The sequence below is a fragment of the Staurois parvus genome, unplaced genomic scaffold (assembly GCF_062004578.1).
Source record: "Staurois parvus isolate SC_StPar_1 unplaced genomic scaffold, SC_StPar_1.0 ptg002408l, whole genome shotgun sequence".
NCBI classification, from domain to species: domain Eukaryota; kingdom Metazoa; phylum Chordata; class Amphibia; order Anura; family Ranidae; genus Staurois; species Staurois parvus.
In genome coordinates this window covers 1-127,500 of record NW_028320204.1, presented here as the reverse complement: position 1 = coordinate 127,500, position 127,500 = coordinate 1, and the positions used below count along the sequence as shown (strand labels likewise).

At 47.2% G+C, this 127,500-nt stretch overlaps 2 protein-coding genes across 2 annotated transcripts; both read left to right on the top strand.

The window, feature by feature from the left end:
• Positions 1 to 24,259: 24,259 nt before the first annotated feature.
• Positions 24,260 to 94,705, top strand: LOC149430920 (uncharacterized). The gene is made up of 8 exons (XM_089665918.1): positions 24,260 to 24,581; positions 41,368 to 41,706; positions 64,339 to 64,638; positions 64,869 to 65,213; positions 73,865 to 74,158; positions 81,864 to 82,211; positions 82,371 to 82,655; positions 94,299 to 94,705. The coding sequence occupies exons 1-8, from the start codon at positions 24,260 to 24,262 to the stop codon at positions 94,703 to 94,705; spliced, it is 2,640 nt and encodes an 879-aa protein (XP_089522044.1).
• A 20,773-nt stretch (positions 94,706 to 115,478) lies between these two features.
• LOC149430919 (uncharacterized) lies at positions 115,479 to 126,986 on the top strand (the record flags this gene model as incomplete). The annotated part of the gene is made up of 3 exons (XM_089665919.1): positions 115,479 to 115,767; positions 118,245 to 118,589; positions 126,696 to 126,986. Coding segments are annotated over exons 1-3 (913 nt in total), but the record flags the coding sequence as incomplete, so codon positions are not given.
• Between the last annotated feature and the right edge of the window lie 514 nt (positions 126,987 to 127,500).

Below are 127,500 nucleotides of genomic sequence, written 5' to 3'. Positions count from 1 at the left end.
TTCCTGCCTACCGGACACTTCTACCCCCTTCCTGCCTACAGGGCACTTCTACCCCCTTCCTGCCTACCGGGCACTTCTACCCCCTTCCTGCCTACCGGGCACTTCTACCCCCTTCCTGCCTACCGGGCACTTCTACCCCCTTCCTGCCTACAGGGCACTTCTACCCCCTTCCTGCCTACAGGGCACTTCTACCCCCTTCCTGCCTACCGGGCACTTCTACCCCCTTCCTGCCTACAGGACACTTCTACCCCCTTCCTGCCTACAGGACACTTCTACCCCCTTCCTGCCTACAGGACACTTCTACCCCCTTCCTGCCTACAGGACACTTCTACCCCCTTCCTGCCTACAGGGCACTTCTACCCCCTTCCTGCCTACAGGGCACTTCTACCCCCTTCCCGCCTACCGGGCACTGCTACCCCCTTCCCGCCTACAGGACACTTCTACCCCCTTCCTGCCTACCGGGCACTGCTACCCCCTTCCTGCCTACCGGGCACTTCTACCCCCTTCCTGCCTACCGGGCACTTCTACCCCCTTCCTGCCTACCGGGCACTTCTACCCCCTTCCTGCCTACCGGGCACTTCTACCCCCTTCCTGCCTACCGGGCACTTCTACCCCCTTCCTGCCTACCGGGCACTTCTACCCCCTTCCTGCCTACCGGGCACTTCTACCCCCTTCCTGCCTACAGGACACTTCTACCCCCTTCCTGCCTACAGGACACTTCTACCCCTTCCTGCCTACAGGACACTTCTACCCCCTTCCTGCCTACAGGACACTTCTACCCCCTTCCTGCCTACAGGACACTTCTACCCCCTTCCTGCCTACAGGACACTTCTACCCCCTTCCCGCCTACAGGACACTTCTACCCCCTTCCCGCCTACCGGACACTTCTACCCCCTTCCCGCCTACCGGACACTTCTACCCCCTTCCCGCCTTACCGGGCACTTCTACCCCCTTCCCGCCTACCGGGCACTTCTACCCCCTTCCCGCCCACCGGGCACTTCTACCCCCTTCCCGCCCACAGGACACTTCTACCCCCTTCCCGCCCAGGCCAGTTTCAGCTTTCAGCTCTATCACACTTTGAATGACATTTGTGCGGTCATGCAACACTGTACCCATATGACATTTTTATTATTTTTTTAGAGAGATAGAGCTTTATTTTGGTGGTATTTAATCACCGCGGGGTTTTAATTTTTTGCTAAACAAAGCAAAAACAACTGAAAATTTTGAAAAAAAAGTATTTCTTAGTTTTTGTTATAAATCTTTGTAAATAAGTGATTTTTCTCCTTCACTGATGTGCGCTAATGAGGCTACACTGATGGGCACTGAAAGGCAGCACTCATATATGGCACTGATAGGTTGTACTAACTGGTACTGATATGTGGCACTGATTGGCAATACTGATAGGCAGCTCAGATGCACGCTGATATGTGGCACTGATGAGCACTAACAGCTGGCATTGATGAGCACTAACAGCTGGCATTGATGAGCACTGACAGGTGGACAGATTACCGGCTCTCCTCTCCTCTGTCAGCATGACGGCTCGTGAGGAAAGAAATGCCGATAACCGGCATTTCCTTAGTTACATGCAATCAGCTGTGATTGGACACAGCTGATCACATGACAGAGCCAACGTCCTCCTATCTTTCTGTTGATCGGTGATCCGCTGTGTCCCAGGGACCCACTACACCACCGATCACCGCACTGCACACCCCCGCGCAGTGGGAGGACGTCATGTGACGTCTTCCCAGAACGAGAGAACCGCCTTGCGCCCGTCATTTCCTTACATGGCGGGTGGGAGGCGGTTAATGCCCAACTCCAGGAAATAAAAATTCCTCCCATGTAGTGGGGCTGCACCTGCACTGCAAAGGTTAAATGCTAGATTAGCTAGTTTAGGGGATGGTAAAAGCAGTTTTACTTACCAGATCCTCCGCTCCCCTGCAAATGGCTCTCCTCTTTGTTCTAGGAGAGAACTCTTCCTTGGCAACCTTAAGTCAACTGCAAGGCTATGGTCTCTGCATCGGTCTTGATGATGTCGGAGCCAACCAACTGCTGAAGCATAGGGGTGAAAAGGATGTGGGGATAGCAGTCTAGCACCACAGAGGAGACTGCAAGAGCAGAGGATCAGGTACAACTGTCATACCCAATCCCGAGACATAAACAAGCAGTTAACTCTTGCAGAGCAATCACAGTCCCACTGCAAACGTTTAGTTTCAATCATTTTTATTGAAGGTTTTAAAGACATAACAGATTGATGTTATACGGTTCAAGAGAAGATGTCGTAATACAGTATAGACAAGAGGATTCTACCCCTCCGGATATTGGGGGGTGTTGTGGGGGTGTATAAGACAATATCATCAGAGGGATTCTGGGATTCTAGTCAGTGTGTGAGGTATTGGGGAAGTATTAACCTCCCTGGCGGTATTCCCGAGTGTAGCTCGGGGTAACATTTCAGTACCAAAAGCGGTAACCCCCCCCCCGAGCTACACTCGGGAATACCATGCGGCACTGCTCCGGCATGTGTTCTTCACTTACCTTACCCTGCGCTCCCACGATGTGTCCCCTGCAGCGTCCCCGGCCATCTCCTCCGGCCGATGCCGGCATCCAGCTTCTGTGTCCTGTCCCTGTGACGTCGGGACGTACGGGCGCGGCCGGCGGCGGGAAATTTAAAAATTTTAAAAAATGTCTTTTTTTTTTTTTTACATTTTACACAGTAAAACATTGCTGTTTCAACCTATTTCACATACATATTGTCCCGAGTGCTTTGTCCGGCGCCCTGCCTGCATTTTGTCTGTTCTTTCTGCCTGGAAACTGAGAAATGTCCATGGCGTCCAAAAAGTGTCCCTTTAGGTCAGACGCGGTTTTAGACCGGCTAGAGAACAGCGATAGTAAATCAGAACCACTTACAGAATTGAGTGATAATGATTGGTGGGGGAAATTCGTCATCAGACACTGGAAACGATTTTGCGACTGAGCTCAGCAATGTGCGAACTTGGCGCTCTATTTCACATTTCAGTGTTTTTGGTTTGATTATATTATTGAATTACATTTATTATTATTTTTATATTATTTTTATGATTATTTATTAAATTATAATTTATGATTTTGTGTTTCAAATTTTATCCTCCCCGGGATGTTTAATAGACTCTTGTTCGGACAGATTTCAGTGAGTTTTTCCTAAAAATTACAGCCTACAATAAAAAAAATACATATTTCCATTTCAAAAATACATATTTCAGCACCAAAAATCTGAAATAATCATACCGCCAGGGAGGTTAAACAGGAGAAGATAGGGGGGAAAGGAAGGGGGGGGGGGATGTAACTTGGTAGGGGAGGAAGTACCAGTCTAGGTTTGGTTATTGGTTTTAAAATTGCGATTTATTTATAGAAACAACTGAGTACTGATGTGATACTTTTTTTATTTGCACTAACATACAATTTTGAGGACAAGCTTTCGGGGGAAGGTCCCCTTCTTCAAGGTCCAGGCAGTACTATACAATGTTTTAGCAGAATGTCAAAAGTTGGAGATGAGAGAGAAAAAAAAAAGCAGAAAGAAACACAAGCCTAGAGTTAAACTAGACTGGGGGAGGGGGGGGGACAACACTCACAGAGGGGGTCATAAAACTGTTGGATAATGAGTGAGGAATCCCATGTCCAAGTTCAGGCCGTTATCTCTTGTGTCAGATACTGTCAGGAATGGATTCAGCACTGGTGGTGGGACTCTCCTGCCGTGTGGGCTGCAGTACCAGAGCTGACCAGCGGGTGCTCTCCGCACTGGTGGTGGGACTCTCCTGCCGTGTGGGCTGCAGTACCAGAGCTGACCAGCGGGTGCTCTCAGCACTGGTGGTGGGACTCTCCTGCCGTGTGGGCTGCAGTACCAGAGCTGACCAGCGGGTGCTCTTAGCAGCCAGAAGCTCACAATCAGCCAAACCTGGGGCTGATTACAGAAAGGTGTATATAAGGCATGACCAGGCCTGTGCTCTGCGCCTTGGTGTATGTCCCCCATGTGCCCCTGTATCCTGTTCCTAGTTCCTGTGAGAAGATACCTTGTTGCCGACCCTGTCTGATCCTGATTCCTGTTGACCGTCTCCTGTTCTGACTACTGGCTCATCCCTGACTATTCTTCTGCCTGATCCTCTGTACTGCGCTGTCCGTGAGTTACTGAACCCGGCTTGTGACCTTGACCATTCTCTGCCTGCTCCTTTGATACCTTGCTGCCCGCACGTTGCTGACTTGGCCCGTCTGACCACGCTAACTACTCTGCCATCCATCCATCCTGCACGGATCCAGCCGTACCTGCACATACCTCTGGCGGATCCCTCTATCACTAGCAGGTGTACTCAGGGGCCGCGACCTGGTTCCTGTCTGCTCCAAGTCCATCCCCACCATCAGGGGCCCTGGTGAATAGCAGACTGGGACTTAGACTCCGCGCCCTGGGGAATCCTGCCCTGAGGACCGCTAGAGGTACCACCAGGCAGTCGTTACAGAACCCTACGGCCGGCCTGACCATTCCACCTCTCCAGCCCTGACTACGCCTGTGTTCCTGCACCTACTAAGATTAGTGGAAGGTTGGTTTGTTCACTGTGCGTTTTATATATATATATATATATCTGGGTGGCTAATAACCTGTATTATATTATACCTGAGACCTGCGTTTCCCTGTGTCAGTCCGCACCTTTCTGGTCATTCCTTGATTCCTGACAGATACAATTATCATTCTTAGTTCAAAGGTTTTTCTTTCCTGAATGGATTTGAAATTTTGTTTCAGAACTAAAACATTGAGGTCTCCCATTGTGTGATCTAATTGGGTGAAATGGTGTCCTACAGGTGGAGGTCCTCTTCTTTCCAATGGAGGTCCTCTTCTTTATGTTCCTTGATGGTGTGTCTGTGCAGATTCATCCTTGTTTGCACCTTCTGTCCTGTTTCACCAACATAAGATCCTTTGCTGCATTTTCTGCACAGGATGAGGTACACAACATGACTGGAGGTGCAGCTGTATGATCCGGAGATATTGAAGATTTTGAGTGTCTGACACTTTTTGATGGATTGAAACTTCTAACATTCTGCTAAAACATTGTAATAGTACTGCCTGGACCTTGAAGAAGGGGACGTTCCCCGAAAGCTTGTCCTCAAAATTGTATGTTAATACAAATAAAAAAAGTATCACGGACAGGACTCCATTGTTTCTGACGCAAGTGCACTAATACGGCTACAATCACCTCAAGCGATTTATTTCTCAAAGTTGTATGGAGCATTTTGGGTTGTGTAACCATCGAGCCCATTGAGGAGTGAATTTATGTTGAGAGGAGTTATTTGATGCTGATCTCTTTTCCATGTCACATTGGAAATTGAGATCTTGGATCAGGGATGTGACAGAAGGAGCGTTGGGGGTGTTCCATAATCTAGTGATGTTAAGTTTGGCTGTGAAAAGTGTATGGGTAATCATGGTGCGGGAGTTAGGTGGAAATTTTTCGATTCCGATATTTAGGAGTGCTAAAGAAGGATTTTTGGGTGATCGGGGTTCCAGATATTTCAGAGATTAAATTGAAAACACTATTCCAGTAGGATCTAATTGTTTTGAAGGACCAGAGGATGTGTAGTGTTGAACCGATTTCACCACATTGCCTCCAGCAAGAAGAGGGGCGTTTTGGATAGTAGGTAGAGAGCTTAACAGGAGTTGGGTACCATTGGTGAAGGATTTTTAGGTACGACTCCCAATGGGAGGTACACCGGCTGGATTTATGGGTGATGCTGAACGCTTTTTCCCATGATTGGGTGGCACAGTGGCTTAGTGGTGGGTGGCACAGTGGCTTAGTGGTGGGTGGCACAGTGGCTTAGTAGTTAGCACGTCTGCCTTGCAGTAAATGGGTCATGGGTTCAATTCCCGACCATGGTGCCTCCTGCATGGAGTTTGCATGTTCTCCCTGTGCTTGCATGGGTTTCCTCCCACACTCTAAAGACATGCTGATAGGTTAATTGGATCCTGTCTAAATTGGCCCTAATATGTATGAATGTAAGTTAGGGCCCTTAGATTGTACGCCCCTTGAGGGTTAGGGACTGATGTGAATGTTCAATATATATATGTAAAGCGCTGCGTAAAATGATGGCGCTATATAAGTACCTGAAATAAATAAATAAATGATTGTGTTGTGATTTGTTCCGAAAGTGTTTTTCCCCAATTTGTTAGGGAGGTAGATTGTATGGCGAATTGCAGGTTAGTGAGGAACGTATAAAAGGTTGAAATGCCCTTACCGGGGTATCGTGTTTTGGTAAGGAAAGGGAAGGCGGTAATTGGGATCTTTATAGCGTAGGGTATTCTCGTTGTTTGTAAGCAATGTACGATTCTTAGGTAGGTAAAGTATTCAGTAGAAGGGAGATTGTATTTAATTCGAAGATTCTGGAACGAGTTTGGGATTTGGTCATTATAGAGGTCAGCAATGTGTAATATGACTTGTTTTGTCCATTGGGCTAAGTTTAAGGAGGGTGTAAGGACGTGGAGTAAATTAAGTGGAGTACGGATGGGTTTAATGTCAGTGAATTTGGTGGTAAGGAGATCTTGCCAAGCTTCTAGGGTGGCTTTGATGCAGGGGTGTTTCAACTGACATTCGAATTGGTCTGTATGCGGTGTTATGAGTAGGTTTTTGGGATCAAGAGGGTAAAATGGGAGAGTTTCCATTGTGGACCATATTTTTTCTTTCGAAGGGTTCCACCAAAAGTATATTTGGTCAAGTAGAGAGGCATTGTAGTAAGATCTCAGGTGGGGGAGGCCTGCTCCTCCTCTGGTTGCGGTGCGTATGAGAAGGTTAGTAGTGCATCTGGTTTTTTTGGAGTTCCATAGGAATTTTGTGAGGATTGTTTTCAGTCTGGAGAAGAAAGCATTAGGAACTGGTATTGGAAGCATGCGGAATATGTACAGGATTTTGGGTAGTATGTACATTTTCAGAGTCGCTACTCGACCTAGTTTGGAGTTCTGAAGTGCGGAGAGTAGAAATTTCATGGAGGATAGTTTCAAGGAGTTTCTTGTGATTTGCAAGGTATAGTTTGTCTGTTGTTGCTGTTAGTCTGATTCCTAGATATGGGATACTATGGGTTTCCCAGGAAAATGGAAATTGTGTAGTCAATAGTTTTTGGTCTTGGGGTGGTATATGTATATTTAATATTGAAGACTTGGGTTCATTGAGTTTATAGTAGGAGACTGTTGAGTAGGTATGGAGGTGGTTACAAATTGTTGTAAGGCATTTGTTGGGATTGGTCACCATCAAAATGATGTCATCTGCAAATTGACTGATTTTATGTTCTGTGTTGAGATGTTTGATGCCGGTAAATGACGGGTCATCTCTGAGTTTGGAAGCTAAGGATTCGATGAGGAGTGCGAATATTATCGGGGAGAGTGGGCAGCCTTGTCTACTGCCATTTGTAATGTCAAAAGGATTGGATAATGTTCCGTCTGTTAGTACTCTAGCCGAGGGATTTGAGTATAGGGATAGTATGGCTGTCAACATCCAACCTGTAAATCCAAATTTCTGGAGTGTGAGTTGCATAAATTTCCAGTGTATGCGGTCAAATGCTTTTTCTGCGTCTAAGGATAGTAATAAGGATGGGCACTTAGAAAGTTGTAGATTGTGGAGGAGTGATGTGATTCTTCTTGTAGCATCTGGTGCCTGGCGGCCTGGAATGAAACCTACTTGGTCTGGATGGATTAGGGTAGGAAGATAGGAGAGAAGTCTGCGTGAAATGATTGTTGCGTAGAGTTTTATATCAGTATTAAGTAACAATATCGGATATAATTTTGGACACGTTGTGGGTCTTTTCCAGGTTTTGGAATAGTTGTGATAATAGATTGTAGCATGTCTCTAGGGAATATGCCAGTTTTGGCTGCATTATTAAAAAGTCTGGCCAGGAATGGTGACAGTTCTAAGGCGAGTTGCTTGTAGTATTCGTTTGTGTATTCGTCATTTCCCGGAGATTTGGGTAGTGATAGCGTTTTAATAGTTGTTTCTATCTCTTTGGGGGAGATTGGGATAGAAATGTCAGCAAGTTGGGATGGCGAGAGTTGGGGGAGTTTTGTTGTGTGTAGGGATGTTTGTATGGATGTGAGTGTAGGTTGCGTGGTGTCGGGATCGTTTTTAAGGTTGTATACATTTTGATAATAATTTGCAAAAGCGTTCGCTATATCTTGTGGGTTGGTATATAGGCCCTGTTAAAAAAGTCCGGATGTGACGAAACGCGTCCGGGGCACGTGACGTAGTGACGCACTGACGTTTCCGGAGGTGCTTCAGCGGCCATTTTGGGTTCTGGTACACGCGGCTGTTCCTATCCCTAAGGACTTCCATTTACCACCATTGGAGGTGGCTCTGAGAGTCTCCTTTTCTATGTGGACGCCGACTGTATTGGAGAAACTGCCGATTGTGGACGCCGATTGTATTTCTCCCATTATGGATGCCGATTTCAGCCTTTTTATATGTTAGTTGATACAATAAAATTGTGTTTTACTTGATCATAATACTGACCCCTGGTCTGTCTGAGGTCTGTGGAAAGTATCCAGAGTGGCATATGCCATTTTGATGAAGCTCCATCCCACATATGGATTCAATGCTGGTTATATTTACCTTCGGGTAATTATGCATTTTTACCTTACCGTGTGCAGTGGGTTTTTTCTACTTTGTTCTATTTTCACGATTGCTGTGGCACTTGAGGTATTTTGTATGTAGCACGAGTGGCACATTTATGTCATCCTAAGATAATACACTATGTTTAGGTTTTGTTTTATTTGAGGTCTATGAGGAATATCTGGAATCCATCACCGACCCACTTCTGGAATCTAAGCTATCTGGATCTGCTCTGAGTATTTGGATGATTGTTTGGATTATTTTTGGACTTTAAGTTTATTATAATTTTATTTATTTATTCAAGTCTGCTATATTATTCAGTTGTTTCTATATAGGGTATGGGTGGTTGGGTGTTTAATTGATGCTATTTTAGATTTTAGATGTTTTTGTTTTGAGTTTAGATAGTACTGAATTAGCTTTGTTTCCTATTGAGTAATATTTTAGTTTCATCCTTTGGAGAGTAAAGTCATATTTCTATAATAAAAAGGGATTGTAGATTGTTTCTGTCTGTATTAAGAGGAAGAGATTAAGGCGTCTGGGGATTTTTTGTTGATTTCTTCTTTTGATTTGATGGAGGAGAGGAGTTTGTCTGTTTGTTGGTTTCTTTGTTTGGTGATGTGGGAATACCTCTCATGTATGCCTTGTATGTAGCCCATTGTGTGGAAATAGATATGTTAGTTGTATCATTGAGTTAAAAAAATGTGTGATGTTCATCCGATATGCGTTTCTTGAGGTCTGGATTTTTCAGTAGGGAAGAGTTCAGTCGCCATAGCCGAGGGATCTGTCAGTATTGATTGTGGTCGAGAGAGATGGTAATCAGGGAATGGTCTGACCACTGCAAACTTTTAAAAAACAGCCACTCACCTGTCCCTTGATCCAGTGATGTCCTCACTGCAGCCGGGCTCACCAGCTGTCCTGTGCCCCCGGCATCTTCAGCGTGGGCACCCAGCTTGTGGCTTCACATCTGGGTGCCCACTCTGTATGTGTGAGTAGGGCTGTGCTTTGTGGATGGTCCTGTAGTCTTCTGGGACCTGTCACATTTATTTATTTCTTTCAGGTACTTCTATAGTGCTGTCAATGTATGCAGTGCTTTACATACACATATTATACATTCACATCAGTCTCCGCCCCCGAGGAGCGTACAATCTAAGGTCCCTAACTCACATTCATACATATATTATACATTCACATCAGTCCCTGCCCTCAAGGGGCGTACAATCTAAGGTCCCTACCTCACATTCATACATACATATATTGTACATTCACATCAGTCCCTGACCCTCAAGGGGCGTACAATCTAAAGTCCCTAACTCACATTCATACATATATTATACATTCACATCAGTCCCCACCCCTCAAGGGGCGTACAATCTAAGGTCCCTAACTCACATTCATATATATATATATCGTACATTCACACCAGTCCCTGCCCTCAAGGGGTGTACAATCTAAGGTCCCTACCTCACATTCATACATATATATATTGTACATTCACATCAGTCCCCACCCCTCAAGGGGCGTACAATCTAAGGTCCCTACCTCACATTCATACATATATATATTGTACATTCACATCAGTCCCCACCCCTCAAGGGGCGTACAATCTAAGGTCCCTACCTCACATTCATACATATATATATTGTACATTCACATCAGTCCCCACCCCTCAAGGGGCGTACAATCTAAAGTCCCTAACTCGCGTTCATACATATATTATACATTCACATCAGTCCCCGCCCTCAAGGGGTGTACAATCTAAGGTCCCTAACTCACATTCATATATATATATATCGTACATTCACATCAGTCCCCGCCCTCAAGGGGCGTACAATCTAAGGTCCCTAACTCACATTCATATATATATATATTGTACATTCACATCAGTCCCCACCCCTCAAGGGGCGTACAATCTAAGGTCCCTAACTCACATTCATACATATATTGTACATTCACATCAGTCCCCGCCCTCAAGGGGCGTACAATCTAAGTGCCCTAACTCACATTCATACATATATATATTGTACATTCACATCAGTCCCCGCCCTCAAGGGGCGTACAATCTAAAGTCCCTACCTCACATTCATACATACACATACTAGGGCCAATTTAGACAGGAGCCAATTAACCTACCAGCATGTCTTTAAAGTGTGGGAGGAAACCGGAGGAAATCCACACAAGCACAGGGAGAACATACAAACTCCAGGCAGGTGGTGCCATGGTTGGGATTTGAACCAATGACCCTAGTAGTGCCAGGTGGAAGTGCTACCCATTTAGCTACTGTGCTGCCCCACATGTCCCAGAAGACTATGGGGAGGGAGAGGGGGGAGGACAACTTCCGCTTCCGATCGCTTAGGCAATTGCAGCGGAAGTGAGAGCGGGTACCTGTCAAAACATAACCAATAATGTGCATATTCCATAAAATCCAACTTATTTCCTCAAAATTAACACCATAAGTGAAAGACAACGAAAGTCCATCCAAGAATATCCGTGTATTTACCTGTGACCCTGAAAATACGGAAATCAGCCAATTCGATATTTCTACACCGATTATGAAAACACTGCCAGTAAAGTGACACTGAGCTCTGGTTTAATAGAGAAGTACGGGGTTTGTTTTCTTCCCAAAATGATACTTATCTAGGTGGATGGAGCATCTGCCGGCTGTAAGGGTGAGAAGTCAGCGATCACATGACTGCAGGGTCCTCACAGCCGCTCTGAGCAGAGAGCAGTGACTGTCACCTGTGGCCCCTAATCCACGCACACTGGAGCGCCGGGCTGTGGAGCAGGAAAGAGAGGCGGAGCCAGGTCCCAATCCAGACCATGGGGTGGATCCTGACTTTAACCACCTCCCGCCTGCCCGCCTGCCCTATAGTCCAATGACGGGTGCAAGGCGGTTCTCTCGTTCTGATAGGATGTCATATGACGTCCTCCCATTCTCACCGCGCATGCACGGCTCAGGGAGCGCACAGCGCGGCGATCGCCGGTGCGCTGTGTCCCTTGGACACAGCGGATCATGGAAAGAGCTGAAGATGTCGGCTCGGTCATGTGATCAGCTGTGTCCAATCACAGCTGATCACATGTAAACACGGAAATGCTGGTTATCGGCACTTCTCTCCTCTCGAGCTGTCACGCTGACAGAGGAGAGGAGAGGAGAGGAGAGCCGGTAATCGGCATTCCGGGGAGGGGACATGTACACTGATCAGTGTGGCCCCAGAAGTGCCACCTGTCAGTGTCCATCAGTGCCACATCAATGCCACATATCAGTGCCCATCTGAGCTGCCTTTCAATGTCACCCATCAGTGCCAGTCAGTGCCACCTATCAGTGCTGTCAGTCAGTGCCACCTATCAGTGCTGTCAGTCAGTGCCACCTATCAGTGCTGTCAGTCAGTGCCACCTATCAGTGCTGCCAGTCAGTGCCGCCTATCAGTGCCATATATCAGTGTTATGTATCAGTGCTGCCTTTCAGTGCCCATCAGTGATGCCTTGACAGGCATCACTGAGGGGCACTGAAAGGCAGCACTGATACATAGTACAACCTACCAGTGCCTCCTCATCAGTGCCACCTATCAGTGTCCATCAGTGCAGCCTCATTAGAGCATATCAGTGAAGGAGAAAAATCATTTATTTACAAAATTGTATAACAAAAACTAAGAACTTTTTTTTTTTTCAAAATTTTCAGTGGTTTTTGGTTTGTTTAAGAAAAAATAAAAACCCGAGGTGATTAAATACCACCAAAAGAAAGCTCTATCTGTCACCAAAAAAATGATAAAAATGTCATATGGGTACAGTGTTGCATGACCGCGCAATTGTCATTCAAAGTGCGACAGTGCTGAAAGCTGGAAATTGGCCTGGGAAGGAAAGGGGTAGAAGTGTCCTGTAGGCAGGAAGGGGGTAGAAGTGTCCTGTAGGCAGGAAGGGGGTAGAAGTGTCCTGTAGGCAGGAAGGGGGTAGAAGTGTCCTGTAGGCAGGAAGGGGGTAGAAGTGTCCTGTAGGCAGGAAGGGGGTAGAAGTGTCCTGTAGGCAGGAAGGGGGTAGAAGTGTCCTGTAGGCAGGAAGGGGGTAGAGGTGTCCGCTGGGCAGGAAGGGGGTAGAGGTGCCCGGTAGGCAGGAAGGGGGTAGAGGTGCCCGGTAGGCAGGAAGGGGGTAGAGGTGCCCTGTAGGCAGGAAGGGGGTAGAAGTGTCCTGTAGGCAGGAAGGGGGTAGAGGTGTCCTGTAGGCAGGAAGGGGGTAGAGGTGTCCTGTAGGCAGGAAGGGGGTAGAGGTGTCCTGTAGGCAGGAAGGGGGTAGAGGTGCCCTGTAGGCAGGAAGGGGGTAGAGGTGCCCTGTAGGCAGGAAGGGGGTAGAGGTGCCCTGTAGGCAGGAAGGGGGTAGAGGTGCCCGGTAGGCAGGAAGGGGGTAGAGGTGCCCGGTAGGCAGGAAGGGGGTAGAGGTGCCCGGTAGGCAGGAAGGGGGTAGAGGTGTCCTGTAGGCAGGAAGGGGGTAGAGGTGCCCGGTAGGCAGGAAGGGGGTAGAGGTGCCCGGTAGGCAGGAAGGGGGGAGAAGTGCCCTGTAGGCAGGAAGGGGGGAGAAGTGCCCGGTAGGCAAGGGGTTAAAGTCGGGATCTTTCCCCAGCCTGGACCGGCTGAGTGACACCAGCTAAAAACGACTCAGAGGAGTGCAGAACGGACTGCACTCCTGTGATCCACATGAGAAGTACAGCCAAACCAGCTTTGCCTGTACTTCTCCTTTAACTAGTTGCTGACCGCAGATGGCCGAATGACGGCTGCACTGCGGCCGGCCAGTTCTGAGTGGACGTCATATGACGTCCTCCCAGAACGCGCTCTCCTGCGCGCCCCAGGGGGCGCGCACCCAGCGATCACCCGGTGACCTACGGACACAGCTGATCACGTGATGTGGTAAAAGGCCAATCACAGCGGCCTTTTACCACGTGATCAGCGGTGTCCAATGACACGCTGATCAGAGGGAAATGCAAGTGCCGGTTCTCGGCTGCACTTTCCTCACGCTGTCAGATCGTGAGGAAAGTACTGCCGAGAACCGGCAGTTGTCAGAGCGATGATCGGTGCCCAGCAGTGCCACCCGCAAGTTCCGCCCACCTGTGCCCAGCAGTGCGCCCACTAGCTCCACCCACCTGTGCCCAGCAAATCACCCACCTGTGCCCAGCAGTGCACCCACCTGTGCCACTCTGCAGTGCCACCCACCTGTGCCCACCCACCAGTGCCACCCACCTGTGCCCACCCACCAGTGCTGCCCACCAGTGCCACCCACCAGTGCTGCCAGTCAGTGCCACCAGTGCTGCCAGTCAGTGCCACCAGTCAGTGCCCAGCAGTGATGCCAGTCAGTGCCCAGCAGTGATGCCAGTCAGTGCCGTCTATCAGTGCCGCCTATCAGTGCTGCATATTAGTGCCGCCTATCCGTGACACCTCATTAGTGCTGTCTATCAGTGCTGCCTATCCGTGCCACCTCATTAGTACTGCCTATCAGTGCCCTTTAGTGCCGCCTATCAGTGCCCATCAGTGCTGCCTCAACGCACATCAGTGAAGGAGAAAAAATACCTGTTTGAAAAATTTTATAATAGAAACAAAGAAACTTTTTTTTTTTTTCAAATTTTTTGCACTTTTTTTATTTATAGCGCAAAAAGTAAAGCGCCCAGTGGCGATTAAATACCACCAAAAGAAAGCTCTATTTGTGAGAAAAAAATGATCAAAATTTCATATGGGTACAATGTTGCATGACCGCGCAATTGTCAAAGTGCGGCAACGCTGAAAGCTGAAAATTGGCCTGGTAAGGAAGGGGGTAGAAGTGCCCGGGAGGCAAGTGGTTAAGGAAAAAATGTGATTCCAGTATGTGTTCTTTTTCTTTTGTACATTATAATTTTTATTAAAGTTTTCCATCAAAATTAACACAAACACAGTCCTTACTCAGAAAAGTCCCTTCTATTGCTCTTAGCCTCCTCCAAATTTCTTTGTTTTTCCTGCTGTGATCTGACTTCCTGTTAGAAGGTGACTACATTTGTCCTCCATGATCCCACTGTATGTAGGATTGTAGCCACCCTCTCTTGCTTGCTTCCATGATAGACTAGTGACTTCGGGATGTGAGGTGTACGTACACAATGGTTGTTACAAGGAGGCAGAAAAACACAGTAAGAAAACAAAATCAATAAAAATCGATGACGGGGCATTAAGTAGTGGATGTGAATGGATTATTTTTGAAGAATAAGAAGATCATTTAAGTCACTTTCAGCATTAAGGAATAGACTGCAGACTGTGTTAGATATGAACCGTTGTTTTTATGTTTTCTTCTACCTTTTAGATCTGAGGGCAAAATATAAAATCCTTGTTTTAATTGCCGCTGCGGTGCTGATCTCAATACTAGGAACTGCCATCTACTATGTGTTATACAGGAAGAAAAAGAAAAAGAGTAAGTGATTGGAAGCATTTTACTACTTTAACCCCTTCATGATGAAGGTAAAACAAATCCTAACGCCTGAACACAACGCTGCAACTTTGACGTGTTAGTAAAACTGTACGTATTGTCAGAACTACTTATGCAGGCCACACACGGCTCCAATTCTCAACAATTTTTTTTTTAGAAAGTCAGAAATTTCATGCATTTTGTAATCAGATGATGCCACTAATAATTTCAAAATCTGACCAACCAAGCCTTCAATTTCACCTCATGTTGCTACAGAAAAAAATGTTTGTGGTTGGGAATCTTCTTTTGTTTCCAGGTCACAGCTCATTTCTTTTTCAAATATATTTCTCTCCCAATTCTGCCATCATTGATTCGGAATTTGTTCGTTTTTTTCAAGAAATTTCCAACATGCCCAATCACTCGATGGCCGCTCGAAAATCGTCCGATGCTGATGAGTAATGCAGTGCGCTCTCAGCACAAACACCAGTACACCTACTGTCTATGAAATATGTGCCGCGCTCCACTCTTATCAATACACATAAAAAATCTAATCATTGAAAAATAATCTACGGCTCGTGTGTCCAAATACCCATCTGATAATAAAATAAATGTATCATTAATATCAAGTGAAAATTAATGAAAGTGACAAAATAATCAAAGAAATCATCAAAACAATAGTGGCTAACACAGCTTTTGGTCCTTAATTGGACTGATGAGATCTTTTCCAATGGAAGTTATCCTTCCAGGGTTTAATCAAGAGTAGGTTGTAATCATTCTAATATTCCGGGTATAGATTTGTATAGCGAGCGCTTACTGTAGTCAAAATAAAATACAAGCCGCTAGAACACGAAAAAAGGCAACTAACATAACCTTCCAAGACAACATATAGATATACACACATACACACACATATATATATATATATACAGTGGGGATCGAAAGTTTGGGCACCCCAGCTAAAAATGTGTATTAATGTGCATAAAGAAGCCAAGGAAAGATGGAAAAATCTCCAAAAGGCATCAAATTACAGATTCGACATTCTTATAATATGTCAACAAAAGTTAGATTTTATTTCCATCATTTACACTTTTAAAATAACAGAAAAAAAAATGGCGTCTGCAAAAGTTTGGGCCCCCTGCAGAGTTAATATCTTGTACTGCCCCCTTTGCCAAGCTGAGACCTGCCAGTGTCATGGATTGTTCTCAATCATCGTCTGGGAAGACCAGGTGATGTCAATCTCAAAGGTTTTAAATGCCCCGACTCATCTGACCTTGCCCCAACAATCAGCACCATGGGTTCTTCTAAGCAGTTGTCTAGAAAACTGAAACTGAAAATAGTTGACGCTCACAAAGCTGGAGAAGGCTATAAGAAGATAGCAAAGCGTTTTCAGATGTCAATATCCTCTGTTCGGAATGTAATTAAGAAATGGCAGTCATCAGGAACAGTGGAAGTTAAAGCAAGATCTGGAAGACCAAGAAAAATATCAGACAGAACAGCTCGCAGAATTGTGAGAAAAACAATTCAAAACCCATGTTTGACTGCACGATCCCTCCAGAAAGATCTGGCAGACACTGGAGTTGTGGTCACTATTCCACTATAAAGAGATACTTGTACAAATATGGTCTTCATGGAAGAGTCATCAGAAGAAAACCTCTTCTACGTCCTCACTAGAGATGAGCGAATTGAACCAGGCGAACCGGAATTCGATACGAATTTCAGGAAAAATTTGATTCGCGTCGAATCCGAATATTAGCCTACTTCGGGTGCGCGAATCGGATTTTTCCCGATCAGCCGGCAAAAGTGTCCCTGCAGAGAGCTCCGCTATTTCTGACAGTTCTCTGACAGTTCCTTCACATGTACAGCGGTTGAAACATTGTATCTATTAGTTTCCATTTAGGATACAGATGTTTCAACCGCTGTACATGTGAAAGTCAGAGAACTGTCAGAAATAGAGGAGCTCTGCAGATACACTTCTTGCCGGTTTGGAATTCTTCTTATTTTCATCCTACTTCTTCTTCTTCTTCATCCTCATCCTCAGAAGAAGAAGAAGAGGATGAAGAAGAAGAAGAAGTAGGATGAAAATAAGAAGAATTCCAAGCCGGCAAAAAGTGTATCTGCAGAGCTCCTCTAAGTGTATCTGCAGAATAGAGGAGCTCTGCAGATACACTTTTTGCCGGCTTGGAATTCTTCTTATTTTCATCCTACTTCTTCTTCTTCCTCTTCATCCTCATCCTCATCATCTTCTTCTTCTGAGGATGAGGATGAAGAAGAAGAAGAAGAAGTAGGATGAAAATAAGAAGAATTCCAAGCCGGCAAAAAGTGTATCTGCAGAGCTCCGCTAAGAAATAGCGGAGCTCTGCAGATACACTTTTTGCCGGCTTGGAATTCTCCTTCTTCTCATCCTTCTTCTTCTTCTCATCCTTCTTCTTCTTCTCATCCTTCTTCTTCTTCTCATCCTTCTTCTTCTTCTCATCCTTCTCCTTCTTCTCATCCTTCTCCTTCTTCTCATCCTTCTCCTTCTTCTCCTTCTTCTCATCCTTCTCCTTCTCCTTCTTCTCATCCTTCTTCTCATCCTTCTCCTTCTTCTCATCCTTCTCCTTCTCCTTCTTCTCATCCTTCTTCTTCTCCTTCTTCTCATCCTTCTCCTTCTTCTCATCCTTCTTCTCATCCTTCTTCTCATCCTTCTTCTCATCCTTCTTCTCATCCTTCTTCTCATCCTTCTCCTTCTCCTTCTTCTCATCCTTCTCCTTCTTCTCATCCTTCTTCTCATCCTTCTCCTCATCCTTCTTCTCATCCTTCTCCTTCTTCTCATCCTTCTTCTCATCCTTATCCTTCTCCTTCTTCTCATCCTTCTCCTTCTCCTTCTTCTCATCCTTCTCCTTCTCCTTCTTCTCATCCTTCTCCTTCTCCTTCTTCTCATCCTTCTCCTTCTTCTCATCCTTCTCCTTCTTCTCATCCTTCTCCTTCTTCTCATCCTTCTCCTTCTTCTCATCCTTCTCCTTCTTCTCATCCTTCTCCTTCTTCTCATCCTTCTCCTTCTTCTCATCCTTCTCCTTCTTCTCATCCTTCTCCTTCTTCTCATCCTTCTCCTTCTTCTCATCCTTCTCCTTCTTCTCATCCTTCTCCTTCTTCTCATCCTTCTCCTTCTTCTCATCCTTCTCCTTCTTCTCATCCTTCTCCTTCTTCTCATCCTTCTCCTTCTTCTCATCCTTCTCCTTCTTCTCATCCTTCTCCTTCTTCTCATCCTTCTCCTTCTTCTCATCCTTCTCCTTCTTCTCATCCTTCTCCTTCTTCTCATCCTTCTCCTTCTTCTCATCCTTCTCCTTCTTCTCATCCTTCTCCTTCTTCTCATCCTTCTCCTTCTTCTCATCCTTCTCCTTCTTCTCATCCTTCTCCTTCTTCTCATCCTTCTCCTTCTTCTCATCCTTCTCCTTCTCCTTCCTCATCTCCAAGAGCATTTAAATTAAAGGTACAGTGTTCTGCACTAATTTAAAGGCTCTCTGAAGCCTAGAAACCCTTTTTATAAGTTAACTTCGTAGGGAATAAATTCGCATCGAATCAAATTTCTTCCTGAAATTCGGCGAATCAGCCGAATCGAATTTTTGAATAATTCGCTCATCTCTAGTCCTCACCACAAAAATCATCGTTTGAACTTTGCAAATGAACATATAGACAAGCCTGATGCATTTTGGAAACAAGTTCTGTGGACCGATGAGGTTAAAATTGAACTTTTTGGCCGGAATGAGCAAAGGTACGTTTGGAGAAGGAGGGGCACAGAATTTAATGAAAAGAACCTCTGTCCAACTGTTAAGCATGGGGTTGGATCAATCATGATTTGGGGTTGTGTTGCAGCCAGTGGCACAGGGAACATCTCACGAGTAGAAGGAAAAATGGATTCAATAAAATTTCAGCAAATTTTGGATGGTAACTTGATGCCATCTGTGAAAAAGCCAAAGTTAAAGAGAGGATGGCTTCTACAAATGGATAATGATCCTAAACACACCTCGAAATTCACGGGGGATTACATCAAGAGGTGTAAACTGAAGGTTTTGCCATGGCCTTCACAATCTCCTGACCTCAACATCATTGAAAATCTATGGATAGACCTTAAAAGAGCCGTGCGTGACAGACAGCCCAGAAATCTCAAAGAACTGGAAGACTTTTGTAAGGAAGAATGGGCAAAGATACCTCAAACAAGAACTGAAAGACTCTTGGCTGGCTACAAAAAGCGTTTACAAGCTGTGATACTTGCCAAAGGGGGCAGTACAAGATATTAACTCTGCAGGGGGCCCAAACTTTTGCAGACGCCATTTTTTTGTTTTCTGTTATTTTGAAAGTATAAATGATGGAAATAAAATCTAACTTTTGTTGACATATTATAAGAATGTCTAATCTGTAATTTGATGCCTTTTGGAGATTTTTCCATCTTTCCTTGGCTTCTTTATGCACATTAATACAAATTTTTAGCTGGGGTGCCCAAACTTTTGATCCCCACTGCATATATATATATATATGTATGTGTGTGTGTGTGTGTGTGTGTGTGTATATAGATAGATAGATATAGAGATATACACATACATATATACAGTATATATACACATAGATATACAGTATAAACTAGTTGTGTCATGTGTGCGTATGTATGTATATGTATACACTTTCAAAACATAAAATACATTTGACCAAAACCCACATCTGACTGAATAGAAGGCAACTGAGTCAGTTGTGCAGTTAGTGGACATCATATTATCATTCCTTCCAAACATCCAAATGTGAGAGACTTTTGCTCTCCATACATGGGGTAATTTCCATCAAACTAGGTCTTCCAGATTGACCAATTACTGTCTTGTATATGGATATCTTAGTTTTAGTTTGTGTTACTGATTCTCTATTACTGAATTTGCTCTACTAAAAGTTTAGTTTCTTACAGAATTAATGGTTCAAATATCACGACTGTAACTGAACACTTTTTCTCTGTGTCTGTGAAATGCATTTAGAATGATCTGTTTTGTGTTACAGGCTTTCCAAAGGTGAGGGATATCACTCGTTCTCTGGGTGGTATTTTCAGCTTAGATGTGGATCATTTTTACCCAAAAGCTATTACAATATCTTGGGAAGTGATCCAGCCACCTTCAAGCACACATCCCCAGCCCATAGACTCTACTATTATGATGCATCAAAACCAAGATGGAACCTTCAATGCCACCAGCACTTGTGAAAGTCTCAGAGGGGAGATCATGGAGGATGAACCTTATATTGTACGAGCCGCGGTGAAACACAAAAAACTGAAACGCCTGTCACATAAAGAATGGAAAAGTGATGATAAAGATAACAAAGGTATTGTGGTAATAACAATATTCAATACAAGTCATGGAATTGTTAGTTTTTAAAGTTTAAAGAAAAAAATAACAGCTGCTATTTTCATAGGTTGTGTTCATGTGTGAAACAAGTTGTCTAGAATGCAAATAATCAGGATTTAGTTTTTTTTAAAGCAAAACCTCTGAGTGTCTGAGTGTGCTTTATGTGCAGCACTGGTAAGTTATGACAGCAGTTACTGATACTTGAACCTTGATCCAAATATTTGGAGGGAAACCAACAACTGCCAAACTTCAGATATCATTATACAGGATTCATATAGAGCAAACATGACTAGTGCACCCGAGATAGGTTAATCCAGACCCCACTACACCACCGTTACCCTTCCATACCATTCCCCTTTACTTACTATACTTACAGAAAACACAACACCAATTTTGGAGTAAATGGCCAGCACGGCCTTTTATTAACCAATCAAGTTTAAACACATCAACCATTCCTTATAACAGAAAACATAAAGAGTTGTCGTTGGTCTTTTGAAGGCACCACCAAAACGATCCGAAATGCACCTGCGGACAACCATATTCCACTAGGCCTCCAGCCGCAACCAACCAGCTCGGAGACAACCATACTGTCCGCAGTGCAGCACCACCACCTTCCAGTTAAACCTCGGTTAACTGGAATGTTCCCGGGCCCCCCATACCAACGATGGGTCCCACACCATTTTGTACCTCCAAGATAAGAACCGCCTCCAAAGACCAACCACCGCCACAGCACGCTGGGTGAGCCCTTACCCATGCGTGCCACACCACAACAAACCCCTCCGAACTCCAGCCCTTAGACCCAGAGACCATAAATCCGCTCCAACCGCATTCAGATGTACCCCAGCACTCCAAAGATACCTCCAAGTATCCACCTCCAGCTCCAGATGCCGGACCACCAGCCCCCCATTACGGATAAAGAAGCGCCCCACCTCCTTGTCGACCTTCAGATCGTTGCCACCCGCAGGAAGCACCAGGACATCCAGTGGGCCATCCCGTCGAGTCAAACGCTGCCCCTCCTGCAGCACACGACCCCACAACATACCCGGCACACCCATCCAGAAGCTTACTGCCTAGCCAACCCCAGCTGCCTACCAGTAGGCCTAACATCAGCCCACCGGGCCCCCCAAGAACACATAGGAGTGACCCAGGATCCACACCAGGCCACACCGCTCCCTCTGAAAGAAAAGGACAAGCAATACCCCCAGGACAATACATCACCCAGACAGGACAGGCACTCCCCCCAGGCCATGACAACAGAACACGAGACCCCACTAGACCCCCAACAGATGCGGACGAACGCACAGTCGAAATCTCCGTGAATCCCACCTACCAATACGTGCGACCCATATCCAACAAACCCCACCCGGCAGCTTCCGTAGTAGCCCCCATCCAAAGCGAATGCGAAGCACACAAGGACGCATCCAACCAGCCGCCGTGAAACACCGTCAGAAAACTGACACAAAGTGAATTAAGAGAACCCCTCAGCGTGCTGGAAAAAAAGGACCCCTGCCCCACCGGACGATGGGATAGAAAATCTGGCACCGCACCCACCGGGCACACATAAGATGCTGGAAGAGCAAAGAACTGCACCCATGCACCACGCCCCAACCGGTCCATCCTAGACCGATGGACGAGCACCTCCACCCCAGTAAACCCAGCACACGACCACATCCCCCAATAACCCCCCAATAACTGATGCAGACGGACTACCGAACTCACCAAAAACGCAATGCCCCAAAAAGGCCACCGCAAAGGCCGTACCGAAACAAACACCTCGAAGCCCGAAAGACACACAGACCGCAGGCGCACAAACCAAGACCCTAACAACTCAACGGACACCGGATGCCGTGAATCCCTTCAGCGATGAGCCCTACGGGAACCCCGAAGGGCCTGTCGAACCCAAAAAGGCTTTCGTGAAAACCCAGACACCCCAGCAACTTAAGAAGAAGGCCAAACCAGCCAACCGGCAATCAAACGCAGCAGCCGACACCCCCCGCTCTAATTTCCGTGCCAAAATTACAACACAGCGAACCCACCTCAGGCCCCCATGGATCAATATTGACCCGCTGCAGCAGGTCCACCACTCCCGCCAGTTAAAATGCACCTGCGGACAACCATATTCCACTAGGCCTCCCGACGCAACCAACCAGCTCGGAGACAACCATACCATCCGCAGTGCAGCACCACCACCTTCCAGTTAAACCTTGGTTAACTGGAAAGCACCCGGGCACACCATACCAACGATGGGTCCCACACCATTTAAGTCGAGTATGCAGACCATGTCGCCTCACTCCCCGACTACCGGATCCAGCCTGCAACGACCCCAAGGCAAAATCCCACAGCCAGTCGGGACAAGGAACCCCGCGGTGCTCCTCCCCCAGCACCAACCCTCGGAATGTGTCCCACTGAAAATGAGCCAAAGCGACAACCAGAGTGTGCTCAATCCCAGGGAGATGCACAGCATGAAGAAAAATGGTCAGCTGCAGGCAACTCAACACGAAATGGCGAAGCAAGCCAACCACCGGCCGCGAAGAAGCTGAGGCCCGATTGATGACCTGAACCACCCCCAAAATGTTACACCGAAAATGAACCCTTACTTCCGAAAATGCTCCCCCCACACTGCAACCATCAGCACCACCGGAAAAAATACCAACAGCATCAAGGTAGGAAGAAAAAACCCCCCGCCTCCCACCAGGAAGCAGGCCATGGAACCGCGCTCCACCGACTGCAGCAAAAGGCCCCATATCCCACGGAAGCCGCCGCATCCGGGAACAAATCCAGGTCAAAATAGCTCCCAGGGCCAGACATCCACAGAGCTCGCCTGTGGAAGGAAACCAAAAAGGGGAGCCAAATCTGCAATCGGCGGCAGAACACCCAACCCATCGGCAGTATACGGTAAGCGAAGGTAAGCTTTGCCCAACAACGACTGCCAGGCCCGCAGCCGAAACTTACACTTGCCCAGTAACCCACGAATCTCAACTTTGAAGGCCAACAGCTTGTCCTCAGGCAGCCGGCACTCCACAGCTCCGGAATCCAAACAATGCCCAGGAAAGTAATCACCGAAGCCAGGCCCTCCGTCTTGTCCAACGCCAGCGGAATAACGAAACGTTGTGCAATGTGTTGCAAAGTGGCCAGCAAAAACTGCACATACCCCGGAAGCTGACGGACCCACACAAAGAAAATCATCTAAATAACGGATGACCGCAGGCACCCCTGAGACATCCCGCACCACCCACTCCATGCATGAACTGAACTTCTCGAACAAAGCGTAGGATATAAAACACCCCATGAGAAGGCACTTCACAACATAAAACGAGCCCTCCCAACGACAACCCAAAAACACGAAGACCGTCCGGATGTACCCACAACAGCCGAAGCGCTGACTCAATATCCCAGTATGCCAGGAGCGCACCGCGCCCATACCGAAGAACCCAGAAAAACTGCCGCAGCGAACGACGTATAACACACCGCACCTGACTCTGTATCGATGGCGTCGGTCACCGACCCCACTGTCAGGAAGGACAGGTGAGGAATTAACCGAAACGCATGAGGCTCCTTATTGGGCACAACCCCCTAAGGGAGAAAAAGAAAAACGGGCCGCCCACGCGGACTAACCCCACTTCCTTACGCAACTTATCCGAAACCACCTCTGCATACTGCAAGGCCGACCGTGAGTTCCGCGCTAAGGGAGGAATCGAAGTCAAAGTGCACGGGAAGCGGAAACCCTCCGAACAAACCTGGAACCGCCAGCAGAACCCCTACGCTTTGAGGCTGATTGTCCCGGGGAGAACGAACCACCAGCCCACCCCGAAAACAGACCAGAGGGCCCCGCCGGAGTCATAAGCCGTATCCAAAGGCCACGGACCGTATTGTCCCAGCGCAATGATGGGTGAACCGCCCTACGCTGCCGAAACTGTTCATCGCACCGTAGCCCAGCGATCCCCCCTCAAACCCAGGAGCCTTGCTAATAGCGTCAAGGGAACAGAAAAGCGCCGAGCAATGCTCAGGGGCCGTTACCCCAATGACACTGGCCACAATCGCGAAAGCCTGCAACCAATTAGCAAAAGCACGCGGGATAAACGAAAAAGAACGCCACTTCTCCGCGTCCTCCCGCCTGCCCTCGTCAACCCTCGACCCATCGACAGGCAGCCGCTCAAGATCAAGAGCGTGAAGATCTCGACATACACACCTCACCCAATCTACTCCCGTACATCCGAATGTCAATGCACACCAACGGGCCCTCAAACCACAGGCACACTGCGAAGCCGCCCGGCCCTGGCACCCCCCGCACCCTCACCCAAAACCGTGGATGGGGCCGCCTAGCCCAGAGCACCGGACCCCGCCGTAACCACCCCTGACCCTAACCCGGAGGAGAAAACACCAGGCCCCGTGCGTCCCCATTATCCTGCCCTAGGCCCCCGCAAACATCCCCACCTGCAGGCGGGAATCACACAGAAGCAGGCCCAGCGCCCCCACTACCGCCCAGCGCAAAGCGCCGCAACAAGTCCCCAGCCGGACCGCAAATCGCAGACCCCCACACCAATACCCAACGAGATGACGCCGCCCCCCGACACCGCAGAAGCCCGCCCCCAACAGTTCCCGGAGAGCAGCTGAAAAGAAGAGAGCAGACCCCAAAAAAATGGTAACTCACCAGGCTGCCCAGGAGACGTCCCAGCAGCCGCGCGTCCAAAATCCACCGGCGCCAAGCGGCCAGCTGTCGCCCCCGGATCGGGTTCCGATAGCTCGCCCTCCGATCGGTCCTCCTCCTCTCGCTGACTGGATGGCCTCCCAGTCCCAGTAGCCACGGGTCCCGCAGGTCTGTGCCGCTCCTGCCACCCAGCACCAGCCACGCTCCCTGACGACCCTGGGCACTTGCCAGCCCTCCGCCTAGCGCTGCACCTGTGGAAAATTTTTTTTTTTTTTTATATGGAGCCGCTGCTCCATGCGGACAGGGGGCCCGCCGGCCGCAGCACCAGACAGCCCGGCAGCTGCAGCAGGACATCTCCCCCTGCCGGGCACCCTCCCTGACAGGTGCCTTGTCAGCGGAGGAGCCGCTGTCATCCCGTCCTCACTGCCGTGCGGGCGGGGCTTCGTCCACGAGTGACCCCGCCCCCCCGAACTCCGCCAAAGCCTAGAATTCCTCCCGGCCTCCCCGGGAGCAGAGGCAGGAGAGCGCCCTGCCAGCGGGGGCCGGAGGGTCCCGAGTGGGGCTCCCATCATGGAGCCGAGCCCTGGGCTAGTAGGGAGAACGGGGGAAAGCTCTCCGGAGGCGCAGACCGCCCAGCACCTGGGCGCTCCCGCCCAACTACCTCTGAGGAGCCCGGGCCCTGCAGAAAAGCAGAGACCCGGCTCCGCAGCCAGGCCCTCCCCTTGGAGGCCGCAGACTCACCCAGCCCGGCCCAACCGTCCTTCTCATCCCGGCCTCCCCACAGGCAGACGCAGGAGAGCGCCCTGCCAGCGGGGCCGGAGGGTCCCGAGTGGGGCTCCCGTTCTGGTCCTGAGCTCTCTGTGGGGCGGGCAAAAGTGCTCCGGAGGCCTAAGCACATGGGCGCTCCTGCCCCCCTGCCGCTGGTGACAAGCCCGGGCCCCGCAGGGAGGCAGAGACCCGGCTCCGCAGCCAGTACAGCCCCTGCAAGCCGCAGCTGGGCCAATTGTCCCTCCCTGGCAGCTGCCACTGTACCTAAACCTCAGGGAAGGACACCCTGGTGGAGGGCGAGAGGGAAGCTCTCTTTCCCACGTCCAGCTCCCAACTGACGCCCCTCCCCAGAACACCCCACCCTAAAGTGCAGGAGACCCCACCTACACTCTCCTCTACCAACCAGATCCCCCAGCTATCCTTTACCAACCCTAATACTAACATTAACCCTCACACATCTTCCTTCCCACTCTGGGCCTAGTCATGCCTGCCCTGCGCTAATTCTTTTCTTCTTTTATCGCTGCGGGCATTTCTGTCTGCACAGTGCTTTACAGAATGGAGGGACATGAACCATTTACAATTCAATAAAGGGGGATCAAGGGTCCCGCTTATAAGAGATTACTATCTAAAATATTACAAAAATTACTATTGTGACGGGAGAGACTTTTGGGGGTGGGGGGACCTCTGTATCATCTCCCCAAATCCTTATGTTTAATCCACCCTGTGCCTGTTTAAGGGTACAGGGTGTGAATGTCCCAGTATTGTGCATTTGTGTGTTTTCCTTTGTCTAGGCTACATGGCTGTCCATTGTCTGTTTGCCATGTGCTACCCCCCATTGTGCTGTGTCTTCCTGTCCAGCCAACTATTATGGGATGTACTAAAATATTAAAAGTATCTTGCGAGCCAGAAAGCAGAAAAAAACTCCTTATTATACACTTTGTAGTCGGATCGCAAACCTCTAGCACATAACTACCAATGTGAAAAAATGTGAATAAAGTCATATAGTGTTGCGCTCCCAAACCTCCAATTAATATATTTGAATCACTTAATCTCTGTCCTTAAAATCATATACAAAAAAATATATAAATAGTAGAAATATATAGAAAATGTCATCAAAAAATATTGAATTAAATTAATAAAAAACCTCAATAATTAATACTAAAAATGATATCTGTGATTGAACATAAATAATATACTTATATCAATTCATGTGAATAAATAAAAATAACAATGAAAAAAATGTCCCATATAATAAAAGTGACTTTGTGCTGAAAAATCAATCTTCAATCTGTGTTGCATATAAATCCGTGACTGATTGTGAATCAGTAATAAATTATTAATTTAATTCAATATTTTTTGATGACATTTTCTATATATTTCTACTATTTATATATTTTTTTGTATATGATTTTAAGGACAGAGATTAAGTGATTCAAATATATTAATTGGAGGTTTGGGAGCGCAACACTATATGACTTTATTCACATTATGGGATGTACTGTTTGTGTATTGGTGTGGGGGTTGGTCAATATCCTTTGCCATGTGTTTCATCCCATTGTTCTGTGTCTTGTGTTGGTTAAGGTGGTTCCCTGTAGCCCTTCCCACTGATAGGGTGGGCTGATGATGTATTTCCTGTTCCTGGTTGTGTTTCCCCGCCCTCTGTATATATCCTGTGTTTTGTGTTAAAATAAAGAGTTGGCTTCCTGTATTAAGCAGAGCTGGGTGCTGTCTTTTTCCTGAGGGATATCAAGGGCGTGGTCCGTGGATGGTGTTCGGACAGGGGAAGTTGTGCTATAACGGAAAAACTCAGTGCGGTCTGGGTTCCGGTTCCGTTACATTGGTGGCAAGCGGTGGGATTGTGCTTCCAACTGTAAACACATCCAAACCATCACTGGGATTCAAGAGCAGGAAAAGACGTCAGTCACCCCAGTGGAGATATGGACCTGGCATCAGAGTTCCCAGGGCTACTACAGACTGTTCTTGCAACATACCCCAGGTCTGTGTCTACGGATCAGTACCTGGAGCTCAGGCAGCGGATTTGGGAGGTGCTTTGGAGAGGAGCGGTCCAGGCTGCTGGTATGGACAAAGGCAAGTGCTACCCAACCCCAGGGGAACGGGCCAGAGACCATCGGAAGTCACGGATGCCATTCCTGGGAGAGCAACCCCAGGAGCAATGGGTGGCTGAGTTGGACAGGCTGGTCCAGCAGGAAATACAACTGGACAATAGATATCGGGCTCTGCGGTGGTACGCAGAGCAGGAGTATTTAGGGGAGGCAACAGAATGCTCTCCTGAGGGACATGACTTTGGTGGGCCTGGATTGCTGTGGGAGAGCCTTACAAATCTTTTTGTGTTTGGCGATAGAGGAGAACCTACTCTGGAGGAGTTGCGGGAAGGCAGAGAGGCTATGTTTGGTCTCACAGGGTTCTCAGAGCTTGAGCCAGATCTGCAATACCTGCTGATGAAAGAACTGCACCTGGAAAGGGCATACAGGCAGCTGCTAGGACATGTTCAGCAGCATGCCCAAGAGTCATCAGTGGAAATTCCAGAGACTGGGGATCTGATAGACCTCTCAGCTGAGGAGGAACCAGCAGTAGACCTGGCAACAGGGCCAAACAGTACTGAACTCTGCCCAGCACTGGTAATGTCTCCTGAGTTGCACGGACAGGAGATGGTGAGCCCCGATCCCCAAACCCCAGTTTCAGAGGCTGGGGATTTGATTGATTTTTTTTCTGAGGAGGAACCAGCCGGGGAGCCACCAGCTGAAGCGCTGACAACCGGACAGAGGGTCCAGGACCTCTGCCCCACACCTGTGGTAGTTTCAGAGGCCCAGGGTGAGAAGGGAGAGGAGGTTGTTGTCCTCTCTACCCCACAGTCAGCCAGAGTGGAGGAAACTGTTTTCCCTCCCAAGCCAGGATCTGTGCACCAGGGGGACAGTGACAGAGGAATGCCATCCCAGCAGCAGATCCACAGTCTCGGAGGGGAGCTAGCCAGCCTCCCTCCCCTATGGTTAGCCGGAGCAGATGTGGGGTCCTCAGCAGAAGTGCTGGCAACAGGGCAGAGGGCTGCTGGCCTCTGCCTAGCAATTACAGCCACCACCTGGATACCCCAGGGATGCTGGGCAGTCGGCCCAGATCCCCCACAGCATGATGGAGCCGGCCCAGCCACCCTGTCTTCTCCCCAGCGGCTGAGAGGACTTCAGGGAGAAGGACCAGTCCGTACTTCTCCCCAGCGGTGGGTATGTTCTACGGGAGAGGCAGAGGTTGGCTGGGTGAGTAATGCTTTGTGGGGGACAATTTGTTTGGGGTACTGTGTGGGTGCCGGCATTGAGGGACTGGAGGTACCGACTAACTTCAGAGTACATCCGTCTGGGATCTACTCCTGCGTTAGTCTCCTGCCGAAAGGGGAGATATGTGACGGGAGTGACTTTTGGGGGTGGGGGGACCTCTGTATCATCTCCCCAAATCCTTATGTTTAATCCACCCTGTGCCTGTTTAAGGGTACAGGGTGTGAATGTCCCAGTATTGTGCATTTGTGTGTTTTCCTTTGTCTAGGCTACATGACTGTCCATTGTCTGTTTGCCATGTGCTACCCCCCATTGTGCTGTGTCTTCCTGTCCAGCCAACTATTATGGGATGTACTGTTTGTGTATTGGTGTGGGGGTTGGTCAATATCCTTTGCCATGTGTTTCATCCCATTGTTCTGTGTCTTGTGTTGGTTGGGGTGGTTCCCTGTAGCCCTTCCCACTGATAGGGTGGGCTGATGATGTATTTCCTGTTCCTGGTTGTGTTTCCCCGCCCTCTGTATATATCCTGTGTTTTGTGTTAAAATAAAGAGTTGGCTTCCTGTATTAAGCAGAGCTGGGTGCTGTCTTTTTCCTGAGGGATATCAAGGGCGTGGTCCGTGGATGGTGTTCGGACAGGGGAAGTTGTGCTATAACGGAAAAACTCAGTGCGGTCTGGGTTCCGGTTCCGTTACAACTATAACTCTCAGTACTTCACTTCACTGAGGTTCTGGGTGAAGCTGATTGGACATAAAAACACAGAATGATGACATCCATCAAGTCTGCCCATTTGTTTTTGTTTGAGGCTTGACCTATCTCACCTGATTCTCACCTCTGCTTGAGTTCTGATCCAACGCTTTCCACTGCTCTTCCCGTACATTACACTTTCTGCAAAATAATACGTTATTATTATTATTATTATACAGTATTTAGCACCAAAAAGTTTGCTCAGCGCTGTACATTACAAAGGGGGACAGTACATGAGACAATACAGTAACACAACAATACACGAGGGGTTCGAGAGTCCTGCTCCTTGGAGCTTACAATCTAGGAGGGAGGGGATAGTGGTACAGGAGGAAGTGGCTGTGGGGGATGGAGTGGTAGGAAGAGTGGAGGAGATTGGCAGTTAGGTGAGGGTGTGGTAGGCTTCCCTGAAGAGATGGGTTTTCAGGGTGCGCCTAAAGGTGTGGAGGGTAGGTGACAGTCTGATGGATTGGGGTAGTAAATTCCAGAGGATGGGGGAAGCCCTGGAGAAGTCCTGGAGATGGGCATGGGAGGAGGAGACCAGGGAACTAGAGAGAAGGAGGTCTTGTAAGGAGCGGAGAGTATGTTTTGGGTGGTATTTGGGTATCAGGTCGGTGAGGTATTTTGGGGCAGCGTTATGAATGGCTTTGTAAGTCAGTGTTAGTAGTTTGAATTTTAAGCGTTGGGCAATCGGAAGCCAGTGGAGGGAATGACAGAGGGGGGTGGAAGCCAGTGGAGGGAATGACAGAGGGGGGTGGAGGACACTGAGTGGAGGTCAGTGGAGGGAATGACAGAGGGGGGTGGAGGACACTGAGTGGAGGCCAGTGGAGGGATTGGCAGAGAGGGGTGGTGGACACTGAGTGGAGGCCAGTGGATGGATTGGCAGAGGGGGGTGGAGAACACTGAGTGGAGGTCAGTGGAGGGATTGGCAGAGGGGGGTGGAGAACACTGAGTGGAGGCCAGTGGAGGGATTGGCAGAGGGGGGTGGAGGCCAGTGGAGGGATTGGCAGAGAGGGGTGGCGGATATGGAGCGGTTTTTGAGGTGGATGAGTCTAGTCGCTGAGTTCAGGATGGACTGAAGCGGGGATAGCCAGCGGTGAGGCAGGCCAGTGAGGAGGGAGTGGCAGTAGTCGAGTCGTGATATGATGAGGGAGTGGATGAGCTGTTTAGTGGTGTCTGGAGTTACTAACGGACGTATTTTGGAGATGTTGCGGAGGTGGAGTCTGCATGAGTTTGCCAGCGATTGGACATGGGGCTTGAAGGACAGATTTGAGTCTAGGATTACACCTAGAACATTGGCTTGCGGGGGGGAGACTGATGGTGGCGTTGTTGGTCATGATGGAGAGGTTAGGGGGGGGCGCGGGCTGGGGGGAAAACTTTACATACTGTTGAACTTTTCTCCTGCTATTCTGAGGCCATATCCCCATGTTCTTCAGCTCAGCTTACCGAAAATACTTCCCTGCTCAAACATGCTCACACCATTAGTGTATGGAAACAAAGAAGAGAAGAACCCAGGTACAGAAACCGCGTGCCCACTGTGAAAGCTGTGACATGGAAGGTATTGTGATAATAGGTAACATGCAGGAGAGCAGACAGAATCGGCCTGTTTTGTATATATCAGTAAAACCAGTATGTTAGTGTTGATTGTACGACATAAAGAAGAGTGTACAGAATGTCCTCCTATCCCTCTTGTATTGAACTGTATTGTTGCTGTATTGTCTCCGTTATATTGTACAGCGCTGAGCAAACTGTTGGTGCCATAAATCCTGTATAATAATAACGAGAAAGAAGAGAAATCCTCCTGCACTTAAAAGACCAGATCTGGCATATGTGGACAGGTCTTCAATCTTTTCATTCAATCCAGCCAGGCAATGCTGTGCAGACCCATAAGGGCTGGGGAGACCCAGAAAAGCACTACAAAATATGAAAAAGAAAGGGGCTGCAAGCCTTGCGCATTACCTCAGTGATAGTATTTGAATAGTAAAATGTAACAGATGCAGAGGCGGACTGACCATTCAGGCACTACTCGAGGACCCGGGGCCACGGGGGGGGGGGGGGCCCATCAGAGGCCCTGGAGAGGACAGGGTGGGATGGATGGAGTAAGCCAGCTGCAGTTCTGATCCTGAGAGGAGAGAGAGGCTGAGAGAGACCGGGAAGGAGGAGGACATTTCCCAAACCAGCGTGAGAACTCTGGGGTACAGCAATGGAACACATGTGGAGGGGGGTGCCTCCCAGCAGGATGTTTGGCTGATGATTCGCCTGAATGCAGTGGAAGCCGATTGGTCTGCTGCCCTGTCACTCAGTGCTGCACCTGTCTCCTCCCAAAGTCCAAGCTGTGTGGGAAGTACAATATGCCGCCTAGAGAATGAAACCTCTCCTGGAGGGGGGGGGGGTGAGAGAGAGGAGGGTGAGAGAGAGAGGAGGGTGAGAGAGAGAGGGGGGTGAGAGAGAGAAGGGGGAAGAGAGAGAGGGGGGGGAAGAGAGAGAGGGGGGGGTAAGAGAGAGAGGGGGGTGAGAGAGAGGGGGGTGAGAGAGGGGGGTGAGAGAGAGAGGGGGGTGAGAGAGAGAGGAGGGTGAGAGAGAGAGGAGGGTGAGAGAGAGAGGGGGATGAGAGAGAGGGGGGGTGAGAGAGGGAGGTGAGAGAGGGAGGAGGGTGAGAGAGGAGGGTGAGAGAGAGAGGGGGATGAGAGAGAGAGGGGGATGAGAGAGAGAAGGGGGAAGAGAGAGAAGGGGGAAGAGAGAGAGGGGAGTGAGAGAGAGGGGGGTGAGAGAGAGGGGGGGGGGTGAGAGAGAGAGGGGGGGGTGAGAGAGAGAGGGGGGTGAGAGAGAGAGGGGGGTGAGAGCCAGGAGCCCCTTCTTGTCATAGTTTACACTGAACCCTGTATACCATCCATGATGAACACGTGTGCAGAGGGGGGTACAGCAATGGAACACATGTGGAGGGGGGTACAGCGATGGAACACATGTGGAGGGAAGTACAGCGATGGAACACATGTGGAGGGAGGTACAGCGATGGAACACATGTGGAGGGAGGTACAGCGATGAAACACATGTGGAGGGGGGTACAGCGATGGAACACATGTGGAGGGAGGTACAGCGATGGAACACATGTGGAGGGGGGTACAGCGATGGAACACATGTGGAGGGGGGTACAGCGATGGAACACATGTGGAGGGAGGTACAGCAATGGAACACATGTGGAGGGGGGTACAGCAATGGAACACGTGTGCAGAGAAGATACGGTGGTAGAACACGTGTGTAGAGGGGGTGCAGTGATGGAACACGTGTGCAGAGGGGGTACATCGATGGAAATCGTGTGCATGGGGGGGTACAGCAATGGAACATATGTGGGGGGGGGGGTACAGCGATGGAACATGTGTAGGGGGAGTACAGCTATGGAACATGTGCAGGGGGGTACAGCAATGGAACATGTGTGCAGAGGGAGTACAGCAATGGAACATGTGCAGGGGGGGTACAGCAATGGAACATGTGTGCAGGGGGGGTACAGCAATGGAACATGTGCAGGGGGGTACAGCAATGGAACATGTGCAGGGGGGTACAGCAATGGAACATGTGCAGGGGGGTACAGCAATGGAACATGTGTGCAGGGGGGCGTACAGCGATGGAACATGTGTGCAGGGGGGCGTACAGCGATGGAACACGTGTGCAGGGGGGCGTACAGCGATGGAACACGTGTGCAGGGGGGCGTACAGCGATGGAACACGTGTGCAGAGGGGGTACAGCGATGGAACACGTGTGCAGGGGGGCGTACAGCGATGGAACACGTGTGCAGGGGGGTACAGCGATGGAACATGTGTGCAGGGGGGCGTACAGCGATGGAACATGTGTGCAGAGGGGGTACAGCGATTGAACATTTATTATTATTATTATACAGTATTTATAAAGCGCCAACAGTTCGCTCAGCTCTGTACATTACAATGGGGGACAGAACATGCAACAAACAGTACAGAAACAATACAATGCGATACACGAGGGGTTCGAGGACCCTGCTCTTTCCAGCTTACAGTCTAGGAGGGAGGGGATGGTGGCACAGGAGGAGATAGCTGTGGGGGATGGAGTGGTAGGAAGAGTGGAGGAGGTCGGCAGATTAGCAGGGGGTGGGGTAGGCTTCCCTGAAGAGGTGGGTGTCAGGAATGGATTCAGCACTGGTGGTGGGACTCTCCTGCCGTGTGGGCTGCAGTACCAGAGCTGACCAGCGGGTGCTCTCAGCACTGGTGGTGGGACTCTCCTGCCGTGTGGGCTGCAGTACCAGAGCTGACCAGCGGGTGCTCTCAGCACTGGTGGTGGGACTCTCCTGCCGTGTGGGCTGCAGTACCAGAGCTGACCAGCGGGTGCTCTCAGCACTGGTGGTGGGACTTTCCTGCCGTGTGGGCTGCAGTACCAGAGCTGACCAGCGGGTGCTCTTAGCAGCCAGAAGCTCACAATCAGCCAAACCTGGGGCTGATTACAGAAAGGTGTATATAAGCCATGACCAGGCCTGTGCTCTGGGCCTTGGTGTATGTTCCCCATGTGCCCCTGTATCCTGTTCCTAGTTCCTGTGAGAAGATACCGTGTTGCCGACCCTGCCTGATTCCTGTTGACCATCTCCTGTTCTGACTACTGGCTCATCCCTGACCATCCTTCTGCCTGATCCTCTGTACTGCGCTGTCCGTGAGTTACTGAACCCGGCTTGTGACCTTGACCATTCTCTGCCTGCTCCTTTGATACCTTGCTGCCCGCACGTTGCTGACTTGGCCCGTCTGACCACGCTAACTACTCTGCCATCCATCCATCCTGCACGGATCCAGCCGTACCTGCACATACCTCTGGCGGATCCCTCTATCACTAGCAGGTGTACTCAGGGGCCGCGACCTGGTTCCTGTCTGCTCCAAGTCCATCCCCACCATCAGGGGCCCTGGTGAATAGCAGACTGGGACTTAGACTCCGCGCCCTGGGGAATCCTGCCCTGAGGACCGCTAGAGGTACCACCAGGCAGTCGTTACAGAACCCTACGGCCGGCCTGACCATTCCACCTCTCCAGCCCTGACTACGCCTGTGTTCCTGCACCTCCTAAGATTAGTGGAAGGTTAGTTTGTTCACTGTGCGTTTATATATATATCTGGGTGGCTAATAACCTGTATTATACTATACCTGAAACCTGCGTTTCCCTGTGTCAGTCCGCACCTTTCTGGTCATTCCTTGATTCCTGACATCGGGTTTTCAGGACGCGCCTAAAGGACAGTAGGTGATAGTCTGATGGGTTGGGGCAGGGAGTTCCAGAGGATGGGTGATGCCCTGGAGAAGTCCTGGAGGCGGGCATGGGAGGAGGAGACCAGGGAACTAGAGAGAAGGAGGACTTGTGAGGAGCGGAGTGTGCGTGTTGGGCGGTACTTGGATATTAGGTCAGTGATGTAGTTCGGGGCAGTATGGTGGACGGCTTTGTACGTCAGCGTTAGGATTTTAAATTTGATCCGTTGTGCGATCGGGAGCCAGTGGAGGGATTGGCAGAGGGGGGTGGCAGAAATGGAGCGGTTGGTAAGGTGGATGAGTCTGGCTGCCGAATTCAGGATCGATTGAAGCGGGGATAGTCTGTGGCGAGGCAGGCCAGTGAGGAGGGAGTTGCAGTAGTCGAGTCGTGATATGATGAGGGAGTGGATGAGCTGTTTAGTGGTTTCTGGGGTTAGGAACGTGCAGATTTTGGCGATGTTGCGGAGGCGGAGTCTGCATGTTGCGGAGGTGGAGTCTGCATGAGTTTGTTAAAGATTGGACTTAAGGCAGGAAGGATAGGTTGGAGTCCAGAATGACACCAAGTACTCTGGCCTGCGGGGCGGGTTTGATGGCGGCGTTGTTGGATGTGATGGAGAAGTCAATGGGGGGTGGTGTCCGGGCTGGGGGGGAAGACAGGAAACTCGGTTTTGGAGAGGTTCTGTTTAAGGAAGTGGAATGACATCCAATCTGATATGTTGCTCAGTAGGTGGGTGATTCGGGTGGAGACTGAGGGGGTGAGGCGAGGGGTCGAGAGATAGATTTGCGTGTCGTCGGCATAGAGGTGGTAGTTGAAGTCGTGAGAGTGTATGAGTTGGCCCAGGGAGGAGGTGTAGATGGAGAAGAGAAGGGGCCCGAGGACGGAGCCTTGAGGGACCCCAACAGAGAGGGGGAGGTGGTAGCATTATAGGTAACACTGAAGGAGCATTGTGATAGGTAGGACGAGAGCCAGGAGAGACCGGAATCTCTGAGGCTGAAGGGGTGTAGTTTTTTGAGGAGGAGGGGGTGGTCAACTGTGTCGAAGACTGAGGAGAGGTCAAGGAGTAGGAGCACAGAATAGTGGCCATTGGCTTTGGCGGTTAGGAGGTCGTTGGAGAGTTTGAGTAAGGCAGTTTTGGTGGAGTGTAGGGGACGGAAGCCGGACTGTAGGGGATCAAGGAGGTTGTTGTCGTTGAGGTGAGATCTTAGGCGAGTGTAGACTAAGCGCTTGAGGAGTTTGGATGTGAGTGGGAGCAGGGAGATGGGTCTGAGGTTGTTCGGGTCGTTTGGATCCAGAGAGGGTTTTTTAAGTATGGGGGTGATGTGTGCGTGCTTCAGAGGGGAGGGGAATGTGCCGGAAGAGAGGGAGAGATTAAAGATGTGGGTGAGGGAGCATAGGATGGAGGGGGAGGGAGGTCATAGGAGTTGTGAGGGGACAGGGTCGAGGGGGCAGGTGGTGAGGTGGGCATCAGAGAAGACTTTGGAGACCTCCTCGATGGTAATAAGGTCAAAGGTGTGGAGTGTAGAGGGAGCTTCAGTATGGGGAATGTTGGGAGGGGTGGAGGTTAGATCAGTGAAGGGGCCATGGGAGAGGGGATGGGGTTGGAGGGGGTTTGAGCAGTGACAAAGTTTCTGCAGATTGTGTCGAGGGAGAGGGGTGATGAGGGGATAGTTGTGTGAGACGGGATGGGTTTGGAGGGAGTGTGAGTTGCGGCGATGTCCTTGCGAATTGTGTCAATTTTGTTCTTGAAGTGATTGGCAATCTCAAGGGCAGTGAGTGAGGTACTGGGTGGAGGTGGGGGTGGAGAGAGGTAAAGGTGGAGAAGAGTCGGCGAGGATTGGAGGAGAGGGTCTTCATGAGGGTCAGGAAGTAGGCTTGTTTGGCAGCGTGGAGGGAGGAGGTGTAGGTGTGGAAGGCAGATTTGTAGCGGGTGAAGGCTTGTTGGGATTTGGTTTTGCGCCATAGTCGCTCCAGGGCACGACTGTGTCGTTTGAGAGTTTTTCCCACCTCTTTCCACTTTCCCATCTCTCTCTCCCCCCCCCCCACATTCCTATCCCCCCTCCTCCCACTTCCTCACCCCCTCTTCCCTTCTTAGTTTCTGTCATATTTCAGATCCTCAGTAGGTGTTCTGTCAGTATATATTCCATGTTTCCTGACAGGAAGGAGCTGAGTTGGAGCTGAAGGCTTACACAGGGTAATTAACTCCTCAATCATGGGGAATGTATGTAACCAGCCTCCGAAAACCATACCCAATTCTTGCTGCAGTGTGCAGCACTTCTTTCTCTGTCATTACGGTCCAAATTATGATCTTTCATACGGGCCCACTTTTTCATAAGACACCCCTGGTTGTGTCATAAAGATGACTGCCATGTGGCTGCCATCTTTAAACCTAGAAGTACCCAGCAGCTTCTATAGAAAGAAGCCAAGAACGTCCAGACAGGCTATGCTGCGGTAGATATTCAAAGGTCCCCTCTACGCAGCTGAGCTCAAATATGTAGGTGGGGCTTGAGAGTAGGTGTGGCTTGAGTGTGGGCAGGGACACAGGGGGCTGCATTATCTCCTATTGCCCGGGGGCCGCATGAGTTGTCAGTCCGCCCCTGAACACATGTATACTCACAAGCACCAACGTTCACAAGCATGTCATAATCAACACTAGCCTATGGCTTGGAATAGTGTGCGAGTCCCACTTTCAGGAAGACACTCAAAGAATGGTTGACGCATTTCGAGGGGGGATCTCCTGTTCCTCAGAACAAAACTGATTTGGCTCTGAGGAAGAGGGGATCCCCCTTTGAAATGTGTCAGCCATTCTTTGAGTGTCTTCCTGAAAGTGGGACTCGCACACTATTCTAGGTCATGGTCCAGCGTTGGTTAGGACATGATTGTGAATTTTGTTGTTTGTGAGTATACATGTGTTACATTTACTAATAAAATACTATCTCTGAGGTAATGCGCAAGGCTTGTGCGCCCCGTTCTTTTTCAAATGTTGTAGTAATATTAATAACGTACAGCACAATGTAAGAAGTAGAACTGTGTAATTTATAGATCTTATAACCTTGAACAGTGTGGGGCGCTATAGAGTATAAATTATACAGAGCTGTGTGAAGAGCAGTGTGGTGTACCGCACAGAATATACTAAAAAAGGTGAAATGCTGCGGTGTATAGAAGATATACAATATACATTTTGTGAGTCAGTAAGCTTGGCCATGTCATTGGGGTAAATGATTGGACACCTACATATGGGGTTAGATCATGCTGTCATGGTCAGGCTTGGGGACCAGTAACTACAGCATTAGACAGTGTTTTAGTACCAGGTCACGATCCTCAGGATCACCCCACTATGAGGTGAGCAAGCTGGGCTCCAGTAGCAGATATAGCAGGAAAGGATCATGCAGAAGCATAGTCAGTAAGCAAGCCAAAGATCAGAAACAAGTGGATGCAGGTTGGGATCAAGCAGAAGCTAAGTTGAGGAACAAGCCAAAGGTCAGTGGTAGCAAACATTCAGATGGCAGCAGGAGAGAGCGAGATATTGGTTGGAAAGAGCGAGATAATCTGGCAAACAGGAAGGCATGGCTTTAATAGGAAGTTCATGGGAGGAGTAAAAGGGTTCAAGACAAACAAGGTTCAAGGCACGATCATTCAAGGAATTGTCCAAGGAGCTGTCCAGGTGGATCAGCAAGAAGAGAAATCAGCAGACACAGCAGAGGTTGCAGGCTCAGACCCAGGTCCTGACAAATGCCTTCTACCTAACAGCTATCACTACATCTACACCTCACAGAGATACAAACAACCGTGTTGGCTCTCAGGCAGCGTCCATCCACCAGTTTTCATCCATAGAGAAGGCCCAACACTCTGCTCTCTCAACTCCCTCCCAATCAATAAAACCACAGCTGACTTCTATCAATTCACAAACCTTTCCCAGCTCCCCCTCGTGATCTAACCAAAATCATACCTCCGCTTCCCACCTTTCTCCTGCTGATCTTGCATTATAATCATGACCTCTGCATATCTTCTCTTCATGTTCCTTTATCTAAGTGCAATGGTCCTACAGAGTCTTCACTCCCCGTTTCTGCTCTTTACAGTGCGGAGACTTGACATTACAGTATACTTTGTCATGTTTATCAAAGAGGGAAGAAAGCTGAAGCAAATTTGTGCTTACTACAAACATTGTATCAAGTGTAGCGGAATTAAATAAAACAGATCATCTTCACATTATATAGTATTTGAAATAACCGCACATGATTTTATATGAACAATGTAGTAAATGCTCCTTGGTACCACTTCAGGTCACCATCCTTCACCATACCTTCTGTGGTATGAAATTACACCCCGATTTACTAATGTGTTAAGTGAGGTAATCTGCAGTAACCGGTTTTCACCTAAACTTCCAATCATCCAGGAATATATACAGCCTATAGTATGTAAAAGTGTTTGTGTTACAATTATAAGGAGAACAGAGAAGGAACTAGAGAAATGCACCATAGATCAGAAGAGCGGATCTGAGAGACATGATCACATGACGGGTTACAATAACATTTCAAGTGTTTATCAATAGACAGATACTGCCTGTCTGAGAAGAGAAGGATTTCTGTTCACATCCCATCCAAAGGCTCACGGACAGAGACCAATGGGGAAGCAGTGTTAATTTTGTTGATACATTTTCGTCATCATTTTTGTCAGTCTGCATACTTTCAGTAATGAAAAGAAAATTTCCCAACATTTTCATCAATTGACAAAAACTAAGACGAAAACCAATTCCATTTCTGTCAATGAATGAAAACGCAATGAAAATGTAAGGGAGGGACATTCACCCACATGAACGTCAGGTGTCCTTGAAGCTCTGCCTGTAAAGCCTGTGAGTGTTTCCCCTCCCAGCAAGCTAGGCACTGACCACTGTCCAGAGCACTGTGCAGTGCAGGCCTCCTCAGACCAGGGTCCCGAGCACTGTGCAGTGCAGGCCGCCTCAGACCAGGGTCCCGAGCACTGTGCAGTGCAGGCCTCCTCAGACCAGGGTCCCGAGCACTGTGCAGTGCAGGCCGCCTCAGACCAGGGTCCCGAGCACTGTGCAGTGCAGGCCTCCTCAGACCAGGGTCCCGAGCACTGTGCAGTGCAGGCCTCCTCAGACCAGGGTCCCGAGCACTGTGCAGTGCAGGCCTCCTCAGACCAGGGTCCCGAGCACTGTGCAGTGCAGGCCTCCTCAGACCAGGGTCCCGAGCACTGTGCAGTGCAGGCCGCCTCAGACCAGGGTCCAGAGCACTGTGCCGTGCAGGCCTCCTCAGACCAGGGTCCCGAGCACTGTGCAGTGCAGGCCTCCTCAGACCAGGGTCCCGAGCACTGTGCAGTGCAGGCCTCCTCAGACCAGGGTCCCGAGCACTGTGCAGTGCAGGCCTCCTCAGACCAGGGTCCCGAGCACTGTGCAGTGCAGGCCTCCTCAGACCAGGGTCCAGAGCACTGTGCAGTACAGGCCTCCTCAGACCACCGTCCAGAGCACTGTGCAGTACAGGTCTCCTCAGACCACCGTCCAGAGCACTGTGCAGTACAGGCCTCCTCAGACCAGGGTCCAGAGCACTGTGCAGTATAGGCCTCCTCAGACCAGGGTCCAGAGCACTGTGCAGTACAGGCCTCCTCAGACCACCGTCCAGAGCACTGTGCAGTACAGGCCTCCTCAGACCAGGGTCCAGAGTGTCTGTGTAGATTGTTCAAACCTTAAAGAATAATTCTGGGCAAAAATGTTATTTTCCCATGCAGTGGGACTGTGCTCACACTGCATGGGTAATGCTTGTTTTTGTCTAGGGGTTCAGAAAGCAGAAATATACTTACCTAATTTGCTGATCCTCCAAGTGCAAGACCCCTTCCCCTTCCCACCTGCATCCTAGCGGTCTTGTGAATTGATTGTTCCTGACATTATCAGGCCCAATGACTGGCTCATGAACAGTCCACCAATGGACGTTGGGTTGGGGGGGCACGGTTTTCCAGAGGATCAGGCAGCAGCAAATACTTGTAGAACCTCTCTATGGTTTTCATTGTTGTCTGTCATGTCCTGGTAACACCATTTCCTCTTATTTCTTCGGGTTAAAAAGTGAGGACAGGGAACCGAATGGAGTCACAGACAGCAATAAAACCTGACAAAGTATCGATTTCCTAACATATTCAAAACAAAAAATACTTGTGCTAGAGTTGGGCTTTCAAAATGTCTTTGTTTTGTCATGAATAGAATATGTAAGCATTAAAGCCATATTTTTTAAAATTAGTTTTGACGTCACATACACTTTAACTGCACACAATAAATCTTTGTTATTATCTCTTCCAGATTTTGTATCACTGCCAGAAGTGGGCATAATAACAATACCAAAACTGTTTGTCGGCAAACAGTCACAAGTGCAATGCACAATCTCACACTTTTACCCCGATGAGCTGACTGTGAATTGGTTTAAGAAAGAAAATGAAGAACTTACTCATATAGTTAACAATGAGAAATACAAAATGACCAACAGCAAATCTCAGCAACCGGATAAAACATTCACATGTACAGAACTTCTAGAGGTCATTCCATCACCAGAGGATCAGGGGTCAGAGGTGATCTGCAGAGTGAGCCATCCCAGTCTGCATGAACCGATAGAGAGGACAACTGGACCCTTACAGGTGCTGGGTGAGTATACATATACCTTGCTCTCCTAAATGTACACTACCACATGCTACATAAACTACATACATTAAATTGGGGACAAACTGATGGTGAATATGAGATTGTGGTGTTATTGAAGATAAAAAGCTGGACAAATCAGAATGTTCTCCATTAACCACTTACGGAAGCTTTTACCCCCTTCATGACCAGGCCATTTTTGCTATTCAGCACTATGCTACTTTAACTGGCAATTACTGGGTCATGTTGTAACGTACCTGGTGGTGGAGCCTGATGTGGAGAGAGGGCGTCCTCTTACCACTCCCGTTCGGGACCCCTGATAGGGTAGACAGGAGGTAACGCGCTGGGAGGGGCATGAGTGCCTGATGGGTCTGCGGTGACACCTGGCAGGTGAAGACCCGGAAGAGCAGGATGCAGGTGAGCAGGTGCAGCAGCAGAGAGGTATAGCTGAGGTAGTCACAGGCAGGAGAGGTAGAATAGTCAGGCAGGCCGGGTCAGGATCAACCGGATGGATCAGGTACAGAGGGATAGGCAAGCGGATAGTCAAAGGGAGAGCTGGGTTGGTGCAGGCGGAGATCAGTCATAATCAGAGTCAAGCAGGTACATCACAGGAGTCACGATACAGATACAGGATGCAGTAGACCAGAAGGCACCGTTCTGTTTGCGGCAGAGGTTTAAATAGCCCACCTGTGCACGTGTGCGCACTCGGGTGCGAGCCTCCGTGTGAGCATGTGCACTGGCACAACCATCAGGAGCCCGTCGTTGGCGCACAGATGTGCGCAGATGAAAAGTTCTTCCCTGACAGTGCCCCCCTCTCAAGGGCAGCCTCCGGATGTCCAACTGGGGCATCTTCTCAGGGTACCTGCGTTTAAATGCCAAGATGAAATCTCTGGCGTGGACATTGGATGCTGGTTCCCAAGAATTATCTTCAGGTCCTCATCTCTTCCATTTAATCAGATATTGGAGCTGATTCCTTCTCTTCCTGCAATCAATGATTGTTTGCACCTCATATTCTCTTTCGCCATTGACGATTACAGGTTCAGGTGGTTTTGATTTCCGGTCTGGAAAAGGATTAGGTACTGAGGGTTTGAGTAATCATACATGAAATATCGGATGTATCTTTAGTGTTTCAGGCAAAGAGAGTTCGTATGATACATTATCGATCCTCTTCTTTACTGGGAAAGGTCCCAGGAATTTAGGACCAAGCTTCCTTGAGGGACAGGTCAATTTTAAATTTGTTGTAGATAGTCATACCTCTTCACCAGGCTCTAGGATCAGGTCCCTGTAACAGCGTATACCCAGAGATGGACGCGGTTCAACCATTTTGGTTTCAACCTCCATCTTGGCAAAGGGGTTAACTGTCCTGACAAATATATTTCTCTCTTATCCCCCCCCCCCTTTCCCCCTGTGAGAGGCACAGTGACATATGGCAGTATATGTGTGTGTTAGAAGTGTCACAGGCCAGATCCCAGCAGGGAGCTACAAGGTGCCTCACTGTCCCAAGAACCTGTGCCATTTCACACCTTGGAAGAGATAAGGCAAGCTTTCTCAGAGTTGAGAGAGATTCCAACCTAATAAAACCTAACTCGGCTTGGGTGACAGAATCAGATTGAATAACCTCTGTTAAAACCATTTTTCCCGTATGTCTCATATCTTGGAATATGAAAGACTTACATAATAACCGAGCACATCGCCAGATGGGCTAAGAGGAGCCGAACATTTTGGTGGGTCACTTGCCTTGTCTCGGACACACAGGAAAGCAGAAAAGTAGATCTCGCAAACCGTTCAGTATACACTTTCATAATTCATATCTAATCAATCCTCAGACTTGTCTGCATAATTATCAACCCGCGGGTGGCATGTCACTTGTGCATAGGAAAAGGTATGAGCCCAAATATGAACTACACAAGATTTTGGCTCTAGTTTAGGTCAGCACCCAGACCTCCACACCTACAAGGGGTATTGGCCCCTGGTTTTAGAGCCAACCCCTGCTGGGAACTACAAAACAGGCTGTCAGTCCTAAGATTAGTGAAGTTGAAGAATTCTCCCATTGACCATCCTAACATAGGGAGATCAAAGCACCCTTCTGCCCTGAAACTTGGATCTGCTGACCCAGGACTTTGGCAAGTACTTTAACCCTTTCACCTCCCTCTGATATCTCTTTGCTGTGCTATGGTTCTCTGTATATATGTGTATGTATATGTATATATATATATATATATATATATATATATATCTATCTTAGTTACATATTTTCTGTAAATATTTTTATTGCACCCGTTTGACCTTTTAGTAATAAATCTTTCTTTCTGAAAGTGTTGAACTGTTTCTATAACTCTGTATTGCAATTTAGGAATCCCTGCCTCTAAAGAGAATGCTACTGTGTTTGTTTAAACCTCTGTATAACCGGCCTGTGGATTATTTTATACAGACGATTATCTCAACCATCATAGTGTTATAGCTGATAACGCCGAGTTTCCTCTTTCTCTGTACAAAAAGGAGGTGATGGCAGTGGGAAGGGTTAATTGCGTAATTAACCTGACCCAGTAACAATCACCCAAGCTGCCGGTGCATCGATTGTGGTCCGTTAGCGGGAAAATCGTTGTGCAGGGTGCAGCTGGGTGTGGCATTGTTACGCACGTCACATCGCGGTTTTAGATCGGCTAGTCCTTCGGTCACGAGTTTGGGTGAGAAGGTCTGGGATCTGATGCTGCGATCGTGACAGTCCCGCTTTCTTTTCTTTATCAAAACATTTTTTTTTGTCTTGTTGGGCCTTCAGGATTGCCTCCTGTAGTAGTTTGTTGTTCTGTTGCAGGAACCCAAAGGTATTCTGTACTGCTGGGATCGATGATTCAGGCAATGTGTTGGATAAGAATGACGGATGGAATCCATAGTTTGAGAAGAATGGAGATTTCTTTGTAGCTGAGTGTTTAGAATTGTTATAGGCAAATTCGGCCAAGGGCAACAATGACACCCAGTCATCCTGTGAAAATGACGTAAAACAACGGATATATTGTTCCAGTGTCTGATTTGTTCTCTATGTTTGTCCATTAGTCTGGGGGTGATAAGCAGACGAAAATGAGAGTTCTATCCTTAATTTCTCGCAAAGTGCTCTCCAGAACTTGAGTTGAATTTTACTCCTCGATCAGAAACAATATTTCTCGGAACTCCATGAAGTCTTACTATTTCCTTAATGAAACTTTGGGCCTTCTTTGTTGCAGAGGATACTCCTTTCATAGGAATGAAGTGGGCCATCTTTAAGAATCGATCCACCACAACAAAGATGGCCGAACAACCTTCATATGGGGGTAAATCCACAATGAAATCCATGGAAATCATCTTCCAGGGTTGATTGGGGACTGGTAAGGGCCTCAGTAGTCCCCATGTTTTGCTCCTATTGCTCTTGTTTCATGTGCATATAGGACATGAGTTTACATACGCCTTACAGTCTTTCTCCCATTCAGGCCACCAGAAGTGGCGTTGTATCAGGTCTAGAGTTTTATAGACTCCAAAGTGTCCCGCCAGGGGATGATCCTGACATAGCCCTAAGATCTCCAGCTGTACACTTTCTGGTGTAAAAATCTTGTCTCCAGACCACAGTAAGCCTTCTCTAGCCAATAGGGTTACTCCTGGAGGTGAGGGAGCCCCCATTGATGCCTGCTGGACTTGTGACAATATTTCCGTTTGTAGGAGACAGAAGTTTCCTTCTGAAAGCACTGTGTCAGGAATAGGGCGATCCTTAGGGTCATCGAACATCCGGGAAGAGCATCAGGTTTAACATTCTTGGATCCTGGCCTATAGGTTATATGAAAAGTGAAATGTGAAAAGAAGAGTGCCCACCTTGCTTGCTGGATTTAAATGTTTAGCCATCTTCAGGTATTCCAGGTTCTTGTGGTCTGTATAGATTAGAATGGGGTGTGCTGCTCCTTCCAAGAGATACCTCCACTCCTCCAAAGCCGATTTGATTGCCAGCAGCTCCCTATCCCCCACATCATAATTCCTCTCTGGGGGAAACCGTTTGCGGGAAAGGAATGCTACCGGGTGTAACAGAAGTTTCAGGCCCTGCCGCTGTGATAGGACTGCTCCCACTGCGTTTTCTGATGCATCAACCTCCACCACAAAGGAGAGTGTAGGATCTGGATGACTCAGGATGGGTGCTGAGGTGAATAATTCCTTTAAGGGATCGAAGGCTGTCTGTGCTTCGGTTGTCCAATGGAATCGGATGCCCTGCTTGGTTAACTGGTTAATAGGAGCTATGATGGCTGAGAAGCCCATGATGAATCTCCTATAGAAATTTGTGAATCCAATGAAACATTGTATTCCTTTTTTGTCTGCTGGTGCAGGCCACTCCAAGATGGCAGAAACCTTCTGGGGGTCCATCCTGAACTCCTCCGTGGAAATGATTAATCCAAGGAATTGGATGCTTTGGAGTTCTAATTCACATCTATCGGGCTTGGCGTAAAGACCATGAAGTCTTACGTGGCTGAGGACTCTCTGTACATGGCCTCGGTGAAGTTCAAGAGAAGTGGAGAAAATTAAAATGTCATCAAGGTACACTATACCGAAGATGTCTAGGAAGTCTCTGAAAATATAATTTACAAATGCTGGAGTGTTGCATAGGCCAAAGGGCATTACTAGATATTCGAAATGCCCAAATCTGGTGCGAAAGGGAGTCTTCCATTCATCCCCCTCTCGGATACATACCAGGTTATAAGCTCCTCTTAGATCCAGCTTAGTAAACAGGGTTGCAGATCTCAGTCTTTGAAATAGTTCTGGAACCAATGGTAGGGGGTATCTGTTCTTGATGATGGTATTATTTAGCTCATGGCAGTCCACACAGGGACGAACAGAATGATCCTTATTTTCTACGAAGAAGATGCCAGCTCCCGCCATGGAGGTAGATAGGCGGATAAACCCCTTTCTCAGGCTGTCGTCGAGGTATTCCTTTAGTGGTTCTAATTCCTACTCTGACAAAGGGAAAATCCGACCAAAGGGAATTTCAGCCCCAGGCAGTAACTCGATTGGGCAGTCCTATGGTCTATGTGGTGGCAAGGAGTAGGCACCATGTTTACTAAAAACATCCAGGAAACTATGATAGACAGCTGGGACTATTTGGTGCACCTCAGATTCTGCATCAATACATAGGAGGGGTCTGGATGGGGCTCAGGGTTGGGGCAGGCAGTACTCATGAAAGTAGGTGGACTATGGGTGAACAAAACACATAATTACAAAGTAAATATGTGTGTGTGTGTGTATATATATATATATATATATATATACAGTCAGGTCCATAAATATTGGGAAATCGACACAATTCTAACATTTTTGGCTCTATACACCACCACAATGGATTTGAAATGAAACGAACAAGATGTGCTTTAACTGCAGACTCTCAGCTTTAATTTGAGGGTATTTACATCCAAATCAGGTGAACGGTGTAGGAATTACAACAGTTTGCATATGTGCCTCCCACTTGTTAAGGGACCAAAAGTAATGGGACAATTGGCTTCTCAGCTGTTCCATGGCCAGGTGTGTGTTATTCCCTCATTATCCCAATTACAATGAACAGATAAAAGGTTCAGAGTTCATTTCAAGTGTGCTATTTGCATTTGTAATCTGTTGCTGTCAATTCTCAAGATGAGATCCAAAGAGCTGTCACTATTAGTGAAGCCATCATTAGTGTCAGAGCCTGGGATCGAATCTGGTCCTTCTGCAGTGAGAGGCAATGTCTCTTCTCACTGAGCTATCTGGAATGCTGGACAGCTCCCTTGACAATTCTTGGATAATCCTGCCTTGTGCCTTGAAAACTCTTGAACCTTGAACTCCTTGCTCCTCCCATGAACTTCCTTATAAAAGCCATGTCCATGCACTTCCTCCTTGCCAGATTATTGTGCCTTTCCAGCCAATATCCTGCTACTGTTCCTGCTGCTGTCTACACCTCCGCTACTGACCTTTTGGCTTGTTCCTGACCACGATTTCGTCTCATCCTAACGTACTACGATTGATCTGCTACCATTGGTGACTGACCCTTGGCTTGTGACTGACTCTGCTTTCATCTGATCCCTAACCTGTTGATCCGCTATTGGTTCCCAGTCTGCTCATTCCCTGGTGGGGTGATCCTGAGATCTGCGACCTGGTATTAACACGCAGCCCAATCCATCTCCACCATTAGGAGCTCTGGTGAATACCGGTTAATACTTAGACCCCGCACCTCAGGTGAGCCTGCGTCATTCCCAGGGGGATCTGCTGGTGTACCTATCCTGCTGGTTTCAGGTAAGCCTTGCAACTGCTATAGCAACTGGTCTCTGAACCTGACCTTATATCGTGACAGAATAATCTGGCCCAACATGGAGGCCGCTATAGCAAGTGTTGTGAATCCTCTTAGGCAGCAGATTGCTGAGCTGCAGGAATTTGGGGTTACCCATCAGGAAAAAGTTGCCAAACTGGAAAGCATTGTGGATAGGCAACAGGGAGAGATTTAGGCTCTGCAGAGACAACTGCTGAACTGTGATGATCCTAGCTCACATATGCCCCAACCATCTAAGTTTAGTGGAGACTGCCGCCAATACAGGGGTTTCCTTAATCAATGTCACATATATTTTCAAATGTACCCTGCTGCGTTTCCTTCAGAGAAAAAGGTCATGTTTATTATTGGGCTTCTGACTGGGGAAGCTCTAGCTTGGGCCTCCCCTTATATAGAGCAGAACCATGGCATTATAAATAATTTTGATACCTTTTTGACCGCGATGAATCAGGTTTTTGATGATCCCAACCGTTGTGCTTCTGCCGAAGCAAAATTGCATAGTCTGCGGCAGGGTAGACGCTCGGTCACTGAATACACAGCCGAATTCAGAAGTTGGGTTGCAGATACCACCTGGAACCCTGCAGCACAAAAGAGCCAGTTCCGCCAAGGGCTTTCTGAACAGGTAAAGGATGAGCTCGCCAGAGGTGATACTCCTAATGATCTTGAGGAATTCATCCAATTGTGTATCCGAATCGATCAAAGACTTACAGAAAGGAGAAAGGAGAAGCTGGGAATACTTGGAAGTAATAGGGGCATGCATCTCTCTGCTAGTCCATTTGTTCAGCAGGATTCAAGAGTCTCTCTGGGTTCTAACACTCCTGAGCCTATGCAGGTTGATGCAATCAAGAGATCCATCTCCATTCAGGAGAAAGAGAGAAGACGTTCAGAGAACTTGTGTCTATATTGGGGGGATTCTGGTCATTATGCAATTAATTGTCCTAACAAGGTTAAAAGAACTATTGCTGTGACTGATGTGATTGGCCGGAACACATAAACTCCATAAGCCAGTCGATCTCCCCACTGATTTCTGAAGAGAATAAAGTGAACTCCCTACTTTCTCACTTTGTTATCCCCATTAAACTTGTATCTGAGAGCCGTGAAATCTCCTGCTCAGCTATGCTGGACTCCGGGGCTGGGGGGAACTTTATGGATATGGAGTTTGCCAACAGCAATAATATTGAAGCCAGAAACACATTTACCCCTATTGATATGGAGACAGTTGATGGGTCACCTTTATCTTCAGGACCTGTTACCCATAAAACAGTTCCCCTAGTACTGCTGTTTGAGGCTGACCATTGTGAGACCATCAGCTTTCAGCTGATTACGTCACCCAAGTTTCCCATCATCCTAGGCATTCCTTGGTTCTCCACTCACAATCCTTCCATTAAGTGGGGAGCTCGGACTATAGATTTTACGTCCTCCCACTGTGAAAAACATTGCAAAGAACCTTGCCTACCAAGTTCATCACCAACCAAGGAAGCGCAAGGTGACATAGTGGCTACCCAGTCATATGACAACTTGCCCACACATTACCATGAGTTCCGGGATGTCTGTGACAAGAAGAATGCAGATCAATTACCCCCTCATCGCCCATATGATTGCCCCATTGAGCTGCTCCCAGGGGCAGAAATACCTTTCGGTCGTCTTTTCAATCTGTCGGAACCCGAATTAAAAGTACTCAGGGTGTGGATCAATGAGAACTTGGAGAAGGGCTTTATTAGGCACTCAACTTCTCCTGCCGGGGCAGCCCTGTTCTTCGTTAAAAAGAAGGACTCCACCTTGCGTCCATGCATTGACTACAGAGACATGAATAATATCACTATTAAAAACCGCTATCCATTACCCTTGATCTCTGAAATGTTGGAAAGACTTCGTTCTGCCAAGATGTTTACCAAGCTTGACCTACGAGGGGCATATAACCTTGTCTGCATTCGTCAAGGAGATGAATGGAAGACTGCCTTCAGAACCAGGTATGGGCATTTTGAGTCCTTGGTGATGCCGTTTGGACTTTGCAACGTTTCAGCATTTTATCAACAATGTTTTTCGTGATCTGTTGGACCAATTTGTGATTGCCTATCTGGATGACATTCTTATTTTTTCTGATAATTGGGAGGAGCACCGCAAACATGTTTGCATGGTCTTTGAAAGATTAAGGCAAAATAGACTTTACATCAAATTGGAGAAATGTGAGTTTGAACAAATCCAGTTCTTAGGCTATATCATTTCTTCAGAAGGAGTGAGCATGGATCCCGAGAAAATCAAAGCAGTGGTAGATTGGTCAGCACCCGGAAATGTTAAGGAGATTCAACGTTTCGTCGGGTTTGCCAACTTCTACAGAAAATTCATAAGAAACTTTTCTAAAGTAATAGCTCCAATCACACAGCTGACAAAAAAAGGGGTACCCTTCGTATGGACTTCTGAGGCACAGGCTGCGTTTGAAAAGCTGAAGACTCTGTTCACTTCTGCACCAATTTTGGTACATCCCGACCCTGAACTACCCTTTATAGTGGAAGTGGATGCTTCCAATTCTGCCGGGGGAGCGATCCTGTCTCAGCGAAGTGGTGAAAAGATGCAGCTTCATCCTTGTGCCTACTTTTCCCGTTTGATGTCCTCAGCAGAAAGAAATTACAACATTGGGAATAAAGAGCTACTGGCAATTAAGGAAGCCTTTTCTGAATGGAGGCATCTGCTAGAAGGGGCCAATCATCCTGTAACTGTTCTCACTGACCATAAAAATCTGGAATTCATTCGCTCGGCCAAGAGATTGTCTTCCAGACAAGCACGCTGGTCTTTATTCTTCTCAAGATTCAATTTTGTTATATCATATCGACCTGGATCGAGGAATGGTAAGGCCGATGCCTTATCAAGGATGCTGTCTGAGCCTCCCCAGGAGGGCGATTCCGAATGTTCAATCCTAACGCAAAAGAACTTCCTGGGGGCCACAAGTGCAAAGACATTCTTGAGCCTCCTCAAAGAGGGGTATGAGAATGATCCACTTCTTAGGGATCCTCCTAGGGACATAAACCTTGAGTACAAGAACGGCTTTTGGACTCTAGCACATCGTCTCTATGTACCTGAGTCTGCTCGGGTGGAAGTCCTCAAATTAGTTCATGACTCCAAACTGTCAGGACACTTTGGGATTTCAAAGACTGATGACCTTCTGTCACGTTCCTTCTGGTGGCCCAGTTACAAGAAGGATATCAAACGCTACGTGGCCTCTTGTCTGACGTGCGCACGTCATAAGACACCCCGAGCTTCTCCTTTGGAGTTACTCCAGCCACTTCCTGTTCCATCGAGACCTTGGGGGTCAATTTCTATGGACTTTGTGGTCGAATTGCCTCCCTCAAAGGAAATGACTACTATCTTGGTAGTCGTCGACCGCCTTACCAAAATGGCTCATTTTATACCTGTTAAGGGGGTACCTTCTGCCGAACAAACTGCAGAGTTGATTATTCTAATTACATGGAATTCCTGATGATGTGGTATCTGATAGAGGTGTACAGTTTACATCAAAATTTTGGAAAAGCTTTTGTTCAGCTTTAGGGGTAACTGTTAACCTATCCTCTGCTTTTCATCCACAGTCTAATGGTCAGACAGAGAGGACCAATCAAACTTTGGAACAGTACCTTCGGTGTTTTGTCAGCTATCTTCAGGATGACTGGGTGGACTATCTACCTATGGCAGAGTTTGCCTATAACAATGCTAAACATAGCTCCACCTCCCAAAGCCCTTTTTTCCTCAATATGGGGTATCATCCAGTTTTTATATTCCGGATCTCCCTATCACAATTCAAATTCCTGCTGTTGCCAACAGATTAACTACCTTGCAGGAGACTCAAGCGAAGTTGATCGAGACCTTGGGGGGGAGGCTCAGGAATGTTATAAAAGGGCTGCCGACAGTCTTCGCAGATCACTTCCTACCTTTCATGTGGGTGACAAAGTTTGGCTATCTACTAAAAATCTGAAGGTTCATGTTCCATCTGCAAAGTTGGGCCAAAAGTTTGTGGGACCTTTCCAGATTTCTGCTCAGATTAACCCAGTCGCCTTTCGCTTAAAACTTCCTGACAGTATGAGGATTCACCCTGTGTTTCATGTATCACTTTTCAAACCATTTCATGAAAATCCTTTCTCTGGAAGAATTCTTCCTCCTCCTCCTCCTGTTGAGGTACAGGGTGAAGAAGAATATGTGGTGGAGAGGATTCTTGACTCTAGGATGTTTAGAGGAAAATTGCAGTATCTTGTCCAATGGGAAGGATATGGGCTAGAGGAAAATTCTTGGGAGCCTGAGGAAAATGTCCATGCTCCTAGATTGATAAGAGCATTTCACCAGAGGTTTCCTCACAAGCCTGGTCCTAAGACGTCCAGTGAGGAGGGGAGTACTGTCAGAGCCTGGGATCGAACCTGGTCCTTCTGCAGTGAGAGGCAATGTCTCTTCTCACTGAGCTATCTGGAATGCTGGACAGCTCCCTTGACAATTCTTGGATAATCCTGCCTTGTGCCTTGAAAACTCTTGAACCTTGAACTCCTTGCTCCTCCCATGAACTTCCTATATAAGCCATGTCCATGCACTTCCTCCTTGCCAGATTATTGTGCCTTTCCAGCCAATATCCCGCTACTGTTCCTGCTGCTGTCTACACCTCCACTACTGACCTTTGGCTTGTTCCTGACCACGATTTCGTCTCATCCTAACGTACTACGATTGATCTGCTACCATTTGTGACCGACCCTTGGCTTGTGACTGACTCTGCTTTCGTCTGATCCCTAACCTGTTGATCCGCTATTGGTTCCCAGTCTGCTCATTCCCTGGTGGGGTGATCCTGAGATCTGCGACCTGGTATTAACACGCAGCCCAATCCATCTCCACCATTAGGAGCTCTGGTGAATACCGGTTAATACTTAGACCCCGCACCTCAGGTGAGCCTGCGTCATTCCCAGGGGGATCCGCTGGTGTACCTATCCTGCTGGTTTCAGGTAAGCCTTTCACTGCTATAGCAACTGGTCTCTGAACCTGACCTTATATCGTGACAATTAGGCTGAAAAAACAAAACAAACCCATCAGAGAGATAGCAAAAACATTAGGCGTGGCCAAAACAACTGTTTGGAACATTCTTAAAAAGAAGGAACGCACCGGGGAGATCAGCAACACCAAAAGACCCGGAAGACCACAGAAAACAACTGTGGTGGATGAGCGAAGAATTCTTTCCCTGGTGAAGAAAACACCCTTCACAACAGTTGGCAGATCAAGAACACCCTCCAGGAGGTAGGTGTATGTGTGTCAAAGTCACCAATCAAGAGAAGACTTCACCAGAGTGAATACAGAGGGTTCACCACAAGATGGAAACCATTGGTGAGCCTTAAAAACAGGAAGGCCAGATTAGAGTTTGCCTAACGACATGTAAAAAAGCCTTCACAGTTCTGGAACAACATCCTATGGACAGATGAGACCAACATCAACTTGTACCAGAGTGATGGGAAGAGAAGAGTATGGAGAAGGAACTGCTCATGATCCTAAGCATACCACCTCATCAGTGAAGCATGGTGGTGGTAGTGTCATGGCGTGGGCATGTATGGCTGCCAATGGAACTGCTTCTCTTGTATTTATTGATGATGTGACTGCTGACAGAAGCAGCCGGATGAATTGTGAAGTGTTTCGGGAATATTATCGGCTCATTCAGCCAAATGCTTCACAACTCATTGGACGCTTCACAGTGCAGATGGACAATGACCCAAAGCAGACTGCAAAAGCCACCAAAGAAGTGGAATGTTCTGCAATGGCCAAGTCCATCACCTGACCTGAATCCGATTGAGCATTTCACTTGCTGAAGACAAAACTGAAGGGAAAATGCCCCAAGAACAAGCAGGAACTGAAGACAGTTGCAGTAGAGGCCTGGCAGAGCATCACCAGGGATGACACCCAGCGTCTGCTGATGTCTATGCGTTCCACACTTCAGGCTGTCATTGACTGCAAGGGATTTGCAACCAAGTATTAAAAAGTGAAAGTTTGATTTATGACTATTATTCTGTCCCATTACTTTTGGTCCCTTAACAAGTGGGAGGCACATACCCAAACTGTTGTAATTCCTACACCGTTCACTTGATTTAGATGTAAATACCCTCAAATTAAAGCTGACAGTCTGCAGTTAAAGCACATCTTGTTTGTTTCATTTCAAATCCATTGTGGTGGTGTATAGAACCAAAAATGTTAGAATTGTGTCGATGTCCCAATATTTATGGACCTGACTGTATATATATATATATATATATATATATATTACTACTTTTTGAATTGTGCCCAAAAAATGTGATATGATCCTATTGAGGATCCCAAAACTCAGTGATACAAATACAACACAAATTATATCCTGCAACTGATAAGTTGCTATAGGAAATGCTCCCAAAATGTAAGTGTTCACAGTGAACATAGTAAAGGATAGGTGGAAGTGAAAAAGTTAAATCTGAATAAATAAATGAATAAACAGTAGAAACTGGTGTAGAAAGAAATATAAAATAAAACTGCAAAGTAATTTCTGCAACACACATCTATTGCTGAAATCCGCTGAAACTTAGGGATTCAAGTGACAATTGTGAAAAAATAAAATGCACGTGAATTCACAAAACCGTGACCCTTAAATGAGAGGAATGTGAAATAGATGGTGTATAAGTGACATAAATAATATGAACACAATGCGTCCTGAATATCATACAAAGGACCCGATGGCAACAAGTCCCATGAACTACATATACTCCAGCCAAAAACGTGAAGTCCAATACACCTAAAAATGGCGAAGGTGTCTTGTAGATCTTAGATGGTGCTGGTATTGTGAAGGTGAATACGCAATGCAATAAGATCCAACACGAGGCGAAATGCCCCCTCACCTCCATGAAGTGACCCTGCAGGGCCAAAAAGCCTTTCTCATATATTATCGCATCAACCAGGAACCAGTATCCACTTTCACAGATATCAGGTCAGCAGATGGGTCAATCCCCCGAACTGGTGGATATCAGCACAGCAGGAACCCTCTCCAGAGCAGTAAGTATAGGAACAGCCAAAACTAATACAGCCGGAAGGAATGGAAAAGAAAATGCTCCCATAGTGTAATAATGTTATGGATTTAATAAAAGAAACAATCAAATGCCCGCTCACATGTAATGAATATAACATAAGCTTTAAACCACATGCTGTGGGTGTACTTTAATGGGTTTGTATTGGAGTCCCAATATGGCTTCCTCGACGGAAATGACGTCACCACGTCCTACGCGTTACGTCACACTAACACGTGACTTCCTCAGGGTACGTGATTGGTGACTTATGCTGCAATTTATAAGGAGTGAATCTGTCAATCAAAACCAGGGAGGGCGGACTCCTCTTATTGAAGTCCACACTCGAGGACAAATATGCATTGTTCCTACGATCTCAATGGGGAACTTTTAGCACAGAATGCTAATAGATCTATTTACATATAGCGTACACTTCCATTACAGAACCTGGACCATAACTCCTAATAAATCCATATGGATGGATGGGCATTGATAGATAAACTACATAAATGAAAAACTTTGCAAATATAGTTCAAATACTGTACATACAGTGGAGCAAAAAAGTATTTAGTCCGCCACCAATTGTACAAGTTCTCCCACTTACAAAGATGAGAGAGGCCTGTAATTGGCATCATAGGGAGACCTCAACTATGAGAGACAAAATGAGAAAACAAATCCAGACAATCACATTGGCTGATCTGGAAAGAATTTATTTGCAAATTATGGTGGAAAATAAGTATTTGGTGAATATGAAAAGTTCATGTCAATACTTTGTTATATATCCTTTGTTGGCAATGACAGAGGTCAGACGTTTCCTGGAAGTCTTCACAAGGTTGGCACACACTGTTGCTGGTATGTTGGCCCATCCTCCATGCAGATCTCCTCTAGAGCAGTGATGTTTTGGGGCTGTCGCTGGGCAACACGGACTTTCAACTCCCTCCAAAGGTTTTCTATGGGGTTGAGATCTGGAGACTGGCTAGGCCACTCCAGGACCTTGAAATGCTTCTTACGAAGCCACTCCTTCATTGCCCGGGCGATATGTTTGGGATCATTGTCATGTTGGAAGACCCAGCCACGTTTCATCTTCAATGCCCTTGCTGATGGAAGGAGGTTTGCACTCAAAATCTCACGATACATGGCCCCATTCATTCTGTCCTGTACATGGATCAGTCGTCCTGGTCCCTTTGCGGAGAAACAGCCCCAAAGCATGATGTTTCCACCCCCATGCTTCACAGTAGGTATGGTGTTCTTTGGATGCAACTCAGCATTCTCTCTCCTCCAAACACGACAAGTTGTGTTTCTACCAAACAGTTCAATTTTGGTTTTATCTGACCATATGACATTCTCCCAATCCTCTTCTGGATCATCCAAATGCTCTCTAGCAAACTTCAGACGGGCCCCGGACATGTACTGGCTTAAGCAGGGGGACACGTCTGGCACTGCAGGATCTGAGTCCTTTGGCTCTATACACCACCACAATGGATTTGAAATGAAACGAACAAGATGTGCTTTAACTGCAGACTGTCAGCTTTAATTTGAGGGTATTTACATCCAAATCAGGTGATTTGGATGTAAATTGCTAAGTTCCCTTAGGCCCCAATGTGTAGCCTCTAAAGCATCCTGATGTCCTATAATTGTATATAGAGAAGCCACATCTGCGCTAGCTAGAAAGATAGATGTAGAATTAAACTCAATATCATCTAGTATTTGAATCAAATGCTTCGTGTTTCTGAGGTATGATGAGGTATTTTTGACCAAAGGTTGGAGAAATGAATCAATATACTGTCCAAGACAAGCACTCACTGATTGGATTCCATTGACGATAGGTCATCCTGGCGGGTGTACATTATTTTTATGTATTTTAGGTATTGTATAAATTACTGGGATTTTACAGCTATCAGGAACTAGGTATCTAGCCTCTTTTTTTATTAAGAATTTTTTTCTCCGTGCTTCCTTGAACAGGACTACTATCCCTCCTCCCTTGTCTGCAGGTCTAATAACTATATCCTTCCTCTTGGATAGTCTTTTAATTCCTTTTTCTATTCCTTTTTTTGGTATTATTTTGGGAATTTTTAATTTTTATAAGTCCTGAGTGACCATCTTTTTAAAGGCCTCAACTTGGCTATTCCCACTGATTTGTGGGTTAAATCTATTTCGAAGGGTGGTATGTATCATCTCATTGCTTTGGACATTACTAACTATATTCCTGGCCCCCGGTAAATCCAAACAAATATGTCTTAATATTCAATTTCCGTGTGTATTTCTGAAGGTTCACATAAATATCAAACTTGTTTGTCCTTTTGGGTTTGGCATACTGTATTTTACACCCTTATCTAGTGCCATTACTTCCTCCTTAGTCAAAGTGGCCCCACTGAGATTAAAAACCCCTTCACCAATTACTCTTTTTCTTTTGTGATTTCCACCTTGCTCTGCATCCCCTCCTCTTTGAGGGCTTCTCCACCCTTCCTTTCCCAGACTCCTCTGCATCCTGTCTCTCTCTAAAAAGAAAACCCTTGGTGGGTAATCATAATAGGAGCCATATTCACTCCTCATTGGCTCATATCGGTTCTAAAGGGGTACTGGGCTTCTCCCTTCATTCCTTGGTTGATATCCAGATCCATACATGGGTCTTGGACTTCTTTCCTCATACCTGTTATCTGCTCTCTGATAATAATTAGGCCTTGGTTGTCGATAATTCTGCCCCCCAATAGTTAGGTCAAGGGGGTTGATAGTTATACCCTCCATTGTTCCAGTTTCCTTTACCTTGTGGTCTTTTATGGAAAGAACCACTATTTCTTGGTTTCCATCCATTTTGTGGAGTCTGGTGATCAGGTGGATGATTAGAATAGTAATTAAAATAATATCCCCTATCACCATTGCCTTTTTTAGGTCCCCTTTGAAATTCTCTCGGTGGTCTGGTGTTATAATTGGCTGTATTTTGACTTCCTTAATTGGTGTAGTGTTGGCCGATGTTATATCTATATCACTCTGCGAGGTTTGCCATTTAAATACTTGGTAGTTTTTAAAATCATTCAGATCCCTTTGATATTTTTTACATTTTCTGTATTTCACTTCCAGGTCAATTTTTTCTAAATCTTTATTTAGCCTTTTGGTGAGGTTACTAAATTCTGGAGTATCTTTGGACAATTCTAATTTGTCTTTTATTTCCATTATTTATATATTTACTTTGTAATTATGTGTTTTGTTCACCCATAGTCACCTATTTTATTTCTAATGGTGTACCTAGGTTACACCTTTTTACTTTTGGGTGGTATTCACTATTATCTACAATTTGGATGTTTTTCATGTGCATTCTATTCAATTATTTTGGTTTTGTGTATATTTCCAAGTTTGTACACTGTGTGGGGTATTAACATCACAGGAGTTTATTCATCACCTAGAGATAGCGCAGCACCAGTTAGTCTTCAATTTGTCATTTTCCATTGGGCATATGGGGAAAGTGCTAGCAGATTTTTAGTATAAATTAATAGGGGACCCAGAGCGTGCGAGAAACATACAGATATAGTAGGTGGACTGGAACTTTATTTCACCAGATACCCAATAGATGTTAGGGTTATGTGCCTGTAACCAGGGGATTCAAAGGATAACCGGAAATACTGGGTAGGCAATGGCATCTAGACATAATAGTTCCTTGTGGCCCGAGGATGGTATCATGATCAGTAGGGGAATTGTTTCCTGGGTAACTGCTCCAGATTTGATGTTGGATCTATCAGCAAGGTATACGGTAAGTTTCTGTGCTTTAGCTCATAAAGGTATCTGGTGTCGCTGGGCAAAGTTTACATCGATGAAACTGCTGCAAGCTCCGGAGTCAAGGATAGCGGATACTGGGAGAGCTCTTTCCGAAAGCTGAAAGGATATAGAAATGGAAATGTGAGCATTATTGATGGAAGCAGGAGGTGGACTGGCAGGTAAGTCATTTGGTAACTTACGCAACTTGGCGGGGTAGTTCCGCACATAGTGCCCGGCTTCTCCACAATAGAGGAATAAATTGTTCTGGCGTCGATGCTGGTATTTTTCAGGTGTTAAAGAGGTTTGTAATAGACCTATTTGCATGGGTTCAGGTTGCTCCACAGAAGGTGTAGCAGAGCTGGTTGGCGCCATGTTGGTTGCCGGTGGAGACCTAGGTAGCATCCATGTGGGGCGACTTAGCCCGGTGGATCTCTCTAAACTACGCTCCCTAAGACTGTGATCAATTTGTATAGAGATTAATGAGCTCCTCCAGAGTATTGGGTACTCCTACGCGGGCCAGTTCATCCTTGAGGGATTCAGCAAGGCCTAGATGGAACTGGTAACGCCATTCCAATGGGTATCGGTGCTCCAGCACCTAAATTCTGTGATGTAATCCTCCACTGCCCTGCATGCCTGCTGGAGTACATGAAGAGTACATGAAGAGTGGCCTCTGCTGATGCGACTCGCTGGGGGTTATCGTACAGTTGAGCCATGGAGTCAAAAAAGATGTTTAAAGAGGCTAACTTGGCATCCTCTTTTTCTAGCAAGTGATGGGCCCATGCCTGTGGTTCTCCCTGGAGCAGAGAAATCACAAACCCCACCTTAGTTGCTTCAAGGGAAAAAGTCCAGGGTTGTAAAGCAAAATAAAGCTCACATGTGTTGCGGAACGCCCGGAACTTGCTGCGATCGCCATGTTTCTTGGGGTAGCAGCAGGAGTAGGTGCTGTTATGGGCCTAGCAGACAACGCAGGTGCAGGTAAGGTCTGAAGACGGTTCCCCAGCCATACGTATCCTTCTTGAAGATCCTTGATAGCCTGTGTTAGTGCCGAGATGTAATTACAAATCTCATCTGGAGGAGAGGCCCCTCTCTCAGGCTCCGACATGGTCTTCTGGCACTGTAACGTATTATGGTGGTGGAGCCTGATGTGGAGAGAGGACGTCCTCTTACCAGTCCTGTTTGTGACCCCTGATAAGGTAACAACAACAATAGGTGATGAAAATAAATAATATGACAGAAAAAAAAGGGGAAAAAAGGCACCACCCATAGTGAAGAGATTTGGTAAGTAAATAAATGGATAATTAAATAAATAAACAGACATCATGGATCTAGAAAGACCTGCAGACTGTACTCATTATTCAACCCCACTGGTGCCAGTGATCCCAATTTGAAAATCCATTCCTTTTCTTTGCGTAGCAAAACCAGTGTCAAAATCACCCCTCCTGGATGATAATTTCGGGGGGATATATTGCCTTTACACACAGTCCATTGGGAGATGAACTGTGTGCCAGTTATGCTTCCAGTCTACCCAGCACTGATATATGACCTAAGGGTCCCTTGGCTCCTGACCACCTTTACCATCAGCCACCTTCATTACCATCATTATATGGTGTTTACTGTGTAAACACATCCCTTTGGGCCTTATCTACTGCAGCTTATCACCTTGCTGTCCATTTGATGTCACAGGACTTGAGGTCATTAACGGTACATACTGCCTTTCCTATAATTAGGGGACCACTCCATACTGGGAATCATGGCAGTTTATCTATGACCATTACCTCAATTTGCTCACCTCAGCAGGAGATTGAATGGACATTTATATAATACCCCTCAAGTGTACCCTGATGGACACTATGTATATGTTATTACATCTAAGTCTATAGGATCAATTCTGGTAATATCTATGTCATACCAGCCCTGCATGGTGTCTTTTCAACTACTCAAGATTTCAACACACATTTCTACATCCATTGTGTGATCTGTAGGTCATTACCATCCGTTGCCCCTCCATTGTGTATAAAGTGCCACCTTAGGTGCAATACTCACCTCTGTACCAGGCTGTGCCCAATACTGGAGAAATCGGCAGTTTACAGTGCAGTTCTACCCCCATCTAGGGGAGCTATTGTGTATTACATTTATTCCTACTCATCCCATTGGATACCTTTGTCCTGACCAGCCCTGTGCTGCTTCGTCATACATGATGTGTACACATACCGAGACTCTGTACTATATATATATATATATATATATATATATATATATATATATATATATATATATATATATATATATACACTGTTTAGGGTATCTCTTGAGTACTGACATTGCCGTTCATGTTGCTTTTTCATATTTCTTTTTTGAATTTCACTTATTCAACACTTTTTCTCCTCTGACCTGATTGCTGTTTTCATCTTCCAACTGCTCTATCATTTCCATCTGAGCCAGCTATTCTATTCCTCTTTGCAGGCTGTTTGTCTTGTGCATGTGTGCATGTCACAGGGGCCGGGATCCCGGAACGTGGGCTGTCTTTCACATGACAACGTTGTCATTTATTTTTAAGTTCTATGTCAGGTGGAGGTTGTCTGCCTTCTTTATTGTGTTTATTTTTTGATAAAAAAATATACTTTTTTAGCTGCTGTTTGTTCTCATTAGGACCTCTGTACTAGTGGTCCCCCCCAGTTTCCCCCCCTTTTTTAGTCCTGAGGACACCACCGTGGGACTTGGTGAGTCGGCTAAATACTCGGTATATTTGAGACTTCCCTTTCTTGGGAATATATCCTTATGGGGCATCCCAATTTTCTTTTCTGTAATTTTTTTGGTGAGGCGTATCATTTTCAAAGTCTACAATCAAGAGAAGACTTCACGAGAGCAAAAACAGAGTGTTCGCCACAAGGTGCAAACCATTCATATTCTTGAAGAATAGAAAAGCCAGATTAGACTTTTCCAAAAAACATCTTAAAAAGCCGGACCAGATCAGGAAAAGCATTCTTTGGATGGATTAAACTAAGATGAATCTGTACCAGAATGACGGGAAGAAAAAAGTGTGGAGAAGGCTTGGAACAGCTCATGAACCAAAGCACACAACGTCATCTGTAATACATGGTGGAGGCAGTGTGATGGCATGGGTGGAGGCAGTGTGATGGCATGGGTGGAGGCAGTGTGATGGCACGGGCGGAGGCAGTGTGATGGCATGGGTGGAGGCAGTGTGGTGGCATGGGCATGCATGGCTTCCAGTGGCACTGGGTAGTTGGTGTTTATTGATGATGTGACAGAAGACAGAAGCAGCCGGATGAATTCTGCAGTGTTCACAGATATACTGTCAGCCCAGATTCAGCCAAATGCAGCAAAGGTGATTGGACGGCTCTTCACAGTACAGATGGACAATGATCCAAAAAACACTGCAAAAGCAACCCAGGAGCTTTTGAATGAAAAAAGTGGAATATTCTGCAATGGCCAAGTCCATCACCTGATCTCAACCCAATTGAGCATGCATTTCACTTGCTGAAGGCAAAACTCAAGGCAGAAAGACCTACAAACAAAGAACTGAAGACAGCTGCAGTTAGAGCCTGGCAAAGCATCAGAAAGGAGGAAACCCAGTCTTTGGTCATGTCCATGGGTTCCAGACTTCAGGCAAAGTATCAGAAAGGAGGAAACCCGGTCTTTGGTCATGTCCATGGGTTCCAGACTTCAGGCAAAGTATCAGAAAGGAGGAAACCCAGTCTTTGGTCATGTCCACGGGTTCCAGACTTCAGGCAAAGCATCAGAAAGGAGGAAACCTAGTCTTTGGTCATGTCTATGGGTTCCAGACTTCAGGCAAAGTATCAGAAAGAAGGAAACCTAGTCTTTGGTCATGTCCATGGGTTTCCGACTTCAGGCAAAGCATCACAAAGGAGGAAACCCAGTCATTGGTAATGTTCATGGTTTCCGGACTTCAGGCAGTCATTGCCAGTAAAGGATTCTTAACAAAATATTAAAAATGAACATTTTATTTATGATTATATTCAAATGTCCAGTTACTTTTGGTCCCTTGAAAAGGGGGGATGGCTACTCTTAAGACCTAGAATTCCTAAACCCCTCCCCCAATGTGTATGTACATACCCTCAATTAAACCTGAGAGTGTGCACTTTCAGCCCATATCCATTATAGAACTATAGCTTGAATATGTTTTGGTCAATACCTGAAAAAACTAAAATTGTGCCTGTGTCCCAATATACATGGACCTAACTATATATCATTTCTAGACACTTCATCAGGACAGGTTGATGCTATAATTAATACAGTAAATAGGACTTGATGTTTCAATCCCTACTGTAAGTCAGCACTCTTGATGTTGGAATTGGTGTGGTGAAAATGGGGGAGGTTAGGTTCATTGTTGGACACATCAAGTGGGCACCCTTCTTTGATGTTTCATTGATGAACTCACAACACCTTCAGAGAGCTCAACCGTGATAATTGGTGTCCCCCGTACACCCAACTCAGTTCTGTAATTTTTAATCCAAATCCAACTGCTGCTTGTTTTTTTTTCTTCTTCAGAAGACTGATCTTAGTTGTTGCAAAAAAATCCTGCATCCCACTTATACAGGGAAAAGCTTGTACTTCCTGACATTCTGAGCACCTTCAGTTCTTCTCTGACATTCTGAGCACCTTCAGTTCTTCTCTGACATTCTGAGCACCTTCAGTTCTTCTCTGACATTCTGAGCACCTTCAGTTCTTCTCTGACATTCTGAGCACCTTCAGTTCTTCTCTGACACTCTGAGCACCTTCAGTTCTTCTCTGACATTCTGAGCACCTTCAGTTCTTCTCTGACATTCTGAGCACCTTCAGTTCTTCTCTGAGTACTTGTTTTTTCTCCCTTGTAAGGTTCTTCAACACCATTTTTCCATTGTACTATCAATTCTACGACCTATTCCAGCTTGGTTTTTGTGGGCCAAGTGTGACTGTAATGTTGAAGCAACAAAATGTCTGAGGGAAACATGTTTTTTTCCAAGTCCACGTACATTTTGCCAGGAGGAACTGATGCTTCTCTTTTCTTTCTTTCCTCTAGTTCAGTATGGGACTCTGGTTGAGCTTTCCAAGTAGCAGCTTATCATGCTTTTCTCTGGACTGGTGTTTGGTAATACTACATGAGGTCTTGTTATGTTTTTTGATCAGTGAATGGGATATCCCTTATAGTGTCACTGAACTTTGTGACTAGAGCAGGGGTGTCAAACTGACAGCCCTCCAGCTGTTGTGGAACTACAAGTCTCATCATGCCTCTGCCTGTGGGATTCATGCTTGTAACTGACAGCCTTGCAATGCCTCATGGGACTTGTAGTTCCACAACAGCTGTAGGGCGGCAAGTTTGACACCTGTGGTCTAGAGGTTTCCCCTTTACTTGAACACTCATTGATGCAGGTTATTTAGTTTGTTGAAATTGTTATTATTTATAAAGACTTTATTATAGCCAGAAAATAGACAATTTTGCCGGAGAAAACAACAGCATTTGTAGTTTTTTTATGTTTTGTAAGCATATTTTATTTCTTTTTGTTTATTTTTTTCCTCTTTGTACAGCAAAGCCCGACATCCAGCAGCCCATTCAACTATCCATTAATGACTCAGGAGATATGGTGGCATCTTTCAGCCTTTTAAACTTCTTTCCCGAAGGTATAAGAGTCATTTGGACTTATGGACCAACCCAGCAGAAGAAGCCATCAGAGGAGGCAAAGAATCCAGACGGTACATTTACTGTCACCAGTCAGTGTACAATTCCTGAAAATCTTTTTGAGAACCCGCAATTCAGAATCAGAGTGACATGGAACCATCCATCCATGGAGAATGAGGATTATAGAGAAATATCTGTACAAGATCCAGGTGAGGAATGAGGAGGTATAATTATACACACTGTATATATATATATATACTGTAAAGCTGAGTACTTCACCCCTCTTGTATTAAATTGTGTTGTGACTGTACTGTCCCTGTATAAATCCTGTATAATATATAGATCATGATTTTCAAAGTGTCCAAACATAATGTTGTATCAGTATAAAGTAACCTGTGTTCATTCTTGATACTGATCATCTTGATTCAATATTCTATAGACTTCCCATGGAGGCCAAAAATGACAGGAATGACCCCACTCCTCCTGCAGTCACACCAGAAGACCACAGTTAAATGTACAATCTCTGGTTATTTCTCAAAACATCTAAGAGTGACTTGGATAGAGAAGAAGGGGGAGTCTCTAAATAAATGTACACAGAACAGAAGTAAATACCATATATCTGATATAAGACATGAGAAGATGGCTGGTAACACCTATCAGTGCTGCCCTACCCTATCCTTCACACCGATATCAGACCAGGAGGATTTAGAATTTATCTGCAGAGTGGAACATCCCAGCCTGGAACATCCAATAGAACAAAGCACAGGACCTGCCAGGGTAAACGGTGAGTCTTTGTAAAAAAAAAAAAAAAATTAATTTTTTTTAAACTTTTTTATTGGAAAAAGTTTTACATAACCCTGGATTCTGAACTATCCTATCAGACCCACATCCAATCCCTGTCCAAATCATGCCGCCTCAACCTCCGCAACATCTCCAGAATACGCCCCTTTTTTAGCCAATGATACCACAAAGCTCCTAATTCACTCCCTGGTCATCTCTCGCCTCGACTACTGCAACTCCCTCCTCATTGAATTACCTTTACATAGGTCATCCCCCCTCCAGTCCAACATGAATACTGCTGCCAGGCTCATCCACCTTACCAACCATTCAGTGTCTGCTACCCCTCTCTGCCAATCCCTCCACTGGCCTCCACTCAGTGTCCTCCACCCCTCTCTGCCAATCCTTCCACTGGCCTCCACTCAGTGTCCTCCACCCCTCTCTGCCAATCCCTCCACTGGCCTCCATTCAGTGTCCTCCACCCCTCTCTGCCAATCCCTCCACTGGCCTCCATTCAGTGTCCTCCACCCCTCTCTGCCAATCCCTCCACTGGCCTCCATTCAGTGTCCTCCACCCCTCTCTGCCAATCCCTCCACTGGCCTCAACTCTGTGTCCTCCACCCCTCTCTGCCAATCCCTCCACTGGCTTCCATTCAGTGTCCTCCACCCCTCTCTGCCAATCCCTCCACTGGCTTCCATTCAGTGTCCTCCACCCCTCTCTGCCAATCCCTCCACTGGCTTCCATTCAGTGTCCTCCACCCCTCTCTGCCAATCCCTCCACTGGCTTCCATTCAGTGTCCTCCACCCCTCTCTGCCAATTCCTCCACTGGCTTCCATTCAGTGTCCTCCACCCCTCTCTGCCAATCCTTCCATTGGCCTCCATTCAGTGCCCTTCACCCCTCTTTGCCAATCCCTCCATTGGCCTCCACTCAGTGTCCTCCACCCCTCTCCGCCAATCCCTCCACTGGCTTCCATTCAGTGTCCTCCACCCCTCTCTGCCAATCCCTCCACTGGCCTCCATTCAGTGTCCTCCACCCCTCTCTGCCAATCCCTTCACTGGCCTCCATTCAGTGTCCTCCACCCCTCTCTGCCAATCCCTCCACTGGCCTTTATTCAGTGTCCTCCACCCCTCTCTGCCAATCCCTCCACTGGCTTCCATTCAGTGTCCTCCACCCCTCTCTGCCAATCCCTCTACTGGCTTCCATTCAGTGTCCTCTACCCCTCTCTGCCAATTCCTCCACTGGCTTCCATTCAGTGTCCTCCACCCCTCTCTGCCAATCCTTCCACTGGCTTCCATTCAGTGTCCTCCACCCCTCTCTGCCAATCCCTCCACTGGCCTCCATTCAGTGTCCTCCACCCCTCTCTGCCAATCCCTTCACTGGCCTCCATTCAGTGTCCTCCACCCCTCTCTGCCAATCCCTCCACTGGCTTCCAACAAATAAAATTCTAAATACTAACAACAATTTACAAAGCCATCCACAACTCTGCCCTCAGCTACATCACCAACCTGGTCTCAAAATATCAAACAAACCGCTCTCTTCGATCCTCCCAAGACTTCTGTTCTCTGATTCCCATGTCACCTCCTCCCATGCTCACCTCCAGGACTTCTCCTGAGCATCTCCCATCCTATGGACCTCTGTACCCCAATCTGTCTGGCTGTCTCCTAATCTATCCACCTTTAGACGATTCCTGAAAACCTCTTTAAAGAAGTCTATCCTGCTTCTAACTAGTAAACTGCCATTTATTTCCTCCATCAGCCCATCCCCCACAGCTATTACCTTTTTGTATCACTCAACCCTTCCTCCTAGATTGTAAGCTCTAATGAGCCGGGCCCTCTGTGTCCTCTTGTACTGAATTGTATTGTAACTGTAATGTCTGCCTTCATGTTGTAAAGTGCTGAGCAAACTGCTGGAGCCATATAAATCCTGTATAATAGTAATAATAGCATTAGAGGTAACAGTTTTAATACAGAAATACATACAATTTTGTAGTATTAATATATATATATATACACACATACACACAATTGTGTTCAAAATAATAGCAATGTGTTGAAAAAAGTGAATAAAGCTGAAAATCCTTCTAATCCTTTTATTTCCATCCACACAAATGCATTGGGAACACGACACATTCTATTCCAAATCACAACATGAAGAAAAATACATCAAATTTGTGTTGTTCCTCTAAAAAAATGGAAGAAAAGTGAATATTAGACGGTTCAAAAAAATGGCCGTGTTTGTATTCTTCTTTACAAACTCCAACATTCACTATATAAACTGAGAAATGTTTGAAGATTTTGCTTTCCTTTGAATGACTTCATGAATATTTGGTTGTAGTCGCACTGTTTCTGAGAACTGCTGTACATCTGTGTTGCATGGAGTCCCCCAACTTCTGGCCCCTGTGATCAGGTATTCCAGCCCAGGATGATTGGACCACATTCCACAGTTCTTCTCTATTTCTTGGTTTGGCCTCAGAAACGGCATTTTTGATGTCACCCCACAAGTTTTCTATTGGATGAAGATCCGGGGATTGGGCTGGCCACTCCATAACGTCCATCTTGTTGGTCTGGAACCAAGATGTTGCACCTTTACTGGTGTGTTTGGGGTCGTTGTCTTGTTGGAACACCCATTTCAAGGGCATTTCCTCTTCAGCATAAGGCAGCATGACCTCTTCAAGTATTCTGATGGATTCAGACTGATCCATGATCCCTGGTATGCGATAAATAGGCCCAACACCGTAGTATGAGAAACATCCCCATATCATGATGCTTGCACCGCCATGCTTCACGGTCTTCACAGTGTACTGTGGCTTGAATTCAGTGTTTGGGGGTCGTCTGACAAACTGTCTCCGCCCACTAGACCCAAAAAGAACAATCTTACTTCCATCAGTCCACAAAATGTTGCACCATTTCTCTTTAGGCCGGTCAATGTGCTCTTTGGCAGATTGTAACCTCTTCAGCACACGTCTTTTTCCCAACAGTGGGACTTTGCGGGGGCTTCTTGCAGATAGCTTGGCTTCACATCGGCGTCTTCTAATTGTAACAGTCCTCACAGGGAACGTCACACCTTCTTTCATCTTCCTGGAGCTGATTGTTGGCTGAGTCCTCACAGGGACCGTCACACCTTCTTTCATCTTCCTGGAGCTGATTGTTGGCTGAGTCCGCACCATTTTGGCTATTCTTCTATCCATTCCAATGGTAGTTTTTCACTTTCTTCCTCGTCTTTCAGGTTTTGGTTGCCATTTTAAAGCATTTGCCATCATTTTAGCTGAGCAGCCGATCATTTTCTGCACTTCTTTATATGTTTTCCTCTCCAATCAACTTTATAATCAAGGTACGCTGTTCTTCTGAACAATGTCTGGAACGACCCATTTTCCTCAGAATTTCAGAGAGAAATGCACTGTAACCAGCATGTCCAACATTTGCTGCCTTCCTTCCTTAAATAAGGGCAATAATTGCCACCTGTTTATCAAAGAATGAATGACGTCACTAATAGAACTCCACACGGCTATTATTGTGAACACGCCCCTTTCAATGAGTGATTCAATGACACAGAATCAGCAGCATGCATGTCATGACTGTCGGGTCTGTTGGATTTCTATGACTCTACTACACCTGCTAGGAAATTATCTGCCATGTAGAAATATCATTTCCACCAAAAACAGTGATTGATCCGGTTAGTGATGTCTGACGGCTATTATTTTCAACACAATTGTATATCTTAATTTCAGTAAGATATCAAAAATATATGTCTACTTGTTACTTCTCAGTTCAAGAACTAAAAAATTAATTATGCAAAAAAGGGTACAGAATAAAGAAAATTTTAAAAACAAAAGGAAATATGACCATACAAGGTGCAACCTGAGTGAAAAAAGACATGTCACAATGCTTCAGAATCAGAAAAAGTAATTTCAAAGTGACATAAAACTGCAGTAAAGTTCTGATATACAAAACTCAATATATAGAAGAGAGCACAATAACAAAAATGTATAATAAAAAGGGACGCAATGATGTTTTGGCCGCTGAAAATTATCAGCCAAAAACCGAGTTAACTGCGTTTTGCTGATAGATGGAAAAAAGTTGCCAGTAATGGCCTCTGAAAAACGTGTGATTTTGCCGCGCTCTTGCCATGATTTTACCACTTTAACTGTGCATTTTTCATAGGTCATGTGACTCAAAAACCACATAAAAAATGCAACATGTGATTTATATGCATTTTTTCCACATTTTCAATGCATTTCAGGCTGCTTCACACCATTGCAATACAATCCGTATGCATTCCTGTGCGGTTTCTGATGTGTTTTCCCATGTTCCAGTACAGTGCACTGCAGAAAAAATGCAGCATGTTCTACTTTTTTTCGGAACTGGAACGCACTGGAACTGACCACACTAGTGTGAACTATGCCATTGGAAACCATATTGCCTACTATCCATGCGTTTTTGATGCAGAAAACAAATGCACTGGACTGCATGCGCTGTGTACCAGCCCTTCAATGGGGAGGTACGTTTTTTGTGTGTTTTTTTTTTTTAACTGACTAAATATGCACCAAAAATGCAGCAAGCAGGTTTTTTAACACTGCAAGGGAAGCGCAATGGACCAGTGCAAAGACATACATAGAATTTAAAAGGAGACATTTTTCTTGCGCTTTCTTTTAATGCAAAAGCGATTCAAAAACTGCTCGGTGTGAAAGCAGCTGAAACGGTGCCAGAAATAAATTCATATTCATTTAAATTCATGATATCATTTTAAAAAAAGGTCAAACACAATGCAATTGTATATAAAAATGTCATTGTTTTAAAAAAAACTGTCCGTTTTGGTTTCGGGCCAAGTACATCCCGAATTTTCAGTTTTAGTCCAGAATCTTCATTTCGGTGCACTACTATAAAAATGTAGCAGTTTCTATATGCATTTCCCAGACAGGCATATACACTATATCACTGAACGCCATACATTTGTTTAGGATTGAAATCTCCTAACTAGAGATGAGCGAAGTATTCAAAAATTCGATTCGACTGATTCGGCGAATTTCAGGAAGAAATTTGATTCGATGCGAATTTATTCGCTACGAAGATGACTTATAAAAAGGGTTTCTAGGCTTCAGAGAGCCTTTAAATTAGTGCAGAACACTGTACCTTTAATTTAAATGCCCTTGGAGATGAGGAAGGAGAAGGAGAAGGAGAAGGATGAGAAGAAGAAGGAGAAGGATGAGAAGAAGGAGAAGGATGAGAAGAAGGAGAAGGATGAGAAGAAGGAGAAGGATGAGAAGAAGGAGAAGGATGAGGATGAGAAGAAGAAGGATGAGGATGAGAAGAAGGAGAAGGAGAAGGATGAGAAGGAGAAGGATGAGAAGGAGAAGGATGAGAAGAAGAAGGATGAGAAGATGGAGAAGGAGAAGGATGAGAAGATGGAGAAGGAGAAGGATGAGAAGATGGAGAAGGAGAAGGATGAGAAGAAGGAGAAGGAGAAGGATGAGAAGAAGGAGAAGGAGAAGGATGAGAAGAAGGAGAAGGATGAGAAGGAGAAGGATGAGAAGGAGAAGGATGAGAAGGAGAAGGATGAGAAGGAGAAGGAGAAGGATGAGAAGGAGAAGGAGAAGGATGAGAAGGAGAAGGAGAAGGATGAGAAGGAGAAGGAGAAGGATGAGAAGGAGAAGGAGAAGGATGAGGAGAAGGAGAAGGAGAAGGATGAGGAGAAGGAGAAGGATGAGAAGGAGAAGGATGAGAAGAAGGAGAAGGATGAGAAGAAGGAGAAGCAGAAGGAGAAGGATGAGAAGATGGAGAAGGATGAGAAGATGGAGAAGGAGAAGAAGGATGAGAAGAAGGAGAAGGATGAGAAGGATGAGAAGAAGGAGAAGGATGAGAAGGAGAAGGATGAGAAGGAGAAGGATGAGAAGGAGAAGGATGAGAAGGAGAAGGATGAGAAGGAGAAGGATGAGAAGGAGAAGGATGAGAAGGAGAAGGATGAGAAGGAGAAGGATGAGAAGAAGAAGGATGAGAAGAAGGATGAGAAGGATGAGAAGGAGAAGGATGAGAAGGAGAAGGATGAGAAGGAGAAGGATGAGAAGAAGGATGAGAAGGAGAAGGATGAGAAGGACAGTTCTGTGACAGTTTCTGTCTATTTCTGACAGTTCTGGGACATTCACTCCATACAGCGGTTGAAACATTGTATCTATTTGTTTCCATAAATTGATCCATTTAAGGAAACAAATAGATACAATCTTTCAACCGCTGTATGGAGTGAATGTCCCAGAACTGTCAGAAATAGAGGAACTCTGCACATACACTTTTTGCCGGCTTGGAATTATTCATATTTTCATCCTACTTCTTCTTCTTCTTCTTCTTCTTCATCCTCATCCTCATCTTCTTCTTCTGAGAATGAGGATGAAGAAGAAGAAGAAGTAGGATGAAAATAAGAATTCCAAACTGGCAAAAAGTGTATGTGCAGAGTTCCTCTATTTCTGACAGTTCTCTGACAGCTCCTTCACATGTACAGCGGTTGAAACATCTGTATCCTAAATGGAAACTAATAGATACAATGTTTCAACCGCTGTACATGTGAAGGAACTGTCAGAGAAATGTCAGAAATAGCAGAGCTCTCTGCAGGGACACTTTTGCCGGCTGATCGGGAAAATTTTGATTCGCGCACGCGAAGTAGGCAAAATTTCGGATTCGACGCAAATCGAATTTTTCCTGAAATTCGTATCGAATTCCGGTTCGCCTGGTTCGATTCGCTCATCTCTACTCCTAACAATAGAACTGACTCCTATTTCTAAGATACCGTATTTTCCGGCATATAAGACGACTTTTTAACCCATGAAAATCTTCTCAAAAGTCGGGGGTCGTCTTATACCCCGGTATGCGGCGTGCTGACACAGTACGGGGGCGGACAGGGGGCTGCTGTCTCTTACCTGGCTCCGATCCCAGTCCCACGACGATCCGGTCCAGGAAGCGCGGCTGCTCCTTAATTCACTTCGGCCGCTTGATGTTCGCGCGGCCGCTAAGCTCCGCCTCCTCACCGGTGATTGGGCGCCAGAACTGTAGCTCAGGAAAGGCACACAGGCGGTCAATCACCGGCGAGGAGGCGGAGCTGAGCAGCCCCGCGGAAATCGAGTGAGGGAGCGGCTGGTAAGTGTGCCGTGCAGATGGTGCTGCTGCAACCACATATGCTGGCTGCAGCAACACCATGCTGGAACAGGGGTCAGCAAGTGTCATTGGTGTCAGTGGGAGGAATAGTGCCCCATCATTGGTGTCAGTGGGAGGAATAGTGCCCCATCATTGGTGTCAGTGGGAGGAATAGTGCCCCATCATTGGTGTCAGTGGGAGGAATAGTGCCCCATCATTGGTGTCAGTGGGAGGAATAGTGCCCCATCATTGGTGTCAGTGGGAGGAATAGTGCCCCATCATTGGTGTCAGTGGGAGGAATAGTGCCCTGTCATTGGTGTCAGTGGGAGGAATAGTGCCCCATCATTGGTGTCAGTGGGAGGAATAGTGCCCCATCATTGGTGTCAGTGGGAGGAATAGTGCCCCATCATTGGTGTCAGTGGGAGGAATAGTGTCCCGTCATTGGTGTCAGTGGGAGGAATAGTGTCCCATCATTGGTGTCAGTGGGAGGAATAGTGTCCCATTATTGGTGTCAGTGGGAGGAATAGTGTCCCAACGTTGGTGTCAGTGGGAGCAATAGTGTCCCAACGTTGGTGTCAGTGGGAGGAATAGTGCCCCATCATTGGTATCAGTGGGAGGAGCTTGGAGTCACTGAGCTCCTGAGAGCGACCCATTCTTTCTCCAATGTTTGTAGAAGCAGTCTGCATGCCTAGGGGCTTGATTGTATACACCTGTGTCCATGGAGGGGATTGGAGCACCTGAATCACATGATTTGGAGGGGATTGGAACACCTGAATCACATGATTTGGAGGGGATTGGAGCACCTGAATCCCATGATTTGGAGGGGATTGGAGCACCTGAATCCCATGATTTGGAGGGGATTGGAGCACCTGAATCCCATGATTTGGAGGGGATTGGAGCACCTGAATCACATGATTTGGGAGGGGATTGGAACACCGGAATCACATGATTGGGAGGGGATTGGAACGCCTGAATCACATGATTTGGAGGGGATTGGAACACCTGAATCACATGATTTGGAGGGGATTGGAACACCTGAATCACATGATTCGGAGGGGATTGGAACACCTGAATCACATGATTTGGAGGGGATTGGAACACCTGAATCACATGATTCGGAGGGGATTGGAACACCTGAATCACATGATTCGGAGGGGATTGGAACACCTGAATCACATGATTCGGAGGGGATTGGAACACCTGAATCACATGATTTGGAGGGGATTGGAACACCTGAATCACATGATATGGAGGGGATTGGAACACCGGAATCACATGATTTGGAGGGGATTGGAACACCTGAATCACATGATTTGGAGGGGTGTTCCTATACTTTTGGCAATATAGTGTATATGTGGATGTCCCGAGATAAAATGCTGAAAATGACACTACTGGCAGAGCCTCAGTACAGTACTGATCATGTTTTTAGTACATATTTTGAGCTCCGTGATATCTCGTGTTCTAGAAATTTCTATCCGACAGGGCATGTGCTGGCAACAGAATTATTTACTTTTTTTTATTTTTCCTTCTCCCTCCCAGTGGCCCCCCAGGAGAAAGATATAAAAGTGACCCCATTTGGATCAGACCAAGTGCTGTGTTCTCTCATTTTAAGGAAGTTTTATCCTCAAAACATTAACATCAAATGGAGCAACGAAGAACTCAACACTTCAATGTTACCTTCAACCAAGAAAATTATTCAGACCAATGATGAGAAACTATTTGATGCTATAAGTGAGTGTATCATTCCCTATAAATTTCTGAAGCATTTGGTGCGAGTGACATGGACACATGACTCATTAAAGGAGCCTGAATACCAGGATCTGCGCACAACAGGTACTACAACTTATACAGCTAGGACAATGCAAGATTTACAAAGTTGTGTATAGAGAACAGGGTGCTAATAGAAGTCATGTACATGTGTGTCAAGAGAACCAGAGAGCACACAGACGGATTGCACGGAACCCAACGTGCTTTTATTGGGGAGGTTTTTGGGGCACAGACAACAGTTCCTTTAGTCCACAGATCCACACCAGACACAGCAACACAATACAGTTCTCTGGAAGGCAATATGGAACAACAGGGGTATGGTAATCCACAGGGTTAGTCCACACAGGAGGCTCCAGGCAGGGATGGGTTAAGTCCAGGCAGGTTCACGGAGATTAAGGGGTTAAGTCCAGGCAGGGGATAGATCCAGGAAGATTCACGGGGACAGCAGAAGATCCCTCCACAGTGCAGGGATTCCAGGCAGCACAGCCAGTCCGGGAGATGAGGAGGAGGATGGGGGATGGTCGTATAAGAGAAGCTGGCCCTCAGCGCAGCCTTCCCTCACACACACAGCCAGGAGAACACACGGAGGTTTTCCTGCTCACCCTTAAGTATAGAGCTGGTAACCAGATACTTCCTGTTGGGTTACCATGGCAATGGGTCCTGTCTCTCAGGTCTCCAGACCTGTCCAGGGAGCCCAGGAACTTGTGCATGAGGGGGAAGGGAGGAGGGGGCCTGTTTGTGGATTCCTTCAGCAGGAGGCCAGGCTGCAAGCCAGGGGGGTGAGGGGCTGCCTGTGTCAGGGACAAGGACGACTAGAAGTCCCAGCATGGGCGGGACAGAAGGGTGAGGGGCTGCTGAGGGGTGGGAGGTGGCAGCCGGCAAACCTGGAGGATGGGGAAGGAAGGACCAGCTCCGTGACAATGTGTTACAATGTGAGTAATTCAGAAGGTTGTAAAGCCACCAAAACACTTTTCTGTGTCAGAAAGGTACAGCTCTCATTCCTGGTCTACAGAATTGCAATGTCTCTATCATAATTCCAGAACCAGAAGGTGGCCTGATACTGTATGTATTCATGTAATGATACATCAAATGATTATTTAGTGCAAGTAACATGACTGAATTGAATAAACATTGCAAAACAGAGATCCTCCACATTCGAGTGATTTAGTAAGCTCTCAATCAATTTTATCTCTGCCAGGATCGGCCGTGATAGACCAAATATCTGCATTTACACTGGAAAACTAATTGTAATTAAGATTGATTAAATGATCATTTTTACTATATTGTTTACATTTATAACTGATCGTAATAATTATTCTTAGGCTAAAATAACAATTTATTAAAAAGGTAAAGGTTTAAAAGTTACACAAAAGAAAACAATACCGCACTTGAGTGCACCTAAAGTTTGCAAAATTGCTATATTTTAGGAAAAAATTATCATCAGATGAAATAAAAATGTGTATTAAAATAAATGACCTATCTTGGTTAACCCTTTTGAGGACCAAGGGACGTATTTGTCCCATGTTTTTAATTGCGTGTATCATCTGATTAAGAACTTAAGAACTAATATTTTGACTCAAACCAAAAAAAGTTTTATCAACAACAAATGGATCGAGCTTTTTGCCAATTATTTCATGAAATGGCTTAGTTACAGCAACTGAAGTGTACGAACTTTAAAAACAAAAAAAATTGATTCTTTTGGCGTTCCAAAATCTTACGGTCCTCAAAGGGTTAACTGAGCCTAGCAAAGGCATAAGGCATTAGCACATCAGTGGGTATCATACAATACCACCCCTGCATTTTTCCTACAGTAACAATTTTTTATCATATTATTCCAACCCATTGATGAAGCTTTTAACCATTTGCCGCCCGGCCTATAGCCATTTGGCGGCTGCAAAAATGCATTAACTTCCCGGGGTGTACGCCATTTGGGGTCCTCCCGCACATGTGCAGTTCGCGCGGTTGCAGAGCCGCGCAGCGGCACGATCTGTCACCGGCCGTGTACCTCGGACACGGCTGATGACAGATCTGAGTACCGGCCCCTGTTGCTGGTACCATGTGACCTGCTGTGACCAATCACAGCAGGTCACATGACAGTTGTATACGATGGATGGCTTCATTCATGCCATCCATTGTATACTAGTGCCTAGCTGTGAATGGTCACAGCGATCACATGCACATGTCATGTGATTAGCTGTGACCAAATCACAGCTAAGCACAAAAAAAAAAAAAAAAACCTGAATGAATCGATTTCATTCAGGTAAATGCTTGCTTATAGCAAAGTAATTGTGTAAAAAAAAAAAAAAAAAATTCTGATCACTTCCCCAAAGTAGTACAATGTTACTATGGTAACATTGTACTACTTTGGTCATAGTGAAATCTTAAAAAAGAATTAAAAAAAATGTAATAAAAAATAATAAAAAAATAAAAAATATACTTTTTTTTTTTTTTTTCATACTGTCACCAGTTAGTGTCCCTGATCACCGCCATGCCAGTTATATGATGACGCTGTACTGCACTGGTGACAGGATGTAAAAAAACAAAATAGTGAAAATATTTTTTTTATTTTTTCATTTTCCAAAAAATGACAAAAAAAATACAACTCCAAAAAACTCTCCATGCCTCTTATGAAGTACGTCGGACTGTCTACTTTACAAAAAGGGGTCATTTGGGGGATATCTGTACTGTCCTGACATTTGGGGGATATCTGTACTGTCCTGACATTTGGGGGATATCTGTACTGTCCTGACATTTGGGGGATCTCTGTACTGTCCTGACATTTGGGGGATCTCTGTCCTGTTCTGACATTTGGGGGATATCTGTCCTGTTCTGACATTTGGGGGATCTCTGTACTGTCCTGACATTTGGGGGATATCTGTCCTGTTCTGACATTTAGGGGATATCTGTCCTGTCCTGACATTTGGGGGATATCTGTACTGTCCTGACATTTGGGGGATATCTGTACTGTCCTGACATTTGGGGGATATCTGTACTGTCCTGACATTTGGGGGATAGCTGTACCGTCCTGACATTTGGGGGATATCTGTACTGTCCTGACATTTGGAGGATATCTGTACTGTCCTGACATTTGGGGGATGTCTGTACTGTCCTGACATTTTGGGGGATAGCTGTACTGTCCTGACATTTGGGGGATAGCTGTACCGTCCTGACATTTGGGGGATATCTGTACTGTCCTGACATTTGGGGGATATCTGTACTGTCCTGACATTTGGGGGATATCTGTACTGTCCTGACATTTGGGGGATATCTGTACTGTTCTGACATTCTTGAACCTCAAGAAATTAGATTGGCTGTCAGTACTTCAGGATTGATCAATACTCAGATCTATACCATAGTTTGTGAACTCTATAACTTTCCTACAAAATAAATAATACATCCTAATTTGGGTTATTTTCACCAAAGACATGTAGTAGAATACATCTCGGCCTAAATTTATGAAGAACAATTATTTATTTGTAAACTTTTATAACAGAAACAAAGAAAAATTTGTTTTTTTTTTCAAAATTTTTGGTATTTTTTTGTTAATTTAGCAAAAAATAAAAACCCCAGCGGTGATTAAATACCACCAAAAGAAAGCTCTAGTTGTGTGAAGAAAATGATAAAATTTTAGTTTGGGTACAATGTTGTATGACCGCGCAATTGTCATTCAAAGTGTGAGAGCGCTGAAACGTGAAAAATGGCCTGGGCAGGAAGGGGGGAAATTGCCCGGTATGGAAACGGTTAAAGAGAAACAAAATTCTGCTAATCTCTGCAAACCAGTAGTAAAGGGGAAAAGCTTTTTTAACCTGTATAATCCGTGATCACCCTAATAAGGCTCAATTAAGACTTTTGTTTCGACTTATATCCACTGAGTGTAAAGTCGGATCAAAGCCACCCCAAAAGTCACATCAAAGTTGTGTGCTAAAGTTGCACTGGAAATCGTGCCGTTACATCCAGGCGTGTACACAAGCGCTGCGTATCCTTAAGTGAAAAAAAAAAATGAAAACACAGAGTTCCCGGTATGTGCTAATGAGCATAAATATTAATGGATTTTGCACAGGAATATATCATATGTGTGAATGCGCATATGCAAAAATACACATGAATGTGCGCATAAATATGTGTGAATACGTGCAAAACAAACATCTGAAATGAAGTCCACATATGCTGATGCTCAAACATTAGTACTGTGTGCAGGAGGCTCTCTAGTTTAATAAGCAGCTCATCTATTTTCTGAGGTTTTGCATTAAGATGGAAGTAAACCCTCTTTTGTATCTTTTACCTGCAAGTTAGCTTTTATTACCCCCTTCCAGTCCAGACACTCCCCCCTCCCCTTCCAGTCCGGACACTTTCCCCCCCTTCCAGTCCGGACACTTTCCCCCCCTTCCAGTCCGGACACTTTCCCCCCCTTCCAGTCCGGACACTTCCCCCCCTTCCAGTCCGGACACTTCCCCCCCCTTCCAGTCCGGACACTTCCCCCCCCTTCCAGTCCGGACACTTCCCCCCCCTTCCTTCCAGTCCGGACACTTTCCCCCCCTTCCAGTCCGGACACTTTCCCCCCCTTCCAGTCCGGACACTTTCCCCCCCTTCCAGTCCGGACACTTTCCCCCCCTTCCAGTCCGGACACTTTCCCCCCCTTCCAGTCTGGACACTTCCCCCCCTTCCAGTCTGGACACTTTCCCCCCCTTCCAGTCCGGACACTTCCCCCCCTTCCAGTCCGGACACTTCCCCCCCTTCCAGTCCGGACACTTCCCCCCCTTCCAGTCCGGACACTTCCCCCCCTTCCAGTCCGGACACTTTCTCCCCCTTCCAGTCCGGACACTTTCTCCCCCTTCCAGTCCGGACACTTTCTCCCCCTTCCAGTCCGGACACTTTCTCCCCCTTCCAGTCCGGACACTTTCTCCCCCTTCCAGTCCGGACACTTTCACCCCCTTCCAGTCCGGACACTTTCACCCCCTTCCAGTCCGGACACTTTCACCCCCTTCCAGTCCGGACACTTTCACCCCCTCCCAGTTCGGACACTTTCACCCCCTCCCAGTCCGGACACTTTCACCCCCTTCCAGTCCGGACACTTCCCCCCCCCCCTTCCAGTCCGGACACTTCCCCCCCCCCCCCTTCCAGTCCGGACACTTCCCCCCTTCCAGTCCGGACACTTCCCCCCTTCCAGTCCGGACACTTCCCCCCTTCCAGTCCGGACACTTCCCCCCCCCCCCCTTCCAGTCCGGACACTTTCTCCCCCTTCCAGTCTGGACACTTTCCCCCCCCTTCCAGTCCGGACACTTTCCCCCCCCCTTCCAGTCCGGACACTTTCCCCCCCCTTCCAGTCCGGACACTTCCCCCCCCTTCCAGTCCGGACACTTTCCCCCCTTCCAGTCCGGACACTTTCCCCCCCTTCCAGTCCGGACACTTTCCCCCCCCTTCCTGTCCGGACACTTTCCCTCCCTTCCTGTCCAGGGCAATTTTCAGCTTTCAGCGCTATCACACTTTGAATGACAATTGCGCGGTCATGCAACACTGTACCCAAATGAATTTTTTACCATTTTTTTGAGACAGATAAAGCTTTATTTTGGTGGTATTTATTCACCGCTGGGATTTTTATTTTTTTTTCTATGTAAATTAAAATGTCCAAAAATTTTGAAAAAAAGTTTTTTTTTTTAAAATAAAATTTTGCAAATAAATAATATTTCATCATAAATCTTTGCCAAAATTGATTCTGTTATCTTTTTGGTAAAAAAAAATCCAAATTAGTTTATAACCAAAAATTGTAATTTTTAAAAAAATTTGTTTACATTTTTATTTTATTTTTTTTATAGTATTATTTTTTATTTATTTATTTTTTTACATACTGTTACCCTAGCAGTAGTGTCACCATGGTGACACTGTACTACTTGTGGGGGGTGATGAAGATTTTTTTTTTTTTTTTTTTACACTGATTGCTTTTACACCCATATAGGATGTAAAAGCAATCATTTCTCCTTCTCTCTGTCTGCATTCCTGCACTCATTGAGAAGTACTGAGTGAGCTGTGATTGGTCACAGCTTGTCACATGGTGCAAGGCTGTTGTGAATAGCCCTGTACCATGTGACCTCTGTGATCATTCACAAATTTCATATGTAGTAAGCAATGATGTCACAAGTGAACTACTTTGCATGTGATCACTGATTGGCCAATCAGTGATCACATGATCGGGACCTCACACAGAGGTCCCGTCTGACGATCGGTGTTTCACTGTGTCGAGAGGACACAGCGGGCACCAGATTGTGGTGCTGCGCGCTCCCAGGGAGCGCGCACAAGCTGGGTGCGGGGAGGCCATTTATAAATGGTCACCTGACCCTGCACTGCCACCGTCCTGCCGTTTATATGCAATGGCTGGATGGGAGGTGGTTAACACTTACCTGTAGATAAAATGAATATCTCCTAAACATGCGCTGTGGAGGAAATATCCCCTTTTTTGACAGCTAGCGAATGTGCTCTGAAGGAATGGCATACCCGCGCTGTTCCTTCTGATCACTGTGCCGCGGCCTGAGACTCCTGTGCATATGTGTGAGAGTGACGTCATTACGGCCATTCAGGCGGCTTGACCTCGCAAACCCAGAAGGCAGACCGGGTTAAGATGGAAGCCTCTGCAGCGGAGACAGCGGGCTGCTGGAGGGATCACTTTAAGGTAGGTCCTTCATAATGTACGCCATGCCATGCACCTAACATCATTATCTTGCAGATGATTTCGAAAACTCTTTTTAGCAAGATGCGGTTTACTTTAGAAGTGGTCAGTTTCTCTGCGCTGTTACAAAACAAAGAAAATATAAATTCCTAAATTATGCAGAAAATGGTATTAATTTAAAATGAGACATTTCACCTCTGCTTTTTCAGATTTGCCAAATTACAGGCAGATTGGTCATTTGTTCACAGATTTTCTCATCTTCTTAGAGACTTATGCAGGCCATAGATGGGTCGAAAAATGGCAGATTTTTCTTTTAAAAAATGAAAAATTGGTCGTTCAAGCGGCCGAGGTTACCATCAATGGTAAAAAAAATCGGCCGATTTTCATCCCGTCTACAGCCGGCAAAAGTGTCGTTGCAGAGAGCTCCGCTATTTCTGACAGTTCTCTGACAGTTCCTTGACATTTACAGCGGTTGCAACATTGTATCTATTTGTTTCCATTTAGGATACAGATTTTTTTTATTCGGAAACAAATAGATACAATGTTGCAACCTCTGTAAATGTCAAGGAACTGTCAAAGAAATAGCGGAGCTCTCTGCAGGGACACTTTTTGCCGGACTGGAATTCCTTTTATTTTTCATCCTTCTTCTTCTCCTTTTTCATCATCATCCTCTTCTTCTTTTTCTTCATCATCATCATCCTCTTCTTCTTCTTCATCATCATCATCCTCTTCTTCTTCATCATCATCATCATCCTCTTCTTCTTCATCATCATCATCCTCTTCTTCTTCATCCTCTTCTTCTTCCTCTTCTTTTTCTTCTTTTTGTCTTCCTCTTGCAGGTCACTGCTCATGCGCAGATTTTTTATCGGTAAAAAATCGGCCGATTAGCCCATTATTGCTGCGAAAATCGGCCGATCGGCAAAATCGGCTGATTTTTTTCCAACTTTCCCGATTAAAAAAACCAGCCAAAATACCGAAAAACGGCCGAACAAATAGCCCACTAACGATCCGAAAATCGGCCGATTTTCGACCCATCTATGGCCTGCATTAGATAAACTGAAACAAAACTCTGTTGTACTATTCAAACTATCTACAATTTTACTTTTTCAGATTATCTATGGCAGCCTGCGATGGAATCCATAGAGCAGGTTTTAGTTAACAACACTAAACATAAACTACACTGTAAAATCTTTGGATATTTCCCGGATGATCTGACTGTGGAATGGTATAAGAAGAATGAGGTCACAGATGACATTATTGCTCTGGATAATATTAATAAATACAAGACTGTAATCAGTGGACACCAGAGGCAGGCAGATCACACATACAGCTGTACAGCCAGTCTGATGTTCACCCCAACACTGCCGGAAGACCAGAGGTCAGAGTTCATCTGCAGAGTGCAGCATTCATGTCTACAGCAACCCATAGAGAGGAGAATAGGACCCCTACAAATCCTGGGTGAGTACTCTGACAACCCACAACTATTGGGATGTGGTGTTGCATGACTAGACAAGTTCACATAACCACTGCAACTAACTGGTGATTGTATTCTAATACAGTATTGTTTATTTCTGATTTTGATGCTGACAGTGTAATCTTTCTTGTATTTATGTCTAGTGGCTCCGCAGGTGATAGAGCCGGTGAGATTCTCCTTCAGTGATTCAGGAGAGGTGAGATGTTCCCTGACTCTGAAGAGATTCTACCCTCAGGAGATGAACATTACATGGAGCACAGGAGAATCACAAACCAGGATCAGGACTAACGGCCAACCAGCTGAGGATGGTGAAACATTTGATGTCACAAGAGTGTGCACATTGCCCCGGACTCTCTTCTTTCCCATCTATGTGACCTGGGAGCATCAATCAGTGAGACAACCTCAGAGTATTATACTGAATTCAACAGGTAATAAATACGTACAGCATAAGATGGCATTTGTACAAGAATACATTCTATTTATTAACACACAGGGGGGTCTCATGAATCCCTTCCCCTTATGTCATTGTCAACAACAATTAATGCAGTCATAGCTGAAAATGTTGGCCCCTACATTTCTGTCAGGTACTGCACCACTTTTTATTATTATTATTATACAGGATTTATGGAGCCAACAGTGTGCTCAGCGCTTTACATTATAGCGGGAGACAATACAGTAACGATGCAGTTCAATACAAAAGAGATTTGAGGGCCCTGATCCTTGGAGCTTACAATCTAGGAGGGAGGGGCTAGTAATACAAAAGGTAAAACTGTGAGGGATGGACTGGTTGGAAGAGTAGAAGATTCCAGTATTAGCTGAGGGCAGGATAGGCTTCCCTGAAGAGATCGGTTTTCAGTGATCGCCTAAAAGTGAGCAGAGTAGGTGATAGTCTGATAGCTTGGGGTAGAGAGATCCAGAGGATGGGGGAAGCCCTGGAGACGAACATAGGAGGAGGAGACAAGGGAGCTAGAGAGTAGGAGGGCTTGTGAGGAGCGGAGAGTATGGTTTGGGTGATATTTAGAGACAAGATCGGTGATGTAATTTGGGGCGGAGTTATAAATGGCTTTATATGTCATTGTTAGTGTTTTGAATTTTATCCGTTGGACAACGGGAAGCCAGTGGAGGGATTGGCAGAGAGGGGTGGAGGACAGTGAGTGGAGGGATTGGCAGAGAGGGGTGGAGGACAGTGAGTGGAGGGATTGGCAGAGAGGGGTGGAGGACACTGAGTGGAGGTCAGTGGAGGGATTGGCAGAGAGGGATGGCAGATGCAGAACGGTTAGTAAGGTGGATGATTCTGGCAGCAGTATTCATGATAGACTGAAGAGGGGATAGCCTGAAATGAGGTCGGCCAATGAGGAGGGAGTTACAGTAGTCAAGGCATGATATAATAAGGGAGTGAATAAGTTGCTTAGTGGTTTCAGGGGTTAGGAACGGGCGTATCTTGGAGATGTTGTGGAGGTTGGAGATGTTGCGGAGGTTGGAGATGTTGCGGAGGTGAAGTCTACAAGAGTTGGACAGTGATTGGATTTGGGGCTGAAAGGACAGATGGGAGTCTAGGATTACACCTAGTACCCTGGCATGAGGGGAGGGACTGATGGTTGTATTATTGATCTTGATGGAGAAGTCAGGGGAGGGGGCACAGGCTGGGGGGAATACTAAGAGCTCAGTTTTTGGAAAGATTGAGTTTGAGGAAGTGGAGTAAAAACAATTGAGTACTGTCCGTGATACTTTTTTTATTTGCACTAACATACAATTTTGAGGACAAGCTTTCGGGGTATGTCCCCTTCTTCAAGGTCTAAGCAACTCAATTGTTTCTGTCGCAAATGCACTAATACGGCTACAATCACCTCAAGGAAGTGGAGTGACATCCATGTCGATATGTCACTTAGTAGGCTAGCGATGCGGGTGGACACTGAAGGGGTGAGGTGAGGTGAGGAGGAGACTGAAGGGGTGAGGTGAGGAGGAGACTGAAGGGGTGAGGTGAGGGGTAGAAAGATAGATTTGTGTGTCATCAGCATAGAGATGGTAATTGAAGCCATGGGAGTTTATCAAGTGACCAAGGGAGGAGGTGTAGATTCAGAAGAGAAGAAGGGGTCCAAGGACAGAACCTTGAGGGACCCCTACAGAGAGAGGGACTGAAGATGAGGTGGCAGTGTTATAGGTAACACTGAAGGAGCGCTGTGATAGGTAGGAGGAGAACCAGGAGAGGGGGGAGTCTCTGAGGCCAAGAGAGTGTATTTTTTTTTGAGGAGGGGATGGTCAATCGTATCAAAAGCCGTGGAGAGGTCAAGTAGTAGGAGTATTGATTAGTGGCCATTGGTTGGGAGGAGTATGGAGTAGTGGCCATTGGTTGGGATGAGTATGGAGTAGTGGCCATTGGTTGGGATGAGTATGGAGTAGTGGCCATTGGTTGGGATGAGTATGGAGTAGTGGCCATTGGTTGGGATGAGTATGGAGTAGTGGCCATTGGTTGGGATGAGTACGGAATAGTGGCCATTGGTTGGGATGAGTATGGAGTAGTGGCCATTGGTTGGGATGAGTATGGAGTAGTGGCCATTGGTTGGGATGAGTATGGAGTAGTGGCCATTGGTTGGGATGAGTACGGAGTAATGGCTATTGGTTGGGATGAGTACGGAGTAATGGCTATTGGTTGGGATGAGTACGGAGTAGTGGCCATTGGTTGGGATGAGTATGGAATAGTGGCCATTGGTTTTAGCAGTTAGTAGATCACTAGTGAGTTTTAGTAGGGCAGTGTCAGTGGAGTGTAGTGAGTGAAAGCCAGACTGTGAAGGGTGAAGAAGGCTGTTGTCGGTGAGGTGGGAGCTCAGGTGATTGTAGACTAAGCGTTCTAAGAGTTTAGAGGTAAATGGCAGCAGGGAGATGGGTCTTAAGTTGTTCAGGTTGGTGGGGTCCAGGGAGGGCTTTTTAAGTATGGGAGTGATGTGCGCATGCTTTAGAGGGGAGGGGAAGGCACCAGTAGAGAGGGAAAGATTGAAGATGTGAGTGAGGGAGCATAGGATGGAAGAAGAGGGTGACCGTAGTAGTTGTGAGGGTACAGGATCCAGGGGGCACTTGGTGAGATGGACTTCTGAGAAAACCTTAGTGACCTCTTCGGTAGTAGCAAGGTCAGAAGAGGAAAGTGTTGAGGGAGGTTTAGTATAAGGTATGCTAAGTGGGATGGATGTCTGCAGTGGAGATGTCCCTATGGATTACGTCAATCTTGTTTTTGAAATGATTTGCAATATCGTGAGCCGTGAGTGAGGTACTGGGTGGAGGTGGGGGCAGAGAAAGTAGAGAGTTAAAAGTTGAGAAGAGACGACGAGGACTGGATGACGAGGTATTAATAAGAGTGACAAAGTAGGCATGTTTGGCAGCATGGAGGGAGGAATTGTATGTTAAGAAAGCAGATTTATATCGGGTGAATGCTTGTTGAGATTTGGTTTTACGTCACAATCGCTCCAGCGCATGACTATGTTGTTTAATATTCCTGGTGTGGTCAGTCTGCCACGGATGTAATGGTCGGGGCCTGATGCTTCATGTTGTTAGAGGAGCAAGTGAGTCTAATGTGGATGAAAGCAAACTGTTGTAGACAGCAGTGGCCAGGTCAGGGCAGGACAGGGGAGAGATTCTGTCATAGAGTTGGTCAGTTGCAGAGTGGAAAGGAGCCGGGTTCAAGTTGTGAAGGTTTCTGCGGGTAATTGTTTGCTGATCGGAGGGATGGATGTTTGAAGACGAGGAGACTGTGAAGGTGATGAGATTGTGATCAGAGAGAGGAAAGGGGGTGTTTGTGAGGTTGCAAAGAGTGCAAAGATGGGAGAAAACAAAGTCTAATGTATTCCCATCAGAGTGAGTGGAGGACGGCGTCCATCAGAGTGAGTGGAGGACTGTATACACTGCTAAGGCAAAAGATGAGGTTAGGTTGAAGAGTTGGGATGTAGCCGGGTTGTTGACATTAATAGGGATGTTAAAATCTCCGAGAATGATAGTGGGTATTTCCGAGGAGAGAAAGTAGGGTAGCCAGGCAGAGAAATCATCAAGAAAGCGGGACACGGGGCCAGGAGGCCGATAGATCACTGCAATCCTCAGAGAAATGGGAGAAAACAGCCGGATGCAGTGAGTCTCGAAAGAAGAGAAGGATAGAGAGGGAGGGTTAGAGAGGACTTGAAAGGTGCTCAGTGGGGATAGAAGCAAGCCAACCCCACCACCTTTCTGACCACTGGGTCTGGGTGAGTGGGTCCAGAGGAGGCCTCCATAGGAAAGTGCTGCGGGAGAAGCAGAATCTGCTGCTTGGAGCCAGGTCTCTGTAATTGCTAGTAGGTTAAGGGAGTGGGAGACAATAAGGTCATGGACAGAGGTGAGCTTATTACAGACAGAGCGGGCATTCCAGAGCGCACATGAAAAAGGGAGGGTGGTTTTTGGGAGCACGGGGACCGATGTTAAATTGAGGGGATTGCAGCTATTCCCCGAAGAAAGAGGATGCCTGGTGTGTGGGTGAGTGAGGTGGTGAAGGACCAGGGTTTGGGGAGATATCCCCAGAGGTTAGGAGAAGAAGGAGGGTGAGGAAAGTAAGATGGGAGCGGGATGTACACGAGCGCACATGCCTTCCAGTCCTGGTGTTTGGGTCAGCAGGAGAGTGAAGTATCAGCAGGAGGTGACGACAGCAGTAGTAGGGAGATGGTAGAAGTGAGGGGGAGATGTACAAGTTTTGGGGTGGAGCAGGGGGGGGTAAAGAGAGATTTTGGGAACGCAGGAAAGGAATATGAAAAGGAGGGAGTAGAGGGGACATGTTAAAGGTACACGCAGTGGGGATCAGATTGGAGAGATGTTTCCCAGGGTGTATGCTTGCAGTTTGTCCAGCATGCAGTAGAGTTCTTGTTATTGTGTCTTCCTGCGGCTGGAGTTCTCCTGCTTTAGTTCAAACTAGGCTGAGTTCAGCATGTTTGGTTTCTGAACGGTCAGTTCTGGAGCCCAACGCAGCTATTTCCTGAGAGAGGACGTTTGTACTTTTATGGAGTTTAGCGGCTAACTTGGTGTATATAGTTTCCAGGCAGGATTCCAGATCCCTCTTTGTAGGTTCCTGTGAGTACTCACTGTCCTGAGCTGAAGGGTGGGCTGCGGTGTCCTGTGTGAAACCGGATGGGAATGCTCTTTCAGTGATATTCTGAGACATGCTGCAAATCTCGTGCATTTTCATTAAATATGCCATGAGGGATTTGGAGCATTACCCCTATTTTTTCTTTTTGGTGGTCGGTATGTAGGAAATCTCCTGGGGTTGATTAGTTGAAAATTGTATAACCAAGGATATTACTGGCCCCAGAGGATCTATAACGCCCGGTACCGGTGCAGAGAAGTAGTAACGTAGATGCAATCAAACTTCAATTTCCATTTGTGCAATTTCCAGATTGTGAAATTAGATTTGACATGAGGGGGTGAGGGATGGATATCAGCTGTAGAGTTTATGTGCAGTAGGAGCAGGGGAACCATACGCTGGCCCGGCCTCTGTAGTGGGGTCAGATGAGGTGACTCAGTATATATCTAGGGAGGCCAGGTCCCCAACTTCCAGGCCCAATTGAGGTCTTGCTGCCACCAGAGCACTCACAGGGGGTCTGATGAGTGCTGGTTGCCCCCCACGCTAACTGTACTCAGGCTCAAATGAAGGGTGGATGGATTCCAGGCATGGGCCAGGCTGTGTCACCAGGCTGTGTGATGGCAGGCCGCAGTAGGCCTCACTAGACCGAATTCATTTGTCGCTGTTGATGGGGGACAGACCCACTCCGATCCCCCCTCCGGTTATGGACCGGACAATGGAGGCCTCTGATGTCGCTGGAGCCTCGGGCTATGCGGCCGCAACAGGCCGTGGATGTCCGCCGGGACGGAGAGGCTCTGTAGTGGGCTCATCCAGATGGAGGGATGCTGCAGAGAGCTTCCGGTGCCCTGCAGGAGTCCGCTGCTGCCCCGGGGGGCAGCGGTTTGGGGAATCAAGGCTCCGGAGCCCCGGGCTATGTGGCCACACCAGGCCGTGGAAGTCCCGGGCTATACGACCGCACCGGGCCGTGGATGTCCGCTGGGATGGGACGGAGAGGCTCTGTAGTGGGCTCATCCAGATGGAGGGATGCTGCAGAGAGCCTCCGGTGCCCTGCAGGAGTCCGCTGCTGCCCAGGTGGCAGCGGATTGGGGAATCAAGGCTCCGGAGCCCCGGGCTATGTCGCACCAGGCCGTGGAAGTCCCGGGCTATACGACCGCACCGGGCCGTGGATGTCCGCTGGGATGGGACGGAGAGGCTCACCCAGATGGAGGGACGCTGCAGAGAGCTTCTGGTGCCCTATAGGAGTCCACTGCTGCCCCGGTCGCCATCTTGTTGAAGATAATTGTTCCAGTTACAAATGTTTTGGCATTCTCATGTTTATTTATTTTGTTTGTATTGGTATGACACACAAAGGTGGAGAAACAAAAAGCCAAATCTGACACATTCCACACAAAACCCCCCAAAACGGACAAAATTATTAGCACCCTCATTTTAATATTTGATGGTAAACACTTTGGAAAAATTAACTGAAATCAATGGCTTCCTGTAACCATCCATGAGTTTCTTCCACCTCTCTACTGGAATTTTGGAGCACTCTTCTTTCTCTCCACAGGAGCTCTATGGGATTGAGATCTGGGCTCATTGCTGGCCAGTTCAGTCCTCTCCAGCGCTTTGTTTAAAACCACTTCTGGGCGATTTTTGACATGTGCTTTGGGTCATTGTCCTGCTGGAAGACCCATGACCTCAAACGGAGACCCAACTTTCTGACACCGCCCCTACATTGCACCCCAGAATTCTTTGGTAGTCTTCAGATTTCATAATGCCCTGTACACGGCCAAGACATCCAGCTCCTGAAGTAGCAAAGCAACCCCAAAACATCAGTGACCCCTCACCATGTGTGACTGGAGGGACTGTGACCCCCCCCACCATGTGTGACTGGAGGGACTGTGACCCCCCCCCACCATGTGTGACTGGAGGGACTGTGACCCCCCCCCCACCATGTGTGACTGGAGGGACTGTGACCCCCCCACCATGTGTGACTGGAGGGACTTTTTGAGGTTTCTGTTTCAGCAGTGGGGTCTTCCTGGGTCTCCAACCATAGATCCCCTTTTCATTCAGATGGTGACGTATAGTGAGAGCTTACACAGTTGCACCCGGTGCCTGAAGGTCAGCTTGAAGTTGTCTGGAAGTTGATAGAGGTTCTTTAGCCTTCATTTGAAAATCCTTCATTGCAATCTTTGATCAATCCTCTTTCATCCACATCCAGGGAGATTAGCTACAGTGCCATTGGCTGTAAACTTCTTGACAATGTTGTGCACAGTGGACACAGGAACATTAGGATCTCTGGAGATGGACTTCTAACCTTGAGATTGTCCGTGCTTTTCCACAATTTTTGTTCTCGAATCCTCAGACAATTTTTTGCTGCTCTTTCTCTTCTCCCTGCCCCATGTGGCACACAGAGACACCCAACAGAAAGGTTGAGTCAGGGTTTCACCATTTTAACTGGTTGCCGGAATGATTTCTATATTGTCAGCACCTGTTAATTGATACTGTTGAGTTTATTTACAAATTATAGGAGCATCACAAACTTGGAATGCAATAATTTCTCACAATTTTGAAAAGGCTCCAATAATTTTGTCCAGTCCAATTCTAGAGTTTTGCGCGGATTGTGTCAGATTTGGCTTTTAGTTTCTCCAATTTTTTGTGTCATACCAATACAAACAAAGGAAATAAACATGAGAATGCCGAAACATTTGTAACTGGAACACTTTTCTGGTTGAAGTGGTGCATTATCTGACAGAAATGCAGGGGTGCCAATATTTTTGGCCATGACTGTCTACAATGCTGGACTGTAATGAAAGGTTGGAGTGTGAACACTTTTTCAAGCTCCAGTTTTACAGGTACTGAAGATGAAAACAAGTGACCAGAAGCTGTTAATTTCCAATAAACAGTTTACTTGATTGTTAAGAAAAGATTTGTGTACTTTCTCTCTTTAGTCCTGGTCCACACCAGTGCGACTTGTCATGCAACTTGACAGTTCAAAGTCGCATGACCAGTCGCTCCCAATTTGCATCAATGGAACCATTCTCAAGTTTCAGTGACTTTGAAAAACATTCTTGCACTATTTCTGTGTGATTTCATGTGTGGCTTGCATTGACATCTGTGTAAATGAAGTCGCATGTAAAATCACATTGATTTCAAAGCTGCATTGGTGTGAACCACGGCTTAATGCTTACAAGTTTCAGAGCTTAACTAGTTGCCGACTGCAGATAGCCGAATGACGGCTTCACTGCGGCCGGCCAGTTCTGGGTGGACGTCATATGACGTCCCCCCAGAACGCGCTCTCCTGCGTGCCCCAGGGGGCGCGCACCCGGCGATCTCCGTGATCGCTGTGTCCTACGGACACAGCTGATCACGTGATGTGGTAAAAGGCCGATCCCAGCGGCCTTTTACCACGTGATCAGTGGTGTCCAATGACACGCTGATCACAGGGAAATGCAAGTGCCGGTTCTCGGCTGCACTTTCCTCACGCTGTCAGATCGTGAGGAAAGTACTGCCGAGAACCGGCAGTTGTCACAGCGGGGATCGGCACCGATCATCAGGACACTGATGATCAGTGCCCTGATGATCGGTGCCCAGCAGTGCCACCCGCAAGTTCCGCCCACCTGTGCCCAGCAGTGCGCCCACTAGCTCCGCCCACCTGTGCCCAGCAGTGCACCCACCTGTGCCCAGCAGTGCACCCACCTGTGCCCAGCAGTGCACCCACCTGTGCCACTCTGCAGTGTCACACACCTGTGCCCAGAAGTGCCACCTACCTGTGCCCAGCAGTGCCACCCACCTGTGCCCACCAGTGCCACCCACCTGTGCCCACCCACCAGTGCTGCCCACCAGTGCCACCCACCAGTGCAGCCCAGCAGTGCTGCCAGTCAGTGCCACCAGTCAGTGCCCAGGGGTTGTGCCAGTCAGTGCCGCCAGTCAGTGCCCAGCAGTGATGCCAGTCAGTGCCGTCTATCAGTACCCATCATCAGTGTCACCTATCAGTGCCGCCTATCAGTGCTGCATATTAGTGCCGCCTATCCGTGCCACCTCATTAGTACTGCCTATCAGTGCCCTTTAGTACTGCCTATCAGTGCCCATCAGTGACGCCTATCAGTGCCCATCAGTGCTGCCTCATCAACGCACATCAGTGAAGGAGAAAAAATACCTGTTTGAAAAATTTTATAATAGAAACAAAGAAATTGTTTTTTTTTTTCAAATTTTTGGCAATTTTTTATTTATAGCGCAAAAAGTAAAGCGCCCAGTGGCGATTAAATACCACCAAAAGAAAGCTCTATTTGTGAGAAAAAAATGATCAAAATTTCATATGGGTACAATGTTGCATGACCGCGCAATTGTCAATCAAAGTGCGACAGCGCTGAAAGCTGAAAATTGGCCTGGTAAGGAAGGGGGTAGAAGTGCCCTGTAGGCAGGAAGGGGGTAGAAGTGCCCGGTAGGCAGGAAGGGGGTAGAAGTGTCCTGTAGGCAGGAAGGGGGTAGAAGTGCCCGGTAGGCAGGAAGGGGGTAGAAGTGCCCGGTAGGCAGGAAGGGGGTAGAAGTGTCCTGTAGGCAGGAAGGGGGTAGAAGTGCCCGGTAGGCAGGAAGGGGGTATAAGTGCCCTGTAGGCAGGAAGGGGGTAGAAGTGCCCTGTAGGCGAGGGGTTAAAGAGCGTTCACATTTAATAGAGTGTATATCCTAATATCCCTGTCATAGCCATACACAGTCAGGTCATTTTAACTGCAAGTCAGTAAATCTTTGTTTTTTAAGGTTGTGGGGGAAAAACGGGAACACGTCAAAGAAATCCACACAAACATGGTGAATGTATACAAACTCCATGGAGATAATGTCTTACTGGAAATGGAGTTTAGGCTCTCAGCAGTCCTCTAGCTGCAGCAGCCTTCAGAGGGTCCCATTTACAGGCTCTCTCATTAGCACACTGCAGGGGCTGTACACAGGTAAGAATCTGATATCTGTGGTGTAACACTCCGGATCAGGCACACTTTTAGATACTAAAGGATGAGAAAGTGCACTGACTGTGTATTCTCTGCGCTGCTGTCCATCCTTATCCCCATCTTATCAACACAAATTCCTGTCATAGATGAGACAGACTGTTCCATAGCAGGCAGTTAGGCAGCAGCTGGGACTTGGCTGGCCAAGCAGTCCCAAGTCATTTTCTCACTTTTCTGTTTGTTTTCCCATTAGCGGAATGGTAGGAAAGATGTTACAAATATCAAGCTCCTCACTGTGTACAAACATGGCAGCGAAACAATTGGAAGTCAAAAACGCAGCACTGTTAGTATATCAATGTATCAGAACACGGGACATGTCATCTTTACAAATTGCTGGAAGGCTACAATGTGTCAACACGCATCAACTGTTTGTATGTAGAAATACAGAATGTTAGGACGTGTTATCTCACACACCATACCAAGCTGTCCATCAAAGGTCCCAGATCACAAGGTTGTAGGTGCTCTCCAGTCTGAAATTAACCACAAGCCTACCGGGCGCTTCTACCCCCTTCCTGCCTACAGGACACTTCTACCCCCTTCCTGCCTACAGGGCACTTCTACCCCCTTCCTGCCTACCGGGCACTTCTACCCCCTTCCTGCCTACAGGGCACTTCTACCCCCTTCCTGCCTACAGGGCACTTCTACCCCCTTCCTGCCTACCGGGCACTTCTACCCCCTTCCTGCCTACAGGACACTTCTACCCCCTTCCTGCCTACAGGACACTTCCACCCCCTTCCTGCCTACAGGGCACTTCTACCCCCTTCCTGCCTACAGGACACTTCTACTCCCTTCCTGCCTACAGGGCACTTCTACCCCCTTCCTGCCTACAGGGCACTTCTACCCCCTTCCTGCCTACAGGACACTTCTACCCCCTTCCTGCCTACAGGGCACTTCTACCCCCTTCCTGCCTACAGGACACTTCTACCCCCTTCCTGCCTACCGGGCACTTCTACCCCCTTCCTGCCTACAGGGCACTTATATCCCCTTCCTGCCTACCGGGCACTTCTACCCCTTTCCTGCCTACCGGGCACTTCTACCCCCTTCCTGCCTACAGGGCACTTATATCCCCTTCCTGCCTACAGGGCACTTCTACCCCCTTCCTGCCTACAGGGCACTTCTACCCCCTTCCTGCCCACCGGGCACTTCTACCCCCTTCCTGCCTATAGGACACTTCTACCCTCTTCCTGTGGATACAGTGAATGCCGGGTCCAGGGGGAGTGGATACAGTGAATGCCGGGTCCAGGGGGAGCGGATATAGTGAATGCGGGGTCTGGGGAGAGCGGGTATAGTGAATGCGGGGTCCGGGGAGAGCGGATATAGTGAATGCGGGGTCCGGGAAGAGCGGATATAGTGAATGCGGGGTCCGGGGAGGGGGGATATAGTGAATGCGGGGTCCGGGGAGAGCGGATATAGTGAATGCGGGGTCCGGGGAGAGCGGATATAGTGAATGCGGGGTCCGGGGAGAGCGGATATAGTGAATGCGGGGTCCGGGGAGAGCGGATATAGTGAATGCGGGGTCCGGGGAGAGCGGGTATAGTGAATGCGGGGTCCGGGGAGAGCGGATATAGTGAATGCGGGGTCCGGGGAGAGCGGATATAGTGAATGCGGGGTCCGGGGAGAGCGGATATAGTGAATGCGGGGTCCGGGGAGAGCGGATATAGTGAATGCGGGGTCCGGGGAGGGGGGATATAGTGAATGCGGGGTCCGGGGAGAGCGGATATAGTGAATGCGGGGTCCGGGGAGAGCGGATATAGTGAATGCGGGGTCCAGGGAGAGCGGATATAGTGAATGCGGGGTCCGGGGAGAGCGGGTATAGTGAATGCGGGGTCCGGGGAGAGCGGATATAGTGAATGCAAATAATCTCACTGAGTGTGAAAAGAAGTGCGGATCCTTCCAGAATTCTATACTCATCCATATTGCATCGTTTGTAGAATCATGTAATGTGTTTGTATCGCTTATAACTGGCTTGCTTGGATTCATTATTTTGGATTACTCCGTAGATCTTCCTTGGCGCCCACAGATTGAAGAACTAAACTTTTCTGACCTAAAACTCAACACTGAGTCCAGAATACAAGTGAGGATCTCTGGATATTTCCCGGATGATCTGACTGTGGGATGGTATAAGAAGAAGAAGGGAGAATACAATTTTGCGGCTGTTGATAACAATAAATACAAGACTGAAATCAGTGAACACCAGAGGCAGTCAGATAACACATACAGCTGTACAGCCAGTCTGATGTTCACCCCAACACTGCCGGAAGACCAGAGGTCAGAGTTCATCTGCAGAGTGCAGCATCCCAGTCTACAGCAACCCATAGAGAGGAGAACAGGACCCCTACAAATCCTGGGTGAGTTCTCTGACAACCCACAACTATTGGGATGTTATATTATGGAATTACATATCTGATCTTATCTCCAAATATCACCCAAACTGTCCTCTCCGCTCCTCACAAGACCTCCTACTCTCTAGCTCCCTTATCGCCTCCTCCCAAGCTTGTCTCCAAGTTTCTCCAGGGCATCACCCATCCTCTGGAACTCCCTACCCCAATCTATCAGATTATCACCTACTCTACTTGCCTTTAGGCGATCACTGAAAACCCATCTCTTCAGGGAAGCCTATCCCGCCCTCGGCTAATACTGGAATCCTCTACTCTTCCTACCAGTCCATCCCCCACAGTGACTACCTATTGTACCACTAGCCCCTCCCTCCTAGATTGTAAGCTCCAAGGATCAGGGCCTTCAAACCCCTCTTGTATTGAACTGTATTGTCTCCCAGTATATTGTAAAGTGCTGAGCAAACTGTTGGCGCCATATAAATCCTGTATAATAATAATAATAAGGGAACAGCATAATTTCACAGATCTCAGAAAGTATTTCCAGGGACAACACAAGTGATTCTTAGTCTGTAGCTGTAACATTTGTTTTACATAAAACTGTCTACCTGAATCCTGGGAAGTCCAGAACCTTTACAATGTATGTTTGGTTACACACAGGGGCGGACTGACAACTCATGGGGCCCCCTGGCAATAGGAAATCATGGGGCCCCTGTGTCCTCACCCACATGCAAAAAAAGCCTATGAAAGGTACCAGGGGCATCTCATTGGGGCCCCCTACTGACCCCGGGCCCTCGGGCAGTGCCCGAGTGCTTAAATGGTCATTCCCCCTCTGGTTACACATAACTTTGAATGGTCTTTTCAGATTTTCAGACACGTTGGGAAAGCACCATCTTCACAAGGATCTCATGTCCTCATTCACATTGCAGTTTACCTTTGTTAGATGCTCTATTCTGGATCCTCCAGCACTGTAAAATGCTACTAATTGTCTTTGTTTATTGGGGGGGCAGCTGTTTGCCAAAATGAACACTATCTGTACCTCACAGGCAGATTGTAATTATCAATTGTAACTACATTTGAACACTGTGGGGGGATTTACTAAAAGTGGAGCACTCAGCATATGGTGCAGCTGTGCATGGCAGCCAATCAGCTTCTAGCTTCAGCTTGTCCAATTGCCATATGCCTATTGGTACTTTCACCCCCTTCCCCCCCCGGCCAATTTCCAGCTTTCAGCGCTATCACGCTTTGAATGACAATTGCGCAGTCATGCAACACTGTACCCGTATTAAATGTTTATACATTTTTTCACACAAATAGAGCTTTCTTTTGGTGGAATTTAACCAAATCCCGACTGCCCTACAGCAGATATACTGTTACAGGGTGGCAGGGGTGTGCAAAATCATGTATAGATATGTGATTTTGCATTTCCGGGTAGGGGGTGAGCCACACACGCCCTGTCCACGCCACGGCTGTCAATCACCGGGTCCCGGCGGTGATTACTTGCTGGCGCCCGGTGATTGCCAAGCATCTCCAACAGGGAGGAGGACTGTTTTGTTTACTAACAGTCCTCTTCCCTGTTGGCTTGGGCACAGCACAGCCATCCAGAGCAGTGTGCTTACAGTGAAGCACCAACACGCTGCCCCCTAGTAAAACACACCCAGCACACAGTTAACCCTTTGATCACCCCAGATGTTTGATCACCCCACCTTCCTGCCCAGTGCCATTAGTACAGTGTTGGTGCTTTTTTATTAGCACTGATCACTGTATTGGTGTCACTGGGATGTCAGTGTCAGTTAGTGTCAGAATGTCCACCACAGTACCGCTATAAGTCGCTGATCACCGCCGTTACTAGTTAAAAAAAAAAAAATCCAGTATATATGCCGCCATTTGTAGACGTTATAACTTTTGCATAAACCAATTAATTTACACGTATCGGGATTTTTTTTAGCAAAGACACGGAGCAGAATGCATTTTGGCCGAAATGTATGACAATTTGATTTTTAAAATTCTTTTACTGGACATGTTTTAAAACAATAAGTAAAAAAAATTTTTTGTTTTCAAAATTGTCGGGTTTTTTTGTCAGATCTTGTTCTGTCACAAACTTTCTTCCCTCATTCAGTTATACTGGGACGGTACCTTACTGCTCTGCACTGATTCTCTACACGCTCGGTCCTGATACAATTACTGCAATTATTTGCATGCTGTCATAGTCCATACGTCCTGCCCCAATTATCGATCTCATTACTAAATACACACATCACATTTTTGGCCAAAATCTTTGCGAAAAAGTTGAACAATGGCATTTTATGTTTAATTGGGAAAGAGCAAGATGATTTTTAAATAACTGCCAGGCCACGGACAATACATGTTATCCACATGATCCATCTCACCAAAATATGGAGGCCAGAAACTGTACAGCTATCCCTAGACATTTCTAAGACTTGATTTTTGCAGTATCTAACAATCCTGACAGAATGGGGTTTTGGCCGCCATATACAGATGTGGGTTACGACCCTCTACAGGGCGTCTGTGCCATATGCAGGATTCAGATCCCCCTCTTCCCTATTCCTATTGGTAGGAGACAGAGGTGCCCTTTTCCTCTCTATATAATTTACTTTGCAATCGAGCCCCGGTACTTACCCTCAAGGCCAAAGTGATCGTTCGGGGTATAGAGGTCGCTGTAGATCAAAACAAGGCATGTCTTTTTGCTGACCATGTTTTCTCATCTCTCACTAACCCCTTGATATCACTTGCGCATCTTCTCAAAATCATTGATGAATTGCCGCCATCCCGGGGTTACGTATTAATCGCTCCAACTTAAAGTAGATGTGGACCCTTACCTTGTGAAACAGCCCTTCAGCTTAAAATATAAATGCAAATCACTTCTGTGTGAATATGACAAAATATAAGTACTTTTTTTTTTATAAGTGGTCACATAACCTCTGTCCTCCTCTGCATAAGGCGCTTAGAGAACTGGGAGTGGAGACTGCAGGGGGTGTGCCAGCAGGAGGCAGAGAAAGGGCAGAGCACTGATCTTCCCAGTAATTTAACTGTGCAGGGGGGCATATCATCACAGGTTTTGGCTAGTGGAAGTGAAGGAAAGCCGAGGGCTGGGCCCACAGATTCAGAGGGTACACGATGCCACACAGGCAGCGGTTCTTTTACAACAATTACATTTACTGAACAGTTATAGTGATCATGTAGCTGAGCATACGTAAACAGAATGATAACAGCGCATAACCATACAGTAAGAATAATACTGTCTAACACTGACCCCGTACTTGTGGATTTTTCCCGATGTCCAGAAAGCAGCCTGAGCAAGATATAACGTTGGGGTGCACCCTAAGTATTGCACAATACTATTTGTAATCCAAAGGAAAGTGGAGTATGTCTCTTGTAACTTTCTGGTATATCCAAAATGTCACTGACCACGTGTGGTGCGATGTGCTGCGGCAAAGCCACACTTACAGTTCCCTGGCAGGCTCTTGGTGCTTTCTCCTGACCCACTCCGGAACCGGACCATACAGTCACTTGTTTCCTGGCCTCGTTGTGGATCTTCCTTAGGTGCCCTCGCCAGATTCCTCTGTGAGCCGTAAATCCTCTTCCAGGCCCCACACAGATTCTCCAGACGTCCTCAGCATCCAACAGCCAGACCCAGACTCCTCTTCCTCCTCAGCACAGGAACTCCTCTTCTTCCCATAGAGTTTGTGATGCAGTAAGTCATTTCTTAATTGCAGCCTCAAACCTGCATTTACAGTTCACTATAACCCTTCTGAGGGTCCTACTCTGCCCCTAAATTAGTATTCATTAAACTTTATAGGGTAAATAAGCACTTATCTTGTCTTAGCAAAAGTCACTACAAAATCGATTCTTGTACTTTGCTGCCATCTACTGACCAAAGAGCACATTACAGTTTAACATTACACACTAGAATTAATCCATGTGTCACACCCTTACAGAGGACAGGCAGGCTGTGCTCCCAGGATACTGACCACGCTGGGGTGGATGTGCTACCATGCCTAGTGTGGTCAGTTTGAAATAGGAACGTAGGGGACTGGTGGAATCACCAAGTATTTCACACAAAGCAACACAAAGAACAGGATACATTTTAATCTAAGTACATGGTACAACAGACATCCATCAGGAATATGAAATGTCAGGAAAACATATACTTTAGTGGCCTTGAACATCACACTCACAGCCATCACAGCCCAGTCTTTTAAGGACATGTTTCCCTATTACTGGGTGGCATCCTGCCTTCCCAAACTCTTTTTCCCATTGGGGAGAATACGGAGGAGACCATAGATAGTCGCCTTCCTGAAGAAAGCCGTAGATCAAGGATAATATACCCTTAGCAAACAAGTCGTGAAGGCATATGCTTTTGAAAGAGGTGAGTCTGTATGTTCCAAAATGGGTTGCGCATGATTTGGATTTTGTTAATATCAAAATCGCTCCAAATAAAGCATGACCGGATGAAGAGTTTGAAGAGAAGCTGAGCATACCACAAAAAGGCCACCAATTTGTACTCCCAACCGAAGCTTGCTTTGTCCCACCAAAATGTACAGGAATGTATATCAAACCCTCATACAAAACGTCATATGCAGCCAATCACACATCATTTCTGAGGCAAACGACATCCACCCTTGAATCTTGGATGAAGCATTGCATAACCCTGCTAGGAAGGATAGACTCCCTATAATGACATTGTTTTCACTAAACGCTTTCACATTTTAGGGTCTTCCCTATCCACATACCCTCTCAAATACTACGTTCAATTCCGTGGGCATTCCTGCAGTTCATTTAACAGGACTCTAGATTGAGAGTGGAATATGATCATTTGGAGGTTCTCAATCTAAAGAGGGACTGGCAATTCCGCATGTCATCAACTACTACCAGGCATCACAAATCACCCATCTAACTTCCTGTCATGCATCCTTCAGCGCACCATTGTGGGCCAGCATTGAGGCAGAACAGGTTTCACCTCTGGTCATGGAAACGGTCTTATGGACCGCCTTTGGTTTATGGAAACAAATACCAACCCGATGTTCAAACACTCAATAAAAATATGGAAAATATTAAGGGAGACAGTATTGCCCCAAATGCTCCATGTGACTCCTACCAACAACCCCATCTATCCCCAGGAGATTATGAAGAACCATGCAAATTGTATTTGGTGGGACATAGCAAGCTTCGCTTGGGAGTACAAATTGGTGGCCTTTTTGTGATATGCTCAGCTTCTCTACAAAATCCTAATCCAGTCATGCTTCATTTGGAGCTGTTTTGATATTTACAAAATCCAATTCATGCGCAACCCATTTTGGAACATACAGACTCACCTCTTTCAAAAGAATATGCCTTCATGACTCGTTTGCTAAGGGTATAGTATCCTTGATCTACGGCTTTCTTCAGGAAGGCGACTATCTATGGTCTCCTCCGTATTCTCCCCAATGGGAAAAAGAGCTTGGGGGCTCCCTCAAGTCGCAGCAGTGGGCTGAATTTGGGACATGACTGCACACAGTTCACTGCACTCCTCATTCAATGAAGCCAAATATAAATGACTGCTTAGACACAATACATAGAATCAAATGCTTTTGGACCACAGGCTATCACTTAGTATATACTGTTCTAATGACCTGTATCCCCAGGCATCACTACAGCGCTCTTCCTAATCCCTTGGCTCTGCGCCGACCATTTAGGGGATTTGTGGTTCTGGGAGGTTGGGCGGGGTCAATGATCATATGATCATCGTGATTGGCTGTCACAGTGGTCACATGATTGGAAGGCTTCTGATCGCATGTGGCAATTGGGAGCAATTGTGTCAAGGCCCGTGTAATGGACCGCCTGCTGAGAGGCCACATATTTGCGTACCGCTGGTGCCAACAGGTTAATCATAAATCACTGGATGCGATCTCAGCCAATTTAGGCTCTTAACTTGCATGGGTAGAACAAAAAACTTCCAGTCCGGACACTTTCTCCCCCTTCCAGTCCGGACACTTTCTCCCCCTTCCAGTCCGGACACTTTCTCCCCCTTCCAGTCCGGACACTTTCTCCCCCTTCCAGTCCGGACACTTTCTCCCCCTTCCAGTCCGGACACTTTCACCCCCTTCCAGTCCGGACACTTTCACCCCCTTCCAGTCCGGACACTTTCCCCCCCTTCCAGTCCGGACACTTTCACCCCCTTCCAGTCCGGACACTTTCACCCCCTTCCAGTCCGGACACTTTCACCCCCTTCCAGTCCGGACACTTTCACCCCCTTCCAGTCCGGACACTTTCACCCCCTTCCAGTCCGGACACTTTCTCCCCGTTCCAGTCCGGACACTTTCCCCCCCTTCCAGTCCGGACACTTTCTCCCCCTTCCAGTCCGGACACTTCCCCCCCCCCCCCTCCAGTCCGGACATTTTCCCCCCCTTCCAGTCCGGACACTTTCCCCCCCTTCCAGTCCGGACACTTTCCCCCCCTTCCAGTCCGGACACTTTGCCCCCCTTCCAGTCCGGACACTTTGCCCCCCTTCCAGTCCGGACACTTTCTCCCCCTTCCAGTCCGGACACTTTCACCCCCTTCCAGTCCGGACACTTTCACCCCCTTCCAGTCCGGACACTTTCCCCCCCTTCCAGTCCGGACACTTTCACCCCCTTCCAGTCCGGACACTTTCACCCCCTTCCAGTCCGGACACTTTCACCCCCTTCCAGTCCGGACACTTTCACCCCCTTCCAGTCCGGACACTTTCACCCCCTTCCAGTCCGGACACTTTCTCCCCGTTCCAGTCCGGACACTTTCCCCCCCTTCCAGTCCGGACACTTTCTCCCCCTTCCAGTCCGGACACTTCCCCCCCCCCCCCTCCAGTCCGGACATTTTCCCCCCCTTCCAGTCCGGACACTTTCCCCCCCTTCCAGTCCGGACACTTTCCCCCCCTTCCAGTCCGGACACTTTGCCCCCCTTCCAGTCCGGACACTTTGCCCCCCTTCCAGTCCGGACACTTTGCCCCCCTTCCAGTCCGGACACTTTCCCCCCCTTCCAGTCCGGACACTTTGCCCCCCTTCCAGTCCGGACACTTTGCCCCCCTTCCAGTCCGGATACTTCCCCCCCCCCCCTTCCTGTCCGGACACTTTCCCCCCCTTCCTGTCCAGGGTAATTATCAGCTTTCAGCGCTATCACACTTTGAATGACAATTGCGCGGTCATGCAACACTGTACCCAGATTAATTTTTTACCATTTTTTTGAAACCGATAAAGCTTTATTTTGGTGGTATTTAGTCACTGCTGGGATTTTTTTTTTTTTGCTATGTAAATGAAAAAGTCCAAAAATTTTGAAAAAAAGTGTTTTTCTTATATAATTTGGCAAATAAATATTTCATCATAAATCTTGGCCAAAATTTATTCCGTTATCTTTTTAGTAAAAAAAAAAAAAAATCCAAATTAGTTTATAACTAGAGATGAGCGAAGAAATGAAAAATTTGATTCGACTGATTCGGCGAATTCGTGGACAATATTCGCTGTGAATTTAACTTAAAAAAGGGTGTTTCTAGGCTTCAGAGAGACTTAATATTAGTGCTGAACACTGTACCTTTAATTTAAATGCCCTTGGAGTCTGCTGGGGAAGAGAAATAATACTGTCAGTCAGTATGACATGCAGATGAGTGCCGTCGATCTTAGAATCACCGCACACTTCACTCATTTGGCCAGTCACGGGGCCAAAACCAGTGTTTGGAGCCACAGTGTGGCGGTGGAGGCAGCAGCAATGGGAGGCCATACAGCAACCTATGACAAAATGGAAACCAGCAGGAGTGTGAGGAGACCTGAAAGTGGCACATGGCAGAGTGGGAGCAATGGGAGGCCGTACAGGGACCCAGGTCACACTGTGGGCCCAGCAGCAGCGTGACCAGGCGGTACGGGGGCCCATGGCAGATTTGGGGCCTGGCAGCACCTATGGGAGGCCTGTAACCTGCCAGCAACCTATGACAAAATGGAAAACCGCAGGAGTGTGAGGAGACCTCAAAGTGGCACATGGCAGAGTGGGAGCAATGGGAGGCGGTACAGGGACCCAGGTCACACTGTGGGACCAGCATCAGCGTGAACAGGCGGTACGGGGGCCCATGGCCGATTTGACCTCGTTCATCCCATAGTCCTGCCGACTCACGAATAGCGTGGCCTCCTCAAAGGGCCTGAGCAAGCGGCAGGTGTCACGCATGAGCTGCCAATGGCTGACATCTAAGTTACACAGGGGAGTACCTTTATCCGCTTTTAACATCAGGAAATCGGTGATGGCCTTTCGCTGTTCGTAAAGGCGGTCTAACATATGTAGGGTTGAATTACACCTTGTTGCAACATCACAGCATGAGGAGTCGGTACGGGGGCCCATGGCAGATTACGTGCCTGGCAGCAGCAATGGGAGGCCCGTAATCTGCCAGCACCCTATGTCAAAAAATTGAACACACCAGCAGTGTGAGGAGACCTCAAAGTGGCACATGGCAGAGTGGGAGCAATGGGAGGCGGTACAGGGACCCAGGTCACACTGTGGGCTCAGCAGCAGCGTGACCAGGCGGTACGGGGGCCCATGGCCAATTTGGGGCCTGGTGGCACCTATGGAAGGCCTGTAATCTGCCAGCAACCTATGACAAAATGGAAAACCGCAGGAGTGTGAGGAGATTTCAAAGTGGCACATGGCAGAGTGCAAGCAATGAGAGGCCGTACAGGGACCCAGGTCACACTGTGGGCCCAGCAGCAGCGTGACCAGGCGGTACGGGGGCCCATGGCCGATTTGGGGCCTGGCGGCACCTATGGGAGGCCTGTAATCTGCCAGCAACCTATGACAAAATGGACAACCGCAGGAGTGTGAGGAGATTTCAAAGTGGCACATGGCAGAGTGGAAGCAATGGGAGGCCGTACAGGGACCCAGGTCACACTGTGGGACCAGCAGCAGCGTGACCAGGAGGTACGGGGGCCCATGGCCTATATGGGGCCTGGCAGCACCTATGGAAGGCCGCTAATCTGCCAGCAACCAATGACAAAATGGAAAACCGCAGGAGTGTGAGGAGACCTCAAAGTGGCACATGGCAGAGTGGAAGCAATGGGAGGCCGTACAGGGACCCAGGTCACACTGTGGGGTCAGCAGCAGCGTGACCAGGAGGTACGGGGGCCCATGGCCGATATGGGGCCTGGCGGCACCTATGGAAGGCCGCTAATCTGCCAGCAACCTATGACAAAATGGACAACCGCAGGAGTGTGAGGAGATTTCAAAGTGGCACATGGCAGAGTGGAAGCAATGGGAGGCCGTACAGGGACCCAGGTCACACTGTGGGACCAGCATCAGCGTGAACAGGCGGTACGGGGGCCCATGGCCGATTTGACCTCGTTCATCCCATAGTCCTGCCGACTCACGAATAGCGTGGCCTCCTCAAAGGGCCTGAGCAAGCGCAGGTGTCACGCATGAGCTGCCAATGGCTGACATCGAAGTTACACAGGGAGTACCTTTATCCGCTTTTAACATCAGGAAATCTGTGATGGCCTTTCGCTGTTCGTAAAGGCGGTCTAACATATGTAGGGTTGAATTCCACCTTGTTGCAACGTCACAGCATGAGGAGTCGGTACGGGGGCCCATGGCAGATTACGTGCCTGGCAGCAGCAATGGGAGGCCCGTAATCTGCCAGCACCCTATGTCAAAAAATTCAACACACCAGCAGTGTGAAGAGACCTGAATGTGGCACATGGCAGAGTGTGGCGATGGAGACAGCAGCAATGGGAGGCCGTACAGGGACCCATGAGAGACTCTGGACCTAGCAGCAGCATGAGGAGGCGGTATATAGGGGCCCATGGCAGATTAGGGGCCTGGCAGCAGCTATAGGAGGCCCGTAATCTGCCAGCACCCTATGTCAAAAAATTCAACACACCAGCAGTGTGAAGAGACCTGAATGTGGCACATGGCAGAGTGTGGCGATGGAGACAGCAGCAATGGGAGGCCGTACAGGGACCCATGAGAGACTCTGGACCTAGCAGCAGCATGAGGAGGCGGTATATAGGGGCCTATGGCAGATTAGGGGCCTGGCAGCAGCTATAGGAGGCCCGTTATCTTGCAGCACCCTATGTCAAAAAATTCAACACAACAGCAGTGTGAGGAGACCTGAAAGTGGCACATGGCAGAGTGTGGCGATGGAGACAGCAGCAATGGGAGGCCGTACAGGGACCCATGAGAGACTCTGGACCTAGCAGCAGCATGAGGAGGCGGTATATAGGGGCCCATGGCAGATTAGGGGCTTGGCAGCAGCTATAGGAGGCCCGTAATCTGCCAGCACCCTATGTCAAAAAATTCAACACACCAGCAGTGTGAAGAGACCTGAATGTGGCACATGGCAGAGTGTGGCGATGGAGACAGCAGCAATGGGAGGCCGTACAGGGACCCATGAGAGACTCTGGACCTAGCAGCAGCATGAGGAGGCGGTATATAGGGGCCTATGGCAGATTAGGGGCCTGGCAGCAGCTATAGGAGGCCCGTTATCTTGCAGCACCCTATGTCAAAAAATTCAACACAACAGCAGTGTGAGGAGACCTGAAAGTGGCACATGGCAGAGTGTGGCGATGGAGACAGCAGCAATGGGAGGCCGTACAGGGACCCATGAGAGACTCTGGACCTAGCAGCAGCATGAGGAGGCGGTATATAGGGGCCCATGGCATTTTAGGGGCCTGGCAGCAGCTATGGGAGGCCCGTAATCTGCCAGCACCCTATGTCAAAAAATTCAACACACCAGCAGTGTGAAGAGACCTGAATGTGGCACATGGCAGAGTGTGGCGATGGAGACAGCAGCAATGGGAGGCCGTACAGGGACCCATGAGAGACTCTGGACCTAGCAGCAGCATGGGGAGGCGGTATATAGGGGCCTGGCAGCAGCTATAGGAGGCCCGTTATCTTGCAGCACCCTATGTCAAAAAATTCAACACAACAGCAGTGTGAGGAGACCTGAAAGTGGCACATGGCAGAGTGTGGCGATGGAGACAGCAGCAATGGGAGGCCGTAGAGGGACCCATGAGAGACTCTGGACCTAGCAGCAGCATGAGGAGGCGGTATATAGGGGCCCATGGCAGATTAGGGGCCTGGCAGCAGCTATAGGAGGCCCGTAATCTGCCAGCACCCTATGTCAAAAAATTCTACACACCAGCAGTGTGAAGAGACCTGAATGTGGCACATGGCAGAGTGTGGCGATGGAGACAGCAGCAATGGGAGGCCGTACAGGGACCCATGAGAGACTCTGGACCTAGCAGCAGCATGAGGAGGCGGTATATAGGGGCCTATGGCAGATTAGGGGCCTGGCAGCAGCTATAGGAGGCCCGTTATCTTGCAGCACCCTATGTCAAAAATTCAACACAACAGCAGTGTGAGGAGACCTGAAAGTGGCACATGGCAGAGTGTGGCGATGGAGACAGCAGCAATGGGAGGCCGTACAGGGACCCATGAGAGACTCTGGACCTAGCAGCAGCATGAGGAGGCGGTATATAGGGGCCCATGGCAGATTAGGGGCCTGGCAGCAGCTATAGGAGGCCCGTAATCTGCCAGCACCCTATGTCAAAAAATTCAACACACCAGCAGTGTGAAGAGACCTGAATGTGGCACATGGCAGAGTGTGGCGATGGAGACAGCAGCAATGGGAGGCCGTACAGGGACCCATGAGAGACTCTGGACCTAGCAGCAGCATGAGGAGGCGGTATATAGGGGCCTATGGCAGATTAGGGGCCTGGCAGCAGCTATAGGAGGCCCGTTATCTTGCAGCACCCTATGTCAAAAAATTCAACACAACAGCAGTGTGAGGAGACCTGAAAGTGGCACATGGCAGAGTGTGGCGATGGAGACAGCAGCAATGGGAGGCCGTACAGGGACCCATGAGAGACTCTGGACCTAGCAGCAGCATGAGGAGGCGGTATATAGGGGCCCATGGCAGATTAGGGGCCTGGCAGCAGCTATAGGAGGCCCGTAATCTGCCAGCACCCTATGTCAAAAAATTCAACACACCAGCAGTGTGAAGAGACCTGAATGTGGCACATGGCAGAGTGTGGCGATGGAGACAGCAGCAATGGGAGGCCGTACAGGGACCCATGAGAGACTCTGGACCTAGCAGCAGCATGAGGAGGCGGTATATAGGGGCCCATGGCAGATTAGGGGCCTGGCAGCAGCTATAGGAGGCCCGTAATCTGCCAGCACCCTATGTCAAAAAATTCAACACACCAGCAGTGTGAGGAGACCTGAAAGTGGCACATGTTTGAGGCATGATTCATGGGGGATTTAGTCAATTGTGTCAGGAACTGGTGGTTTGAAATCCAGACTAATCCACGCCTGATTCATTTTCACAAACGTGAGTCTCTCCACACTTTGGGTGGACAGTCGTGTCCTCCGCGGACTTACAATACCTCCTGCCGCACTAAACACGCGCTCCGATGCCACGCTACTGGCCGGGCATGACAGCCTTTCAAGGGCAAATTCAGCTAGTTGGGGCCAAAGGTCAAGTTTCGTTGCCCAGTAGTCAAGGGGATTGTCTACCTCGGTTGGCAGGGTGCTGTCCAAGTAGGCCCAAGCCTGTTGTTTGAGCTCCTGCTCCAGGTCCACCTGATGCTGCTGCTGCTGCTGCGGCTGGTTAGTAGTTTCCTCACTGCGCTGGTGAAGAAAGCTACTCATCATCGACTGCAGACTGAGGCAGCCGCTGCTGGTGGAGCTGCCACTGCTCCTACCACCCCACCCCTCCCCTGCTGCCATGGCAGCGGAACGCGAGCGCACAGGGCCCACAGTGTCTGAGGATGGACGTTGGCGCACAAAGGCAGAGACCAACTGACTACATAGGTGGTTTTTATAGTACGTAATTTTGGCCTCCCTCTCAGCAGGTGTGAAAAAGGCCACCATTTTGGACCGGTAGCGAGGGTCCAACAAGGTGGACAGCCAAAAGTCATCCCTCTGTCTGATGGTTATTATTCGGCTGTCGCTACGCAAGCAACCGAGCATGCTATGGGCCATTTGTGCCAAGGAATGCGAGGGTCTCCCTGCCTCCATCTCCACAGCATACTGCCACGGTGCGTCTGGGTCCTCTGTCTCCTCCTCCTCCTCCTCTACCAGATGCTCCTGCTCCTCCACTCCTGTCCGCTGAGTGGAAAAACCACCCATTTCACTCAATAATTCCTGAGCACAAATGTCCTCCTCTACCTCCTCCTCTTCTTCCTGTCCTGCCCCCACAGGGGTCATGTGGCGTTGAGATCTGTGCGCCACGTCTACCGCACCCTGACCAGCCATTGTTAACAGCATTTGTTCCAGGACGTGCAACAGAGGAATGACGTCGTTCATCCCATAGTCCTGCCGACTCACGAATAGCGTGGCCTCCTCAAAGGGCCTGAGCAAGCGGCAGGTGTCACGCATGAGCTGCCAATGGCTGACATCTAAGTTACACAGGGGAGTACCTTTATCCGCTTGTAACATCAGGAAATCGGTGATGGCCTTTCGCTGCTCGTAAAGGCGGTCTAACATGTGTAGGGTTGAATTCCACCTTGTTGCAACGTCGCAGATCAGGCGATGCTGTGGAATTCCGTTCTGCCGCTGCAGCTCAATGAGGGTGTTCTTTGCGGTGTAGGAATGGCTGAAATGCATGCACAGTTTACGTGACATTTTAAGGATGTCTTGCAGTGGGATGGTGGATTTTAGGAACCGCTTGACAACCAGATTGAACACGTGAGCCATGCATGGCGCATGGCACAACCTTCCTTGACGCAGAGCAGACACCATGTTCTTTCCGTTGTCGGTCAACATGGTTCCGATTTTCAGTTTGCGCGGAGACAGCCATCTGTCGATTTCTCTGTTCATTACACTCAGAAGTTCCTCCCCTGTGTGACTACGTTCGCCAAGGCATACCAGGTGCAGCACAGCGTGACACCGTTGCGCCCTGCACATGTGATATGCCGGTCGGGTAATGGGACTTGGCACGGGGGTGGCGGCTGAGGACACGGCGGAAAAAGAGGTGGTAGAGGCGGACATGTTTGCTGGACCAAGGACGTGCAAACGTGGAGGCAAAAGCGTCGTGACCTGTCCAAGTTGCTGGTGCGGCTGTGCCGGCACCACGTTCACCCAGTGGGCCGTAAATGACATGTACTGTCCCTGACCGTAGTTACAGCTCCACACGTCGGCGCTGCCGTGCACTTTGGCAGAGACCGACATGCTCAAAGACTGGCCCACCATCTCTTCTACATGTGAATGCAGGGCTGGCACTGCCTTTTGGGCAAAGAAATGACGGCTTGGCACTCTCCACCGCGGCGCGGCACAAGCCATCATTTCTCGGAAAGGTGCTGAGTCCACCAGTTGGAAAGGGAGGGACTGCAGCACCAGCAACTTGGACAGGAGGACGTTCAGCTTTTGCACCGTCGGGTGCGTGCTCGCAAACTGTTGTCTCTTGGAAACGGATTCCAAGAAAGACTGTTGACGGAATCCGAGAAGAGGAGTAGCAGGAGAAGGAGCATCTGAACGAGCGGAAGATGCCAACGAGCGACAACTCCCCTATGTAGAGGTGTTGGAGCCTTGACTGGCTGATAGAGGGCGATTGACGACGTCGGGTGACGGAGCAAGTAACGGAGCGGGTGATGGAGCGGGGGCTGGGGCAGGCAGAACCGCCGTATCTTTATCACGGTTTTCCCAGGCCACCGAATGGTGACGCTGCATATGCTGACGCAACGCTGTAGTCCCAACATGGGCCCCCTGGCCACGCTTGCATTTCTGGCCACATAGTCGACATACGGCTACGTTTACTTCCTCGGGCGGCTTGACGAAAAATTGCCACACCACCGAGTAGGAAACTTTGCCCCCGCTACTCCTCACTGGCTGACTGCTACTTCCTCCGTGCGCACCGGCACCACTACTGGCCGTGGTGGTAGGCTGCAGTGGAGCTAGTGCTCTACTCCGTGGACGTTTGGCTCCACTGACACTGATGCGACCCTGCTGCCTCCTGGGCAACCCACCGACTGTTTCGCTCGCTGCCAAGCTGGCACCCTCTTCTCCTGATGATGCGGAAGAAATTGCCTGATGACGAGGCAGCCAAGTGCGATCAGCCTCCTCATCATCAAGTACGGTCTCCGCCTCACTACTAGCCCCCTCGGCTGCGTCTGGGTCAGGAGACAGACCTGTCTCTAGACCGGCTACAGAGCCACTCTCCTCGCCACTACTTCTTCTCCTGGCTGCTGAAAAGGCCGATGTCTCCCCCCGTTCCTGACCGCCCTCTGTTAGCTCTTCCTCACTGTACAGTGGGGCTGAGCCCACAGCATGCGATACTTCGCTTGGTGAGGGAACAGCAAAGGACAGGGGCAGGTAGAGGACACGTGATTTCAGTGGGCTTGCTCCCGGGCCATGCCAACTAACGGTTGTGTCTGACGTACCCACCGACCGTTGGCTGTAGGTGTCAGAGGTGACCTGGGAAGAGGAAGACCACCGAGCCAACCAATCGATGACGGCAGGGTTGTCGGTGGAGACACGACCGCTGGATGACACCGGGAGCACTGGCCTCTGGCTGCGAATAGTGCTGCCTCGACCCCTTCCTCTGCTGCCACGTCTGCTTGCTCCTAAAACATTGCCTCCTCTGCCACTCCTCTGCATGTTGTCTGACATACTCTTTAATTCAACGATTATGTGTCCCTGAGTAACAATTCTGTGTCCCTGAGTAACAATTCTGTGTCTGTCCGAGTAACAATTCTGTGGCCCTAAGTAACAGTTCTGTGGCCCTCAGTAACAGTTCTGTGTCTGTGCGAGTAACAATTCTGTGTCTGTGCGAGTAACAATTCTGTGGCCCTCAGTAACAGTTCTGTGGCCCTGAGTAACAATTCTGTGTCTGTGCGAGTAACAATTCTGTGGCCCTAAGTAACAGTTCTGTGGCCCTCAGTAACAGTTCTGTGTCTGTGCGAGTAACAATTCTGTGTCTGTGCGAGTAACAATTATGTGGCCCTCAGTAACAGTTCTGTGGACCTCAGTAACAGTTCTGTGGCCCTGAGTAACAATTCTGTGTCTGTGCGAGTAACAATTCTGTGGCCCTAAGTAACAGTTCTGTGGCCCTCAGTAACTATTCTGTGTCTGTGCGAGTAACAGTTCTGTGGCCTTCAGTAACAATTCTGTGTCTGTGCGAGTAACAATTCTGTGTCTGTGCGAGTAACAATTCTGTGGCCCTAAGTAAAGTTTCTGTGGCCCTAAGTAACAATTCTCTGGCACTCAGTAACAATTCTGTCTGTCCCTGAGTATGAATTCTGTGGCCCTAACTAGCGTTTCTTTGTCCCTAAGTAACAGTTCTGTGGCCCTGAGTAACAATTCTGTGTCTGTGCGAGTAACAATTCTGTGGCCCTAAGTAACAGTTCTGTGGCCCTCAGTAACAGTTCTGTGTCTGTGCGAGTAACAATTCTGTGTCTGTGCGAGTAACAATTCTGTGGCCCTAAGTAACAGTTCTGTGTCTGTGCGAGTAACAATTCTGTGTCTATGCGAGTAACAATTCTGTGGCCCTAAGTGACAGTTCTGTGGCCTTCAGTAACAATTCTGTGTCTGTGCGAGTAACAATTCTGTGGCCCTAAGTAAAGTTTCTGTGGCCCTAAGTAACAATTCTCTGGCACTCAGTAACAATTCTGTCTGTCCCTGAGTAACAATTCTGTCTGTCCCTGAGTATGAATTCTGTGGCCCTAACTAGCGTTTCTTTGTCCCTAAGTAACAGTTCTGTGGCCCTGAGTAACAATTCTGTGTCTGTGCGAGTAACAATTCTGTGGCCCTAAGTAACAGTTCTGTGTCTGTGCGAGTAACAATTCTGTGTCTGTGCGAGTAACAATTCTGTGGCCCTAAGTCACAGTTCTGTGGCCCTCAGTAACAGTTCTGTGGCCCTGAGTAACAATACTGTGTCTGTGCGAGTAACAATTCTGTGGCCCTAAGTAACAGTTCTGTGTCTGTGCGAGTAACAATTCTGTGTCTGTGCGAGTAACAATTCTGTGGCCCTAAGTAAAGTTTCTGTGGCCCTAAGTAACAATTCTCTGGCACTCAGTAACAATTCTGTCTGTCCCTGAGTAATAATTCTGTGGCCCTAATAACGTTTCTGTGGCCCTAAGTAACAATTCTCTGGCACTGAGTAACAATTCTGTCTGTCCCTGAGTATGAATTCTGTGGCCCTAACTAGCGTTTCTTTGTCCCTAAATAACGATTCTGTGGCCCTCATTAACAAGTCTGTGTCCCTGAGTAATGGTTCTCTGTCCCTAAGTAACTTTTCTCTGTCCCCAAGTATCGTTTCTGTGGCCCTAACTCTGTCCCTGTCCCTAATACAGAGCGGTCTGCCTCTGTTCAATAACTGCAGGCAAATGAAGAATTCCAAAATGGCCGCTATTTATAGCTCGACCATTACACAGTGCTGGCTGGCTGGCTGCTGATTGGCTGATGCGATCACATGTCGTTGAGGAATGCATTATGGGTCAGCGCGCCTTGTCTGCGCGCCTTCCCAGACATCCCCGCTCCGTCGCCGCACATGTCAGCCGCCATTTTCTGAAAAATTTCGATTCGCGCGTCCGAATTAGGCTATTTTTCGGATTCGGCACGAATCGAAATTTTTCAGATATTCGACTCGAATTCCACTTCGGATACTTCGATTCGCTCATCTCTATTTATAACCAATAATTTTAATTTTTAAACTTTTTTTTTTACATTTTTATATTATTTGTTTTTGTTTTTTTTTTTACATACTGTCACCCTAGCAGTACGGTGTCACCATGGGGACACTGTACTACCTGTGGGGGGTGATGAAGAATATTTTTTTTTTTTACACTGATTGCTTTTTGTCAAGGCAGGAGCTGTGGAACGGACAGGCAGGCCTAGTGGCAGGGCCTCGCACTGACTGACGACAACCACCACCCACAGACTGGAGTGCCTCAGGGTGTGGAGTCTAAGCCCCAGGCTGTCCTTCACCAGGGCCCCTGATGGTGGGGATGGACTTCACGCAGCCAGGAACCAGGTCGCGGCCCCCGAGGCACCCCAGCTGCGGTAATGGCCGCTGCCAATGGTGTGTAGCTGGTAGGAATCAGATCAGACAATAGCGTAGTCAGGCAGGCCGGGTCGACAACAGCGAGACAAACGGTACAGAACAGTAGACAAGAATCACAGGTCATGGGCCGGGTTCAGCAACGGGAGGTCAGATCAAAGGAAAATGCAGAGAATGGTCTAGTCACAAGCCGAGTCAGATTCCAGGAGAGTCACGAGAGTATACACAGAGCTGTTGCAACACTAACGCACAAGACACCAATGCAAAGAGCATGTGCGGACAACAGGCTTATATATGATCAACCACACCCCTCTGGGGGATGGACCACAGAGGCCTGAAGGCATAAAAGACTCCCACCATGCTCTGCAGAAACCCAAGATGGATGCCAGCACATGGAGCAGCATAACCTCTGGGAAAAGGTAGGACCTTGACACTTTTACACCCATATAGGATGTAAAATCAATCATTTCTCCTTCTCTCTGGCTGCATTCTTGCACCCATTGAGAAATACTGAGTGAGCTGTGATTGGTCACAGCTTGTCACATGGTACAAGGCTGTTGTGAATGGCCCTGTACCATGTGATCTCTGTGATCATTCACAGATTTCACACGTAGTAAGCAATGATGTCACAAGTGACATCTTGCTTACTACTTTGCATGTGATCACTGATTGGCCAATCAGTGATCACATGGTCGGGACCTCGTACAGAGGTCCTGTCCGACGATTGGTGTTTCACTGTGTCCGGAGGAGACAGCGGGCATCGGATCGCGGTGCTGCGCGCTCCCTGGGAGCGCGCACAGCTAGAAATGGCGGGTGCCGTTTATGAACGGCAACCCGCCCCTGGAGTGCCACCATCCGGCCGTTTATAAACAGCAGGCGGACAGCAAGTGGTTAATAAAGAGTTGGTGGCAATTATCAAATTAATTATCAAATTAAAAAAAAAAAATGGGCATCTTTTAATATTTGAGACAATCTAACCCTAACCTGTACTGAAGGTCAATGCAAAGTTCTGCTCGACAATGTCTGTGACTGTAACTACCCTCTGTTATCTCCATCCTTCCTTACTCCCTCCCCCGTACAACTTGCCCTGGTCTCTTTCTGCTCACTTTCTTCACTCTGCTTTCCTGTATTTCTTAACCAATTCCAGTCCGGACACTTCCCCCCCTCCCTCCCAGTCCGGACACTTCCCCCCCCCTCCCAGTCCAGACACTTCCCCCCCCCCTCCCAGTCCGGACACTTCCCCCCCCTCCCAGTCCGGACACTTCCCCCCCCCCCTCCCAGTCCGGACACTTCCCCCCCCTTCCAGTCCGGACACTTCACCGCCCTCCCAGTCCGGACACTTCACCGCCCTCCCAGTCCGGACACTTTCCCCCCTTCCAGTCCGGACACTTTCCCCCCTTCCAGTCCTGACACTTTCCCCCCCTTCCAGTCCTGACACTTTCCCCCCCTTCCAGTCCTGACACTTTCCCCCCCTTCCAGTCCTGACACTTTCCCCCCCTTCCAGTCCGGACACTTTCCCCCCCTTCCAGTACAGACACTTTCCCCCCCTTCCAGTCCGGACACTTTCCCCCCCTTCCAGTCCGGACACTTTCCCCCCCCTTCCAGTCCGGACACTTTCCCCCCTTCCAGTCCGGACACTTTCCCCCCCTTCCAGTCCGGACACTTTCCCCCCTTCCAGTCCAGGGCAATTTTCAGCTTTCAGCGCTATCACACTTTGACTGACAATTGCGCGGTCATGCAACACTGTAACCATATTAATTTTTTACCATTTTTTTGAGACAAATAAAGCTTTATTTTGGTGGAAATTATTCACCGCTGGGATTTTTATTTTTTTTGCTATGTAAATGAAAAGTCCAAAAATTTTGAAAAAAGTTTTTCTTATAAAATTTTGCAAATAAATAATCTTTCTTCATAAATCTTGGCCAAAATTTATTCCGTTATCTTTTTAGTAAAAAATAAATAAATAACCAAATTAGTTTATAACCAAAAATTATAATTTTTAAACTTTTTTTATATTATTATTTTTTGTTTTTTGTTTTTTTTTTTTACATACCCATATAGGATGTAAAAGCAATAATTTCTCCTTCTCTCTGTCTGCATTCTTGCAGCCATTGAGAACTACTGAGTGAGCTGTGATTGGTCACAGCTTGTCACATGGTACAAGGTTGTTGGGAAGGGCCCTGTACCATGTGACCTCTGTGATCATTCACACGTAGTAAGCAATGATGTCACAAATGACATCTTGCTTACTACTTTGCATGTGATCACTGATTGGCCAATCCGTGATCACATGATCGGGACCTTGTACAGCTAGAAATGGCGGGTGCCGTTTATAAACAGCAGGCGGATGGCAAGTGGTTAAGTTTTGTCTTCCTCTAAGTTCCACGTCATTCGCTCAAAAACAGGGCTACAAGGTCATTCCCAGATCTGGGATTCCCCCCTTTTCCCCCCACGCAGCTCAGTGTGCTGATGGTGCATAAAGCTAGCTGTTAGTGGAACTCACATATGGTCTGGGGTGCAATACAATATTTCCCTGACCACTGTACTTACCTTCAATGTATCATTGGGGGGCTTGCATACCATTACCATACAACTCAATGTATATGCACCTGCCTTTTGTCATGTATACTGTGCAATGCTATGTACGTACAAATCTTACGTTTTACATTGTCTATGAAAGTTTTCAATAAAAATATTGCAATGCAAAAACCTGCCAGAGATTCTAACCCTTTACGGCTTCATCCAAAACAAAAAAGAGTTTGGGCTTTAAATACGTTTTATTATATACTACAGTTGTCTGTGATGCTGGAAACTGGTAATCTTTCTTGTATTTATGTCTAGTGGCTCCGCAGGAGATGGAGCCGGTGAGATTCTCCTTCAGTAAGTCAGGAGAGGCGCAGTGTTCCCTGACTCTGAAGAGATTCTACCCTCCGGAGATGAACATTACATGGAGCACAGGAGAACCACAAGCCAAGTTCAGGGCTAATGGCCAACCAGTGAAGTCTGAGGATGGTGAAACATTTGATGTCACAAGTGTGTGCACATTGCCCCGACCTCTCTGCTTTCCCGTCTATGTGACCTGGGAGCATCAATCAGTGAGACAACCTCAGAGGATCGTATTGATGAAATCAGGTAATACATAAATACAGCAGATTAGATCACTTGTTACTAATTACATTCTAGTAATGAAAATGGCATTCACATGTAAGACGTATTCTACTGTTCCTGCACATTTATACGGTGCAATCCCCACTGAAACATGAACTGGAAAATGTTATGTTTGTATTAGAAATAGACTACATCTTCAGGTTAGAGAAATGGAATGCTGGACTGGAATGCTGGACTGGAATGCTGGACTGGACTATTACACACATGCAGATCCAGAGAAATATACGAACAGAAGAATAAAACAAGTTCCTAGAATTTGTGTTGTTTCAGTAAACAGCATACTAGATTGCTATGTAAAGTTTTATTTACCTAATTAATTTATATCATTATGACAGTTCACTCCGCAGAGTATGTACACCATCACATCAGTCCTTCTGCCAATGGCGTTTATATTATAATGATCTTGCCATACACATTTGGGCCATTTTGGGCAGGAGACCATGAACCTTTCCATGTGCTTTGAATTGGATGGAAACGAGATCCCACCAAGGAAATCCACACAAGTAACAGAAAAAAAACAACTAAAAACATGTACATAGTGTCCTATTGGTGACCGAGTTCAGGATTCGAGCTTTTACTGGTCCAGTAGAGCACTGAAGCTACTTCCAGGGGACCCGGATAAGATACTCTCTTCTCTTAATTAGGACACAAGCTGTATACCGGAAAGATCTATCTGCCTATAAAAGCAGAACTTCCCTCTCTCAATCAACATGGACTCTTAGTCCTTATGCTGCTATTATTGATAAAACTGTTTTAATCATAAATCTTGGCCAAAATTTATTCCGTTATTTTTAGTAAAGAAAAAATCCAAATTAGTTTATAACCAAAAAGTATAATTTTTAAACATTTTTTTTTTTACATTTTTATTTTTTATTATTTTTTATTTATTTATTTTTTTTACATACTGTCACCCTAGCAGTACAGTGTCACCATGGTGACACTGTACTACTTGTGGGGGGTGATGAAGATTTTTTTTTTTTTTACACTGATTGCTTTTATACCCATAAAGGATGTAAAAGCAATCATTTCTCTTTCTGTCTGCATTCTTGCAGTCATTGAGAAGTACTGAGTGAGCTGTGATTGGTCACAGCTTGTCACATGGTACAAGGCTGCTGTGAATAGCCCTGTACCATGTGATCTCTGTGATCATTCACAAATTTCACACGCAGTAAGCAATGATGTCACAAATGACATCTTGCTTACTACTTTGCATGTGATCACTGATTGGCCAATCAGTGATCACATGACCGGGACCTCATACAGAGGTCCCGTCCGACAATCAGTGTTCCATTGTGTCTGGAGGACACAGCGGACACCGGATCGCGGTGCTGCGCGCTCCAATGGGGTGCACACAAGCAGGGAGCGGGGAGGCCATTTATAAACACCCACCCGACCTGCACTGCCACCGTCCGGCCGTTTATATAGAACGGCCGGTCTGGAAGTGGTTAAAAATTGTTTTAAACTTTTTTTTTTTTTTCATTTTTTCAGTTCCTGGTTTTCAGGCCTAAGCAAAGGATGTCATACATCCCAGGAGCCTTCAGGAGGGAAAAAGGAAGGCTGAGCTTCTCAGCTTACACACCCTCCTGTATGCATGCCTGAGCTAGGGCTAGGTGGATTCCAGGAAATGCTACATGAATCATCTGCCCTGACTTACGATGGTCACAACCAGGAAAGCTAGGAGATGTTTTTCACGGTGATTTCTCAGCAAAATAAAGCATTGAGACATGTATGGATGGACATGTTTGCTTTCAATATAACACATAAATCCCATTTGTGGTTTGTGGTGCTCAGACACCAAGTAGATTTACTTTCACAGAATACTGAAAAAGATCTTAAAAATACAAAGCTCATCACGTGTCCAAAAACAGCATTAGCACAGCTTGTCACTGTGTCAGGGGGCAGCATGGTCACATTATGTCTGAGTAGGATCATGGAAGATGTCACTTGTCTCCATGCCAAAGAAGAATGTTACAAGTTACAACAATGTTACAACAAGTCATCTGCTAGAATGTCAGAACATAGAAGATCAGGATATGTCACCCCTTGTAAACATATCATGCCATCCATCAGTGGTCATCAATTGATACATATCAGTGGTTCCTGCCTCTGTCTATTGTGTGTAATGGACTGAAATATTCAAACCTCGTAACATTAAAGATTACAGGAGCTCAACATATTTATTAGTGTATAGAGGACAGGAGAGGAGAAACTAAAGAGATCACCTTCCCTTCTTTAAAACCTATTGCAGCATTTCTTCTGCCCTCGTTTAATGAGAGACGCGTATCATTGACCTTCCTGGTGAGAGATCGGTACGGCTTTAGAACATAAAATCATGATGGCATTATAGCAATGATACATTGTTGGAGTGGAACATGATGACGTGTCCTTGTGTCTGGAGAATATTTGGTTTATTTGGACTAATATTCATAATTACCTTCCAGATCTTCCTTGGCGCCCACAGATTGAAGAACCAAACTCTTCTGACCTAAAACTCAACACTGAGTCCAGAATACAAGTGAGGATCTCTGGATATTTCCCGGATGATCTGACTGTGGAATGGTATAAGAAGAAGGAGACAGACAATTTTGTGGCTGTTGATAACAATAAATACAAGACTGATATCAGTGGACACCAGAGGCAGTCAGATAACACATACAGCTGTACAGCCAGTCTGATGTTCACCCCAACACTGCCGGAAGACCAGAGGTCAGAGTTCATCTGCAGAGTGCAGCATCCCAGTCTACAGCAACCCATAGAGAGGAGAACAGGACCCCTACAAATCCTGGGTGAGTTCTCTGACAACCCACAACTATTGGGATGTTATATTATGGAATTACATATCTGATCTTATCTCCAAATATCACCCAAACTGTCCTCTCCGCTCCTCACAAGACCTCTTACTCTCCAGCTCCCTTATCGCCTCCTCCCGAGCTTGTCTCCAAGTTTCTCCAGGGCATCACCCATCCTCTGGAACTCCCTACCCCAATCTATCAGATTATCACCTACTCTACTTGCCTTTAGGCGATCACTGAAAACCGATCTCTTCAGGGAAGCCTATCCCGCCCTTGGCTAATAATGGAATCCTCTACTCTTCCTACCAGTCCATCCCCCACAGTGACTACCTACTGTACCACTAGCCCCTCCCTCCTAGATTGTAAGCTCCAAGGATCAGGGCCTTCAAACCCCTCTTGTATTGAACTGTATTGTCTCCCAGTATATTGTAAAGTGCTGAGCAAACTGTTGGCGCCATATAAATCCTGTATAATAATAATAATAATGGAACAGCATAATTTCACAGATCTCAGGAAGTATTTCCAGGGACAACACAAGTGATTCTTAGTCTGTAGCTGTAACATTTGTTTTACATAAAACTGTCTACCTGAATCCTGGGAAGTCCAGAACCTTTACAATGTATGTTTGGTTACACACAGGGGCGGACTGACAACTCATGGGGCCCTCGGGCAATAGGAAATCATGGGGCCCCTGTGTCCTCACCCACATGCAAAAAAAGCCTATGAAAGGTACCAGGGGCATCTCATTGGGGCCCCCTACTGACCCCGGGCCCTCGGGCAGTGCCCGAGTGCTTAAATGGTCATTCCCCCTCTGGTTACACATAACTTTGAATGGTCTTTTCAGATTTTCAGACACATTGGGAAAGCACCATCTTCACAAGGATCTCATGTCCTCATTCACATTGCAGTTTACCTTTGTTAGATGCTCTATTCTGGATCCTCCAGCACTGTAAAATCCTACTAATTGTCTTTGTTTATTGGGGGGGCAGCTGTTTGCCAAAATGAACACTATCTGTACCTCACAGGCAGATTGTAATTATCAATTGTAACTACATTTGAACACTGTGGGGGGGATTTACTAAAAGTGGAGCACTCAGCATATGGTGCAGCTGTGCATGGCAGCCAATCAGCTTCTAGCTTCAGCTTGTCCAATTGCCATATGCCTACCAGCACTTTTACCCCCCTTCCTGCCCAGGCCAATTTCCAGCTTTCAGCGCTATCACGCTTTGAATGACAATTGCGCAGTCATGCAACACTGTACCCGTATTAAATGTTTATAAATTTTTTCACACAAATAGAGCTTTCTTTTGGTGGAATTTAACCAAATCCCGACTGCCCTACAGCAGATATACTGTTACAGGGTGGCAGGGGTGTGCAAAATCATGTATAGATATGTGATTTTGCATTTCCGGGTAGGGGGTGAGCCACACACGCCCTGTCCACGCCACGGCTGTCAATCACCGGGTCCCGGCGGTGATTACTTGCTGGCGCCCGGTGATTGCCAAGCATCTCCAACAGGGAGGAGGACTGTTTTGTTTACTAACAGTCCTCTTCCCTGTTGGCTTGGGCACAGCACAGCCATCCAGAGCAGTGTGCTTACAGTGAAGCACCAACACGCTGCCCCCTAGTAAAACACACCCAGCACACAGTTAACCCTTTGATCACCCCAGATGTTTGATCACCCCACCTTCCTGCCCAGTGCCATTAGTACAGTGTTGGTGTTTTTTTATTAGCACTGATCACTGTATTAGTGTCACTGGGGATGTCAGTGTCAGTTAGTGTCAGAATGTCCGCCACAGTACCGCTATAAGTCGCTGATCACCGCCATTACTAGTTAAAAAAAAAAATCCAGTATATATGCCGCCATTTGTAGACGTTATAACTTTTGCATAAACCAATTAATTTACACGTATTGGGATTTTTTTTTAGCAAAAACACGGAGCGGAATGCATTTTGGCCAAAATTTATGACAATTTGATTTTTAAAATTCTTTTACTGGATATGTTTTAAAACAATAAGTAAAAAAAATTGTTTGTTTTCAAAATTGTCGGGTTTTTTTGTCAGATCTTGTTCTGTCACAAACTTTCTTCCCTCATTCAGTTATACTGGGACGGTACCTTACTGCTCTGCACTGATTCTCTACACGCTCGGTCCTGATACAATTACTGCAATTATTTGCATGCTGTCATAGTCCATACGTCCTGCCCCAATTATCGATCTCATTACTAAATACACACATCACATTTTTGGCCAAAATCTTTGCGAAAAAGTTGAACAATGGCATTTTATGTTTAATTGGGAAAGAGCAAGATGATTTTTAAATAACTGCCAGGCCACGGACAATACATGTTATCCACATGATCCATCTCACCAAAATATGGAGGCCAGAAACTGTACAGCTATCCCTAGACATTTCTAAGACTTGATTTTTGCAGTATCTAACAATCCTGACAGAATGGGGTTTTGGCCGCCATATACAGATGTGGGTTACGACCCTCTACAGGGCGTCTGTGCCATATGCAGGATTCAGATCCCCCTCTTCCCTATTCCTATTGGTAGGAGACAGAGGTGCCCTTTTCCTCTCTATATAATTTACTTTGCAATCGAGCCCCGGTACTTACCCTCAAGGCCAAAGTGATCGTTCGGGGTATAGAGGTCGCTGTAGATCAAAACAAGGCATGTCTTTTTGCTGACCATGTTTTCTCATCTCTCACTAACCCCTTGATATCACTTGCGCATCTTCTCAAAATGGTTGATGAATTGCCGCCATCCCGGGGTTACGTATTAATCGCTCCAACTTAAAGTAGATGTGGACCCTTACCTTGTGGAACAGCCCTTCAGCTTAAAATATAAATGCAAATCACTTCTGTGTGAATATGACAAAAAATAAGTACTTTTTTTTTTATAAGTGGTCACATAACCTCTGTCCTCGTCTGCATAAGGCGCTTAGAGAACTGGGAGTGGAGACTGCAGGGGGTGTGCCAGCAGGAGGCAGAGAAAGGGCAGAACACTGATCTTCCCAGTAATTTAACTGTACAGGGGGGCATATCATCACAGGTTTTGGCTAGTGGAGGACAGGCAGGCTGTGCTCCCAGGATACTGACCACGCTGGGGTGGATGTGCTACCATGCCTAGTGTGGTCAGTTTGAAATAGGAACGTAGGGGACTGGTGGAGTCACCAAGTATTTCACACAAAGAACAGGATACTCTTTAATCTAAGTACATGGTACAACAGACATCCATCAGGAATATGAAATGTCAGGAAAACATACTTTAGTGGCCTTGAACATCACACTCACAGCCATCGCAGCCCAGTCTTTTAAGGACATGTTTCCCTATTACTGGGTGGCATCCTGCCTTCCCAAGCTCTTTTTCCCATTGGGGAGAATACAGAGGAGACCATAAATAGTCGCCTTCCTGAAGAAAGCCGTAGATCAAGGATACTATACCCTTAGCAAACGAGTCACGAAGGCATTTGCTTTTGAAAGAGGTGAGTCTGTATGTTCCAAAATGGGTTGCGCATGATTTGGATTTTGTAAATATCAAAAGCGCTCCAAATGAAGCATGACCGGATGAAGAGTTTGAAGAGAAGCTGAGCATATCACAAAAAGGCCACTAATTTGTACTCCCAACCGAAGCTTGCTTTGTCCCACCAAAATGTACAGGAATGTATATCAAACCCTCATACAAAACGTCATATGCAGCCAATTACACGTCATTTCTGAGGCAAACGACATCCACCCTTGAATCTTGGATGAAGCATTGCATAACCCTGCTAGGAAGGATAGACTCCCTATAATGACATTGTTTCCTTAAACGCTTTCACATTTTAGGGTCTTCCCTATCCACATACCCTCTCAAATACTACGTTCAATTCAGTGGGCATTCCTGCAGTTCATTTAACAGGACTCTAGATTGAGAGTGGAATATGATCATTTGGAGGTTCTCAATCTAAAGAGGGACTGGCAATTCCACATGTCAACTACTACCAGGCATCACAAATCACCCATCTAACTTCCTGTCATGCATCCTTCAGCGCACCATTGTGGGCCAGCATTGAGGCAGAACAGGTTTCACCTCTGGTCATGGAAACGGTCTTATGGACCGCCTTTGGTTTATGGAAACAAATACCAACCCGATGTTCAAACACTCAATAAAAATATGGAAAATATTAAGGGAGACAGTATTGCCCCAAATGCTCCATGCGACTCCTACTAACAACCCCATCTTCCCCCAGGAGATTATGAAGAGCCATGCAAATTGTTTTTGGTGGGACATAGCAAGCTTCGGTTGGGAGTACAAATTAGTGGCCTTTTTGTGATATGCTCAGCTTCTCTTCAAACTCTTCATCCAGTCATGCTTTATTTGGAGCTGTTTTGATATTTACAAAATCCAATTCATGCGCAATCCATTTTGGAACATACAGACTCACCTCTTTCAAAAGCAAATGCCTTCATGACTCGTTTGCTAAGGGTATAGTATCCTTGATCTACGGCTTTCTTCAGGAAGGCGACTATCTATGGTCTCCTCATTATTTTCCCCAATGGGAAAAAGCTTGGGGGCTCCCTCAAGTCGCAGCAGTGGGCTGAATTTGGGACATGACTGCACACAGTTCACTGCACTCCTCATTCAATGAAGCCAAATATAAATGACTGCTTAGACACAATACATTGAATCAAATGTTTTTGGACCACAGGCTATCACTTAGTATATACTGTTCTAATGACCTGTATCCCCAGGCACCACTACAGCGCTCTTCCTAATCCCTTGGCTCTGCGTCCCCGACCCTTTAAGGGGTTTGTGGTTCTGGGAGGTGGGGCGGGGTCAACGATTATATGACCATTGTGATTGGCTGTCACAGTGGTCACATGATCGGAAGGCTTCTGATCGCATGTGGCAATTGGGAACAATTGTGTCAAGGCCCGCCGCTGAGAGGCCACAGATTTGCGTACCGTTGGTGCCAACAGGTTAATCTTAAATCACTGGCCTGCGATCTCAGCCAATTTAGGCTCTTACCTTGCATGGGTAGAACAAAAAACTTCCTGTACCTAGTTAATAAAGAGTTGGTGGCAATTATCCAACAAATTAAAAAAAAAAAAATGGGCATCTTTCAATATTTCTTGAGACAATCTAACCCTAACCTGTACTGAAGGTCAATGCAAAGTTCTGCTCGACAATTTCTGTGACGATTCCAACTACCCTCTGTTATCTCCATCCTTCCTTACTCCCTCCCCCGTACAACTTGCCCTGGTCTCTTTCTGCTCACTTTCTTCACTCTGCTTTCCTGTATTTCTTAACCACTTCCAGTCCCGACACTCCCCCCCCCCCTTCCAGTCCGGACACTTTCCCCCCCTTCCAGTCCGGACACTTTCCCCCCCTTCCAGTCTAGACACTTTCCCCCCTTCCAGTCTGGACACTTCCCCCCCCTTCCAGTCTGGACACTTCCCCCCCCTTCCAGTCTGGACACTTCCCCCCCCTTCCAGTCTGGACACTTCCCCCCCCTTCCAGTCTGGACACTTCCCCCCCCCTTCCAGTCCGGACACTTCCCCCCCCCTTCCAGTCCGGACACTTTCCCCCCCTTCCAGTCTGGACACTTTCCCCCCCCTTCCAGTCCGGACACTTTCCCCCCTTCCAGTCCGGGCAATTTTCAGCTTTCAGCGCTATCACACTTTGACTGACAATTGCGCGGTCATCCAACAGTAACCATATTAATTTTTCACCATTTTTTTGAGACAGATAAAGCTTTATTTTGGTGGTATTTATTCACCGCTGGGATTTTAATTTTTTTTGCTATGTAAATGAAAGTCCAAAAATTTTGAAAGTGTTTTTCTTATAAAATTTTGCAAAGAAATAATCTTTCTTCATAAATCTTGGCCAAAATTTATTCCGTTATCTTTTTAGTAAAAAATAAATGATAAGCCAAATTAGTTTATAACCAGAAATTATAATTTTTAAACATTTTTATATTATTTGGTTTTTTTTTATACATACTGTCACCCTAGCATTTTTTTTTTTTTTTAAAGTGATTGCTTTTACACCCATATAGGATGTAAAATCAATCATTTCTCCTTCTCTCTGTCTGCATTCTTGCAGTCATTGAGAACTACTGAGTGAGCTGTGATTGGTCACAGCTTGTCACATGGTACAAGGCTGTTGTGAATAGCCCTGTACCATGTGACCTCTGTGATCATTCACACATTTCACACATAGTAAGCAATGATGTCACAAATGACATCTTCCTTACTACTCTGCATGTGATCACTGATTGGCCAATCCGTGATCACATGATCGGGACCTCGTACAGAGGTCCCGTCTGACGATCGGTGTTTCACTGTGTCCGGAGGGGAGCGCGCCCAGCTAGAAATGGCGGGTGCTGTTTATAAACAGCAGGCGGACGGCAAGTGGTTTAGTTTTGTCTTCCTCTAAGTTACACGTCATTCGCTCAAAAACAGGGCTACAAGGTCATTCCCAGATCTGGGATTCCCCCCTTTTCCCCCACGCAGCTCAGTGTGCTGATGGTGCATAAAGCTAGCTGTTAGTGGAACTCACATATGGTCTGGGGTGTAATACAATATTTCCCTGACCACTGTACTTACCTTCAATGTATCATTGGGGGGCTTGCATACCATTACCATACAACTCAAAGTACCGTATTTTTCGCCGTATAAGACTCACCTGACCATAAGACGCACCTAGGTTTTAGAGGCAGAAAACAGGAAAAAAAAAATTCTGAACTAATGGACTGCAGACAGTACAGGAGATGACCAGAGACTGCGGACAGCACAGGGATGACCAGAGACTGCGGACAGCACAGGGATGACCAGAGACTGCGGACAGCACAGGGATGACCAGAGACTGCGGACAGCACAGGGATGACCAGAGACTGCGGACAGCACAGGGATGACCAGAGACTGCGGACAGCACAGGGATGACCAGAGACTGCGGACAGCACAGGAGATGACCAGAGACTGCGGACATAGTACAGGAGATGACCAGAGACTGCGGACATAGTACAGGAGATGACCAGAGACTGCGGACATAGTACAGGAGATGACCAGAGACTGCGGACACAGTACAGGAGATGACCAGAGACTGCGGACACAGTACAGGAGATGACCAGAGACTGCGGACACAGTACAGGAGATGACCAGAGACTGCGGACACAGTACAGGAGATGACCAGAGACTGCGGACATAGTACAGGGATGACCAGAGACTGCGGACATAGTACAGGGGATGACCAGAGACTGCGGACATAGTACAGGAGATGACCAGAGACTGCGGACAGCACAGGGATGACCAGAGACTGCGGACAGCACAGGGATGACCAGAGACTGCGGACAGTACAGATGACTGCTGACCTTTGGGGAGGGGGGGGAGCGGGTACCTGAATTTGACAGGTACCCGCTCTTACTTCCGCAGTTTGTTTGATCTTACCTGTTCCTCGATCCAGCCGCGCGCTGTCTTCCCGGCTTCTGTAATGGCGCTCGGCATGACAGCCGGGTGCCCGGTGCGCATGAGTGAGAAGCACTTGCGCTTTGTGATTGGTCCGGCGGCTTCTGGGATCTGTCATGTGTCCCAGGTACCGCCTTACCATTCACAAAAGCACCGCTTCTTGCGCATGCGCACTTGGCACCCGGCTGTCATGCCCACACTACAGAAGCTGGAAGACAGCGCGCCGCTGGATAGAGGAACAGGAGAGGTCCCGCTGCAGAGCTGAGCGGCCGGCCCGGTATTCTGACACGACCGCGGTGGAAATACCGGACCGGCCGCTCCATATTCGCCTTATAAGACGCACTGACCTTTCCCCCCCAGTTTTGGGGAAGAAAAAGTGCTTCTTATACGTCGAAAAATACGGTATATGCACCTGCCTTTTGTCATGTATACTGTGCAATGCTATGTACGTGCAAATCTTTTAAGTTTTACATTGTCTATGAAAGTTTTCAATAAAAATATTGCAATGCAAAAACCTGCCAGAGATTCTAACCCTTTACAGCTTCATCCAAAACAAAAAAGAGTTTGGGCTTTAACTACATTTTATTATATACTACAGTTGTCTGTGATGCTGGAAACTGGTAATCTTTCTTGTATTTATGTCTAGTGGCTCCGCAGGAGATAGAGCCGGTGAGATTCTCCCTCAGTAAGTCAGGAGAGGCGCAGTGTTCCGTGACTCTGAAGAGTTTCTACCCTCAGGAGATTAACATTACATGGAGCACAGCAGAACCACGAGCCAAGCTCAGGGCTAATGGCCAACCAGTGAAGTCTGAGGATGGTGAAACATTTGATGTCACAAGTGTGTGCACATTGCCCCGACCTCTCTGCTTTCCCGTCTATGTGACCTGGGAGCATCAATCAGTGAGACAACCTCAGAGGATCGTATTGATGAAATCAGGTAATACATAAATACAGCAGATTAGATCACTTGTTACTAATTACATTCTAGTAATGAAAATGGCATTCACATGTAAGACGTATTCTACTGTTCCTGCACATTTATACGGTACAATCCCCACTGAAACATGAACTGGAAAATGTTATGTTTGTATTAGAAACAGACCACATCTTCAGGTTAGAGAAATGGAATGCTGGACTGGAATGCTGGACTGTAATGCTGGACTGTAATGCTGGACTGGAATGCTGGACTGGAATGCTGGACTGGAATGCTGGACTGTAATGCTGGACTGGACTATTACACACATGCAGATCCGGAGAAATATACAAACAGAAGAATAAAACAAGTTCCTAGAATTTGTGTTGTTTCAGTAAACCGCATACTAGATTGCTATGTAAAGTTTTATTTACCTAATTAATTTATATCATTATGACAGTTTTCACTCCGCAGAGTATGTACACCATCACATCAGTCCTTCCGCCAATGGCGTTTCTATTATAATGATCTTGCCATA

Bases quoted from the DNA above. Each gene is read 5' to 3' on its own strand.
- LOC149430920 (XM_089665918.1), top strand. From the start codon at position 24,260: ATGGGTGAACCGCCCTACGCTGCCGAAACTGTTCATCGCACCGTAGCC. The intron at 41,707-64,338 runs GTGAGTATACAT...CTCTTTGTACAG, and splicing joins TGGACCCTTACAGGTGCTGG to CAAAGCCCGACATCCAGCAG. The intron at 65,214-73,864 runs GTGAGTCTTTGT...TCTCCCTCCCAG, and splicing joins AGGACCTGCCAGGGTAAACG to TGGCCCCCCAGGAGAAAGAT.